The 112,149-nt window shown below is 32.1% G+C and overlaps 1 long non-coding RNA gene across 1 annotated transcript; it reads right to left on the bottom strand.

The window, feature by feature from the left end:
- Nucleotides 1-6,307: 6,307 nt before the first annotated feature.
- Nucleotides 6,308-53,938, bottom strand: LOC150102223 (uncharacterized). The gene is made up of 4 exons (XR_016548932.1): nt 53,875-53,938; nt 50,240-50,290; nt 19,529-19,618; nt 6,308-6,354 (listed from the first exon to the last, which is right to left on the bottom strand). It is a non-coding gene; the product is annotated as an uncharacterized LOC150102223 (long non-coding RNA).
- Nucleotides 53,939-112,149: the final 58,211 nt, after the last annotated feature.

Below are 112,149 nucleotides of genomic sequence, written 5' to 3'. Positions count from 1 at the left end.
AATATCTCACCTTAAGAGCTCTATTCCCTTAATTCTGCATAAATCAGACATAAAAAAAAAAAAAAAAATCTGAACTCCAAGATTAATGATTGTTATAATGATACAGGCGAACATCTCATTGAATTTTGCACAATAGTTTGCATATTTACTTTATCAATGATATAATATAAAGCAAAATATGATTGTTGTTCCGTTTTATTTTTATTTTTTATTTTATTTTTTTTTTTATGGTAACAATAACAATGGTATAAAAATATTTGGCTTATTCTAGCAATGGCTTCCCAAACGGATATTTTGGAAGCTTAGTTTTTAGAAATATAATAGTATAATAATGGCAAATATCTGTTGGATTTCTGCTCAGAACATGGACTGGTTATTACTAACACCATGTTCCAACATAAAAATGTGCACAAATTCACATGGAGAGAAGAGGCAAGGAATAAGAAAAGTCTCATTGACTATGTTATTGTTGATAGTGATGTTTTCTCCCTGGTGCAGGACACCAGAGTGTACAGAGGATTTGAAATTGGAAGTGATCACTATTTAGTGTTGAGCAGGATAAAATTGAATTTCATATTGAAAAGAATAACATGTAAGAAAGTTTTAAAGCAAATAAAAGTTGAGCAGCTCTCAGATGTGAACTGTAGACTAAAATACACAAAGATTATTGAAGAAAAAATGAAAGGGTTTGAGAACAGGAACCAAACCTTGGAGATTCAGTGGCAAACCTTGAAGAAAACCCTAATTGATTGATTCAGCCAGAGTGGCATGTGGTGAGGTTGCCTGCAAAGATAGAAAAATCAGAACTCTAATGGTGGACACAGGAAGTTAAAGAGGCAGTGAAGGAAAAGAAGAAAGCATATCCAAAGTTCCTGTCAAATAAGTCAGCTTGTGCTCTTAGAGAATACAGAGACAAATGCAAGAATGCTAAACACTGTGTAAAACTAGCTAAACAAAAGTCATGGGAGGACTTTGGCAAGAATATAGAAAATAAATACCAAGAAGGTGGCAAAATATTCTGGAGGTTGTTGAAGAAGTTTAGGAATGGAGGAAAGAGTGCTGTAAAAGGAGTTAGAGATGATAAAGGTGACATGAAAATGGGAGAAAAAGATATCCTTGAAGAATGGAGTAATTACTTCGAAAGATTGCTAAATGAAACAAGCAGTGATGATAGCACAGTAGTAAAAAACTCTCAACACGCATACAGTCAGGAATACATATCCATACTTGAAGTAGAAAAAGGCTTGAAGGCAGCTGGAGTAAATGATATTCGACCAGAAATGCTGAAGTATGGTGGTATAAGAGTCTTACAGTGGCTGCACTGCATAGTTCAGAAAACCTGGACAGAGGGATGAATTCCCGATGATTGGAGTGAGCTCTCATAACCGTTTCTCAAGTATACTTGCATAAATTTTGCCAGGAACACTGAGTAGGTAAATACCTCTGCAATTCTCACATTCAGTTTTATTTCCCTTTTTATATATGGGTACTAACCCATATATAAAAAGGGAAATAAAACTGAATGAGAGAATTACAGAGGCATTTCTCTACTGAGTGCTCCTGGTAAGATATATGCAAGTATACTTGAGAAATTGAGAAGAATTGTGTAAGAAAAGCTTGGTGAAGATCAAGCTGGATTCAGGCCAAATAGAGGCTGTCAGGATCAGATCTTCACTTTACGACAAATAGTCGAGAAAGCATGGGAATATAACAAAGATCTGTATTTAAGTTTTGTCGATCTGGAAAAGGCATATAACAAGGTGCCAAGAGAGAAGCTATTCAATACGCTGCAGTTATATGGTGTCAATGGGACATTATATCAAGCAATACTTAGTCTTTATTTGAGTTGTAAGTCAGCAGTTCGAATTGAAGGAAGTACAGGAAGATGGTTTAATGTTAAATCTGGTGTGAGACAAGGATGTACATTATCCTCTCTGTTATTCATTATCTATATGGATCACATTATGAAGGAAAGTGGTATTAAACATGATATCAGAATTCGAGATGTAAATATCGGCTCTTTGCTGTATGCGGATGATGTTATACTTCTAAATAAATCCGCTACAAGTTTGCAAGATTCCCTGACTAAATTGAATAACTGTTGTAATAGATATGGTATGAAGAGGTCAGCATTAAAAAGACAAAGACAATGAAAATAGGCAGAATCGTTGAAAATGTCAACTGTGTTGTGAATGGAGAACCTGTGGAACAAATAAAACATTTCCGCTAATTAGGCACGTTTCTTAGTAAAGATGGTAAATTAAATATAGAAATAGACAACAGAATCAGCAAAGCTGGTATGGTGGGAAGTCAATTGAATAAATTCATATGGAATAAGAGAGAAATTAGCCAAAACACTAAATTAGCTATATACAAGACAGTGTTCAAACCGGTTTTAACTTATGGATCTGAGGGCTAGTTTAAAAGTAAAACACTTGACCAAAGACTATATGAGAGTCCTGAGAAAGATTATAGGCCTGAACAGATGGCATCAATGGCAATATCATATTAAAAATGAGGATATTAGGAAAGAACTTGACATTGTCAGCATCCAGGAATGTGTTAGCAGAGCTAATCTCAGGTGGTATGGTCACTTAAACAGAATGTGTGAGGAAAGATTAGCAAAACAAGTGTTCTCTGCCAGGTTCGCAGGAAAACGACCCAGAGGAAGACCAAGATATAGGTGGATTGATACGGTACGAAGTGCCTTAGACGATAGAAATATAAGATCTGATAATGATAATATTGGAGTCTTGACAAGTAACAGACTGATTTGGAGGAAAATTGTAGATAGGAAGTTAGAAATTATGTAAATTTTTCATTTAGTACTATCGTGTCCTGTTCTCCCCTTGAGAGAGTACATGGCTGGAATTTGATGATGATGATGATGATAATAATTTTTTGAAGATCGGAACTTGGTTTAGAAAGAAATTTAACCAAACAATTCATCCTTGCCTTTCCACATTACGTCTCTTTCATAAATAAATTAATAAAATAGATAAAATAAGATAAAATAATATAAAAACAACACAAAAAATCCGAAACAAATCGGTTTCAGCTAAGGTAAACTCACCCGTGTTCAGATTGGATATTCTTCGAATAAAAGAATATAATAATACTCAAACATGGATTTAAAATCTTGGATTAGCATAGATAACATAGAAAATGGAGTATATTATGGATCCAGCCATATTTTATAGCCAAATATAAAAAAGGAACGTAAAAAGAACTTATATCGTTTAAATTGTACAAACAAGGCAACTCCATTGCCAAAGTTATATTCTCACGAGATTGCTAGTAATTTTTCCAATTATTTTATGTATCTTTTTTATATTTGACTATAAAATATAGTTTTATGTATAATATACTCAATTAGTTCATGAAATAAAATTAAACTATCCTTATTATTCCAAGATTACGGCATTTTTGTTATATTACTCTTTCCTACACCCAAAAAAAAGAAATGCAAATTAAGTATATAAAGTTATTTTCATTTAAATACAAGTGATATGATCAATCCACCGTGAGGTGCGGTGATTGATTCATTCAATTCAATACTCTTGGAGGGTAATGGATGGCAATGCTGTAGCTAATGAAGTTCTAACTGAGGCTCGGCTATTGCTGTTACCCTCCTGCCATGATCAGAGCTTTAATAATAGCTCAATAACACCTTATTCCTACACTGTCATCTACAGATAACGGGGAAGATGAAAAGCATCTTGCTTCGACCCTTTAAGCCAGTCCTTATATAAGGACTATTAATTATAAGTAAATAAATATATGCGTATTTAAGTTATTGATATGCAGTTTAATATAACGAAGTTAAAAATGTAATTCGGAACTTACGTTAAATCTGAATAAACCCTATTGCATGACGGGAAAAATTATCGGAATTTTGAGTGCAATAATTTAACTTTGTCGCTCGTAATCTTCATTTTTTTTTGCAATTTCGATTACAGTGACTTAATTTCCTTTCATAAATGTTTCACTCACACTGTATCTAGTTTTTCTAAAGCAGTTAGTCTATTTAATCACAACACTTTAAGTAATAAACATCTCTTGCGATATTTCGCAGCACTTGTCTTTGCTCTTTCCCTTCTAGCCTGGCACGTGACTCGTTATTCAAACGGAGTTGCGTTAATTCTAGAAAATCGATAACTATCGGTGTTGTTAGATTGTCAATTTAAGGTTACCGATATTCAAATGATCATTTTTTAAAAGCGCAATCTTCTTCAATAGATAAAAACGTTTAGCAACAGTCTGCTCTGAAAGTAAAATTAAATTCAAATATGGATTGACGATACTTAGTCACATCATGACAAATTAGGGAAACATCTCTAGAGATAAAGAGAAATAACGGACATTTCAGTTCATTGCTTCATTTTAATGATCAAATTTCATTTAGAAACGCTTGTATGTTTAGAATTTTATTCAAATTCAACAATCGATAAAAATCAGCAATGTTAATGCGACGAACGAAATCAACAATGGCAATATTATGAATTGAAATCCGCAATGATAACATTTCTGATTGAAATCAACAATGATAATATTTTGAATTGAAATCAACAATGACAATATTTTGAAGTAAAATCAACAACGCGAATATTTTAAAGAAAAATCAACAACGACAATATTTCGAACTAAAATTAACAGTTCAAATTGTGTTCCCATTATAAATTTCCATTTCTATTCATCGTATGAATAGAAATAAATCTACAATGATAATGTTTTGAATAGAAATAAGTTGCTCGAAACTTAAAACAATGGCACCCGTTTATCAGAACGAGTTGATTTTCCTTGTATCTTTGTGAGAAGTCTGTAATACTCGTGCTAATATGATAAATACACTACGAAAAAAATAAATAAAACACAAATCCGTGGAAAAAATGAATCATTTTCCTTATTCTCTATGAAGAATGATCTTTGGAATAGAAAGCTTTGAATAGAAATAATATAACGCTAGTTTCTATTCGTATTATCATAATTACTTCTATTATTTCTAGTTATTTATTAGGGATTAATGATATATGTTATTAACGATAGCCAAGTAAAGGCCTAACTCATCCTTTCCACTTCAGCCGGTAATAGGATGATATAGATCCTCTAAATAGACACTGTATATAGAAATTGTTCATAATAATTATATGTATAGAAATAATTGTGTAGTAAAGGAACTGAAAAAGAAAAAATGAATAGTTTTTTTTTTGTATGTTATAAGTAATTTTATAAACTTCGCTATTTTAACTCCTAATCCCAAGTATGCAAACAATTAAGTTTGCGTCTGAAACAAAGTTCAAGTCTAAAGATAATGCAACACCAGGGCAACTCATTGTAAAGGTGGGTAAAGCTCTGATCATTATTCTTAGTATTTTCCCATAATGTAAAAAGCACATCTCACTAGAAGATGTATACTGCAATGCATTATGGGTGGGGTCACTACCCAGACCGGTTTCAACCTTTTTTGAGGTCTCCTCAGTGAGTAGCTAGACCCTAAATACCAAGGTTTTAGTAATACGGAGCCTTATCACCTTTACCTATGGAAGTTGCAACAAGGTGTTTTTATTTTTAATAAAAATCTCTGGAGGAGATATAGATGTAATAAAATTTTTAACTTGGGGATATAGGTAAAGGTGATAAGGCTCCGTATTACTAAAACCTTGGTATTTAGGGTCTAGTTACTCACTGAGGAGACCTCAAAAAAAGGTTGAAACCGGTCTGGGTAGTGACCCCACCCATAATGCATTGCAGTATACATCTTCTAGTGAGATGTGCTTTACATTATGGGAAAATACTAAGAATAGTGATCAGATCTTTACCCACCTTTACAATGATTTGCCCTGGTATTGCACCATCTTTAGACTTGAACTTTGTTTCAGTGGCGCAAACTTAATTGTTTGCATACTTGGGATTAGGAGTTAAAATAACCAAGTTTATAAAATAACTTGGTTATCCTAATATACAATATCCCCAAGTTAAAAAATCTATTACATATATATATATATATATATATATATATATAAATACATGGACTGATATAAAGCCACATTGATAAAATAACATTAAAACAAACAGTATAAAATGAGATGAGATATACACATTTTAATAACTAACTACAGGATTGAAGACAACTTTTTCCTGTTTGAGTAGAGTAATCTCTTTCATTTGAATTTGTTTAGGAAGTCTTTATAGTGCGTTCTTCTTTTCTAAATTCTTTATTTTATTTCTATTTTTTTACTTGACAATATTTACATTAGGTTAGATTTCATGGCATCCGAAGTAGTCTTGAAATTATTCGTAAAAGATGAAAGAAGCCCCTAAAAACTATTCTCTTCAATAGAGCCAGGATTATAGCTGAAAATAAGACCAAAAATAATCAGTATACAGAAAAATGAAAGCAAATAGTCTTAAATAAATTAACATATTGTATAATAAGGTTTTTAGGAAGCTTTCGAGATATAAAGCTTCCTAAAACAAAACATGCAATCAAAAATGATGGCATGCTTTGTTTTTAATAAGAAAGATGGATGATAGCTGTTAAGATACTGTAAATCTATTAGAGTGGAAGAAAACGATGTTTTATATTGAAATTTTCCAAATTTTCTCAAATAATGTAACCATCTCTGATTATTTAACTAAGTTCATATCAAGAATTTATTTTTATTTCATGTGTCAACTAAGATCATCACAATCTTCATCTTCATAGGATGGAAGCCTTTACAATAGTTTGGAATAGAAATTTTTACTTTGGAATAGAAATAGAAATTTTTACTTTGGAATAGAAATAGAAATTTTGTTTGGAATAGAAATAGAATTTTTTTTGGAATATAAATAGAAATTTTTTTTGGAATAGAAATAGAATTTTTTTGGAATAGAAATAGAAATTTTGTTTGGAATAGAAATAGAATTTTTTTTGGAATATAAATAGAAATTTTTTTTGGAATAGAAATAGAATTTTTTTGGAATAGAAATAGAATTTTTTTTGGAATAGAAATAGAAATGTTTTTGGAATAGAAATAGAAATTTTTACTTTGGAATAGAAATCAGAAATGATTATGAAATGAATAGAATTAGACATTTCAAATAGAAATCGAATAGAAATCAAATAGGAATATCAATCGGAAATGATAATATTTGAATAGAAAGTTGAAACAAATTTTTTTATGTTGTATTTCATTATGAATAGAATTAAAATATGATACAATTCAACAATTTATGATTTTCAAATGATGCCCGGGGGGGGTGTCTGGAAAGTTCTGATAAATACCTAGACAAAAATGATATTAAAGCAATTGATATAACCACAAGAAAAAACATACTTATGTTCTTATAATCTCGTAATAATGCCATTTTGGTTGCAAATATGACTTAGAGTTTTGTAATGGATGACTTTAATTATTTTTAAATTTATACTTCAGAGATCATTTAAGATCGTGTCAGCATTATGATTATTTCAGTTCTATTCACCTCAACGACATTTCAACAAATAAAAATAAATAAATAAGACGAAGAAGAAACAAAATAAGAGGCTCTATTTCTCTGGTGATTTTTCTGTATTGAAACTGCGATCACCTAAAAACAGTTTCTTAATTTTGCCAATGAAAAGAAGATGGATTCATGTGCTAATGTTTTTATTCGTCTATAAGATTTGGAACCGTATTAATTTTTTTTCTCTTCCTACTCAATTATCTATGAATATTTTGAATCACCTTTTTATGCTTTCACGTTAATTTATAATTCTTTGACTTCCATTACAACAGTTAACGTATCATATGATATACGTTTAAACTGTCTGTGAGTTTGATTTTGGATGACTCACCAATATGCTCAAACAAGTTGAGTTGTGAAAGAATTTTTTTTTTCATGCAAAAACAAGCTAACCTTTGCCCTTTTCTAAAGGCATCTTTGATCTATCATCGTTGGAGAAATTCATTGATTTTATATACAAATCAAAGCGTTCTTTTATGTCTGTGTTCCTGTTCGCTGAGTTTCATGCTATATCCCCAACCTTATGAATATCTAAATAAGTTGAATTGGAAGTGAAATTCTACGTGTATCAAAAACGAAAAAGTAAAGAAGAACAGAAAAAAAAAAACTGTAAATTTTTCATGAGAATTTGCTTTCTGTAGTCGATTTATGTTACTATGAAAGCAACGTAGAAAAACCAGTTGTTTATCGCGAATCAAAGAGTGTATTTTTCTTTTTTTTTTGCCATATACCAAGAGATGGCAAATAAATTAGCATAGCTGACGTAGGAATAAGACAGAATTGGAATTCATTAGAGATGTTGAAAGCAAAAGAGGGAAGAGACCTTATGGAAGAGTAGAGCGTGCATGTGAACAGCCCAATAGCAAGTGTGAAAAATAAATGCTTAAGAGGATTTGGATATTTGAGTAAAAATACGAAATTCAGATGTTGTCTTGGACTTCTTTGGATGAACTATCGACAAGCAACACATTTGCTATTCCCAAATCCCTATTGATGGGTTTAATAATAATTTTTTTGTGTCTTGAAAAAACGAAGTACCCGAAAATACTTTTATCAAAATGGAAGTTGAAAAAAGTCAGGAATGTAGAAGAGAGAGAGAAAAACAGAATACAGAACAAGTAAAAAGTATCGAAAATGGTAGGTAAAAGAAGGATAGAGAGAAATGAGAGAGATTTTTAAGACAAGATTTGTTTTTTCTACAGAAAGAGAAATTAATAAAAAAAATAAAAATAATAAAAACTGGCATCAGATACAACCATCTTAGGCTGGATTGTGTGTATGTTTTTGTGTGTGTATTGTGTGTGAGAGAGAGTTGATATGTTAGTCTCAGACTGTAGCTGTGAAGTTGGTTTTCCTCCGGGTACTCTGGATTTCCTCTCACAAACATTCATTACACGAGCACCCATAGGAAACTACCTTCACAACGGGTGCTCGGGTTTGCCCTGAAAAATCTAAAACGTGCTTGGATACATTTGGAAGTAGTTCCACTATGAACAGAATTTGAATAATTCAAGCTTATGCCACACTAAATGAACGTATGTGTCCTGATGGAAGACAAAGAATAAAATAATACGATGATAAATCTAGCGATAGTATAATAAAAAAAAAACAATAATGAGAATATAATGTTTGCGTGGTTAGCCTAGGAGTGTCCTGGGTTCGATTCCAGTTGCTAATGAAGAGCTTAGGATTTTTCTCAGACATTAGCCGGTCTTGTTGGGCGTGTTCAGCAGGGTTTTTTCTCCCTCGTTTATGTGGGGGTTTTTCCACCCGCAAGCAGGCAAACCAGCCCCGTGAACAAACACACCTAGCTACAACCATGGAACATACCAGGAGGTATAGGGCTAGCCACCTTATCCTGGGAACGAGTGCGACTTAGAAGGGCTTAAGATAGATCTGTAACAGAGCCAGTAATCCTAATATACGTAGAAGGGAGAAGATAATAGAATAAAAATATTAATGATAATAATAATATTTGTTTCAATATTCAGATGAAGTATTCACTTTTTAAATTCGCAATTTAATAAAGAAAATATAGATGAAATAAAATGTAAGAAAGGTAATAATTGTTTTTATTATTTTTTAATTTTTGAACGCAAAAAAAATGATATTGAAATAAACAAGAGTTAAAAATTCAAAATAAGTTAAATATTATTGTGATTGATGAATAGTATATTTAGCTGTAGTCAGTATTATTAGTTTGGTAAACTCAAATCTCGAATCACAATCTTCTTCGTTTGCTTTTTAACTCAATAACTTTCCAAGTCGCGTGGTTATACCCTTGTTGCAAGTCTCAAACAATAGCGCGCGCATTATTGGTGGTAGGCATTGTGTTTGACAAAAACAAACCACAAAGAAGATTTAAAATATTTAAGTATTATATGAAAAAAGAATAAAACTAGAACACAAATCAGAATCATTTGGAGAAATGGAGCTGGAGGTAAAGAATGAAAAATTAATATATTACGTATACATTAGCAATGGCAGAGAAAGATAAATATATTCCAAAACGTGTGAAATGTGTGTAGGAAAGAAAGAGAAAAAGAGGAACATGTAGAAGAGGAGTAGATTCGTTATTAATTTTTTAGTGCGTAGTTTGACAATTTCGAAACAAAAAGTGATCGGATGGCTGGTGCAAGAAAGGCACGTTATCGAGACAGTTTTCACTGGCCCATGTGTGTGTGTGTGACTTGTGCGTCTTTCGCTGTGAGAAATCGACCCTTTACCCCCCCTTAATCTCATGGCCAGCCGTCGCGCTTTCATATAAAGGAGATAAGACAAGGAGAAATATCACGGACGCGATAAAACGCAGAGATAAGATAAGAAACAGATGAGTAGGAAGAGATTGGAATTGTTCGGTTTGGGTTGGAATAAAGATGGCTGCAAAAACAGAATAAAAAAGAAGCGAACAAAAGACATCAATTTACGAACTCTTAATAACGTTTAATACAGATTCAAATCTGGAGTTAATTGGCATTAGCAGAAGACGTCGAGGACTTGCTCAATGACACGTGCACTGGTGTAACAAATGCATTTGCTACTCCACTAATTATGACGTCAACGAAAACGATCGTGTCTTAAGGAAATTCTGGGATTTTTATGAAGGGAGTCATCCGAAGATTCGTCTGCACATACGTTCATTAGCTACGCATCTACCTATCAATCGTTAAGGTCTAAGATGGAACATGGCTTTCATCGCAGATTTGGGATTCCTTTTATATTCCAGTACACATTCCTGTTGGTCATTTGCTTAACTATTGATTCTGTTCCCATTCCATTGACACATTCATACATATCACAAATTTATTCATATTCTCTTTTATATTCCTCTTCGCATTCCTGTTAGTAATTTGCTTATATGAACGGACTTCAATTTCCATTCTGTTAAACAAATTCATATTTACCGCATATCCTATTCATATTCTTTTTACATTCCTCTTCACATTCCTGTTAGTATTTTGCTTATATAAATTGAGTCCTATTCTCCGATTGAACATATTCATATCTATCGCAAATTCTATTCATATTCTTTTTTACATTCTCTTCACATTCTTGTTAGTATTTTGTTTATATAAAGTGAGTTCTATTCCGATTGAATACATTCATTTTTAACCAAAATTTTATTCATAATCTTTTTTTACATTCCTCTTCACATTCCTGTTAGTGTTTTGCTTATATAAATCGAGTCCTATTCTCCGATTGAACATATTCATATCTATCGCAAATTCTATTCATATTCTTTTTTTACATTCTCTTCACATCTTGCTAGTATTTTACTTATATAAACCGAGTTCTATTCCCATTCTATTGAACACATTTATATTTAATAAGAAATTCTATTCATATTCTTTTTTACATTTCCATACACATTCCTTTTAGTATTTTGTTTATGTATACTAAATTATATTCCCGTTCTGTTGAACACATTCATAATTATCACAAATTCTATAAAAAATTAGATTTTTTCAAGCGAAAAAAATTCATTGGCCTCCATATGAATCCGGTTCACTCATATTCTTATGAAAGAACATATCATCAATTATTTATACCGATCAAGAATTCTTGTTGGCTTTGCATCTATAGATGAGGAAAGTTTTTCTCTCTCAACTAGCAAAAAACTTTCTTCCAAGGTACATTCTTGTGATGAGTTTCTCCAACTTGATCTTTGAGCGACTGCGGTTTGAACTACTGACGATGAATGATAATAAGTATTCGTTTGCTTGTAAACGAGGCTCTTATATTCCTCTGTGCAATACTCAAGAAAGGAAATGATCCATTTTAGAGTTAGATAAGATATTCCAGAAGAAGGATCATCAGTCTTTTTTCCTACTTGTCGATTTTTTGATTTGTTTCTGAGAATTTGGCGAACAAAGAGTGCTGACTGTAGGTAGTGAGTTTCTCTACGCTTGACACATTGGTAATATATTCTAATATGCAATCGGATTTCAGCCGATTATATTTTAATGAATAGAAGGCAGTATAATAACAAATATGAAGCTTTAATGGATGTAAACGTTACCTTGTTGATGGGAAGGCTAGCGTAGTATACTGTTTTATAAGTGCAAAGACTTCTCCCTTTTAAAAGCATACATTCTCATTCTATGAACACATTCATATTTATCACACATTCCATTGATATTTTTTATTATATTATATACACATTTCTGTTAGTACTTTGTTTATATAAACTGAGTTCTATTCCTATATTGAACACATTCATATTTATCACACATTCCATTCATATACTTTTTTACATTTCTGTTGGTATTTTGTTTATATAAACTGAGTTCTATTCCTATATTGAACACATTCATATTTATCACACATTCCATTCATATACTTTTTTACATTTCAGTTAGTACTTTGTTTGTATAAACTGAGTTCTATTCCTATATTGAACACATTCCATTCATATACTTTTTTACATTTCTGTTAGTATTTTGTTTATATAAACTGAGTTCTATTCCTATATTGAACACATTCATATTTATCACACATTCCATTCATATATTTTTTACATTTCAGTTAGTACTTTGTTTGTATAAACTGAGTTCTATTCCTATATTGAACACATTCCATTCATATACTTTTTTACATTTCTGTTAGTATTTTGTTTATATAAACTGAGTTCTATTCCTATATTGAACACATTCATATTTATCACACATTCCATTCATATACTTTTTTACATTTCAGTTAGTACTTTGTTTGTATAAACTGAGTTCTATTCCTATATTGAACACATTCCATTCATATACTTTTTTACATTTCTGTTAGTACTTTGTATAAACTGAGTTCTATTCCCGTTCTAATGAACATATTCATATTTATCATATTCTATTCATATTTTTCCACATTCCTACACACATTCCTTTTAGTACTTAGTTTTATTCTCATTCTATTGACACATTCATATTTATCGCACATTCTATTCATATTCTTTTTTTACATTCCTATGCACATTCCTTTTAGTACTTTGTTCATATAAACTGAGTTCTATTCTCACATTCATATTTAATAAGTGATTCACAGGAAATAAAATTATATATTATATTATTATTACTATTATTTATTTTCCACAAGGTATAGTTAAAAAGTAATGCGATAGAGAAGCATTTTTGGACAAAAGTTCTTGTTATCATTCTGTGCCAAAACTGCGTTTTTTGTAATCGTAAATATTTACAGCTGCACACAAACGAACACTTTATACCATAATATTCATAGTTCCTTTATTTAAACTAATATTGGAATAACGAAATGCATTTATATTTCTTTATTTCTGTTTTTATGAACAAAATATTTCAATTTAACGCTTTTTTTTACCAAATCCATGGCAACACATGCCAAGGAGTTCAAATTCTAGTTATGTGAAGTTATCCAAGTACGATGAGAAAAAATCAATGATTGTGTGGAGGGTTTATACTTCCCGAAATTTGGGTTTTTTCATTTTTATGACCTCGCCATAACCTCAACGTAACCTATCCAAACTTAACCCGAGATCCTCAATACCTTTTGAAATAATCCAAATGACTTTTCGTTATTGGTTGATTCTCTTATCTTGAATGGACAGTAATTTGAATAACGGCATTATTCACCACTATAAAAAACAAGCTTACAATTGAAAAAAAATAATATATATTAAGGGACATCTTTCCCTGAACACAGATGCCCTCATGGCGATCAGTAAAGTGACATTTTCCTTTTAGTCGAATGATCCGGATTCATATCAGATATGTAAGGCAGCAATGGCTTTCTAAGTGAAACTGAGTTAATCAGCCTTAGCCAACGATGATGGGTTATTCCCTCCAGAAATTTGGTGTTTTCCGTGGTGTGCTGAAGCAGGCTTGCACCAGCTCTCAAGAACTAATTGCTAAGTCTTCAAGAATTTTGCGAGCTGGTTATTAAACCGACAATGGCTATAAACTATACGAGTTTTTCCCGTAGAGGGATCAATCCAGAATGGCTAGCGGCGCTGATCTGGCAAAGAGGTTAGCCAAAATTAACTTTTTGCAATCCTTGCTTTAATGGTAGATATCATCATCATCAATTTCCTTATATATATATATATATCCTGTAGGGGTGTTCAGGCTACTATGACAGCCACTATACGATTCAGTTTACATTACTATTAATCTCTTATCCACAACTTTCCCCCAAATCAATCTATTACTTGTGGACACTCCTGTACTATCATATCTAACACTTCGTGCTTCTAAGGCATTTCTGAGCTAATTAATCTACCTACACCTTGGTTTTCCTTTGAGCCCCTTTGCTGCCATCTTGGCATCAAACACCTGTTTTGCTAACATTTCCTCACTCATTCTGTTTAAGTGACCGTACCACATGAGATTAGCTCTGCTAATGCATTCCTGGATGCTGACAATGTCAAGTTCTTTCCTAATATCCTTGTTCTTAATATGATATTGCCATTGATGCCATCTGTTCACGCTTCTAATCTTTCTCAGGACTCTCATATCTGCGGTCTCTAGTCTTTGGTCAAGTGTTTTACTTCTGACCCAGCTCTCAGATCCATAAGTTAAAACTGGTTTGAACACTGTCTTGTATACAGCTAATTTAGTGTTCCGACTAATTTCTCTCTTATTCCATATGAATTTATTCAATTGACTTCCCACCATACCAGCTTTGCTGATTCTGTTGTCTATTTCTATATTTAATTTACCATCTTCAGTAAAAATTGTGCCTAAGTAGCTGAAATGTTTTACTTGTTCCACAGGTTCTCCATTCACAACACAGTTGACATTTTCAACGATTCTGCCTATTTTCATTGTCTTTGTCTTTTTATTGCTGACCTTCATACCATATCTATTACAACAGCTATTCAATTTAGTCCGAGAATCTTGCAGACTTGTAGCGGATGTGTTTAGGAGTTCAACCTCATCTACATAAAGTAAAGAGCTAAGTTTGACATCTCCAATTCTTATATCAGGCCGAATGCCATTTTCTTTCAAAAGTGATCTATGTGGATGATGTGCTTGTCTTACCCCTGATTTTACATCAAACCACCTTCCTGTATTTCCTTCAATTCTAACTGCTGACTGATAGCTTCATTATAGACTGTGGATTGCTCTGAATAATGTTCCATTTACCATAATAGTGTTTGGAAAAGCTTTTCTCTGTACACCTTGTTGTACAGAGAAAAGCTTTTCCAGATCTATATAACTTAAGTTATATAGATCTGGAATCCTTGTCATATTCCCACAATTTCTCAACTATTTGTCTTAAAATGAAAATCTAATCTTGATCATCTCTGTTTGGTCTGAATCCAGCAGGTTATTCTTCAACTTCCCTTTCACAATGTTTCTCATCCTCTTTTCAAGCATGCTTGCTTAAATCGTACCTGAAACACTTATTACAGAAATTCCTCTAATTCTTACATTCAGCTTTATTCTCTTTTTTTTTTATAGATGGAAATTAGGAGAGTTCCACTTCAATCAGCTGAAATTTGACAATCTGACCAGATCTTCTGAATTATACAGTACAGCCAGGACTCGATTTCGGCCAGAAATGGAGGATTTCTGACGGAATTTTATCTACTCCAGGTGTCTTTCCACATTTCAAATGTGCTAAGAATATTCCCGAATTTATTAAAGAAAGTTCTTCAAGAATATTTCAAACTGTCGATATTCTTGAAGAATTTTCTTTGCTTTCAACTGTGCGTCAGGATCAACTGACATTTCAAAAAAGTGCAAATGTGAATCGCACGCAAAATAAGAGCTTTGGAAATTTTAAAGATTGGAATTGGAAAACATGAATCACAAGTGGAAGATTTGATTAGAACAGATAAGTTGAAAAATATTCCATTTAATAAAAGTAATAAATTCAATGAGCTTCGTAGGAATATGTCAATAGAAAATAAAATTCAATGCACAAACTTGTCTTTCATCAATTGATGAAAACATTTTAAATCATTTCACCTTTGTTAGAACCATCTACTTGGCCTTATGAAAATTTAACTTCACGATAGTTTAATGGCGTTGTTACATTTGTCAAATGAGAGTGACGTCACTACTTTTTTCTTCAAAGGACCTTAGAAATGAAATTTTCAAATTTTAAAATTGCAAAAAAGAGAACAGTGGACACAAAAATTTTGTCAATTGCTACGATGAATGAATTATAAATTCACGCAGATTTTTAATTTGAAAAAAAAATTCAAAATTCAAAATTTCAATTTGTTTGAAATTTTGAATTTTGAATTGTAATTCAAAACCAATTTGATAGTATTGTTTGTTACTGAAAGATGAATGCAATAAGAATATATCCACAGAATTTATATTCACAACACTGTGCATATTTCATAAGCCTTGTGTTCATATTTTTAAGAATATTCTGTTAGGATATCTATTCATATTCTGATAAAACTTTATATTAAAATCTATTCACATCATTTTAAAATTATAAAAAATTTTGTAAGAATTTTACAAATATTTACTCTGAGTTTGTTAAATATTCTATAAAAATATCTAGTCTAATATTGTTCAAATTTCTATTGGAATGTCTACTCACAGCCTGTTAAAATTTCTCTTCCTATATTTTTGTGAATTTCACATGAAATTCACAAAGATATAGGAAAAGAAAATTTTAATAGACTGTTAATAGACGCTATAGGTTGATATTTTTGTTTTGAGCTATGCGTTATGTCACTGATATTATTAGTGCAGGTGCTAATCATTCAACCTTGGTGAGATAGTTTATGGCAAAGAGCACAAGGACAGCTATTGATCATCCATCACGTTCGTGCTTTTATTTCCCCAACTACAACATTATCTTAAATTTCCGACATCACTCATCTTTAACTTCGGTACTCTTATTTTATTTAAAAATATTTAAAATATCATAGTGACATATCAGTAGTAGAATAAAGATAAAAAAGAATATAGTTAAAATTCTTATTTCAGAAAATCTAATATTTTATTAATTAAAATAAAAATTTTTTAAATTAATGCCAAAATTATAATACACCATTTTATTTTTTAAATAAAGTAAATATTAAATACTCATCTTTGATTAGCGTCTTTTCTTGTAGCTGTGCATGTTTATTTCATCTTGTCGTTGAAGCTATCTTTTATTGATTGTGATGACCTTTTATTAACCTCAGCGGGTCGACAGAAATATCATTTGTATAGGTCAGAGTCTATCTATTTTCGTGTGATTTTAGAACAAGCAACGTATGGTCTGATAGTATATGAAAAACAACTGTTGGATTAGTGTAATTATCTTCGATTTTTATATAGATTCCAAGGTCGCAGTTGAAACGTGGGAGTAGAATGATAATATAAACATATTTACTATTTTCTCTGCTTTATGTAAAATGAAAGAAAAGGGAAAAGAATGGGCCTTAAGAACAAAAATATTTTGTTACTTTTTTGTCTTGTTCTTATGTACTATGACTATTGATTTAAATCAGATGTATTTTAAAACCGATTTACTTGCTAATCTGTGATTGGAATTAAATGGTTAGGTGGCGCTACTATCGTCTCATTTGAGACAGAAGCATTTCGATCAGATATGCGAATTGTAATATTTTAAATATATTTTTAATTTTTTAAATTTTAATTTGTTAATTCTATATCAATTTAATATATATTTATATATAAAACAGTTATATTTTAAACTGTTAATTGTCTGGATAGTTTGCATAACTATAGCAATATTACGAGATCCATATATGACTATTTGGGACTCTACCATTTGTAGATATACAACAAATGTATATCAGAGTTCACTGATGCTGCATTTCCTTTTTTTTTTTTTTTTTCCCGGTCGGAAGGAATTGAGCATGCCAAGAAGAAGTAGAATAATGGATTAAAAACACACTGTTACAACAAGACAATACTAGAGTTTTTATTAAGGTTGGTAATTCTTACTTATTTGGTTTTTGTAATAACCTCTTCAGTATCATTTGCATTTGGAAATATTAAAGTTTCTACCAGAGTTCATTGGCGTAACAGGAGATCTGAGCATTTTTGTTTGTGATTAATTAATTTTTTTTTTTTTTTGATTCGTATCAAGTGCAAATAAGAAAAATAAATCTATCAAAACAATTGCAGATACAGAGAAAGAAGATAGGCAAAAAAATAGGAAATAAGTGGCCTAGAAAAAAAGAGAAAGAATGAAATCGACGTCTAAGAGGAAATATAATGAACGAAAGAATAAGAGAGAGAGTGAAAAAATAATTAAAAAAATAAATACAGAGGGGAAAGAATCGAGCGTAGTAACAGACAAAACTAAGAAGTGACGGAACAAAAGAAAGTAACAGAATGAGAGAGAGAGAGGAAGATAGATAGATAGAAAAAATGAGAAATAAGTGAATGAGAAAAAAAATAGCACATACAGAGAGAGACAGAACGTAAAGTCCACACGACGATGTAAAGACAGAGATAGACAGATAGATAGAGAGAGAGAGAGAGAGAGAGAGAAAGGAAGATAGATAGATAGAAAAATGGGAAATAAGTGAATGAGAAAAAAAAACACATACAGAGAGAGACAGAACGTGAAGTCCACACGACGATGTAAAGACATAGATAGACAGATAGAGAGAGAGAGAGAGAGAGAAAGGAAGATTGATAGATAGAAAAAATGGGAAATAAGTGAATGAGAAAAAAAATAACACATACAGAGAGAGACAGAACGTGAAGTCCACACGACGATGTAAAGACAGAGATAGACAGATAGATAGAGAGAGAGAGAGAGAGAGAGAGATCAAAAGCAAGAAGATGCTTTACTTTTCAACACCATTAAAACATTTAATAAAACACGCATGCGTGGGAGAAATGAATGTATTGTGTGTGTCGTATTTTCGCTTTCCGTATCTCCTGGAATCACGGGAACACCTCAACAGTCGCCAGCCTCGTGAAAACGACAAGAATGCAGGCAACAACCGGTTGGAACGTGGTATGGCAATGTTCCGAACCCTGGTCGTTCCCTAATTTAAGGTTTTTTTCCCGTCAGAGAGCCATAAAATTGGCATGATTCAGAATCGGCAATTATACTGGTACTCGGTGTGTGCGTGTGTGTGTGTGTGTGTGCGTGCAAGACGTAGAATGAGTCGACCTTGGAAACGGCAATGACGGACAACAACTCTCAATGCAACGGTGACACGGCGGTTTGGGAATTCGCCCGGCACGAGTCGTCGTTCGTGGGGCGTTAACCCTTACAATAGATGGTCGAGTCGCTCCACTGTTTGAAATAATGGGCTCCCACAAGAAGCTGGATTTTTAGGCCTACTTATATGGGTTAATTATTCGATGAGTAAATGGGGGGGAAAGAAAATAATAAAAAAAAAAATGGAAGTCGTGCTTCTACGATTGTTGTTGTATTTCTGCCACGTTGGACATTATTTGGGAATAGTTTTTGTTACAGCAAAATTGAAAATAGTAGTAGGGAGAAAAATGCGAAACGATAGAATAAAAAAAAGCACGTAGATTTGTAAGGGGAAAAAAATTTACCTTCGACAGATTGGTTGGGTGATCATGCGTATCCTTTGCATTCGGTTCAAGTTAATAGGAATTGTGGCACTAACCTTGAAATCACCGGACACAGCAGGAGTGACGAGTCTATCAAAAATCACTGTTGACAGATTCTTCCTGATTCATAATTAGATTAAACATAGCTTTAAAAAAAAACAAGTTCAGTTTTTAAGACTTGGTTTTAAAACAATTCACGTTCATGAAAATAAAAATCCTCAAATAGATTTTCGTATTTTATTTTTCAAATATTTGGAAAAATAAAATTCGAGAAAAGTCTTGAAAAAATTTTGTCCAGCATTTGAGAAATGTTTTTAAAAATTGTGAAAAATTAACGACTTACATAAACATAGTTTATTCGAAAAAATATTGGTTCATAAAAAATACATTTTTGAAAAAAAAACATACAAATGCAATTTCATACTTCAATTTTTTTCAAATAATTTAAGATTTGAAATTTAATTTAAAATTTTTGATAAAGGTGACATTTTAGAAATATTTAAATATTTTATTATTTAAAAATAAAGTAAATAAAGGAAAAATAAATACATTTAAACATATTTTATTCTACAATGAAAAAAAATCATAGTGCAATAAAAAATACATGTTTTCGGGGAAATACCAAATTATATTTTTCGTAACTTCTTTTAAAGACGTTTTTCAAATTATTTGAAAATAAATAATTTAAGATTGTTTATTTCAAGAATTTTTTATTTCAAAATTTTATTTCAAAATTTAAGCATTTTCAAATATTTTGAGAAATATTTCAAATAATTTGAAAATAAAATTATTTATATATTTAAAAAAAAATCGAGATGCCTTTAGGTTATATAAAATTCAAATATGAATATCTCACTGTCAAGTATTATTGTTTATTGGGATAAAAAATATTATGGATTTCAAAATTTTTTTGAAGGGAAAGGCAATTTTTAAAATGGAAAAGTTATAGCAAAAATTAAAAAGAATAATCATTTTTCGGTATAGGAAAATTTTTATGCAAACTAGAAAAAATCTATGATTCTAGGCTTTGCTTAGTTTAGTTTTTTGATAAGTAAAATTATGATTAGCTGAGTTATATATTTTGATCATATTTGGGAACTTAAGCTAAGGCAGATCGATTTCGAAATATCACTAATTTTTCAAAAAATTACTGTGAACAAGAGAAAACAAATAGTCAATGTGAAAATACGAGGTTATAAATGTCTGCAACTGTTTTAGTAGTTCATTAACTAAGTCTTTACAAGGAGTTCATTAGTTATGGTTGCTATAAAAATTAAGTTATGCATGTCTAAGTCTGTGGGATATCTCCTCTCTCTCTCCCATTCGGTCATCGCTGTCAAAGAATGCTTCCTATAATGCCAAGTGCTGACTGCTGGGTTTAATATCACCTGAGGGTTTACACAGTAGGGAGTCCATTCGCTAAAAAATGCCAGGAATGTATCTTTGGTTCGAAAGCAAGTGAACACTTGTATGTCACGCCATCATTGATAACTAACTATTAGCATGGAGAAGTTCTTAGTGCATGTAGTTACATCGAAGCTACAAAGTCAGAATTAAGTTAGAAGGTCAGAAATTACACATTTAATGACTGGTTATGTTGCTATGTTAAAAGAAGAAATAAATAAGAAAGAAAACGATTTCTAAATTGATAAAGCGTTTTTTTAATAGTTCAATGTTCATTTAGTATTTAGTGTCGGTGAGTACTTATTTATGAATACCATGTAAAAAAAAACGAACATTTTTTGTTTTAATTCACTTTTTTAACTAATGTAAGTTCATGTTTATGAGAAATGTTTAATGTTTACATTTATGATTGCTTATCAGCTAAAATTAATTTATGAACAAATGTTTATCGCTTTGATATCATACTTATAGCTAACGTTTATCGCTTTCAAATATGCTTAGAGTTAATATTTATTATTTAGCACTTCGAAGTAGTGTTCATGGGTCGTTTTATGAATAACTGAATTCAAGTTTATTAACACAGAAAATGATGGAGACAATGGTTAGCAAAAAGGCTTAGAAGAATATAAGAGAGTAATCGAACATAGGTTTATGAATAATGTTTACAAATAACACGATTCATGTTTATGAGTAATGTTTACAAATAACACGATTCATGTTTATGAGTAATGTTTACAAACAACTGAACAACTTTATGCTCAAAGTTTACAAATGGATTCTAGTTTATGCTTAGTGTTTACCAATAACCGCACTCTACTATATGCAGAATGTTTACAAATAACTGGATTCTACTTTATGCAGAATGTTTACAAATAACTGGATTCCACTTCAGTAGAATGCTTACAAACAAGTAGATTTATGATTATGTTTGCAAACTGGAACTCTAGCTCATACAGAATGTTTACAAATAACTGGATTCCACTTTATGCAGAATGTTTACAAATAACTGAATTCCACTTCAGTAGAATGCTTACAAACAAGTAGATTTGCGGTTATGTTTGCACATAATCTATCCAGTTTGCCAACAAGATAGATTATGTTGGCAAACTGGACTCCATGCAGAATGTTTACAAATAACTGGATTATATTTTATGCAGAATGTTTACAAATAATTGCACTCTACTTTAGGCAGATGTTTACAAATAACTGGATTCCACTTCAGCAGAATGTTTACAAACCAGTATATGCAGAATGTTTGCAAACCGGACTGTAGTTTATGCGGAATGTTTACAAAGAAGATTTAAGGTTATGTTTACAAACTGGACTCTATGCGGAATGTTTGCAAATAACTGGATTCAATTTTATGCAGAATGTTTACAAACAGTAGAATTCAGTTATTGACGGTTATGTTTACAAAGTGGACTAGTTTATGCATAATGTTTACAAATTGCTGAACTAAAGTTTATTTGTGAGTAATGTAGTGTTTAGGAATGCGAGTTTTGATTTGTATTTTTGAAAAATGGTTATGAATAAGAAATTGGCTAGTTTTATAGTGGAACGGCACAAGAAAACAAGAAAACGCCCCCCCCCCACATACACACACACACAGATTAGAGGATCGTCTGAGTTGTTTCTACCGCAAATCAAAAATGAAAACATTCAAAATCAAACAATAAGGTTTTGAATTGAACATCATCCTTAAATAATTGAATCCATGCCTTTTAATTAATCAAATAATGTTTATAAATAATTAATTCAAGAATTTTATGTATAACTGAAATTGTGCTTTTCAATAATATTTCTCTCATCTCATTATTCGCTTTATTGCCAGCTTTATAAAAGTGTCATTTATTTACAACTCCACTCTTGAAATAATACTGATAAACAAAATATTACACATTCACTCGAATAATGCTTAGAAATAGTTGAAATCCACGTTTTCAATCTCGTTTTCAAAACAAAAGGAATGCGTCATCAGAATACGTTTTCTTTTTTATCAGCCTTCTACCTATCAATGCCAATAACGTCCTGTAAGTGGACCAATCTTTTATGTATGGGATTAGAATAAAAATACATTAAAGAAGCTTACCTTGAAGAAGTTAATGATAAAACAGATAACAGAACTCTTCTTCATAATAATATTCTTAAAAAAAAAAAATGCGGGCATCATTCAACATTAATTTTCATGGAATCCTGGGATTTCATTGTAATTCATATTTTTAGTGCAATAATACGCTAATCCGAGTAGTGATAAACCAGCATAGTTTTCTAAAAGTGATTGGAATTGGAAAGGTCCTTATAAAACTAATGACATATTCGACTATGTTGTTGTCTTTTGTTAAATCTTAGAAATAACAGAGAAATTGTATTTCTCCGTCATTTCTAAGACTTAACATATTCCCGCTGGGATTTTTTATTCCCAGCGGGAATATTTAACTCATTCCATTTTTTTTAAAAAAAATTTTGTTACGATTTATAACATTGTAGAAACCAAAACAAATAAGTCTTAAAATAAAAATAATGAAAAAAAAAAAATACCTCGTGCATTTGCAGTAGCCAATGTTTTCTATAAACAACCAAATATTTCATCAGAAAAGTCTTGTCATTCTAAATAACCGAATCCATTATGAATAATTAAATGAGTTCTGCTAATAATAAGCGAGTTCATATTATCACGAAAAAACTTGCAATTGAGAATTGCAAATTTCAATTATTTGAAATTTGCAATTGAGAATTGCAAATTTCAATTTTTTGAAATTTACTTAACATCGACCAGAGGTTTCAGGGGAAGCCAAAAATCGCTAGTTGATCAATTGCCAATTTATTTATTTATTTCTTCTTTACAAATCATTTTACAAACTATAACAATGTTCAAAATAACCTAAGGACTTCAAAATGTTGAATGGATAGACTTGATACTGCATTACCAAAACTCGAAAACTGTAAAACGCTTTCAGAAAAATTTTAAAAAAATATATATAATAAATACGCTGCTTTTGTTTACACTTCCTATCTCCATCACTAAATGAAAACAAATCCTATTTTCTTCAACTTCCGTGTCGGCTGAGTGACAAACTCACTTTAATGTCTGCTCACCAAACAATAGACCCATATCATGGTTCCACGAGTCGACACAGTTTTGCGTCACATGGCTTTCATACCAGTGTTTTTCCATAATAAAATAACTATTTTAAAATCTGACTAATAAATAAACATGTTAATATTCATCTACCCACTTCCTATTGTTTCTTAAAGACCCCACAAAACAACAGAAAAAAAAAGGCTACGTCAAAGGACAAATTTGCCGCTAAAATCCAATGTACTCACAATTTTTATGCAATTAATTTATTTATTCATCCTATCTTTTGTACAGCAACTTGTAGAGGGAGTGAAAGAAAGGGGGAGAAAGACGCTTAGAGGAAGGACATCGCTAGCGCGAGAGATATAAGGGTTAAAAGAAAGAAAGAGGTAAGCTGGCGATGTGTCTTCCGCATGTATGCCTTAAGCACATTTTGTATGGGAAATGATACGGCCTGATGCATCAGTGCCCTTGTTTGTCCCGTCACTTCTTGTTAGTAGGAGAGAGCTTTTGGATTATTTGGTTAATTTGGGTCTAGACAAATGAATGTGTGGTTGTATTTTGTTGTAACTGCAGACGGGATGATGGTGGCAGACTTCTTTTGTGTCTTAAAGCTAATTTCAAAGTAAACGCAAAAGAAGAAAGGAGTATTTATTTGTAATTCGTTTAATCACATTATTTTTATTGTTAATAATCTGGTATAATTACTGTTTTAACCTTCGTTTAATTGAAGGCTTTAATCAGTTAGCGAACATTAAACCGCATTTAGCGTGTTGGTTTTAAGTATGTGGAAGGTATTTAAATTCAAGCGAAATGAAATAAGCTTGCTAAAGTGATAAAGAATAAAAATAAAAAAAAAACGAAAATTTTTCTCGCTTTGATGCAACAATTAAAAATTTACGTTATGTCGTCTGCTGTTAAGAGAGTTCAAATTTCTATTTTCATTGTTGTTGATTTCAGCACGTTTTTGAAAAACAACGGAAATGAACAATGAAAAGTACCCATTTTTATTAATGTTAATTTGCCAAATAAAAGCCAATTTATTAAAGTATGGATATAATGAAGATTTTAACAATTTTTATTTTTAATTATTATGTTTCTTCGTTGGACCGAAGTGTGATTAGTTTCTTTAAGAATAATTGAAACGCGTTGATGCAATGTGCAATCTCAATAATTATTTTTTCATTACAATTAATTATTTTTAAAGTATGCATATAAGTTTAAAGACTTGTGGTAAAGAAGGAGAAATTTGCTATTAAAAGAAATTATTTTTTTAGTCATTTTATCTGATTCACTTCTATACAATCCATTACATTTAGATTTTATTTTTCCAAAAAAAGTCACCTTGCCTAACGACGTTTTCTTGTATAGGAAAATAGCTGTAAAACCTATCAAACGTGTTATTTTTAGATTTATCTAGATGTATATTAGCCTTAGGTGACAACCAGGATGCTCTCAAGTGTAGTAGAAGAAGAATTCTCCGATGAATAGGGTTGGCAAACATTTTTTAAATTCCTTAATTAACCACAAAGGAAAAAAAACGGAACAAGACAAATCTAGAGATATATCGGAGAGAGAGAGAGAGAGAGAGAGAGGGAGAGAGAGATAGAAAGAGTAAGAGAGAGAGAGAGCGAGGTGCATTCAAAATTCTCGGTCATTTGTCAAGTACAACTTTAACACTCCGTGTGAGACATTAGCCGCATCCTCTGTACGGTTATCGGGTCCGTCAGACGCGCCCCCCGTGGCAAGAGAAGTGTCAGTCTAATGCTGATAATCGTTTGGTAATCGTCCATAGTTTCAAACATTAATGACGTTAGTTGCCCCTCCTCAGGGATATTTGCCGTTGTAGACAGACACAAGTACAGTGAGTTTGTTATCTGTGTCAGCTTCTTTGTTTAGAAACACGCTGTACAGCTAACGGGCTTAGATAGTATCGGAAAATGGCTGATTAATCTCGTCCTCAACGAGTTAATGGCTTTGTGGAGAAAAGGTAAGGAGACACATTTTATTTATTTGGGTCATACACACGCACGCACGGACACACACAAAAAAAAAAATACACACACACACACCCACACAGAACGAAGGCTCAATCGATGATTTTTATGTGGAGTAGGTCGGGGGAATTTAGATGGGGGTTTCCAGTAAAAAGATTTGTAAAAATAAATGTCGCAAAGGTGGTAATTAGCACACCGCGATAGGAAGCGATGAGGTAACACCACGAAGTAGACTCTGTGGACTATAAGTCTGGCGCTGAAGTAAGCCGATGACTGCTAATCCAGTTCTGACCATTGAATTATTAAAAGCCTTGATATACTAACATCTAAGTATTGTCTGTTTTTCTATACGTGTTTAGGGTGCTGGTAGCTGCTCTTCTATCTGACTTTTTTTTTATTCTCAGGGTTAGAAGGTCTATGTTCTGTCACTTTTGATGTTTTTTCATTCTGTTACTCTTTCTCTCTTTCTGGATCTCTGTCTATTTTATTATTATTTTCCTTACTTGCGCCTGTGTTTTATTTTCACTTTCGCTCTATCTCTTTATTTTTCTTTCTCCCCCTTCACTTTATCTCCGTTCTCTCTTCATCTCTCTCTCTCTATATCTATCTATCTTTCTCTTATCTCTCTTCATCTTTCTATCTCTTCTCTGTCTATCATTCTACTTTTCTGTGTATTTTTCTCCTTCTCTGTCTCTTTCTTTTGCTCTCTTCTCCCTCTATCTATCTTTCTTCTTCTCCTTGTCTTTTTTTCTTTCGTTCTTTCCTCTCTTTTATTCTCTCTCTCAGACAGAGAGAGAGAATTATTTAGCCTTATTAATTAGTTAAAATTAATTAGCCTTATAGCACTATTTTTTTTTTATTATTGTTTCTCTGTTTATCTCTTGGAAGTTTCTTCTCTCTCTCTCTCTCTCTCTCTCTATATATATATATATATATATACACACACACACACATATATATATACAACAGATGCGCGCACACACACACACACACACACACACACACACACACACACACACACACACACACACACACACACACACACACACACACACACACACACACACACACACACACACACACGGCTGTCTTTGCAAGCAATAGTCTTACTATCCACTATTTACATAACTCTTATCTACTGTTTACTCATTTGTAGTTTGATTACAGAGATCCTATTCATGAAATACAAAATAAGTGTCAGACTCAACGAGATATTTCATAGATAAATTCATAGATCCGAATTATGTTAATTCGAATTGTATACGGGTTTAACTGTATACATGCCTATGCAAAGCAGTGTTATCATACTGAGGTCGCAGAGATGCATAAACAAATGTATGTTTTACCATATTAATATAAAATATTTGGAGGAAAAAAAAACGAAAGAAAGATATTTACAGAATCTAAAGAGGGCTGTAAAGATATAAAAAAATGTAATATATGTTTTATAGGAAAAATTGAATTTTTATTTGAGTAAACAACAGAAAAGTGTATGGAAGTATAATGTAAATATCGTAAAGTGATATATATTTATTTCTAATCTTTATCTTATATATTTATATGGTTTGTGTATGTGTGTGTGTGTGTGTGTGTGTGTGTGTGTGTGTGTGTGTGTGTGTGTGTGTGTGTGCTGTCTTTTAATGGTTTAAAACACATCGTTTTAAGGCCATTATATTGTTAATAGTGTGAAATGCATAGTCTGATTCCGCTGAAGAACAGATAATTCAAATATTTATATTTAATTTATTTTTTCTGTCTATTCGGATTCATATTTGAATCCATTTTTCTGTTGTTTACTTGAATGAAACATATTTTGCCTATAAAATATATATTACATTTTCATGGCTATTGATCTGAATATGACATTGTTAGTACAGCTAGTCGATGTACACGAACAGATTAGTATGCACTTAGAGTTCAGTAAAAATCTGTGATATCTAAGTAAATAAACAAGTTATTTTATCAACATAACCAGTATTATGTTTGATGAGTGTTAAAAAAAGGGTTAAGTTTCTGTTTAGGGTAAAGTTATATATATTTTATTATAACAAAAACATATATGTAACGTATATGGTTATATAACTAATCTATTTATAACAAATGATGCGATACCGTTTGCTTGTATTTTGTTTGTATTATTGTTGAACAGACAGCAAAATATTATAAGTTTCCCTCATAAGGACTGTTTAAAAAGTCGTATCTGCTGACTACACTATTTTACTTTTCTTTTCATGAATCCTTGAGACAGTCTTGCTTCCAAAGGTAGATTAACAAATCACTTATGTTTTAAGATACCTTTGTAGATTAAGATTTATGGATAGAGGATTAAGGTTTAAGATTAACGTTTATGAATAATAATATGACCCGTAAACCTCGATTATTAACCAGAATTAACTTCTTCCAGCCTGTCAGAGATTCATCTTCCATTCGGAGCTTAATCACCCCAATCATCCTAGACTTAGAGCTGATACTATCTTTATTTCTTCGTTTATTCTGAGTTAATGATTATCACAATAGAGATTATAGGTTTTTGTTTAGTAACTCAAATTGTAAAATAGAATCGAAGTTAATATTTGTTGTTGCCCAGAGACACCTAAAAGAATTGTTATTATTATAGAGATGTTCTGAACTATCAGTTATTATTGGGTATACAGAATAAGGTGTGTATTGCAGGGGTGCATTACTCAAGGTTGCATATATGTGGTGCCATCTTTCGATTTACTGTGAAATTAAAGTTCATTAAGAGAAAAAGAACCTACGAGTCTTTCGGATAAGTACAATATGGGAACTGATCCTCTAGTTTTAACAAAACTAAATGTATCTTCCAGTTTAAAGTAGGAGTACGTAACAGATATTCTGGTTTGAAGTTTAACAATTTCTAAAATTTGTAACAGAAAATTTAATTATTTTTATGTGGTTCCATCCACGAAATTTATTAGTAAGCCTACAGTACGTTTGTACCTTGGGTAAGCTAAGGACTTTTAATTTTTATCAATTTTATGTTTTTGTGTAAGTTTTTGTTTATTTTTACATAGCGTGGAGGTTGTCTCACACTGGGCGATAAAATTCATCTTCCACCTAAAGACAATCCCAAGCATCCATGCCCACAGTGAGATCAAAACCTGCAGCCTGCTTGTTGTAGAGCGAACACGTTGGCCGAATAGCCAACCATTCCCACCAGGTGTCGTTCACTGAACGTCCCTAATCCTATTTCTGATCCAGATGGATCATCTGCGATCCAACTCACTATAACTGATCTTTATGGATAATCCATTAATCCCATCTTGATGGATTTTTACGGATTCTCCCTAACCCCACCTCGATTGATTTTGATGGATTATCCCTAATCCTATCTTGATTAATATCGATGAATAATCCTTGATAGAATTCAAATTGCGGTCTCCAAGCTCAACATCCCAAAATCTAGAGATTGGTAAACATATATGTCATTGACTCTAGCATATACGCACTATGGAGACAGATAAATAGATAACATACTACATTCCTACATGATACTCATATTTCCAGATTTAGGCAAAGTATGCAACAAACGCAGATATCAAAAAGAGCATATCCTACTATTTTATCATCATCATCATCATCATCGAATTCCTGATATGCACCCTTAAGGAGTGTACAGGATATTATGATAGTAAACGAATAGCTTACACTAGTGGTTTACAAACTTTTTACCGCTCAGCCCCACCTGACAAAAGAGAAAATACTGTCAGCCCCCCCCCCGCCGGTTTTATTTATCAAAATAGAAGTCATGCTAAGTTTGACGTTTTATTCAGTTTATTTTGTGTTTTCTACATACTATTAAACAGTTCTTGACACAAAATAATTCAAAGTTAGTTTTAACACTTGCAATTAACCAAAGAATGTACTGAAATGAAACAATATTTAACTAAGTATTTAATTTTTCTCTATACAAATAATCAAACATTTAAATGTCAAAGACTTATGTGATGGATAGGCCTGCTTTTGAGAACAAAGTTTATCAAAACGTGGTGTAATATCAGAAATGGCTACTTTAAGTTCTTTATCAATATTTAGTCTTGAACGATACTTTGACTTCATAGCTGACAAAGCAGAAAACTCTTTCTCGTATAAATAAGTAATATGTATCCAGAACTCTGACAAAGACAATTCCTTAAATTTACTTTTCAGTGAAGTATCACTAATGAGATCAATGAGTTGTTCTTGCTCATTTACGTCCACTGATGATGGCTCGGGTGCATTTTCAGTTTTAATTTTTTAATTTTTAATTTTAATTTTTATCTGTAGGAAAGTATGTTGCGCCCCCCCCCCCCTTTCAAGCTATTCGCGCACCCCCAGGGATGGCGCCCCACAGTTTGAGAACCACTAACTGACACCATTACTAACTTCCTATCTGTAATTTTTCCTCCAAATCAATCTGTTATCTGTTAAGACGCCAACATTATCAGATCTTATATTTCTATCTTCTAAGGCACTTTGTACCGTATCAATCCACCTATACTGTGGTCTTCCTCTTGGTCTTTTTCCTGCCATAGAACATTTAATTTGCTAATATTTCCTCTGCCCTCCTTGACATTGTCAGCATCCAGGAATGCATTAGCTCTGTTAACGCATTCCTGGATGCTGACAATGTCGAGTTCTTTCCTAATATCCTCGTTCTTAATATGATACTGCCATTGATGCCATCTGTTCATGCCTATAATCTTTCTCAGGACTCTCATATCTGTGGTCTCTAGTCTTTGGTCAAGTGTTTTACTTCTGACCCAGCTCTCAGATCCATAAGTTAAAACTGGTTTGAACACTGTCTTGTACATAGCTAATTTAGTGTTCCGACTAATTTCTCTCTTATTCCATATGAATTTATTCAATTGACTTCCCACCATACCAGCTTTGCTGATTCTGTTGTCTATTTCCATATTTAATTTACCATCTTCACTAAAAATTGTGCTTAAGTAGCTGAAATGTTTTACTTGTTGTATAGAATTCAGAATCAGCTGACGTTTTATATGTTTCTGCCTATTTTCATTGTCTTCGTTCTATTTATGGATAAAATCCATGATCACGAATTATCGATCCTTATTTGATTACGTTTACCTCCTATATATTAATAGTGATGACATCACTATAATCATACATTTACCATGATTACATATTGAAAACAGTAATCAGCAAAAAAGAAGGGAATGATTATACTCTTTTGTAGGTGATCATGTATCATATTATAAGTGTGAAATCTATTGATTTTAACTGCAATAAATAAAAGCGATTACACGCTGAAACCAATCACCTATTAGCAATGATTATATGATCTAGTTATATCATCGTATGTGACACTCAGGAGCATGCAGTACTTCAAAATGATTGGAAGAGCAAGTTACTATGCTCTGTTGAACCGCATGCATTGAAATCTTTCTAGATACACTTAAGGAACGTTTTAGAGCTCATTGAAGAATGTTTGAAGTGGTTTCTAGGATGTATATTGTTTCATTTAGGCTAAGGAAGAATGGTTTAAAAAAAGGTCCCAGGGGGAATTTTAATTGTTGCTTGATATCTTGTTTAGAAGATATCAAGGTTCCTTTTACAGTTAGCTCTTGCTCGGTTCATCTCTGAGATGCTCAGTAATTTATTCTGTTTCTTATTTCTAGATTAGTTCACTTTATGTTTTTTTATGACGTCTGATCGTTTTATGATTAGGTGAAAGTAGATCATGCAGTACCTTTCTGGGAATAGATATCAGCATGATTTAATTTAGAGCTAGCTATAAACTTATATTCAAAAACATACTTAATAAAAAGAGTGTATAATAATCACTACTGTGTGTTGTGATATATTTCAAGCGCATGCATTTTATTGTTGATTTCCAATTTATTTCAAGCGCATGCATTTCATTGTTGATTTCCAATTTCTTTCAAGAGCATGCATTTTATTGTTGATTTCCACTTTATTTCAAGAGCATGTATTTTATTGTTGATTTCCAATTTATTTCAAGCGCATGCATTTTATTGTTGATTTCCAATTTCTTTCAAGAGCATGTATTTTATTGCTAATTCCAATTTATTTCAAGAGCATGCATTTTATTGTTTATTTCTAACTTCTTTCAAGATCAGGTATTATTTGCTATTCATTGTTGATTGCAATTTCTCTCAGGAGCATGTATTTCATTGTAAATTTGTGATTTCTTTCACGAGCATGTATATCATTAATGATTTGATTTGCATCAGGGAGCATACAATAGCAGTGTATTGATCACTGCAATTAAAAGCCTTTCTGAAGATTACATAATGTATATATTAGTTTATCGTTAAAGTAGTATACGTTTGACAAACTAGTTTATTTATACTAATTTGCAAAACACTGAGTATTTTACTATCTTTAATTTTATAAATCTCAATACACCAATGGAATTCTTCTGTAAGATAAGATATATAGAATTCAGCTTGAGATTCTGATCTGGGTATCAGTATGTTGATAATGGTCCTTATAATGTTCTTTTTTTTGATTGTGACTAAATCAACGATGGCTGTTTGAGACTGGTATATTGTGTTTGCTAACTGTTAGCTCTTTGCCGGATTTGTCTGTTTCGCGGATAAACAATACGAGTTTCCGAATGGAGAAACTTATATAGCCATTAAATGTTCTATATCCACAGGAGTCTCACTAATTCTTCATAATTTGCATACCTCATAAAGGTTCTACTCAAACTAAAATTCCAATCCACGCCAGTTTGTAATAACCACCTATTGAACACGTTAGCCAGGTTTTACATTAGAACTTCTAATCCTTTGCGTGTGTTTACTGGAACAAGCGTAGACAGAGAGATAGACAGATAAATAAATTGATTTTTTTTTCAGTGTTGTTTTAACTATAATTCGGAGGGACCTTTCGAAATGCTAATGTATACGGCAATTGGGAAGTCGGTGTTTGGTGGTGTGGAACTAGCTCAGATAAACAAGACCCGCACAAGTTAATAATAGATATTTACTTTATGTGCTCCATACACATATGATTAAGTACAGTATATTATCATGAATACATATACCTTCGGTAATATTGTTATGCAAAGATGAGCGGAGAATACTGTGTTGTAAAGCAAATCTCTTTGTTTTGACCAGAATGGGATCTGTGAGGTGGAAAACTCAATCTCAATAGGAAAAGAGCTCTCACGTGGTTAATGCGGTTTGTTGTTCTGTTATGTGTTCCACAACTACCAGTATGGAGAAAATTTCCGCACAAAGAATCTTGGTAAACGGAAGAGAACTCAAAAAATTATATAAACATCGATTATTCAGCGTATAAATCCAAATAAAGCGTTCACGTGGTGGAATCATCAAAAATAATTTATTCACAATTATTTGGTGAACTTATTGAAAGACAAAACTTTGTAAACTCTTCGGAGATTGTGACTATATAGGAATTAAGATTTTAAAAATTTGTCGAAAATTGTAAAGAATTAGGGGAATTCTAAAAATATATAAAATCCTGAAAAATTTTAATGCATAAAAAATTCGTCAAATTATGATTTAATGAAACTAATGAACCATATGAAAATTAACGATACTTATGAAAATTAATGAGGCTAATGAAAAATTATGAAAATTTATGAAACTTATAACACTTATAAAATAACTAAATTGTTTTAAACTGCAATTGTTTTAAATACAGTAGAATGAAATTTTACTTAAATTTTACAATATTAAAAATTCTTGAAATTTTGTAATAATTAAAAACGAGAATATATAAAAATTCTAAAAAATGAAGAGAAGATATAATATTACACTTATAATTTATTGTCATCATCTATATGAAAAGTAGAAACTATAAATGAAAATTTGTAAATTAAGAAATTCTGAAAACTCATCAAATCATCATCAAACTCCTGACATTTACCCTGATGGGGTGTGCAGGATATGATAGTACTACATGAAAAATTTACATCATTACTAACTTTCTATCTACAATTTTCCTCCAAATCAGTCTGTTACTTGTTAGATAGAAAATAAGATCTGTTAAATACAGATCTTATATTTCTATGTTCTAAGGCAATTTTTACTGTGTCAATCCACCTATATCTTGGACTTCCTCCTGGTCTTTTTCCTGCCAACCTGGCAGAGAACACTTGTTTTGCTAATCTTTCCTCGCCCATTCTGTTTAAGCGACCATACCACCTGAGATTAGCTCTGCTAATGCATTCCTGGATGCTGACAATATCAAGTTCTTTCCTAATATCCTCTTTTTTAATATGATATTGCCATTGATGCCCTCTGTTCACGCCTATAATCTTTCTCAGGACTCTCATATCTGCAGTCTCTAGTCTTTGGTGAAGTGTTTTACTTCTGACCCAGCTCTCAGATCCATAAGTTAAAACTGGTTTGAACACTATCTTGTATACAGCTAATTTAGTGTTTCGATTAATTTCTCTCTTATTCCACATAAATGTATTCAGTTCACTTCCTACCATACCAGCTTTGTTGATTCTGTTGTCTATTTCCATATTTAATTTACCATCTTTACTAAGAAACGTACCTAATTAGCAGAAATGTTTTACTTGTTCCACAGGTTCTCCATTCACAATACAGTTGACATTTTCAATGATTCTGCCTATTTTCATTGTCTTTGTCTTTTTATTGCTGACCTTCATACCATATCTATTACAACAGCTATTCAATTTAGTCAGGGAATCTTGCAGACTTGTGGCAGATTTATTTAGAAATATAACATCATCTGCATAAAGCAAAATGCTCAGATTAGCATTTCCAATTCTGATATCATGTTTAATACCACTTTCCTTCATAATGTGATCCATATAGATAATGAATAACAGAGGGGATAATGTACATCCTTGTCTCACACCAGATTTAACATTAAACCATCTTCCTGTACATCCTTCAATTCTAACTGCCGACTTACAACTCAAATACAGACTAAGTATTGCTTGATATAATGCCCCATTGACACCATATAACTGCAGCGTATTGAATAGCTTCTCTCTTGGCACTTTATCATATGCCTTTTCCAAATCGACAAAACTTAAATTCGGATCTCTGTTATATTCCCATGCTTTCTCGACTATTTGTCGTAAAGTGACGATCTGATCCTGAAAGCCTCTATTTGGCCTGAATCCAGCTTGTTCTTCACCAAGCTTTTCTTCCACAATTCTTCTCAACCGTTTTCCAAGTATGCTTGCATAGATCTTGCCAGGAACACTCAGTAGGGAAATACCTCTGTAATTCTCAGATTCAGTTTAATTTCCCTTTTTATATATGGGTACTATAGAGCTCTACTTCAATCATCGGGAATTCTTCCCTCTGTCCAGGCTTTTTGAACTATGCAGTGATTTCTACTTCATGTAGAAAATGCCATCTGTATTCATGATTGAATGCCTGGAATGTTTATTACCACTGTGCTGTCACTGAAAGTATAAATAAAGTCTCATGAAATTATAAATACATCAATTTCTGAAAAAATATGACATTGAAAAGAGATGAAAATTTTATTGTCATGAATTATCTTCCTTATGTATATGAAAGTCTTCTTCTTTGGTGCATCAATCCGAAAATTGGGAAATATAGCAGCACATCACAACATCCTGTCTTGTGACTTCCTTTTTATCTCTTCATAACTCTCAGCGCCAGTTAGCATCATTATGTTATTTATATATCAAATTCTTGGTCTGCCTCATGGGCTCTTTCCTTCTACAGTCCCCCTCCATTATTTCTGTAATCAGTCCCCCCATGCCTCAAATGGTGTCCAAATAGGCTTTTTCTTCTCTTATTGATGTTTCATTAATGACCGCTCTTCGTGAACTATATTCAGAACTTCTTCGCTACTTTTATTTTCTGTCCAACTAATTTTCATCATCTTTCTCCAGCACAAAATTTCAAATGCCTCCAACGTTTTCATGTCTTGTTTTGTTAGAGTCCAGGCCTCACAACCATATAATGCAATGCTCCATATGTATGTTTTCGCTAGCCTTTTTTTTGAGCTGGATGCTAAGTCCTTTACTGGTAAAAATATTTCTTCTGTTATAGAACGCTTTTCTGGCTAGGATTATTCGTGTTTTAATATCTGATTGGTTTCTTCCATCTTCTGTGATAAGACTTCCAAGATATTTAAAAGAGGATACCTGTTGTAGTAGGTTATTATTTATTTCCAGGTTTATTTTCATTGGATTTGCTTTACTTGTAATTAATAATTTTGTTCACTGTGTGAAGATTTCTTCCATCTTTGTTAGGGTGGCTTTCAGTTTGTTTTCGTTATCAGCTAAAACCGCTATATCATCCGCAAACCGTAGCCAGTTAATATCAATTCCATTTATCTTAGTTCCGGTTTCTATTAGTTCTTTCGGTTTATTTATTGCATCTTCAATGTACAGATTAAACAATATGGGTGAAAGAGAGCACCCCTGTCTTATACCACTACGTATTTTTGCTATTGCAGTTTTTGTTGTATTGCTGGCTGCTTCTATTAGGGTTTCTTGATGCTTGTAAAGATTAAATATGAGCCATCTATCTCTCCAATCTACCTTTATTGTTTTTAGGAGGTGAAACATTTGATTCCTGTCAATACTATCGAATGCTTTCTCCAAGTCAAGAAAGACTATCAGAGTATTTTGATTCTTCTCCAGTCTTCTTTCAATAACTGTTCTTAGAGCTAGGATTGCTTCTCTTGTCCCCTGCTGTTTCCTGAATCCAAACTGATCATTGCCAACATATTCTTCGACCTTCTTTGTTAGTCTTTTTTGTATGATTTTGAGTAGTATTTTCGAAGCATATGATATTAAGCTTATTGTTCGATGATTTTCACACTTGTTTGCATTATTTACTTTAGGAATGGGTATGATAGAGCATTGTGTAAAATCTTTGGGGATGATCCCTGTTTCCTAAATATCCTTTATGATCTTGAAAAGGTATGACTTAGTTATGTTTCCTGAGTATTTTATTAATTCTGAGGGGATGTTATCAGTGCCTGGTGCCTTGTTGGCTGACAATTCATTCAGTGCCCATTCAAATTCATCTATTAATATAGATGGACCAATTTCTTCCGTATCAAGTCTTCTTTCATCTTCTATGGCCTTGACATCTAGATCTTTTCCACTATATAGATCTTCTAAGTACTCCTTCCATCTTTCAGAAATTTCTTCCATATCTATAAGTATATTCCCCTGTTTATTTTTGATAATTGTACTTCTTGTCTTGTTTCACTGGCTTATTCCTTTTATAATGTTATAAGCTTTATCGATTCTTCCAGTGTCTGTTAGATCTTCTATTTCTTTACATTTCTTCATTGTTCTTTGGCTTCTTTACACTTTCTCTTTATCATATTTTTTATATGTTTATATTTGTCTTTGCTTTCTTCCTTTAGGGAGGTTTTGTATTTTCTTCTTTCATTCTATTAGATCTAGAATGTCCTGGGTGATCCATGGTTTTTTATGTGCTTCTTCCTTAATCCTATGCAGTCATTGGCGGCCTTGATGATTGTATCCTTCAAATGAGTCCATTTTTCTTCAATGTTTTTCTGTTCCCTCTCTCCAGTTTTAATGCTTTCATCAGATCAGTTTGCTGTTTATAGTTTCTATACTTTTCCTCTGTTTTCATGAGTTCCGAAGTAGAAATTTATAAATACAAATTCGTAACTTCGGAACTCATGAAATTCTAAATTTGTCCAAAAATTCACAAACTTCTAAATTATTTGAAAGTTCATGAAATATTAATTTGTTTGAAAATTAATGAAATTCTACATTATATGAAAACTTATGAAATATAAAATATATAAACTTTTTGGAAAAATTTGAAATTGAGAAGATATAAAATTGCATTATCTTTTAATATCTTCATCGTGTATACGAAAAGTAGAACAAATCTATACATACAAATTCATGAAATTCTGAAGTCCAAAAAGCCATGAAAAATTTAAATTTCTAAATTGTTTAAAATCTAAATCAAATTATAAAAGTCTAAAACATTCTTAAAAATATGAAAATGAGAATATAAAATCTACTTTGTTATTTTATTCATCAACGATGCACACAAAACAGTCAAAATCGATAAATGGAAATTCGTGAAATTCTGTCCTTGGGTGAAATTCGTGAAATTATGAAAATTCATGAAAATCTAACGTCATGAAAAAAAGCATGAAATCCTAAGTTGAGAAAAACTTATGAAATTCTCAAGTTATGAAAACTCAAAAAAATTGTCAAGTTATGAAAACTCATGAAATTGCAAATATTTTAAAAAAAGTTATGAAAGAAGTTAAGAAATCGGAATGTTATGAAAGAGACGAAAGTTTAAAATTTTTGAGAAGTAATCAAATTATAAAATATTAAAGAAATTCTGAAAAAAAAAATTGAGAAGTATACAAATGCATCATAATTAATTTCCTTCATCAGGTATGCAGAAAATACATGCAATGTATAAATGCAAATTCGTAAGCAAATATTTTCACTTAAACGCTTCGCGGTATATACATGTCCATGCAACATACTAACATCCCCTACATATAGAGAGAAAGAGTGTAAGAAAGAGAGAGAATTATATAAATTGCACCGAGTCGAGTGCAAACTCAGTGTGATATTTTTCCGTTGGGGTCTTCTACTTAGGGATTTCCTATAGCATGCAAACTAATCCCAGCACTTCTCCTTTCTCTCTCTCCACGTCTTTTGTAGTGTATCCAATTGTTCCACCACCAGAACAAGTACATCTACATTGTCGCCACCTTCCGGACGTCTGCAGTGATCCTCTCTTTCGTCACTTTAAAGATGAATGTATTATTTCTCTATAGTGACGATTATGTGGCTATTTGTTTACTCTCGAAACAGGAAAAGGGTACATCTTAAAGATTGGGAGTATCTGACCCACTTAACGGAAACAAGATTTGATGAGCTGGCAGAAAGAAAAAAAGAACGATGGAAAAAGGGGAAAGTTGGGATCACGAAAGGGATTTTGATAGTGAATATAAGAAGTCTGTGTGTGTGTATGTGTGTGTCAGTATTTTTCGCAGTCTTTTACGGTAGCTTCGTTGACAGAGAGAGAGAGAGAGAGAAAAAGAACCCATTGGCCCCAGGCTGCATATGGCAATACCGAAAAGCTATACTATATCGGCTTGTGGATGGGATTACGTTTGCATGCATCAATGGTTCTCACTGGGGTGGTGATAGTACGTGTGTGTATGTAAGTGCATGCATCGAAGAAAAATTTCCCCTTTCTTGCCCTCTTTAAAAAAAAAACGAAGAAACAAGAAAGCCGATAGAGTCATGAAAAGTAAACATAGTAAGAAAGATGGGTTCTGTTAATGGTAGCGCTGTTAGCCGAACTCACGTGGTTTGCTCTGACGATGTTTAATTTTTAAATAGTTCAAGTATTGTTGGCTGTAACCAGCTTATGTATTGGATCCAAGACACAGCGAATTCTCTCCTGTTCCGATAGCAATTCATTATAATTTTATGAAGATGCTATGGAGATGGGCATCAATTACTTATCTCCGTGCATTATTGATGATTTGCATGTAAGCAACACTTCTAATCTACTGCTTCTGGTAGTAAGCTTTCCGGTTTATTATTTAGAGGGGAAAAAAATAGATCTTTCTGTAAATAGGCAAGTTTTAGAGAGGAGTGTGTGTATATAAAGGATTGCTTTTGATGAAGATGAGAGAAAGAAAGAGAGAGACTAATTTCAGAGAAAGATACGAGCTAAGTGAAGCTCGTATTACCTTCTCTACAGATTTTTGTTGTTATGTGCAACACACACGCGCATTAGCGAATCAAAAAAGAAAAAAAAAACGAGATGTTAATGTACATTAAGATTTGTTTTTGTTTAAAAGCAAAAGGAAACAAGAAACATTTTATATTCTGTATCAGATTTCTGTTGGCTTCTACTTATAATCCAAATGAGTCTCTATTTTTATTGAGGTAATTAATTGCGTCGGCACTGCTGTATTTATTCAGTTATATTTCAAATTTTCTTATTTTCTGTTTTATTCACATCTTTATGCTTATCGATTAAAGGTGATTAGCAAGTTTCATACGGAAGGGAGGTAGAGGGGTTTTTTTTCAATCGGAAACTCGGGTTTTTTCCTCCTTCAGAAAAGGCAAACCGGCCTGTGAACACACACACACACACACACACACACACCGGATCTACAGTCAAAATGCATACTTAAAAATCCCTCATCGGAGGAATCAACCGTTCCCAAGAAAATCTTTCTTCTTTCTCATATTCTGTAATTCTCTCTCTCTCTATCTCTCTCCAATAGCCTTCTGCAACATTCTATATGTTATAGTCAACATATCATATTTTTCTTGTTCTACAAAGCCAAACATGTGATGTACCAGATGAGTGTCCTTTGATACGCAGGTCTTCTAAAAAGAGTCATATAATCATCAACGTATTCAGCAGTGATACGCTCAACTGACTTTATAAATATTGGCGTATGGGATATTTATTCAAGCGAAGTTTGAAAGTATAACAATCTTTTATATCAGTTCCATCTAGATGGATTGAAAAACCCTCCTAATCTTACGGATCAGGATTCAAGTCTCTAGTGAGCAAATGGTTAGCGTAGCATGGGAGATAAAGTCCTTTACATTTATTTTATTTATTTATTTTGGCAAGCCGAATTCTCAAAAAGACTTGATCCAGCATGGTTTTCCTTGAATACCCGAATTGAAAAATTTGAAAAAAGTTTGAAAAACAGTAAACGTAGTGGAAAAACGTTCACCTGGTTGATTTTATCAGTATCTTCTACAAAATATGTTACTTCTAAAGATTCGAAGTATTGCATGTCAGCATGCTACCAATAAATTGTAAAAGGTTCGCCTATTTCATTCTTGGCATGACTGTGTGTGCGCTACTGATAGTGAAAGTATGCACGGACAATTCTGTCGGTATCACCAAGTACATCAAAGTGTAAACAGTTGTTGCCACGGGTATCTGGAAGCAGTATATCAAATCAGTTATAGTCAATTATTAAAACAATCAAACAAATGCCACTATTTTATGAAAACCAAAATCAACCTCAATTGCAGTGTACCACATGTTGTTCAGAATGTTGAGAAAATAAGGATGACAAAGATGATGTTCGTATGATGATGATGATAAGGAGAAGGTGACAACAATGGAAAAGAATGGCGATGATGTGAAAATAACAAAGATGATGTTAATGACGGCAAGAGTGAGGATAACAAGATGAAGATGAAGAAGATGATGATGATATGAGGAGGAGGAAGGATTCAAGCTTCCTTTTCTACATAGACTAATGCTTAAAAGATGCAGTTTAAAAATTCAAGAAATGATGTTGTTGAGGATGAAGATGATAACAGTGATAACGATAAGGTGGATATGATGATAAGGATGAATGGTGGATGATAAGTAGGAAGTGACAAAGATGGCCAAGAATGATGGTGATGTCAAGATAAGATAGATGACGATAATAATGATGATGATGATGATAGGAGGAGGAGGAGGAGGAAGAAGAATAATGTTGTTGAGGATGAAGATGATAACAGTGATAAAGATAAGATTGATATGATATAAGGATGAATGGTGGATGATAAGGAGTAGGTCAAAAAGATGGCCAATAATGATGGTGATGTCAAGATAAGAATGATGATGATGGTGATAGGAGGAGGAGGAGGAAGAGGAATAATTCAAGCTTCCTTTTCTAAATAGACTAATGCAAAAAATAATTCAAGAAATGATGTTGTTGAGGATGAAGATGATAACAGTGATAAAGATAAGATTGATATGACATAAGGATGAATTGTGGATGATAAGGAGGAGGTCAAAAAGATGGCCAAGAATGATGGTGATGTCAAGATAAGATAGATTATGATAATGATGTCAGGAGGAAAAGAAACAATCCAACTTTCCTCTGCTAAGTAGACAAGCCGACAAATAAACAGAGATGATGAATTTAACAATTCTATTCTATGCTCCATTCCTTTCTTATATTCCTTAAGATTTTCTCTCAGAATCATTCCGTCCATCTTCCTTTACGTTTCATATATTTCTCTCTCTCTCTCTCTCTCTCTCTCTCTCTCTCTCTCTTTCTCTCTGTTTTCATCAGACACTTTACCAACTTGTAACTCATTGCCACAAATGATCTCACGATCACCTCAGCTGCTAATTTTATTAGGTCCCAAATTTGGGCACTTATCCCAATACTATTTCTCCCTCCTCTCTCTCTCTTTTTTACCCTCCTAAACCCTTCTCCTACTTACCCCACACAAAGGACAATTACCCGTCCGTATGTGCCCGTCTATCTGTGCCGTAGCACACTCTTCGCCTGAAGATGACTTTGCAATCCATAGTCTTTAACAAAAGAAATTTATCTGGATGCTCGCTAGACGCAGAGGTAATAAAGCCGATAACACACAAATTTACATGATCGATGAATAGCAAAGAGGAAAGATAAAAGTGACACACAAAGAAAGAACGAAAGAGAGAGAGAGAGAGAGAGAGAAGGGGAAAGAAAAGAAAAATCACCCCATTTGTAGCAGAAAAAAATTACATAAACGAAATAAACTGGAACACAAGGGATAGAAAAGATGAAGTACATTGCAGCCTGCTACAATTGATTATTCCACTTGTGTGGGAGTCTGAAGTCGGCCTCCTGACAACACATCTCTACACCAGATGAGATCACCAAATTTTTCATGATGGTCGTTGAGGCAGAATGATACGCATTCGCCAGATAATCCTCTACAAGGACTTATAATCAGAGATGGTTTTTGTATCCCTGAAGATTTGGAGTTGTGTCGAGAAGCATTTTTTGCCTTGAAACTGTGCCGAAAGAGTGAACAAAGACACGGATAGACAGATAGGTTGAGAAAAGGACATAACTATAACGAGAGACAGAACCGAGTAAATAACTGTAATAAACAATACTTAATCTATCTATCGTTTCATACAAGTAATAAGCGATAGATAGATTAAGTACAGAGAAAGAAAAAAATATAACATAAACATAGACTAAATAAAACTAAAAAATAAAAATGCAAAAGAGAGAAGAGGTAATTTTAAGAACGTAAGTGAGGATAAATGGAATATAACACAAGAAATGAACGTGGAGATCAAACTATATTAATGAAAATAAAATATTCAACGAAAGGTTAAAATTCCTAAGATAACCCACACGTACATTTTTATCATATTTTTCATAGAATTATTTCATTTCTAATTCTGCATCTGTAAATGTTATAGGCCAGTATAGGTTTTATTGACGCATTAGGCTTAGGTGGCCTATCATGGCAAGTAATTTGGTTTTCATATTAACTTCATGAACGCAGAAAGAGTACATTTACTTCCCATCTAAATAAACTGCTATTTCTGCCAATGTACGTTTGTATTCTCTGGCCATTTGTCTATTTTTGGAATAGAAATTAAGCGTTGTAGGAAAGAACTTATCGCGTAAGCCCAAGACTGGATACCTCACCTTCTGTCAAAAGTCCTTATACATGTTCTTTCCTTTTATAACGGGGGTTCGAATCCATCCATTTTTTTTTCACTAAAAGGCATCTTCCTTAGCGACTGAGCTTAGAAGACTTTTTTTAGTTAAAATTAATTATTTTTCCCAAAAAATCAGTTTGCATTTATATACAAATCCTGTTTTTGATTTTTTTTTATAAAATTTGAAATAAAGTTTCATAAATAATTTTCTAAAACCAAATTTTTCTAAACAATTTTCTAAAACCAAATTTTTCTAAATAATTTTCTAAAATCAAATTTTCTAAAATCAAATTTTCTAAACAACAAAATTTGGTTTTTTCGTTACAACTAAAAATCGAAAAACAGAAAAGTGTTCCGGAATAAAACAAGAACATTAACGCCACCTATGAATCACAACGTGAATCATTGAATATAGATAAGCAAAAGTTACTTAATAGATCCAGTACGAGAAAAAATATTATTAAAATATTAAAAGTAATAAAAAAACTCAAATATTCATATTTCTATTCAACATGATCTACATCATTCATAGAATATCGCTCCTGTACTTAACCCTTAAAGATATTGTTTGTTCTTACGACAATGAGTTTCAACCCTAGTTACATGTACTTCATTCTTTTTTGTGTATTATAATATTTTGTCTCAGTTCACATCTATCAGTATTCTCTAACTAAATCGATCATTGACAAAATTTTATTATCACTCAATTTTGTCATTTTGTTACTGATAATTTGCATATTTATCAAAAACTGTAAGATAAGTTTCTATTAACACAAAACACAATATATATATCAAGGAAAAAAAAATTGTTGTTGTGTGATAATTAATTTATCTTACATTAATTAAGTAAAATAAATAAATAAATAAATAAATTTATTTATTTTAATTTTCCTTACAAGGTGTTATTTTTTATTAATTAATTTTACTTACAATATGTTACTATTAGTCGTATAATTCCAAATACAAATACTAACGTGCAACTACACTATCAATGCAGAGGCTATTGCACATCACCATCATCAATCATCATCATCATCATCATCATCATCATCATCATCATATGCTGATGATGATGTGCGAATAAATCATCCATTTATAAATTATTTTATTTTTACATTGTTATTATTATTAGGTATAATAACAGTAATGAGAGTAGGATGAGTAATTGTTATTATTAGTATTATTCTCTCATTTTACAAGGCCTTGATAAGTTCAGATACGATCACTTGCTTTAGATAACAGCAAAAATATTCAGTACTGGCTAACCATAATTATATTTGGCTTGTGGAACTTTGCATATGAAGAATATATGACTTTCAAAGTTTGAGAAATAGGGCAGTGAATAAGGAATTCTTGGAGAATAGAATGGATACAGGGAAAACGTTGGAGCTCATTGCAGGTAGGGGAGAAGTCGGGTCATCCCTAGAAGCTGAGTAAGGGTGTGGTTACGAAGAATCGGGTCAAGGTTCTTTTTATGGCGTGTAGTGAGCGAATAGAATGAAGTCGCTGGTGAATATTTGTGAGTGTAACATCGGTGAATGTTTGTAAGGGGAGAGAGAGAGAGAGAGAGAGAGAGAGAGAGAGAGATGATAGGTTTCAAGAAATTAATATTGTAGAGTCCTTAAAGGTTTTAGTTCAAAAGAAAATAGGCGAATAAGCATTGATGAAAGATGATAGTGGAGCGAAGGGGTCAAATTCATTTTATCCAACGGAACATTTGCAATTGTGTACCTAAGCTTTGTGCACACATTTATTTATTAATCCTATGAGGGAAATATTATTGAGCAGAACTGTCAGTCTGTATGTAGTGTATATTAAATGGATTGAATGGTACAATAGAAAGTACTTATCCACCTGGTTGGCCAAATGACGTCTCCACTCCTCCAATCGGGACCACTGTAGGTTCGGATGTTTGGGAGTGTCTTGGTGGTAGATGAATGTCTAAGTCTGATGTGAGTCCACCATTCTGTTTTTATTGGAAGCCTGAAGCGAGCTGCTTGAAAAACTTCCATGATATTCCACAACACGATCCACGGACTATGTAACCCTTATCCCACCCATGATTGGGATACTATCATGAGTGGGATAAGGGTTACGTATCCCACTATTACCTATCCTCTGCGCCCTCTATGGAAGAAGAGGCGAATTATCACATTTCCCTTTTTTGTTCTTTTATTTATGAGTATTTTATTTACTTGTACATTGCAATATAAATTAAATGTCAAACTCGACGAAAACTTATCTGTGAAAAGGATCGAAAACTATCCTATATTTCTCTACTTTGATAATTGACATAAAACTGAAAAATAATACTAGAAATTGACAAGATGTTTTTTGTTGATTTCAAAATCTGATGGTATTTATATCATTATTCGAAATAACAAAATGGTCTATAACTGACTGTCTGCTTGGTGCTTCACTAGTGGTTAGTGTATTCGCTTTTCAAGCAACAAATCGTGGTTTCGAATTCCGCTTTGAGCATGGTTGTTTCTGGTTGCTGGAGAGATGAATTTCATCTTCCGATGTGAAACCACCTTCCCGAAGGCCTGAAGTGGCATGAAAAAAAAAAGTTTTTCATGCTTGTACTAAGATATTCGGATCACGCCAAGAATAGAAAAGTATTATAAAAATTAATAAAACTTTAGCCCATCGATGGTACTGACGTTCTATTAGTTTTTAAAACCTACATAAAAAATTAATGAAATAACAAAATGAGGGGGGGGGAATTATCTGAAAGCCAAAACATGTAATGATATGTCTTTTTTCTTCCTTTTTTTTAAAAATTGAAATTACAAGCCGGTGAAAAGCTTTGATATATTGTGGTTAAGAAGGTTAAAATTTTCGATAAAAATCTGACCAAATTTTACAGAAAATTTTTGTTGCTAAAGAGGTTAATTTTTTCGGTGTAAAAAGTAAAATTTGACCACATTAATGATGATTTCGAAGGATGAAACGAACAAAGTTTTTAAAAAAGTCAGTTTCTTCTATTCGTTACATTTTTAAAAAAAGACAGTTATTTCTATTCATTACTTTAAAAAAAATACGTTGTTCTATTCATTACATTTTTAAAAAAATTGTTCTATTCATTAATATTTTTAACAAACAATTTTTTTTTCTATTCATTACAGTTTAAAAAAAAACACAATTTGTTCTATTCATTACATTTTTAAAAAAGTTTTTTCTTTTATTGCATTTTAAAAAAGCAAATTGTTCTATTCGTTTATATTTTTAACAAAATTATTTTATATTCATTACATTAAAAAAATGGTTCTCTTCATTACATAACTACTATTGTTCTATTCATTACATTTTTAAAAATGTTCTATTCATTACTATTTTTTTAAAGTTGTTATATTCATTACATTTTTTTTTTAAAAATATTCTATTCATTACATTTTTTTAAAAATTGTAATGAATAGAATAAAAAAAAACTCATATTTTTTTTTTTTTTATCAAAGACAACACCATTCATCATATTTTTACGAAGAAGGTAATTTGTTCTATGACCATAGCAAATTTCAATAGATCGGTCCAAACACGTGGAGATATTTGCCGGAAGACTTGATCCTCTTTCACAAACATGTCATAATGTGAACTTCATTTTCATTTGACTAAAGGGGTAGGGAAAGTTATGTAGTTTTGTATGCTCACTTCCTGTTATAACGTGGGAGTCTAGAACTAGTGGAGAAGGTTACACACCTAGCATTTACAGGTTCTTCATCGTGTCCTATGAGTCATCGGACAACGGAAACCAACCCATCCCCCCCCCCCCCCTTCTTGACGCGGAAATAAAGTCAAGCAATTTCGTTCAGGCATGTAAAGAAAGTTGATCCTTGCGTGAGACTTTAAGAAAGAGCCATGTGGAGATGGTGAAGTTAAAAGGAACACGGGAAAGTCGAAAGGGGGTTGTTTAAGGGCACGCAAGCGTGTCTAGTGGAAGTGTCAATAAATTAAGGCATCTGTTTATCCGGGCGGTCAGTAGGCTTAGTTATAAGCAGCCCTTCCCGTAGTGTGTATACGACAAGGAAGTTTGTTTTGGTTGTAGTTTATGGGAAATGACTTCGAGGTAGTAAACACAACAACTAGCGCCATCTGTCTATATCTGGTTACGATTAAAGAGACATTTGTTGATAACTTTTACTGAATAAAGAAACAACTATGAGCATTGTATTATACACTGTAGAATAGGGCTTCTGAAACTGTTCCAGGAGTTCTCCAGAGCATACAGACATCCATAACTTGTATTAGATGATGAAAAAGCCCTTCATTGAATGGAGAAAATGCTAATTTTTATTAAATTGACTTATAAATTGATCTATGTTAATTTGTTATTTGCAATGTCATAGTAACGGTTAACAGAACTTTTTATGAAAATTTTTACAGAGAATCAGCATATCGATGTACTTCTGAAGAGGTATCAGAAGATGCAGATCTCGGATATACAGCATTTGTCATTGTTGCATGTTTCATGTTTATTTCTATTCAACAATTGGTGATAAGTGACGCAATAATGCAGATCTCGGATATAACAGCATTTGTCTTTGTTGCATGTTTCATGTTTATTTCTATTCAACAATTGGTGATAAGTGACGTAATAATGCAGATCTCGGATATAACAGCATTTGTCATTGTTACATGTTTCATGTTTATTTCTATTCAACAATTGGTGATAATAAGTGACGTAATAATGGAATTCCGTTATGTTGATATTCTCGAATATTTTTCAGAATTTTTTTTTTATATACTTGCGTGCCATAAACTCTTGTTAGTTTCATAACGTGGACCTAACAACTAGTTAAAAAAAAAAGAAAAGAAAAAAAAAGAGAGAAAAATATTAGGGATATTTATAAATTAATTTTATTACTACATATTTATTAAATGATCAATCTACTTCATCGGCAACAACACAGATGTTCTGATGTTAAATTAGTCTTTTTTATTTTTTTAAGATTTCATTATATAGTTAATAGTAACAATCAGTTTTCCCAAGATTAAAGCCTGCGATCCTTGCTATGAATTCGATTTAATAGCCTATATTGATGATGTCAATGTCAGCGCTTTGCTTTATGCGGATGATGTTATACTTCTAAATTAATCCGCTACAAGTCTGCAAGATTCTCTGACTAAATTGAATAACTGTTGTAATAGATATGGTATGAAGGTCAACAATAAAAAGACAAAGACAATGAAAATAGGCAGAATCATTGAACATGTCAACTGTGTTGTGAACGTGGAACCTGTGGAACAAGTAAAACATTTCAGCTACTTGGGCACGATTTTTTGTGAAGATGGTAAATTAAGTATGGAAATAGACAACAGAATCAACAAAGCTGGTATGGTGGGAAGTCGATTGAATAAATTCATATGGAATAAGAGAGAAATTAGTCGGAACACTAAATTAGCTGTATACAAGACAGTGTTCAAACCAGTTTTAACTTATGGATCTGAGAGCTGGGTCAGAAGTAAAACACTTGACCAAACACAATAACAACTTTAATAGAGATGTCAGATATGAGAGTCCTGAGAAAGATTATAGGTGTAAACAGATGGCATCAATGGCAATAGCATATTAAAAACGAGGATATTATGAAAGAACTTGATGTTGTCAGCATCCAGGAATGCGTTAACAGAGCTAATCTCAGGTGGTATGGTCACCTAAACAGAATGGGCGAAGAAAGATTAGTAAAACAAGTGTTCTCTGCCAGGTTGGCAGCAAAACGACCCAGTGGAAGACCAAGATATAGGTGGATTGATACAGTAAAATCTTAATCTTAGAAGACAATTTTAATCTTAGAAGACAAAAATATAAGAAGACCTGCTAATATTGGAGTCTTGACAGTTGACAGATTAATTTGGAGGAAAATTGTTGATCGGAAGATAGTAATGAATGTATCTTTTTTCATCTGGTACTATCATAAGATCCTCTACTCCCATTGAGGACATATGTCAGGTATTTGATGATGACATTTATAGTGTTAACATTGTGATGTCGTTTCTAGTCTAGTGCACCCAGTAACTGCTATCCATTTGGTGGATTAGAATGCCCTGCTGCTTACCGGGGTTGTTATGAATTCGATTTATTCGAAATTTGAATTCGAATTCGAAATTTGGATTCTTTAAGCTTAAAAATCGGATGTGAATGCTTTTAATCAATTTTAATTCTATACTCAGAGACATCAAGTAAGTATTCATCCTGAGGATGGTACTTTTTTTGGCAGGTAGACGAAAATCGAAAAGGTTCATTTTTTTTTTTTCATGTGAATGTACCTGTTAAATTACTAATAACATTGCTTCATAAATTTGTAATTCGCTTTATAAGATTTAGTGTAAATTATTTCAAACAACACGTTTATGTGACGTCACCGCCGGTCGGATTTAAGGTTGTTATGGCCCTAAGCTATAACTGTTAAGACTCCTTTCATTTACTGGGTAAATCTTAGGTTGTCTATACTGAGACGGGGGGCCCCCTTGTAAGGTGAGTCCCTAAGCTATAGATTGTGAGTAAATCCAGCCCTACTGCCACCCATAAACGTTTCCAAACCCAAGATTTTTACATAACCCGGAAACTCTAGGCTTACAGACTAAACATAGAATCTTTCAAGTCACTTCTGGCCTGCAATAAACAGGGAGTAGAATCACATTGGGTAATGAAAATCATCTCCCGCTTAACGATGTTCATCAATGTCCACAGCGGGGTATTTGAATCCACAGCTTATTGTTCGTAGAACGGTTTTTTTTTTATTGCAATCTTCTGTTTGCTTATGACAAAAAACTAAAGTTGAAATAACTTTATTTATTTATTATTTATTTATTTATTTATTTATTTATTTACAAAAATCGGCTTACCTCTTATTATCACAAATGCCAATCTATCCCATCGTAGGCATGGTTGATACTCTTCAAATGAAAAAAATATTAATTTATTACAATCAATTTATCAAACTAAAATAAATGTATTAAAAGTAAAGTGTATTTAACTCATTCAGATGCTAAAACCTTTATTTATTCTGGCCAAAATAAATAAAAGAAACAAACAGGACTACTTCTGTAATAGAGTACGGTTTATACCCACTTAAAAATACATTAAAATTTTCTAAAATATTTTTGTATGTGCTTGAAAAAAAGTGAAAACAAAATAAATATACATTTTCTAAAAGAAAATCTAAGAACAAAATTTTGATTAAAATAACAAATCAGATAATGGTATTATTCTTATTCTAGCAAAATGCGTTGACAAACTCCAGCTATGAATGCCAAAATAACTCATGCTTTGCATGTAGTTTGACTACACATTTAGTCTTTGTTTCTATGCAATTACATCTAAAACAGTAACAACTTTAATATCAAAGGCATGCCTTTTCTAAAGAGTTATTGGTAATGCCAATATTTACTTCCGAGTGAAAAATTGTAAGAAATTAACACGTTTGGGCTCACAACATTTTTATACTATCATCCTATCATCGATCCACAATCTTTCAATGCATGATTAATGTATAAATTTTAGTAACATATGATTCTTTTATGCAATTCAAAATCTATTTAAGCAAATAAATTTGTATTGATAACATCGTTTAGCAAACATGTTCAAAATTCTGTTTATTTACTTAAAACAGTCGGAACTATTGAGTCTAAATGTATTCAATTTCGTGATATGTTATTGATGTTAGAAACACGTGATCAGAATAATTTAAATAATCTAGGCCAGTACTGGGAATGATTTGCATGGGGATGTTTCGAATTAATGATAGCCAAGGTTGTGATTTTAAAAATAATCAATTCTATCAAGAAAAATTATATAAATATGCAAAGTAAATATTTATTTTAAAAATAACCATTTAATTTTAATTATAAATTATACGTAATATTGCAATTAATAGAGACCATAATTAATTCATTAGTTTTATCTTTTAAGACGACCTGATTCATTACTTATATATTTATTCAATCTATGTATAATAACAGACAGAAAATGCGAAGCAAAAGATTTTTAAGATGGTAAATTGACATGGTGGATACCTCGCCATGAACAACTGGATCTATAGAGAGAGTATCAAGTATTTGAAACACGTGATCAGAATAATTAAAAAAAAAAAAAATCTAGGCATGTATCGTATTTTGATTAATAATAAAATGTAAAATAAATACTTTATTGTAAATACACACCCACTGGTAACTGAAATCGTATATAGGTGTAGCATCTACAGTACTGCCGCCTGGTGGAAAGAAAGGGAAACATATTAACTAGTACATACGATATAATTAGCGTGTTTACTCTTATATTGTAGCATGATACGCTTCGTAATAATAGTTAAAATTATACATTTTGTTCAAGGCGTATCGTATGTTCTTTGAGTCTGTAAAAATAGTGTTTTTATTTTCACTACACACCCTTTTGTAAACCATAATGAAGAAAGTATACACTGTATTTAGCGATGCAGTATTTACCTCCTTCTTCCCTCGTTTTTCCCCCCAACTAACACTGTCACCTAGCTCTATTTACAGACTCCAAAACGATACTAGTCATACGCTACTATTGGTCCTCACATAAACGCTAGGTTTTAGGCATGGCGGCTTTGTTTGGTGCAGGTGCATTGAAGGCTACCTGAAGCAGTGAGCAAATAGACGGCACGTGTCGGTGCTCCTAGGCGACAATAGCATTTTTATGTTTCTACGGTGCTGCATGCAAAATATTAGTAAGAATGGCAGCTGGATCGTAATAGAGATATTAGTGTCTGCAGTTAAGCAGCTGTGCGTGCGTGCGTGTGTGTGTGTGTGTGTGTGTGTGTTTCGTGGGAGAGAAAATATTACCGATAGAATGTTATAATAACTAAATAGATTTCTTTTTTATGTTAAATAAAAAAGGATGGAATTTATTATAAATGTATAGCATCATTTATTATTTGTCATAAGTATACAATTATCATGCCGTTTTCAATATTTTTTTTTCTTTATATTATTATATTCTTAATATTTGTCTTTATAGTCAGCAATATCGTGGTGTTAATGGTAGTCAAGGTTTTCTAAAAAATCAGAAGAGGGCGCCACATACGTATTCATTGATGATAATTAATTTATTATATAAAATTACGGTAGCACAAGAAAAACTTAAAAAAAAAAAAAGATTATCTGGCTCTACTAATCTTTTACATTACTAATCCAGGTGGCGCTGCATTCGTGACATGAAAAATTTCAAGATAACTTTTGCAGAAAACGCTATTGTAAATTTTAGTATAGGCTGTTATACGATGTTAAGGATTGGAAGATGTAAAATAAATGAGTGTTTTCAATCTTTTTTACAGTCAATTTAGATTTTTCGTTTGGATCTATGGTACCGCTCGTTTCTCCAATATTTTTATGTATTGATCACTTTTCATCATACCGCAAACAGGCACAAGTGATCCAGGACTGTCATGTGTAAAACAACCCAAGAGCATCTTCTTAGCTTGGTATTTAGGAACTCGCTGAAGGTGGGTGGTAGAAGTCTTCTCAGCCACTGATTTGCGAACATAGGATACTCGCTCTCCTTGGTTAAAGAAACGGCTCTCATCTGAGAATATGACCTTCTTCCCCTTCTTAACAGTCCAATCTTTGTACACTTTTGCCCACTGGAGCCTCTTTTTTCTGCTTAGCCTTTGTCGACAGTTTCTTCTTAAGTGTGTGGGAAGTCCTCCCTGCTTCCAGCAATCTTCGACGGACTATCATGTCAGAAACATTAATCCCACTAGCTGCCAAGTCTCTATTTAAGTCTACAGCAGACAATCTTGGATTCATTTTGCTTTTACTAACTAGTAAACGTCTTGAGTAAGTGTAGTTTTCCTTTATCGTCCACATTTTTCTTTTCTATCAAGAGAAAGGCATCTGTCTCCGTAAATCTTTTTTAAATCTGCATTAACAGTACTCAGGCCAACACTACGCTGATTGGTAATTTGTCTTTGGGTGTGATGAATGTAATGGATGTGTGCTGAGAAAGCGTACATGTTTGTGAACGTTTTCTTGGAGGTGTTTCCATTTTATAGCTACACAAAATGAATAAAACACTACGAATGTCCACTTGTTTACACTATTAATAAACATCGTAGAGACAGTTAAAACACGCAGCATCCAACCAAAATAGTGAACTAAAACCAAAACTGAAAATAGTCAGCCGAAACCAAAACTTAAGGAAAATTTGGCTTGTTTTGGATTAATTTGTTCGCTAATGAATACGTCCTGGTCTTTTTTGATTTTATTATTTGTTCTCGGATTAGTTCGTGAGATGAAAATCCTGAGTGTTGTCACTGTGGGAGAAAAAACTTCGTCACCTCCGCACGAGACCGGCTAACTCACATTAAGCAGTGTTTGGCTTCTGATTTGGTTTCACTTTCAACTTCGGTTTAATCAACGAAGACATTCACTAAAAAAAAAAGTTGATAGTGGACAATGACGATAGAAATGAATCAGAAAATGTAATGATCACATTATAACGTAAAGTAAACACTTACTTGACGATCCAAAAGCATTTTGGAAAATTGATTTTCTCGCTCTTTCCTTTGAATATACATACCAAACTAGAATAAGACAAACATATCGATATCAGTATATAATTAATCGTTATACTGTTTTTTTGCAATTAAAAATTAACAATTTAATTAAAATTGACGTTATAAGACAATAATTAATTGCATTATTGATGTTAATTTTAATTAATAAAATCAGGGGCGGCTCGTGCATAGGAACTGCGGAACTGCAGCGCCCCCAATGTTTCTGGATACATAAATATATTTATTAATTTATTTATATCTGCTTGTAATATTTAATTTTATCATCAACAGTCCTATACAATTCTCTTATTTTGTATAAAAAATAATAAAAATCCATCTTGTAGCACTTAGGAGGGCGAAGGACGCTAGCAGCACTGTGTTTACCACAGTGTCACATTGCTACGCGCGCAAGCATATGCACGTCATAGTGAGATGCGAGCTATTAGCGTAATGCGGCACTGTCCGTCGCGCAGTTCCACTGTTGTTTATATGCAGTTTGCGCCAGTAGTAGAGTGTTCGTAGTGCTTATCGTGTTTACTCCATCTCTTTAAATATTTGGACATTACAATTAAAGGATTTAATTATAATGTCCAAAAATTGTAAATCCATTCCTTTAATTACAATTAAAGGAATGGATTTTATTTTTAAGTAATTTTACTTATATATAAACTGTATAATGTTATCGATAATAAACAATATTTTTTCATGAAACAAAACAAGAAGAATATATTTTATTTTTAAGTAATTTTGTTTGATCTTACAATTTACAGTTTTATCCAAACTGCATAATTTTATCGATAATAAACAATGTTTTTTCATGTTTAATTTTTTTTTTTTTCATTTTTACCATTATTTTGATATTTTATCCAAACACGTATACACTGTACTTGCAGTGTGTATATTCCCAAAGTTGCAGCACCCCCACGATTTCAAGACACGAGCCGCCACTGAAAAAAATATAAAATTTGACAAAATCAATTAGCTATTGCAATAAAATAGACAAGTAATACCATTTTTGCAACCGTCTATTTTTTTTTTTTTTGACGATTTAAGTAGCTGTCAGTGTGCTACTTATATTATAACAACTACAATGCAGATTACTAAAACAATTTTATATTGTCTTTCTTCAAAGCATGTCTTTATCTCTCTTTCCATGTTTTTTTTAATCAAACAAAGAACGTGCATCATACGTTCCCAACAGTAATTCGCACAAGAATTGGGAATATTTCAAAAATTTATTTTTGAAAATATTTGAATTTTATAAATATTTTTAAAAATTTTTAAAGGTTTTAAAAATATTTTAAAATTTTAAAAAATTTTAAGAAAATTTTTTCTTAAACTTTTTCTAGTATAAATATAACTATATAACAGATTCATAGTGAATTGATAACAATTTATTTTTTTAAACATTTATTTTAAAATGTTTTTCTAAAGATGCCTTAATTTATTCATTTCCAATGTTCAAAAAATCAAAAATAAAATATTTAAATGTTCTGTGAATATTTGAAAAAGCAATAGCCAGTCATTGTTATTTTTATTAAAGAAACGCGGTTAATTAAGTAACCGTCTAATGCAATTTATTTTGATATCAAATACTGGTAGATATTTCCAATACGCAACATAATATCATCATTGGGTATTGTTGCAATAAGAGCTGTATATGCATTACAGATCAAGTCAAAATCTTTGAGAGAGAAATTAGGGTGTAATGAATTGGTTTGATCAAATCTACTTGTGGCAACTAACTGCTAATGGAACGGACTCTTAGACCACTTTTGTTATGCAATTTTGCTTAGGTAAAACTATCGATGGTTAACATGCTTAGGAAATGTTTGTTCTACATTTTCTGAGCATTTTTTAAAATATCACTCTCATCCACGAGAGATTGCAAAATCTATATCATATTTATATATATAGGTTGATGGCTGGGTTGGTTGAGCGGTTAGCCCATCTGCTGTACATCCTGCAGACTGCAGATTCGAATCCTGCTATGGACATTTATGTATGTGACGGTCTTTAGGTAGGAGATGAATTTCATTACTCGGTGTGAGACCAAATTTCGCTTACTGGAGGATTGATGTGGCTTGAAAAAAGTCCCACGTTTGGTCTGTAGAGGGCTTCCAGATTGTAAAAAAAATAAATTAAAAATATATTATAATGATTTATTCAAAAAGAATTTTGAATAGTTCAAATTCTTTTCCGAAGAGGCCGAAACATGTCAGTAATATAAACAAAAATTATCGGATGAAAGTAAGTTGGTATTAGACGAAAAGATTCAATGTTCTAAGTCATCCTCTAAGATTCCTCTTTCTCCAAAAAAAAACAAGGATGCAAAAGGAACGGTTGCTTATATCTTCAGGACGTGTTTATCTATTGATTGTACCATTATAGATTCCATTGTAAGCGTCCCTGTGTTTACGTCTGGACCCTTGGAGAAGAGAACTTTCATCTTTGTATAAGACCCGCTAAACTCACCTTCATTTGAAAAGTCTTCACCCCGGGATTTGAACCCCAAAAGTCGTCATCATTACCGACCGAGCTATGAAAGCTCCCGCAAAACACACACCCTTGTAGTTTTAATTGAATTCCTTCTAAGGTTTTAAATATATACTGTCACTTTGTTTTTAGGTTTTCGGTTACAACAAGAACAACAGACAGCTTATTTTCGCGTCTTAAAGTATTATCAAATTAATAGAACCATAACGTTATCCTATTAGTAACAAATAAAAGATAAAATACTCAAAGGAAATTCTACACTAGTTCTATACCGAAGAGGTTAACAGAAAAAAAACAAAAAACAATCACTTTTGATTTGGTAAGATATTGTAAACAAACACAACCTATCCTTGGTGGGGTAATAGGCTTAAGACACAGCACCTACTCGAAAGATCAAATATGACAGAGGCTTTGTTAGAAAGAGATTGGCGAAAGAAAATATAAAAACAAACTCTCATATAAGCAAAGGAAAGAAAATTAAGGACCAAGAGAGAGAATAGGAGAGATGGGTAGAAATATTTTCAATACCCAGAATCCCAGTAGCAGTCACTCTCCCTTTCAAGCGAAAGACAGACAGACAGAGAGAGAGAGAGAGAGAGAGAGAGAGAGAGAGAGAGAGAGAGAGAGAGAGAGAGAGAGAATAACACAACAGCAAAAAAATGTACTTGGATCTGTAAACAATAAAAATAAACCTGGTAGGAATTAATCCACTTAGGGATAGTAAGGTCTCTGTAGGGCCCCCTTCCTACTTAACATATCCGATTATCCTCTATTCGCAAAGGTAAAAGAGAAAGATCGCTACTTCTTCAGAGATCACCGTCTCTCCATGCAAGGCATCTTTATTTTTCATCCGTAGCTGCAAAAGGAAAAAAGATACGTGAATTTTCTCTGTTGCCTAGGTTACAGCCCTTTCCGTACGAACCTCCTCCTCAGATGGTAGAGGAAATTCAATTATAAAGACATTTGCGTTTCTAGAAAAGTGTGATAGTTGCACAGATTCTCTGCACACAGACCGGAAATTGCTGCATATAGGGGGCCCCGCGCACACACAAACACATAGTAAGAGCATGACGGGGAAAACAGAGAACATGAATATTGGAGAGATATAGAACAGGAAATGTGCCATTTCACATGGTTCGAGTGGCCCGACGAAGGGCACACAAAAATAAAATAAAATAAAAAAATCTTTACGACTTCCTTAATTCTTAATATGTTTTACGCCTAGGTAGAATAAGACTTGCCTTTGAATATGATGAAGAGTGGCTTAGCTGAATAAACAGATCGTAAAATGGCAAAAGACGACTGCGTTATAAATTAGTTTTCTTGCTGAGGTAAAGGATAAATCAATTGGTTGCTTACCAAGCGAGGATTTCTTTTTTTTTTTTCTTTCAGTTTATGGTTCAAAGGTCAAAAAACAACTGTCGATTTGGAAACTAAAGTAAATAATACTTTACGCATTGTTAATTAGGTGTCTCGTTTTTTATAAAGCAATTTGGAGGCAAAAAATAAACCGTCCAAGAATTTTTAAACGTAATTTAAAGACATTCTAAAGCTTATACTAAAAGCAAATATAAATTAACGCTAGCTCTGAACAGCTAAATCCTTGTAATGAAATTATGAAACACAATTTTATCTTCAGTGAATCTCAATGGAGTTAATTGGTTATCAACATCGTGCGTATCTTTTGCAGTACAAGAGGTGACGGGCTGCCTACACTGAATCAAATGAATTAAACAGATATTTCCGAAAATAATTCCATAAAGAAATAGTGGATTGTTGACAATATTAATCGTACAATGAAAATAAAAATAATGTAGATAAAATAATGTAGATAAAATAATGTAGCTGGCATCGTATTTCTGTTTATTGATTTGTACATGACACCTTTCTACGATACCCATAGTCTTTTTATTTAGTTTATTTATTGTTTACTTTCATAGAGATCAAATACTGGAGCTATTGGATGGTCATTCGTGTATTACACATCCAGGGCTTCCGTAACCCAGTTTGGGTATAAGATATGCTTGTTTGAATTGAAAAAAAAAAAAAAATGCATATTCAAATGATGCGATAAATATTTATAAGTTTTTCAGTCGAATATGAGTTGTCTGGTCTTGTGCCGAGACGTTAGAATTTTGTTTCTTCCTGGAAACTCTGGGTTTTCGCTCCCACACTTTCTTAGAGCAATTAACAGACCAGCGTGTCTATAGGACAGTTACTAAAACGATGCCCCATTTCCCCTTAGGAACATCTTAGTTTGCATGTTTCATTTGTTCGTGTCTCTATAATACCATCTTATGCTCTCAAAACTGAAACATGTAAAGTGGAATTTACTACATAAACAAATAAATTAAATCGCATTTTTGAAGAAAGTAAACATTCCTTGAAGAACTGCTTCTTTTTCTTATTGTGTGAATTACAATAGTCTGTCTCGAAGGTAATTTGTTACCGTTGAATTTCAGTGATTCTGTGGAAAACTTTCTCTGCACAAAACCCACGGGAAGACATTGTCTATTCATCATTTATATTAAACAGATAAGCTTCTATTTGTTACTATGCATAATAATCAAAACTCTACAAAAATGTGCTTTTTTTTCGGATGTCTTTTATTTCATTTTAATTATTTAGAACCGCCACAAATATTCATTAGAAAAATACGATGAAAATTATCATAATATCACGCAGTTATCCAACAGAAACAGTAAACATATCACAGTGAAACGTATCATTTTTATGAAAAAACGATGATTAATGTAAATATCAGTAGCAGGCATTAGCGCTTGAAGCGCCCCCACATTGTTAAGCGGCAAATTGTCAAAGTCTCGTTAATATTCTCATTTTAATTACAATTAAAATGATTTTAATATACAGTACAGTAAAAAAAAAATAGCATGGTGTATTTTCCCTTATAAATTAAGAGAAATTAAAACACATTTAATTTATTTAAACATGTTAGCATGTTTTTAATACCAAAATTTAACATTTCTTCCAAAATATTATTAAGAATGACTTTGTTTAAAAGTTTCAACGTCAATTCACAATTGATTAAATAAAATTATAATTCAACTTATAATTTTAAGATTTATTATACTTCACATATAACTCAGAAGATTGGAAGAAGCCAAAATATCTGAACATTTTTCGAGATAACCCAGCAAGCAATATTTGAATCTTATGTGGGCCAGTTTGCGGCCCGCATACCAATATTGGACAAGTTTACCTTACAGTGTAATCGAAAGCCGAAATGGTGTTTACTTAGCTGTTTTACTGAACTTTTTTTCTTGTGTATCGTGGGAATCGGATGAGTAGCTTCTAAAGAAAATATACAAGAACCATTTAGGGAGGTTCCACTTGATTTAATATGGTTTAAACACACACTACGCTAGATTGATGAACTGCAACTTCAATACAAGAAACGTAATATAAAGTGTTTCCTATGCATTTTTTATAAGATACGAAAATGTGCTGAAAAGTTGCGATAATCACCATGAGGGAATTGAGGGTAGAACCATCTAACTAAAACATTATTCTACATATTCCCCCACGAAGTATTATACACTTGTTGCAATTCTGCTGCATCCTTCGCAATCCTCTGAGAAAACGTTTTTCCCTTGTTGCGCAAACTCCTTCATTTTTGTTCTAAGTGTTTAACAAAACATTCCAGTCCCCTCTCCCTCTCGTAAGCCAACGAAGAATAACCAAGATTTTGAAATGAAGGGGAAAATAAAATAGAAAATAAATTGTAATTTCTTCTTATATAGAAACTAGATTTTTTTAAGGATTATGTTAATTTCTAAATAACAATTTGGACTTTTTCTTCTTTAATAAAAGAAGAAAAAGTCCAAATTATATTTAGAAATTAAACTCGCAATCTTATTGTTCAAATATCCAATTTTTCTTTAGAATAAAATTTTAATTATTCGAATATAATGTACAATAAGAATTCTAATTTAAAATCACTTTAAAAATGGCATAATAAATACAATTTTTTCCACTTTAAGCCAATAATACCTTTAACTATCCTTCAGCGCTCTCATCTCCCTTAAAACTCACAGAAGTAACAAGGTTTCTTACTAGATACTTGGATTTTTCAATCTCTCGATCAACTTCTCAATAAGACAAACAAGCTGAAGAAAACACACACACACATACACACACACGCACACAAACACATACACACATTTAATAGATATAATACACCAGGCTCATAGACCTAGTTACAACCAAGTCAAATTCCATAATAACCGAAAATCTCTGGACATATCTTCTGAATTGTAAAAATTCCAAAATAAATAATTTAATTGCGCGTTTCAGAGTTATTTTTGATGTTTTTTTAAAGAATTAGATGTTTATTTTTGATGAATTATCATTGATGAAACAGATGTCTGTTAACTTTTAATGAAGCCTTTGTAATTCATAATTATCAATGTAACTCAATATGCCAGTGTAATTTCGATAAAAATTATCATTGAAGAATTAGATGTCAATTTCTTCTTGATGAAAAATTGTCGATTTCTTTTTGATGACAAATTAAATGAAGAACATGAAGAGTTAGATGTCAATTTCCTTTTGATGAAGAATTTTCAATGAAGATTAGATGTTTATTTTTGATGAAAAATTTTCAATGAAAAATGAGATGTCAATTTCTTTTTATGAAATTTTTCAATGAAGAATTAGATGTCAATTTCTTTTTATGAAATTTTTCAATGAAGAATTAGATGTCAATTTCCTTTTGATGAAAAATTTTCAATGAAGAATTAGATGTTTATTTCTGATGAAAAATTTTCAATGAAGAATTAGATGTCAATTTCTTTTTATGAAAATTTTCAATGAAGAATTAGATGTCAACTCTTCGTTTAAAGTTTAATGGAAACATTTTCAATGAAGAATTAGATGCCAATTTCTTTTTTGATAAAGAATTATCAATGAAAGAAGCAAATGCCAGTTTTGATGAATATATTGAAGCCAGTTTTGATCAGAGACTTTTTAATGGTTTAATGAATAATAAATATCATTTTCGACACACACATCAATGTCAGTTTTGAGAAACACTTGTAAAGGTTTGTTTTATATAGAGTTATTATGGATTAGAGTTATCATCATGCTCCAGTATCTTCTCAACTTGTTAGGGAAAAAAGGAATTAACGAGCCACCCTTGCATTTTCAGTAATCTTGCTGTTTTTCTTCATAATTTCTCAGCTATTATCAATTTTCAACTTCTTTTCTCATGTATCGCACAAAAATTACATTTTAGTATAAAGTTAATAAATGTTTTTTTTTCTTCCTAACTTCAAAACTGATCCAATGAGTTACACCACTGCTACAAGTACAATACTTCCTCCTTATAATTACCATTAAAAGAAGAATAAATAGTATTGAGTCCTTGATTTTTTATCGTTAAAGATGGTTAAAAAGCATTAATATGTTGATCTTACGCACTTATTTTTTTTTATTAAAATAATAAAGCCGCGAATGAAAAAAGTTAATAGATGAACACACACGGTGATTTTAGAATTCTTAAGGAATTGACTGCTTAGTAAAGAAACTGTTTAGTTGCAAATGAACGCGTTTGCGAGGCCCTTAAGGCATTGGAGCAAGTGGCGGACGCTCACCCAAGTGTTTTCCGTCAAGTTCGCTTATCGTAGCCAGTCGTGCAGTTTTACGTGGCTTGAGTTATACGAAGTTGGTTTAAAATTCCAAAAGTTTGTCCTTACAGAGAAGTTTCGAAAATTTCCAGAATGTTTGGGTGGGGGGGGGGGGTATGCAAGATATGCAACTAAGAAAGTGTTCATTATGAGTATCAGCGTCGATAAAGAAAGATTGATAAATACAAGCTAAAGGAAGATATTTATGCTTTTAAAAAAAGCTATTTTGAAGTACGCGGATGTAATAATAAAAAATGAATATACTCTATGGAATTAGGAAAGCGCGACATAAAATTAAAAGCCAGATGATAATTGAGAATGTTTGTTGAGGGGGGGGGGAATAACTGAAACCAACAGAAAAAATCTCAGATACTCGAAGTAAAAAAACTGAAAATGAACTCAAATGTTTGAAGTAACTAGCAAACAAATAAAACAGAAAAAATCAAATGCCTTGAATTAAAAAGACGAAATAACATCAGAAAAAAATAACTTAAATGCTTGAAATAAATAGAAACAACAAAGAAAAATTACATTAATTGTTTTAAGTTAAAAGAAACATCCAACAGAATAAACACAGATACTTGAAGTAAAACAAAAAATATGGGAAGAAATAAAAAAAGGTTTATTTATTTTCTAAGAAATAAATCAAATGCTTCACATAAAGAAAACAACATAAAAATAACACAAATGATTGAAATAAAAAAACCCTGAAATGATTGAAATTAAAAGGAAAAAAGCAAAACAGAAAAATTAACACAAATTCTTGAATTAAAAAAAAAAACAGAAAAATAATTCAAATGATTGAAGTGAAAAGGAAACACAAAATAGAAAAAAATCTTTATTACAACTTACATAACTCTTACAATTTTTTTCTTTTATTCCCTTTCATTTTGTATTCCTTTCAATTTTTTCTTCTTTCTATTTTACATCCTTACACTGTACAACTCTTTCTATTCCAGCGGCATCACAACAAATTTGAACAAAATTATTGTATTCATTATATTTCTTTTTAAAGTATTAATTTACATAAAATTTAAATTGCAAATTTAGAGGTGCTAAAACTACAATATTAATAATAACAGCAACAATGACGAGAACAGCAAAAAATTTCAAAAATATAATAAGGTTCTCTATCATTTGCGTACACGAATATGTATTTAGGCAACAAACTAACCACTTTATTCTAAAATTACAATTTCGGAATCCAACCTGAGTAGGTCGTGGGCCTTGAGAGCTTGTAAATAGCGCAGATTATGGCTTTGTCATATACATACAGACGGACAGGAAAAGATCCTAATAGATGATTTGAAATCAGATATGTGAATTATATAAATACATGCGTGATATATTTTAATTCTCTTTCATTTGTAAATGTAATTTAAATATTAAAATATTTTTATATTTATTTATATACTAATATTTACTAATTTACTAATATTTATTTATATTTTTGGTTATGTGACATTTCTATTTTTTTTTCTATTTGTTGAGTTTATTTCTGAGAGTGATTCGAAATCAATCATTCTTCAAGTTAAAGCTAAAATTTTCTTTCTAATTTTTAATTACACTTCACATTTTCTAATTTAATTTAGAATTCAATTTGACCCTTCAAAAAATTAAAATATTTCCCCTGGATAGTATGTGAATAGTATTTTGTTACTATCAGTGATAATGCTAAAATCTCTCAGAGCAAAACAAAAAAAATTTGTTTTTTATTCAGTTCTCTGGAACTACATAAAAACACTCTACTATGCAATTAACAATTATGGCATCGAACTGTTGTTTTTTTATCCAATTTTCGACACAAAAAGAACACGTACAAAAAATAAAGCATGTCTAATTTCGTCTGTTATGTAAAAGATGACAATGACATTATCAAACATGATTATTTTTTTGTTTGTTTGGATTTTTTTTCTCGAAAAAAGAACATGACTAATCTGAATCATTACTAGTTCGAGATACAAATGATGCTGAGATAAAAAAAAAAAAAAGTGGAAATATGAATACAGGGAGACGATATCCCTGGTTTTTGCCACCCAGTCTATACTTTATACGTACCTGCTCGTGCGATATTTTCATACAAAAAAAAAAAAAAATGCAGAGACAAAACTTCAGAATCTAAGTAGAATAATTACAATATTGGTGAATAGCTCTCTTACTCAAATCAATATATTTTTTTAATGCAAATCTAGTCAATATGAAAATAGTTATAACCCTTTCGAGTCTACACGGACAATCAATCACTCGGAGGTGTTGGTATTTGTTTACATTTAGATGACATATTTTTACTAACTTCTATTCACTAGCATTGCTTATTTAAAATTTCAGTTATTCGGTGTGAGTCAACTAAATAACTTTTGGAGGAGGGGAAAAAAAAACTTTTTATGCAGCAAAAAAATCTGCTGAAAGCTAAAAAAATGAAATATTTGCTGAATGGCAGAAAACTGAAACCTGCTGAATGCCAAAAAAAAAAAAAAAAGACAAACATGCTGAAAGTTACAAATACAAACTTGCTGAGACCACACCCAATTGATAAACATGTCCCTAAACCATTATTGGAGGGTTGATACGCTGCGCTGTGCTATAAAGTATTTTCTAACAAGACACACACAAAGTAAGCCTATACTCCTTTGTTGAATAAGCACAATCATAGCGATACTGAATAATTATAGGAGATCAAATACTTGGTTTACTAAGATTAATTGTCTTGATTAAGGACAAGATATGTGACCCAACAATATCACGTGAGCTCGAACTGTTTGAAAGTGTTGAGTGTAACACTATATGAAAAAACGGCTGATATTTTTTCTTCCACTGTTAGTACTAATATAGAATGCACTGCCCAAAGATGTGCGATTATTCATGTAGTGAAACCTTATCATTTTTTAAAAATAATAAACTAAATTCGCTACTCTTGAAACATCAAATGCAAGACGAATAGAAGTATGTCGACCTGATTGGTCTAGAGAATGGCGCTTTCCCCCTTCAACCTACAGATTTTAGGTTCAAATCTCGTTCTGGTATGAATGTTTGTGATTATACAGTATTCGGTGTGAGCCCACTATCCTGATCAGGATAGTGAGCAGGGTGGTCTTACTATCCTGCTCACTATCCTGAAGTTACAAACCATTTCAGGAAAACCTGAAGTGGTTTGTAACTACCAATGTTTGGTAACTAGAGCAACATACACTTAGCGTCTACGTTACTGACATACTAGATGGGCTAACAACTTTTCTTGGGTGAAATTATTATAAAAAAATTATTACTCTTGTTAAAAATAGATCCTTTTTGAACATTATGACGTAAAATTGCTGGAAAATACGTAAACAAAATAGATCTTCTTTTATAAACTATCCGACACCATTCAAAACAAATCCATTTAATTATATATTAAAAATTCCCAAAATAACTCTGTCTTCAGACAAGCAAAGATACAAATGAAACTGTATTTGCGTATATACAATATATTACAGTATTGAGTAAAAAATTTAAAATAATTACTCCCAAGTATAAATCTATCAAAGGTTTTTATACTTGAGCTGAATTTTCTTAGTTTTATCAATGACGTTACATGACTATCATATTTTTACAGATTGTACTTTTCATATTTGCGTTATGTTTGTTATATATCTTACATAATTTATATATAGCCAATGAAAATATTAAGCTCTAGTTATAAGCAATAAATATTCGTTTAAAATAGCAATTGCGATGTTGTATGCACTCTAGATCATTTTTTTCGGTTTCTGTATGCTCTTTCTCAATTTTGTTTTTAATTTAATACCATCTAAACTTGCGTTTCGTAAACTTTTTCAGTTTGCGAAACTCTACATACAGGGGGGATGGAAAGTTCTGATAAACACCTAGAACAAAAGAATATTAAAGCAACTGGAATATTTTTTTTTTAAATAATCACAAAGGAATTGCGACAATTGACTTATTTTAAAATATTTTATTGAGAAAACATACGATACATAAATGCTGCAAATAATAAAGAGAAAACTGTTCTAGAAATAAGTCAGTTAATTTAGTGCTTTGTCTGTGAATGGGTTCAAGGAGAGGAATGATAGTTGGGTAAATAGTTGAGATCTTCGAGTTGAGTCTTTGGACTCCATGGAGATGCCCGTACAACAAAAACCACAAAATGATTAGTTTCCACAATCGCTAAATTTTTTTATTTTCAGAGACTACGTCTAATACAAGTTTATAAATGTTTGTATTCTCTGGGAAACCCCTACAAGTTTTCCCAAGGGGTTCTGTGAAACAAAGTTTACTAAATCCTGATGTAAACCAGTAGGTTACACAATTTTTTTTTTAAATCCTTTCTGAAATTATACAACATATTCTATATGATTTTCACCCAACAATTTTTCTTTTTCCTATGATTATTATTACTATTCTCAGAGGACATGTAATTTGTTAAAGTGTTTTAATATCTGGGATATTTATCTAATTTTAATGCATATTTGTACGTTGAAGTGTTTTTCATGTATATGTACGTTGGAAATGTTATTTTTCTCATACCATAAATATGTTTTGAAAATAATAAAATGAAAAAAAAAAAGTGCTGACGTATTATAACCTCTTAGGCTAATTTACGGACTTTAACTCTATTAGCTGAGGAGTGTCAATGATGGCGAAATGACATAAATTTTTTTATCATTCATTGTTAATTCCCACTGCCTTTAAGTTCTTTTTTTTTCTTTTTTAACTCCTGAATCGCATTCAATGGGGTTTTGTTGTAAGGTTTAGCCTTTTCGTACGTACATTTTGAACTTAAAGGGTTGGAGGCACTGCAAATACTCAGCGGTTCACAAATGCCAATGGTAGTATTCTTCACTATAGCTTACAGTTTTGAAGTTTTGTTTCATTAGTGAAATGGGTTCAGGAATTTACGTGAGAAAACGCGTGTTGAGCGTTCCCCTTTTATTCTTCGCGTGGCTATTTCATAGATCAACGCTTGTCGAGCGTCTTCCATCATTCCTTGCTCTCTTGCCACAATCGTCTCCCTTTCTGTCCCTCCACCATCTCTTTCTTTCTCTGTTTCGTGTGTGTGTGTATCTCCCCCCCCCCCTCTCCGTCAACCTCTCTCTCTCCCCCACTTTTCTATCCTCCCTGTCAAATCTGTGGCCTATGATGGTGCTCCGTACGTCTGGGAAAGCGGCCACACTGCCAGGTCGCAGGAGTCAATGCAATTGCCGATGCAATACGCTAGCTGTGAAGTTTTCCTAAAAACGAATCACGTTCCACGGCCACGGGTGTGTGGGCGGTGCTCTATATTGTGACGCCTCTTAGGGAACAGATCGCATAGAAAGCCGGAAGACATATTGAGAGAGAGAGAGAGAGAGAGAGAGAGAGAGAGAGAGAGAGAGGGAAAAAAAAAAAGGCAAAAGACCTTAATGAAAGAATGGACGAAGGACAGAAAAGAGAGAAGACACACGCACGTAAAAAAAAAAAAAAAAAGAAAAAAAAAAAAGAAAGAAAAAAAAATGCACAACGCCAAGATTGCTTCTAAATGGGCGATAAAACAATAAAGACAGACCATGGCATCTTAGTGCAAATAAGATGATTAGAATATTCTATCTATTATTACGCCGACAGAAAAACGGAAGACTGTAAAGAATCAATTAGCGAACTGTACCACCATATCTTATTAGGAAGGGTTGATTATGCGTCCGTGAAGGGTGGGGAAGGAGAGAGAGAAGGGGCAAAAAATTATTCGCTCACTCATTTAGTGTCTTAGAAAGAAAGGTTACGGATATGCACAACCTGTAATGATTTATATCAGTCTATAGATCTTTAAATATTACTCCCGATAGAGGGGTTTTAAAGGGGATTTGTTTACCTTTAATCCGTTTCATAATTTGCTAAGAAGAAAGTGTCGACAAGAAGGTAAGAATGTATAATGGTTAGCTGACTTTATGTAATTAAAATGATTAATTTTTAGCTTAATATTATTATAAGGAAAGTTTACATATAAATTGTGTTTCTATTTTTAAAAAAAGAAAAATAAAGCTAACGGATAAATAAATAATAACATAGAATATCAATGCGTAGCATGTCAGTTTATATATTATTTAATAAACTGAAAAAATAATTCATTCTATTGCTTATCTAATCCACTTTTTTTGATTGATTGTTATAATTTTTAGCTATGCTACTATCCCTTTACATAGACATTTCCCAATTATGTATGTAAGTTGCCATAGCAACTTAGTAAGTAAAAATATTTGTCTATTTCATCTACATGGTTGCTAAGTAACGAAATGAGCAGACGAATTTGTCCATTTTGTTTTGATAAGTATGATAAGAAGAATTGCAAATAGACAAGCATAAATATTCGTTAAAAATAATCAAAATAAATGCTATTTTTTGTTTACAATTTACAAAATTCAGTCATTTGATAGTGTACATTATCATGTGGCTGATAATGTAAGAAAATTACAGATAATTTGTTACATTTGATACATGAGAATTATTTAGCAAATGCAATAGTTTTGTTAAAGTAAATTATGATAACAATCTAGCAACAACAAAACCTAATCAACAGGGACTAGTGATACGAAACTATTTTAAAATTAATGAACGATTTTACAACTACATCTTCTTAGCAAAACATGTTTAGAGGTTTATGCATTTATTGTATTTCTTATTGCAAATTTATATAGAAAATTGTCGGGTATTAAGGACTAGTATCGTTCAAAATCACTTTAACAAACAGTAAGAGTAAAGAGTCAAGAAATGCCAAAAAAAAAAAAAAAAAACCCTGGAACTACAAGAATTAGGTAAGCTTCAAGTATGAATGATTAAGAATAACCTAAGGGGACATGTCCTCTTTTTTTTTTCTATTTTTTTCATAGTCATATCAGTACAAGGAAATATTCCCAGTAAAAGCATTTTGTCACCTTGTAAAAAAAAAAGAAGAAAAAAAGGGGAAAAAAATTAATGACATTCTGATTGCTCACATGGGAGAGGAGATTTAGTTAGAGATGAAAAAAAAAAAAAAAAAAAAAAAAAAAATCCAAAAATGAAATAATCACCGGATTCAATGAGAGAGATGATACAATTGCTCAAAAAAAAAAAAAGTAAAAAAAAAAAGTAAAAAATTGCAGATAATCGTTTCATAAAAATTGTGACAGCGAATATTTTTGTTAGAATTTCATATAATAAGGATATTAAGGGAGTTTTAAATTCCTTTGTCGTTCGAATGGGAAATCTCCTAATACTGTATTATATATTACCTTATTGGATCAAGTTGTAGGTGATTCTACGTCTATGCGTTCCATTCTGTTGTTGTCATGGAAGCCATTAAATAAAATATGATAATGTAAATATAGATGGCATCACACTCTGACATGAATAGCATTACTATGGCAACGATATTCATTATAGTACTGTTCATGAGAATCATAACTAGATCAACAAAGAATTTTGGCGGGTTTTTTTATTTTATTTATTTATTTTCTCTTTATGAAACCTGTTTTCGTAAAGTATGCAATTTATCAGAAGGAAGCGTCCATGGTCAACGAAAAAAGCAGGTTAATTAGGTAAACTTCAGGTTGGAATGATTAGAATGAAATGCGGGTTGAATGTACTTAGTGATGGAAATTACCATGGAACGATATGAGAAAAGAGAAGACCCATCACAGAGGAAGACATGCAGATTGATAATTTTATAGTGGAACATTTAGAGCTAATCTTTTAAGGCATTGTTGGTTTTTTGTCCTTTTTTAATAAACTATATTTGAAATAATGAGTTCGTTCCTGGTTATGATTTCTTACGGAGGCCATTCTCTGTATATTTTGGTAGGTTATGATGAGTTCCAGGTCGCAAGCAGCTGAAAGTATGAGATCACTTCGTATTTGTGGCGAGGTGTAATACTAACGGTAAGGAAGTTTTGCTGTTGTTATTGAAAAAAAAAATATTGAAGTTTTTTCACATATCCTTACTGTTTGTATGATCAGTTATGTAACTGTTTGTTACATCTCTCTCTCTCTCTCTCTCTCTCTCTCTCTCCTTTCTCTCTGTCTCTTTCTCTCTTTTCTCTGTCTTGCTTTGTCAGTCTCTTTCTCTCTCTCTCTCTCTGTCGATCTTGCTCTCTTTCTTTCTCTGTCTATGTTTCTCTCTCTCTCTCTCTCTATCTCTCTTTCCCAGAGCGTGTGTCTCTGTGTCTGTCTCTCTCTCTGTCTGACTGTGTGCATCTCTCTCTCTCTTTGTCTCTGTGTGTCTCTCTGTCTATCTGTGTGTGTCTCTCTTTGTCTGTGTGTCTGTTTCTCTCTCTACTTCTCTCTCTTTCTGTCTCTGTGTATGTGTGTCTTTGTCTGTGTGTCTGTTTCTCTCTGTCTGTCTCATTCTTTGCCTCTCTCTCTCTGTCGATCTTTCTCTCTTTCTTTCTCTGTCTATGTTTCTCTCTCTCTCTATCTCTCTTTCCCAGAGAGTGTGTCTCTGTGTCTGTCTCTCTCTCTCTCTCTCTGTCTGTTTGTGTGCATATATCTCTCTCTTTGTCTCTGTGTGTCTCTCTTTTTCTGTGTGTCTGTTTCTCTCTCTCTCTCTTTCTGTCTCATTCTTTGCCTCTTCTGTCTCATTCTTTGCCTTTGTCTGTCTGTCTTTCTCTCTCTCTGTCAGTCACTCTCTCTCTCTCTCTCCTTATGTCTCTCTGTTCGCCTGTCTCTGTCTCTTTCTCTCTTTTCTCTGTCTTGCTCTGTCAGTCTCTCTCTCTCTGTCGATCTTTCTCTCTTTCTTTCTCTGTCTATGTTTCTCTCTCTATCTCTCTTTCCCAGAGTGTGTGTCTCTGTGTCTGTCTCTCTCTCTCTCTGTCTGACTGTGTGTATATATCTCTCTCTCTCTTTGTCTCTGTGTGTCTCTCTTTGTCTGTGTGTCTGTTTCTCTCTCTCTCTACCTCTCTCTTTCTGTCTCTGTGTATGTCTCTCTTTGTCTGTGTGTCTGTTTCTCTCTGTCTGTCTCATTCTTTGCCTTTGTCTGTCTGTCTTTCTCTCTCTCTCTCTCTCTCTGTCAGTCACTCTCTCTCTCTCTCTCTCTCTCTCTCTGTTTTTCTTCCTTTTCACACTTTTCTATTAAAACACAATCATTTCTTTAACATAAGAAAATTGAACGTATTTCTTGTTAGAGGTAGCCTAAATGTCTCTAGGAAACAAAAGATTAATAAAGATAATTTCTAATCACCAAGCTCAATTTTACAATGAGCTTTTTTTTTGTCTCTAATAGCACTTTATAATCCACTCTTTTTTTTTTTTTTTTTCCTTCGATAAAATGAAAGATTTTTGAAACAATGCTTTGGAAAATATCAACCACGGGTATTTCAGCATTGTGTTTTTTTGTTTTCTTGCAAATATTATCATAGAACAATATTATAAATCCTACTTGAAGATAAAAACCGTCTCATTCATTATAATTAATATTCTTTCAGGAGAGAAAGAAAGATAGAAAAGCACACACACACACACACACACACATACACACACACACACACACACACAGAGACTTATAAAGGTTAATATACTGGATTTCGTCTGTAATCGATTTTTTTTATGTATGTATTTGTAATTTTGTGAGTTTTATCCCTTATAACCATCAACGGATCAGCGAAGAAAAAGAAAGATGTTTAGGAATTTGTGTTGTGTCTAAATCTAACAGAAATCCACATAATCTTCATTTATTGTTATTTTTTTTTTTTTTCATAACTGAGCTTACCTAAAATCACTATTATATGCATACTATTTCTAGTTATAGGCTTTAGTTTAATAAAATCTTATAAAATCCTTATAATTCATGCATGTTTTCATGTGTTTTTTTTTCTTCTTTTCATGAATCTTTTAATCATAATAGACGTTCTACAGGTAATAACATCTTTTTGCTGGAAATCAAATATTAACAACATTAGCAGGAATAAATAGTCTGTATATGAGCAAATCTTTACGATGTAAATGTTAGTACTTGGTTCAATTAAGCTTCAGTTTTATCAGCTGCATATTTCTTGCATTTGTAGTGTTTTTAATAACAGTTATCTGTGTTATTTTACACATGTAATGATATCACAGAAGATACAAGATAACCCTAACTCTTCAAGATACACCTCCACGTGTTTACATTCTTGGTACATTGTTCCTGCTGATGTTGTTGATATCAACAACTTGAAGATATTCTTAAGTTGTTGCCGATAGCTTAAAAAACATCAAAATTATCTACGCCAATCGTAATATTCACTGTGCTTTTTATGACATTAATATTTCAATGTATGCAAATTACAGTCTATTGGCTAATTATTGATACTAAACCAAACGCGGTCGATAAAAAATAAACATGAGTTTCAGATATAATCATAATTTATTTATAAAAGCCATAATATAGATATAACTATAAAAACATCAGGATATGTCTGAAATATATCCTCAAACTACAAATTTACTTATAAAATGTCGATTTTAGCAACTATATAGGCTATTTATTTAGCACACAAATACCTTTAGGTCAATATCCTAATATTTAAAATCTACAAGTTTTTTTATGTTGTTTATCTTGTTTCTACTATGTGAAAACTACAAATTGGAAGACAAATTTTGTTGTAAAATGAATCACGTGCTTTGATGTTCATAATTGCGTTTTTTGCTTACTATATTAATAAACAAAAGAGATCTACACTTTTATTTGTTGTTCCTTTTTCCCCCCCGCTGCTAGTCATAAATGATAAGCACGTGATATGCTTTTTTTTTTTTTTTTTATTCTAGCACGCGAAAGATCCGAACTCAATTATCAAAATGGCCGTAGTCTTATTCGCGTTTTATATGCATTGATGAGTTGAGCGCGTCCGATGGTTGGTTAAGTTAATAGCGCACAAAACTGTTAACTTTGATTGACATTGTTTACATACGGACTATGATCACATGTCTTGCCTCATCGAACCCCCTCTCTTTTAAACAGCCACCACATTTTCTTTTCAGCGTCTTAATTGTTGATTTTCTCTCTTGGAAAAACACGCAAGGCTGTTAATCAATTTTTACGACACACCAGTAGAGTAAAAGCGTCCCTAAACTAATGCGATGAAATGACACCGATAATGGTGTTAGACACGCCAGGATTAAAAGGATAGCAGAAATTAGAAACATATTTATTCATAAAATAATAGCTCCTTTGAGGTAATAAGGCCCTTTTTTTTTTCCCCTTTTCTTTTATAAGTGTTAAAATAAATGGGCCATTTAAACAGATTACAAATTGTATTTAGTTAGTATAATATGATTTTATGAAGGGTAATTTGTATCACTGGGGAGATGCACACGGAAACTTAAATGTAAGACTTTAACGACAACACGACTGAGGTTTAATATAGTAAGGATATTTAGCAAATATCCTTATATCACAAATAAAAATCCTTATATCCAAATATCACAAATCTGATTGAACTAGTCGGAAATTATAGAAATATTGGTATTTATTGAACCTTATGTTCCAGATTATACTGTCACTGATACATTATTCTTGACATAGTTACCTCTCGCAGTTTTCCCTGCTGCATTGCTAATAGAAGCAATGTTTATGTGCACTATTCACATTGTTTATGTAATATTCATGTTTATGATGTTTATGTTATTTATGTAACGTATATAGTTATGTTTATGTTATTTATGTAATATATATATTTATGTTTCTTAAGTGATACATATATATGTTTAAGTTGTTTGTTATTTATGTCATACATATGTTTACATTGTTTCTGTGATGCTTATTTTTATGTTATTTATGCGATATATATGTTTATGTTACTTATGTGATGTTTATGTTTATGTTATTTGTGTGATGCATGTTTATATTGTTTATTTGATGTTTATATTGCTTTACGATGTTTATGTTATTTGTGTGATGCATGTTTATATTGTTTATTTGATGTTTATATTGCTTTACGATGTTTATGTTATTTATATGATATATATATATGTTTATATTGTTTCTGTGATGCTTATTTTTATGTTATTTATGCGATATATATGTTTATGTTACTTATGTGATGTTTATGTTTATGTTATTTGTGGGATGCATATGTTTATATTGTTTATTTGATGTTTATATTGCTTTACGATGTTCGTGTTATTTATGTGATATATATGTTTATGTTTTTATATGATCTTGATTATGTCATAGTTTGTGATTATTTCATTACTGTTCTTGTCTCTGCATATGCAATGCTTGTTTATGTGATTTTACAGTTATTTATGTTGATATTTATATGCTGCTGCGTCAAGTTTCCTACTGTAGTCAATGCATGTTCGTTGTTTCCTCCTGTTGGTGCACCCTCGCTGCATGGTTCTCGTTGATATTTTTCTGAATACATCATTTCGCTGTTATATTACCAGTTGCTGCTCTATTGCTGTGTTGTTCTTTAAAGCGCTAATCTTTCTTAGCGAAGTGGGAGTTTATCAGCACTACCATGATTACTGAGTACGACATTTGTAATCCTTTCTCTGACTGCTGAACAACACATTTTCTGTTTCAGCAGTCAGACCTAAATTTAGCAGTGTGTGTACCTTAAAGATGTGTGTGTTGCCGTTATTATTCTTTGCATTTCAGGATGTCCGAGAATCAGGAACAAAGTGTGGGCATTCAGCTTGGTATATATATAAAAAAATAAAGACAGCAACAAAAACAGAGATTTATGTAAATTGCATCCATTACTAACACAATTCTACAATTGGTTCTACATAATTCTACAAGTCTTCAAGTGGTTAAGCTTTTAAAAATAAGGACAGACAATCAAAACTAGTGTTTTTACATTATGAGTTCGTGCCAAGACTAAACCAGCAACTAAAGAAATTTTCTTTTTTTTTTTTTGTATTTGGAAGTTTTGAAGCATGCTAAAATCGTTGACAAAACTCCATCATTACGAGAAGCATACAAGAAAAAGGTGACAAAACTTATTGCCAAAAAAGCATGCAAGAGGAGATAACAAAACTTCATTATTACTAGAAGCGTGAAAGAAAATTCTTCATTGCAAGAAGCATGCTATAAAAGATGACAAAATTTCATTATTACAATCAGCGTTAGAAATCAAAACAGTGACATGTTTTATGTCACTTTTCCATCTTCCATCACTGCTAATAACACTTCCTAGATATTTAAATATCTAAGTAAACTGTTATCCTGATGTAATTGGCTGTGTGGACTGGGTCCATATGCTTTCTAAAATATAGGCGGTGGGTTCGAATTCCTCCGTAGCAATGGTGTTTGTTGATATTGTAGGGGTAGTAGATGATAATGAATACAATATTACCTACAATATTAAAACTACAGATTCTAATCGGCTATGAGTGGGAAGATTTGAATACGAAACTAAATAAATAATAGAATAATAACCAAAAAAACAACAACAACTTAATAGTGTCACGCGCTGCGTACTCATAGGACGTCAACCATAAACGCTAAAACACAAGCCCATATGAAAATTGTATAAGTGAATTAACCACCCGAGTCTGGAAGACATCTATTCTGCAAAACACACAGTCAATTTTGCATACATATTGAGCTATCGAAGAATCACAACTGCATAAGTTTGACTTATTATTTTTTTTTTAAATATTCAGCTCTTTTGTGAATATTTCTTCTTTTTGTGCTCATTAAGTAAATGCGCAATAAAAGGAAATGTTTAGACAGAAAAAAAAAATGCTCCAATCTCTACAAATTGCAATTAGTAAGTTGATGCTGCTCAAAACAGATATCATAGTTTCAATCAAGAAAGCTTTTACCATATTAAAAACATTTTTAAATTGTAATCAAAACTTTTCATTAGTAGGATCGATCTAATCGTTGAATTCTTCGAATAGGGATTCATATTCACCGAGAAAAACTGAAGTTTTAAAAATAAAACAAGTTACTGTTTTCCAGTAGTAGAAAAAATATTCCATGATGAGGCGTAAACAAGAAATAATTGTTAAAGAATATTTTTTCTTACTGATATCATATTTTTAGTTATTACCGAAAGTATAGAATGCATTTAAAAAACGGCAACAGAAAAAGTAAAGAACAGACCAATTTATGTAAGTACACATGGTGAAATTTTAGACGTATGTTTGTTTTCTTAGATCCCATTTCCCTCAGAAAGAGGTACGCAGATCTACATGGCTTTTCTATAAATAGCTTTCTTTTTTGTAACCGGGAATTTTTATTAATTCTGTAGAAGTCAATGCATTCTTGTAAACAAAATTTTCAACTGAAAGGTTAATAATAAGAATTTTAATGGCTAGATTTTGATTTCATTGAAATCAAATTTTCATTGATTCCGGTGTTTCACAAAAATGCATCTATAATTGTTTATAGGAGTGTTTAACTGGTTAGTTAATTATTTAACAGAAATCTATCGAATTCCCTTTCATGATTAATAGTTTGGCAGAAATGGGCATTCTTAGTGACTGTATATTGCTTTATAGAAAAATTGTTAGATAAATACTAGGGTTTTTTTTTTAACTTTGCTGAAATGCGCAAGTAATACATCTCCAAACAAATTAATATAAATAATTCATTGCATCTATAAGACATGTAATGCAATTGCTAGATAAAGGATTAGGTTTTCAGTGCTAGGATACGTGATCAATGGCTAGATTAATGGGTGGAATTTTTCATCGTCGAGTGATAGCAATATACTCACATTGCTTAAAATAAATGGATATATATAGCTATTTATACGAAATTCAACCAAAGATGAGTTAGCTGGCCGCATAAAACAGTAAGTTTCACCATGCAAAAAATTTTGTTTTTAATACGGGAAATTAAAAAAATATTTAAAATATATAATTAAAAAAATAAAAAAAAATAAAAGATAAGATGGATATTAACACATCATGGCATTAGATGCCATTGCGTTTACTCTAGATGGGCTTATCCAAAAGAATTAATTGGCAGACAAACACATTTCAAAATGATTATATAGTATCATGCAATAACCAGCTAATCGAGTATTTAATATCTGATGATGTGGTTTTAAAATTTTCAGCTTGTAAATAAAATTTTGGTTTGTAAATACATTTTTAGGTTATGTAAAACAAAAGGATATGTATCATAGATGATTGTGACTGCGCTGGATAGAAAATGTGCCAGATATTTAGAAAAATACTTGGTAGTAGTAAAGATATTCGTTTAGAAGAGATTTCATACATAGATTACAAGCCAAATAAACAATCAGTTGTTTGCTGTTGTTGATGTTGTTAAGTCTACCTTGTCTAATATCTTTGTTGTTGTTGCTTGTTGTTAAGACTACCTTCTCTGATATCTTTGCTGTTGTTTGTTGTTAAGGCTATTTTGTCTAATATATTTGTTGGTATTTGTTGTTAAGGCTATTTTGTCTGATATATTTGTTGTTAAGGCTACCTTGTCTGATATATTTGCTGTTGTTCTCAAGGCTATATCGTCTAATATCTTTGCTGTTGTTTGTTGTTAAGGCAATATTGTCTAATATATTTGTTGGTATTTGTTGTTAACTATTTTGTCTGATATATTTGTTGTTGTTAAGGCTATCTTGTCTGATATCTTTGTAGTTGTTTATTGTTAAGGCTATCTTGTCTGATATCTTTGTTGTTATTGTCAAGGCTATCATGTCTGATATCTTTGCTGTTGTTTGTTGTTAAGGCTAAATTATCTAATATTTTTGTTGTTTTTAAGGCTATCTTGTCTGATATCTTTCTTGTTTTTTAAGGCTGCATTGTCTGATGTCTTTGTTGTTTGTTGTTAAGGCTATATTGTCTGATATCTTTGTAGTTGTTTATTGCTAAGGCTATCTTGTATGATATCTTTGTAGTTGTTTATTGTTAAGGCTATCTTGTCTGATATCTTTATTGTGTTTGTTGTTAAGACTATCTTGTCTGATATCTTTATTGTGTTTGTTGTTAAGACTATCTTGTCTGATATCTTTGTTGTTATTGTCAAGGCTATCATGTCTGATATCTTTGCTGTTGTTTGTTGTTAAGGCTATATTATCTAATATCTTTGTTGTTTTTAAGGCTATATTGTCTGATATCTTTCTTGTTTTTTAAGGCTGCATTGTCTGATATCTTTGTTGTTTGTTGTTAAGGCTATCTTGTCTGATATATTTGTAGTTGTTTATTGTTAAGGCTATCTTGTCTGATATCTTTATTGTGTTTGTTGTTAAGGCTATCTTGTCTGATATCTTTGTTGTTATTGTCAAGGATATTGTCTGATATCTTTGCTGTTGTTTGTTGTTAAGGCTATATTATCTAATATCTTTGTTGTTTTTAAGGCTATCTTGTGTGATATCTTTCTTGTTTTTTAAGGCTGCATTGTCTGATATCTTTGTTGTTTGTTGTTAAGGCTACCTTGTCTGATAGCTTTGTTATTGTTGTTGTTTGTTGTTAAGGCTACCTTGTCTGATAGCTTTGTTATTGTTGTTGTTTGTTGTTAAGGCTATCTTGTTTGATATGCATTGTTTGATATATCTTCCGGTTCGTCTCCCAGTTTTTGGGAATGAAACAACCGAGTTACCGAGTGCAAACACTAACTAAATCGCCTTTATTTGAAAGGCCATCGTTATAGGTTACTTGAATACGAAAGGATTCAAATCCAGGTCATTTCGACCACAGGTCATCATTGTTCGAGCTTTCTACGGAGAATTATTTTTCCCAGATGAATATGACATTGTCTAAAACTATGTAATGAATATTAGCTTTCATTGCGTGAAAAATGTAATGAAAAAATTTCTAGCAAACGCTATTCTCAAAAGGGCAAAAATTTGTCAAAATCAAAATGAATTTAATGTGATTTAGAATCAGAATTCATCTGTTTAAATTCATTTATTTTCTTTTTTCGTTTGTTATTCATCTTCTAAACCTAGTATTTCACTTTTGCATAACTTATATCGATCATCAAGATAATTGATGATCGCATGATAATTAAAATAATTATATCTATCGTTTTTTTCTTTGTTCGAAATGAATTCAAATAGCAATTGTAATCCTAATAATGGTTTGTAATCCTTAAACCAGACGTTTCACGAATATTACGCATTGTAGAATAATCTGAATGGGTCAAAGATGCGCTTAATGATTTCCTGAATTGTTTTATTAAAAATTCAGTTTTTTGGTCTCTAGAAGAAGGTTTTGGAATTATCATACCCTTAGTCAACCCACGATATAATCTACTATAGATTTATAACTTTTCGTGGAAAAGAATATGATTAAAAAATTCACGGTCAACCAGAATTATTGGCAAAACAGGTTCATAACGAGCCTTGTTAAACCACTCAATGTCGTTTAACCTTTAATTTTTCAATTTTCAAAAATTCGAAAATATTGTACACGATTGTAAGAATCCCAACTGGAAAACGTTCCTTCAGTAACTCGGCCAAAACACCGCAAAAATAAATAAGAGAAAGAAAATTCTATCTGTATGAGTTCTTTTTAATTCCAATAGAAATTAAAAATTTGCGATTATTGCAGTTGTGAAAAAAAAATTAAATGAAACATAACCCTCTCTCAAATACCAACTTTTTCAGTCGCCCCTTCCTAAAGTTGTTATCCAAGTGCCTAGACAGGTCCTTTAAAACGAGCATATAATTATGCGTAATAAAATTTCTACCAAACAGTCGATGATAAAGACTATCTAAAATCAATCGAAACGTTAGTTTGGATATGGCGTTTGATTCCTCAAAATTAGAAGAAAAATCCTGTGTTTATCGTTAAAGTAAATTAAAGAAAGACCTTCCAACCTACATTAAACTATACAAGGGGCTAACGTTTAGTTTTCTACGAGGCCAAGTAATTGTTTATTCTATCACTCGCTCTACTAACTCCAGAAAGACCGCGCCTCTTTCAGTAAAACCATCAGCCTCTCCGGTACGTCCTTGAAACCCCTTTTAAGTAGCCTAGATGTAACTACACGAGCCAACAAAAGCCTAGGCGACACTACCACCTCCCATCCCCGGAAACCCCCCTTTTCTGTTCCCCTTCCCCCATACTCTCCTTCCTCTCCATAGCAGGTGTGTCAAACACCTCTGAGTTTGCCTTCGTAGGCACTTACTCCATCACTGTGACCACGTGCAAGTCAAGCACACCAAGAAAGGAGTGAGGCACGCTACTGCTGTGTTATTGTAATAACCACCTTACAGAGGTTTTTTCCCTCCCTTTTTTTTAAGGAAGAGGGGTTGGTCGTCTTCATGATGAAAGTAAAAGTAATCTTTAAAATACAGATGTTGATCATTGTCTGTTCTTCCTCCGAAAGAAGAAAGTAAAACGTGTCAAGATCTTAGAACAAATATAAGGATACCAAAAACATTTTAATTATTTTGAAAATTTCCTTATACAAACAAAAAATTTTCGATAAAAACTAACTGTGGTAAAAACCGAAAATTTATATATTTTGCATATCCTTATTTACTAAAGGAATAAATACATTTCAAAGAACTTATTCTAAGAACTTATTCTAAATGTACAGTTCTGTTCGTTAATATGAAATTAAAATTTCTATTATGTACATGAAATGCACAATTCTACTCGATCAGTAAATTAAAAATATACTGTATTAATACAATTTCTACATAATTTGCTAAATTCAATACAATGTTTATGAAAAGTACAAACTGAAAAATTTATATTGATTCTGAGAATTCCTCTAGTTATGTTAATTTCAGTGATGTACCATTCAGATTTGTGTAGATTTCATATAGTATGAAATCTGCACAAATTCTACACGTGATGAAAATGATACAACAAATTTACATATTATCATTCCAACAATAAATTCTCTTGCTTATACGTTGTATTGCGTAGTGATATCCCTTGAACGATATGATAGTGATACGACAAAAACAAAACTATTATATACCAGAAAAGCAGAGCACAAAATATGCGTAGAATAATTATTTTGAGTTTATACTTATTAATTGTTTTTTTTTATGCGGCTGCAGCAACTACAGTTATGAGGTCAGTGCAATGGCTGTTAATTACGTGTATTTTGCTGGTTAATTTTCCTGTTTGACAGGATAAATAAAAAAATAAAAACACACACACTCCATTTCCGATAGTTAAACTCTTCCTCCTCCGTCTGAGACTGGTTAATTTTAGTTCAATAACGATGAGATAAAACGCAATGCCAAAGATAAAACACAAAATTTAAAGCAATTTAGAAAGTGTAGCTTTCTTTTTAGTATTAAAAATTAAAGTAAAATTACAATAAAAAGTTCAGCCAACAATCTTGTTGTGCCAAACACAAGAATTACTTAATAGGACAATTCCCTATTATGGCAACAAACTTTCCCAACAGTATGATCATAATTATAGGAAACAGATTGTCTTTAGTTTTTCATGTTTGTATTGCATTCAACAGATACTATTTATAACCAACTTTTTTCATTTTTCGAATTATCTATTGATATCTTAAAATATCCAAGCCGAAATTTTGCATAATTAAAAGCTGAGTCAGGGGAATCAGTGTAGCAATAGAAAATTCAAAAGAAGTACTTTTAATGCTTTTTATTAATGCTGAATATTTCTTCTTGTTAATATAAACAAGAGGAAATAATCACTGAGTTATCAAAGTATCGATGAGTGGTATGAAGAGATAAAATTCACTCAGTAAAATTCACACCAAGGGAGAATATACACAAAGTTGAAACAGTCATTAGATTGGTTTTAAACTTAAGGATGAAAAAGTCGAGAAAGATTGTAAAGGTGTAAATCATGAGGACAGTAAACTCAGTCTAAATATTCATTAGAAATATTTTAAACTCAAAAGTGATTGTAAAGTCAAAGCTAAAACTTTTGTCAGAAACTCAAAGGTGAAGCAATGAAGACAAAGATTGTAAAGTCAAAGGTGGAGCAATGAAGACAAAGATTGTAAAGTCAAAGGTGAAGTAATGAAGACAAAGATTGTAAAGTCAAAGATGAAGTAATGAAGACAAAGATTGTAAAGTCAAAGGTGGAGCAATGAAGACAAGGATTGTAAAGTCGAAGGTGCAGAAATGATGAGAAAGATTGTAAACTGAAAGTTGAAATAATTATTAGAAAGATTGGAAATTAAAAGATGAGAAATCACGAGAAAGATGGTAAACTCAAATGTTAAACAATCATTAGATAGATTGTAAACTCTCTCTTGTAGAGAGATCACGCTAACATTTATTTACATTCAACTTTTTTTATAGTTTCGTTCATCTTTTAGTTCTTAAAAAAATACCGTGAATAGAACATGCTTATAAAAAGTCATCCGGGCAGAAAAAGATCAGAAAAATGCGAAAAATGGATAATTATTGTACAACAATAATGTCCGTAGACTTTCAATGTGACTTCTCTCTTGAGCAAAATTGAAGTGGCCCTTAGTAGTTCGACAATTTTCGTCTCGAAAAGGATCTAATTTTATTGAAATAACGCTATAGTGTTTCTGCTGTCCAACCAACAATGCCGTAGGTTTCAATCATAGTTTAGCACAGATGCTCGTGAACTTCTTTAGGTAGTGGTGATGATTTTTATTCCAAACATCAGCTTTCTTTTTGGAGTGACAGTAACTTCAACAATCCAGAAATTATGGGTTATTTTAAATGGATTAAAATAACTCATAGTTTCTGGATTGACGAAGCTATTCACTCCATTTGTTATGCATTTGATTTAGTTAGGAATTCAGTTGCTAATCCAAGTCAAACTTTGTTTTATTTTGTTAAACAAGATGTGTTACGTAAACTGTTTTCCTGTGCTGAAACATGTAATGCTACATTTTTGTTTATTATTTTTTTTCAACTTTGTTTGGTTTGTTTACTATCGTAAGCATATTTAGAACGTTGAATTCATTATGTCAACTACCAGGATGGATTTTAAGTTGCTTGAAGGCAAGCTAACGATATGATCATCAGAAAGTGCATAACTTAACCTGAAAACGCCAGCTAGTGTACCTTATGCTCAATGTGAATAAATATAAATTTGTTTTTTAATAGTTTTTGAAATATTTACCATTCTTTTCTTCAATGAAGATTTTTAAAATACTTTTATCGTTTTGGGTTTCAATGTCTCGTAAATTTTCTTCCCTAAGAGTCAACAAATATAATTTTTTATATTTTTTTAAGTTTTTCTTCAGAATTTTTTGCTTAGATTTTCAGATATTTAAATTTGTATTCACTTCGTAGAACCATATCCTAACGACTACTATGAATCCAGTATTGTCACATGCGCCGTAATTAAATCAGTCTTATTGCTTTATTATCACACCTCATAAACTATCCTAAGAATTTGAATTGAGAATATAATTAAATCTAATTAGCAGCAAAAGAACTCAGCAGTTGTGAAAAAGACTGTTGGTGGTCTAACGGATAGCACCAGAAATTCTACAAGGATATGTTTTGGCACTATTCTGTCTAAATTTGATGAATTATTATATATTTAACTTTCTTTCTGAGGTACAAATTTACTGAACTCAAAAATGTTTACACTTAAAGAATTAATTGTAGATAAATAATACTCTTAAAATTCAGATTTTGCCCACGAATTCTTTGAGATTTTGACCTTAGAAATAGAATAGGACTGGAATAAAAAATGAATCTTACCAAATTCAAGACTATTTTTTCAATACGATCAAATTAGAAAAACAAGCTCTCGATGTTCATCAAAATACGATTACAATTTTCTAATTTATACAAATTAGAAAATTGTTGAACTAATACAAATTGTTGTTATTGTTGTTATAATCATATAAAATCTTTACCTAAAGTAATAAACAGCTTCAGGACAATTCCCTATGAAAGCTTGCAGGATGTACCTGGAAAGACAAGAATAATAACAGGAAGATCCTACCAAAGTTGTTCAAGGCTTTGGGTAAATAAAAAACAATAAATGAATACGCAATTTAATTAATTATTCAATCACTGTTTTAAGGTAAAAGGATGCACTAACTAAGGTATAGCTATGGACAAAATATGGGAAGAATTGATAGTCTTCCTAGACAACGTTTTTACTGAGTGCTTGCATAGTCTATTCAAAACGAAACGGCCTTTGGTTGGAAAAACCCAAAGCAATGAATTCTATGGAACATTTATAAGAACCCTTCAGCTGAAAGGCGATTAGCAATCTCATAAGTAATTGTGTTTCTTTTTTTATTATTTTACTGTCGCCAATATAGATCGTTGGACAACATGCGTCATTGATAGATATATGTTAACTCAGTTTTGACCATTCTGATTCATTAAAAATGTGTGTAGACGTCCAAGAAAACAGAAAATATAAGAATAACAAACGAATTTATGATGATAGTATAGAACAAGCTCAGCGCTGTAACCATTGATCGCCTTATCAGAATCGGAGATTATTATCCTCATCGCTACAGATGCAACTTACGAACATCATCAGCAAACGTCGACATTAGCAGCATCAGAAACTACTCAAGATCATTACCACAGATGCAATCTCCTCATTATCGTCATCAAACGCAATCATCACCACCATCATCATGATCGCCAAAGGCAGTAATATCATCATCATCATCATCACAGGTAGTATCGCATCCGAGTTACTATCATCGTTATCATCATATCACTACACGGACAATACAGTATTATCTTCACTAGCGACATTCATCATTGTCTAACGTCTTCTTAGAGCAGTAAGGAATGCGAATATATCGTAAAAGTTCCCCCATTAGTTAGAAAAAAATGGTTCCAATCCATACTAGGACAAGTGAAATGCTCATAACAGATTTTCAGAGGAAGGTGAGCTTGCCGTTCGCAAATAGAGATAGTAGTGGTTTCCCTTTGATAAATATTTTGTTTTTCCACTACTAAAAGAGTCAAATCGACTGGAGAACAAACGCAATGGTAATATACTAGCATTATAACTTTAATTACTTCAGCTGTGTTCCAAACTACCCAACCCAAACCATAAGCAGAAACATATTTATTTCTATCATCATCATCATCATCCTAGCACACAACAGCAATTCCCAAATCATTTATCCTTTTGCCATTATTCTAATTAGGAAAAGATTCACCCGGCATACGAGCATAATATAATGAACTGAAAGTAAAAATATAATCTGCTAAGTCTTCTGGGTCCATCCTTAATCTTTCGCTTTGGTAAACTTCATCTAATTCGAGAATCACTTTATCAAAACAGATATAGAAAAGGAGTCCAAAACAGTATAACTTCATGCTTAGTTTCCAATCAACAATTTTTTTTTTCTGAATTGTTTTGTCTCATATATGAGAAGAAAAATCAATGTTTCAAGAAGATAACAATCCCGACAATATACTATAAAACAATAAAAGACAAAAGGAAAGAAATGCTTACAAAATTCAATCAAGGATAGATCATTGGCATCACTGGAAGATTTTAGTCCCGACAAATCACACTTTACTTCCAGAATAAGAGACAGATCGGTAACACAAACAATCCACAAACCGTCTCAACAATCTACAATCTGCACACCATATCTCAACTATCTGCAATCTACAAGCCATCTCCATTAACCACAATCTACAATTCACAAACTATCTACAATCTACAAACAATCTACAATCTCTTTAGTAATCTACAGTCTACAATCTACAAACTAAAAAACTATCTCAACTATCCACAATATTCAAAGAATTTATAATTACAGTTTACAAACAATTTACAATCTCTTAGTAATCTAAAGTCTACAATCTACAATCTCTTAGTAATCTACAGTCTACAATCTACAATCTCTTAGTAATCTACAGTCTACAATCTACAATCTCTTAGTAATCTACAGTCTACAATCTACAACCTAAAAAACTATCTCAACTATCCACAATATTCAAAGAATTAACAATTGCAATCTACAAACAGACTCAATAATCTACACAATACAAACATCTACATCTATAAACTACAAACTGTCTCAACAATCTCCAAATAACACCCACTGTCTACAAACAATCTACATTCTGTCTCAGTAATCTACAGTCCACAATCTACAACCTACAAACCCTGAATTTGAATTAAAAATCACCCAATCCAATCCAATCCAGTCGATTTCTACCTAGTCCTCTGATAAGTAAGACACGTTTTTCCAAAAGCCCGTGAGGTAAACAGAATCGAACACTATAACAGAGGATAAACGCACTTACACTAGATCAGCATAATACAATACCGAAGTAAGTCATCAAAAGAGTTAAATCTAGGTAGCACATTTCTTTCCAATAAAGGGCTTCGTGATTTTTTAACTCGAAGTCATTGAGTGCTGTCTTTTCAATTCTTCGGTTTCTAGGCTTGGTTGCCGTTATCTTTCTGAATTTTTCTCAATGTGTCGATCCATCTCTGATCGTCGTCACTGGGCTTTTTTATTACCATCATAATAATGATCTACAGTTCGCTTCGTGGGAGGAAAAATATAGAAAACGTGAATAAGAAATAAACTATTGGATTTATTGCTTCACCTATGAAGATTGAATATCTTTCAGAGAGAGAGAGGATACATTTTATATTCCTCCCAGAAGGAAGACGAGGAAGAGGAGGAAGGATTCTTTACAGGTGGAGGGGGGGGGTTAAAGAATTTTTATAACTTATTCTAGAAAGATGACCTTATACATATGCATAGAATTAGAATCTTTTCGCCGACACTAGAAACCTCTACAAACCAACATGCGCTTCGCAATGGATTGTCAGTTAAACGATCCGCTTTTGTGAGTCGTTATTTTCAAGGGATTGTCAATTAACTCGCATAAGGGCCTCTTCTGCCGACTCGTCTGCAAGTCTTAGACGGACCCTTCTCATTTCATTTGATTCCTATTACGTCTGACTTTTAGCCTTTAATGAATCACTTAATACTTAAAATAAGAATTCCGACTGTCAGACGAGGGGGGAGGGAAGTAAAAAAAAAAAAAAACCTTTGATCACGAGAGTTCATCAGATCTCTCTCTCTTTTGTCTCCTTCTTCACTAAACACTCCACTCAGTACACACACACACACACACACACGCGCACAAGCACGCACACACAGCCGGAAGAAGAGAAAGAAGAAAAGAAAAAAAAAAGGGGCTAGGAGATAGCCAACGATGATTCAACCCAATAATGAGAGACAGAAGGTTTAACTCGATATCAGACCTGTTTCGCAAGCCCATTAAAAGTTCTCCTAAAACCGAAGTGCGTCTTAGTTTTCGATTACATTAGGCTTAAGTTCTATAATAGATCAGTATAGACATGTCCATCCACTAGCCGGTAAGTGAAACAAAAGAGAAAAACATCGATAGTAAGAAAGAATGAATAGGAAAAAAAAAAAAAAGGAGCATGACTACAAAAAAAAAAATAAATAAAATCGAGGGTGTGTTGGATGGAAAGAGAGAGAGAGAGAGAGAGAGAGAGGGTAGCCAGATGGTTCTCCGTTCTACATGAAAGCGATATTCAGTAAATCTCCAAAGGCTGAGATGCCGCCGTTGCTATAGTAACCCCTTCCTAACCGGCCGGCGATGCCAACCCATCATTGATTGGAGGGGTCCAGCGGTGCAACATTCATGATGGAGGTAAAAAAGGGGGAAGATAAAGGAGGGAGGGGGTTGGAAAGACGTTATCGATTTTTGCAGCTCTGTCTGAAGACTACCCCCAGGCAAATGGCAATCCAGCGTCTACCAGGCAGCCGCTTCTGACATCCGGGGACCAAAGGCTGTGGGCAGTGAACTATAAGGGCATGGACGAGAAACGCGACCATCATTAAATCTTTGATTTCAATCGATTTTCTTACTTTTTTTTTTCTTCTTTCTGTCGCTCTCTTTTGCCTTCTGGTAAAGGACTAACAAAATCGAAGAAATTTTCTGTTCTTAGATCTGGGTTTTTGTTTTCCCGATGCTCTCTCTCTTTCTCACCAAAAAAAAGAAGAAAAAAAAACAAGAAAAAATCACTTTGCTTAAGGATACATGTTTACCACGAAAACTATTTTTTATTTCAATTTGATAATTGTAATGACAATTGAAAAAAAAACCCGTGTATGTATGTTAAATCATAGCCACTTATGCTTGTTTCTGTTTATCGAGCGAAACGAACATATTCATCTAATTGTTAATTTCAGTAAAAATAAACGAGCAGACGACTTTTTTTTAAAAAGCCATTATGAAGCACGTGACTGTTTGATATAAACAGTAATGAAACAGACAATTCTAGTGATACAAACAATCATTCTGACGCACACGATCCTTTTGATATAAACAATCAACACGAAGCAGACGATTCTTTTGATACAAACAATTATTATGCAGCAGATTTTCTTTTTTGATACCAACAATTATTGCGCAGAAGACGATGTTTTGTCAAAAAAAAATTGTTTTTACCATCTATAAACAATTCTACCGAGAAGTCTTAACCTAGAATGCAAAAACTGTTCTTTCTAAACGGAATCATGTGTGAAAATACTCATGGTAGAAAAAACTTAAACATTTCGTTCAAATATTCTAATCTAATCAGTAATAAATATTTCAAATGAACATAATTATGTTTGTGATAGTCTTTCAACAAACAGCTTATCACATTTTCATGACATTATTAAATAAATTGAACAAAAATTTACATTGAGTAAATATAATTTCTATACATTTTCTACTCGTATGATAATTCAAAACCTCCCTGTTCTTTATTAATTCACGAAAGTTTGTTGTTCAAAACGGCTGAATGCATAAAAAGACAATGTACTTCTATACAAAAACATAATGGCGCTAATTAGGTATACCTAAAAAGACGTAATAAAAACTTAAGTATCTGTCAGCTGCAAATGTTTTGAGACAAATCATGGGCATCTTGTTATGGCAGCGTAAGTCAACAAGTCACGCACGACCATCTAGTATGATAGACGCTAACAGAGAACCGTTCTAAGGTAACTGTAAACAAAGATGGCATTTATTGAGCTAGTTCTGGAGAAATTATTCAAATAAATTTAGTTCATTTCACTAGTAAATTTTATTTTTCTCTGTTTATAATTGGTAATTATATTTGAAATATTTAAGAGATGAAAAAAAGAGAAAAATAAAGTGGATCTAAATTTGTTTTAGTGATTAAAAAGGATAGTAATTTTTCATTACATGATTACATATTTGTTATTCATGAAAATACGTTGTTTGTAATGAGATATTTCTTATTAATGACCGATACATAATTTTCAAAAGAATTACAAAGAATTATAAAAACAACTGTAGCAATCAACAATGGCTACCTCAATATACATGGCAGACGATTACAGATAGTTCGTTATGCATAAATAATTTGCAGAAAGAACTATAGCAAACGACTATGTGTAATCGTCTGTCATTGCACATTGCAGACGATACAAATAATTCATAATACAAAGCAAATAACTGTGGATTGTACATCGTACGATTGGTGGATTATAGATCGTTTATTACAAATTAGAGGAGTATAGATTGATTATTTTAGATTAAAGGCGTATCGACTGGAGGATTATAGATTGATTAAGTGTGAATCACTTTGAATAATTGTATGTGATCATATTTTATGTATAACGAATGCTTTGTGGTGATTTCCGGTAGTCGGCTCTAGAAATTCGTTGAAGTTAATGAACTATTCTATTAGTAAATTATTATTAATAAACTATGCGTAGTAGATGAACTATTCTATTAGTAAACTATTCATAGTAAATGAACTATTATATTAGTATATTATTAATAAACTATTCGTAGTAGATGAACTATTCTATTAGTAAACTATTCACAGTAAATGAACTATTCTATTCCTTCAAATAGAATAGTTCATTTATAGTCGATTGCTTATACTATTGTTCGGTTCAGCTCAAATATATATAGATATATAGAAAACTATTCAAATTACATATAGATACTGCGCAGTGATGACTAAAATCGTTCATCTATTATAGCAAACATAGCAATAGTTCTTCATACAGATGACAATGTGAACAAGACATTAAAATAAACAAAAAAAAACAGTGAGCAAAGAGTTCATCCCCCCCCCCCCAGCACTTGCTAGACTTTACGTTATTCAACTATCAAACTGTGGGTTCGAATCCCGCTGCAGGCATGAATGTTTGTGTAAGTCTTCAGTTGGTCGATGAGCTTCATCTCCCAGCCTGAGAACAACCATCCTGCTTATTGCAGGCCTGATGAGACTAAAAAATTGCATCTTTGAATCCCTTAATTTTGGTGCCAATTTACTATAGGTTTTCAACTTTTTGTGGATTGGATTCACCTACAAAAGTTCGCGGTTAGCTTACAATTGGTAAACCTAACAACAATAGTTCATTCTCTACAATATAGAGTTTATGCTGCCTAACAAATGACTGTTGCCTTTCACTAGAAACAAGAATAATCAGTTGAATTCGAAATAGCCGAAGCTAGCTTGTTCACATATAAGCAGACGACAAAATGAAGTAGTTCATTTGTAGTCGTCCTCATTCAAATAAAATAGTTCATTTCGGTCTGTTTATTTATACAAATAGAATAGTTCATTTGTGGTCGTCTGCTAATTTATTCAAATAGATTAGTTCATTTATAATCGTCTGCTCATTTATTCACATAGAATAGTTCATTATAATCGTCTGCTTATTCATTCCAACAGATTAGTTCATTTAGGATCGTAATTATTCAAATTCCAAGAATGAAATATCAGATTTCGAATAAAACAAAAACAGAAAAAACGAAGAAATTGTTCAAATAACAATAACAGTGTAGTTTACATAGTAACTGTTCACGTAGTTTAAATTTTTGAAAATTTAAATACTCATAATAATCATGTAAATAAACAATTAGGAAGTACTGATAAAAGGCAAATAATCGCTAAGTGATACTGCTTCGTTTGCTCATAATTGAAATGCCATTTTGGCTCAATAAAAATGCACACAAAGGCGTAAAAAAGATATTTAAAAAAACCGGAGAAGTTACATCAGTGAAATTAATGATCATCCAAGTACATCCACCCTCGCTTGTAAGCAATTATAGCAAATGGTTGCCACACACAATTGAAAATGTCAACTTAGATGGTTACCACAAAGCTGGCGTCTAAATAAATAAGGAACTTAGCTTTGTGTTTGTTCCGTACATCTCTTGGAAAAACTCACTCAATTATTGTATTCTTAAGCTGATTAAGATTGAACAATGTTTCAGGGTTGGCCTACTCTCTTCATAACGTAGTCTGGCATCAAAGTGTCTGTAAATGAATTTCGTATAATTTAGGAGAGACGTTGCCCCCCCCCCCACCACAACCTTATAAAGCAAACATCCCTGTCGCTATCCCAATTCTTTATCTTTTACAAGAAAATCTCATTAGCTTCACTCACATTATGTTAAAGCGCATTCACACTAACTATTTGCATACACGCTTGGAGCGGGTCGCACTAAAAGGCTAAAAATTATACTAAAGGTACATTAGCAAATGGAGAATACGAATTAACATATTCTTGGGTTTGGAATATTAGCCAGATAGGAAATATAATCTTTCTCTCTCTCTCTCTCTCTCTCTCTCTCTCTCTCTCTCTCTCTCTCTGTCTATCTATCTCTCCACCATTCGTTTCCCCAAAATTACTTCTCTCTCTCTCTCTCTCCGTCTATCTATCCATCTATCCTTTTTTCTCTGTCTGTCGATATTCGCGCTTCTTTCTTGATTCTCTCTCTCTCTCTCTCTCTGTCTATCTACCCATCTATCCTTTTAGGAAATATAATCTTTCTCTCTCTCTCTCTCTCTCTCTCTCTCTCTCTCTCTCTCTCTCTCTCTCTCTCTCTCTCTCTCTCTGTCTATCTATCTCTCCACCATTCGTTTCCCCAAAATTACTTCTCTCTCTCTCTCTCCGTCTATCTATCCATCTATCCTTTTTTCTCTGTCTGTCGATATTCGCGCTTCTTTCTTGATTCTCTCTCTCTCTCTCTCTCTGTCTATCTACCCATCTATCCTTTTAGGAAATATAATCTTTCTCTCTCTCTCTCTCTCTCTCTCTCTCTCTCTCTCTCTCTCTCTCTCTGTCTATCTATCTCTCCACCATTCGTTTCCCCAAAATTACTTCTCTCTCTCTCTCTCCGTCTATCTATCCATCTATCCTTTTTTCTCTGTCTGTCGATATTCGCGCTTCTTTCTTGATTCTCTCTCTCTCTCTCTCTCTCTGTCTATCTACCCATCTATCCTTTTTCTCTGTTTGTCGATATTCGCGCTTCTTTCTTGATTCTCTCTCTCTCTCTCTCTCTCTCTCTATATATATATATATATATATATATATTTTAAGGATACCAAGTAATTTTATAAACTTGTTTTTTTTTTTTTACTCCTCCCAAGTAAGCAAACAGTTAAGTTTGCGCCTGAACGTAGTTCAAGTCTAAAGGTAGTGCAACACCAGGGCAACTCGTTGTAAAGGTGGGTAAAGCTCTGATCACTATTCTTAGTATTTCTCATAATGTAAAACACATCTCACTAGGAATTGTATACTGTTATACATTATGGTTTTTGGGGGGGGAGTCACTACCCAGACCGGTTTCAACTTTTTTTTGAGGTCTTCTCCTTTTATAATACCGAGTTTATAAAATTACTTGATATCCTAAATATATATTATCCCCAAGGTAAAAAACTTTTCACATCTTTATCTCATCCAGAGTTTCTTATTAAAAGTAAAAGCACCTTGTAGCAACTTGTATAGGTAAAGTTGATAAGGCTCTGTGTTACTAAAAACCTTGGTATTTCAGGGTTTAACTACTCACTGAGGAGACCTCAAAAAAGGTTGAAACCGGTCTGGGTAGTGACCCCCCCCCCCATCCATAATGTATAACAGTATACATCTCTTAGTGAGATGTGTTTTACATTATGGGAAATACTAAGAATAGTGATCAGAACTTTACCCACCCTTACAACGAGTTGCCCTGGTGTTGCACTACCTTAAGACTTGAACTACGTTCAGGCACAAACTTAACTGTTTTGCCTACTTGGGAGGAGTAAAAAAAACAAGTTTATAAAATTACTTGGTATCCTTAATATATATTAATATATCCCCAAGGTAAAAAACTTTTCACATAAACTATATATATATATATATATATATATATATATCTTTCTATCATTCTTGCTTCTGACTATTTCTTATATAGAGCCTCAGTAGCTCAGTCGGTATAGACCAGTGTTTCTGAACGTTTTTTGGATCATGCCCCCCCTCAACGTCTCAAAGATTTTGATGCCCCCCCCTCTAACATAATAGTCAGCCAAGTTCTGAAAAAGTATAGTATAAATATGTGCATGTACATTTTCTAATTTCCCCCGAAAATATTCAAATTCCCCCCCTGTGGGGCGTACGCCCCACGTTGAGAAACACTGGTATAGACGAAGCCCTTTGGTCAGAAAGACCTCGGTTCGATTTCCGACACATGATGTGAAGAACCCTTATCTGGTCTCTTTCGACTAAAGGTGAGTTAGCCGGTCTCATATGGATATAGAGGGTTTTTTCAGTCTGGTTTTTCATCCCTCAGAACAGACAAACTGGCCCGTGAACACACGCGCATCTACAGCCAAAAATACATACTTAAATTCCCTCATTGGGAGGGCTCCGCAGGTCCTAAGGGACAGAGGAGAAAAAGTGGGGGGGAATCTCACACGACAATAACAATAACTGTTTTTCCTTCTCTCCTTTCTGTGTCTCTCTATCTCTCCTTCCTTCGATTTTTATTCTTTCTTTTTCTGTTTATCTTTCTCGATTTTTAATTTCTATATACTTTTTCTAAATTTTGTTTCCTTTTCTCTCTGTGTTTTTTCTTTCTTCCTTCTTTCCTATATTACTATTTTTTTCTTCTTTTGTCCTTTCCCTATCTCTATCAGCATTCGTCCATGGTCAAGGACGCAACGAAACCTTTATTAGGAATTTTCAAATGAAAGTGTTAATTGGAAACTTCAATTTCTGGAAGGAAAACCACCTTCATATTCATGTTGCACAGAATTGGTTGGCCAAGTGGCTAGTGGATAGCGTTTCCATCGAACAGATTGTGGATTCAAATTCCAAAATGGTTTGTATAAGTTTGTAGATGACTAATGATTTGTATTGACGAGCAACGAAACCATCTCTTTGCTTTTGAGAGGCCCGAAGTGTCTTCAACAGAAACCATGTTTGTCTCTATAATAAGTTTTCTGCATTAACCTTAGCTCACATCCCGAAAAGTTTAATTTATCATACAAAATGGGAACGAGAGATTTAACCCTTCTCGAAATGAGTTTATCTAAACCAAACATGAATTCAATGTGCAATATACACAAATATGTTTATTTTATATCATAAAATAAACATAAAAAGGGAGCCTGTATAACTCAGTGGATGTGGCGTTTGCATACCACAGCGCTTGACCGCACGAAGGATGACTTTGTTTCGAATCTAGTTCGCCGACTAGAAGAAATTTTTCTAAGCCTTTTTTCGAGCGGTTCCCGAGTTAGTCGATCTCTGGCACGGGTTAGCAGGTTTTTCGTCCCTCAAACTCAAGAAAATCGATCGATCGTAGAACCCGCATTGTGTTAGGGTTAAGGATCATGAGATGGCAGCACTTATTGAGCCATCTCTCTTCACTGCATACCGCTTAATTAGTGATAGCCTTGGGCCAGCTATCTCTGATTGGTTGCCAGTGGAGATTGAACTGCCCATTCAGTCTCCAAAAGTTAGATAGGGCTAAAACGGCCTCGCCTACTCCCTATAAGGGAATAAAAAAATGCGTCAGCTGATTTTTTTAATATATATATATATATATATATATATATATATATCATAAAACACATTTTACTGTTTCTTCTTCTTCCCCTTGTGCCTTATTCCATCTCTTTTGGGGTCGGCCTTTTTACCTAATTAAACTTTTACGCGCGCAATTCCTACCGACTTGTCTCCGAGCATGACGTTGGGGGGGGGGGGGGAAGGCATTTCACGTCTCTAAAAGTGTGTGTTCGGCGTTTGCGTGTTCTAAGGAACGAAAAACCCGGGAGAAAAAACTTCCGTTTCCTGAAACCGGCTAACTCACCTTTAGTCAAAAGAGACCAGATGAAAAGTTCCTCCCGTCACTGACGGTATTCGAATCATCCAAGTCTTCGCGACTGAGCTACGGAGACTTTATACAATATATCAGTGTTTATTATAAGCAAATAAAAATTTAGTTCTGGGTTCAAATCGGAAATGAATTTCATTCCCACAAAAGTTCTATGTTTGGTGTCAAGAGCAAGGATTTCGGACTTGTAAAAAAAATGAAAATACAAAATGCCCTTATTCTAATGATGGTATTGATGTACTATAGGTTAACAAACATTCGTCGGCGGAGAGGTTGCATTTAAAATAATAATAATAATAATAATAAGTATGGAAGTATTGTCAAAGACTTTGACTGTTCTTTATTTTGACGATTTGAAGAATATATTCAAAACTATGCACGCGCGTGTGTGTGTGTGTGTGTGTGTGTTTTCTTCTGGTTGGTGAGACACGAATGCTACTTTATTCAGAAATTATGGATAGGTGGTTTTCCGTTGCCATCCATGTCCAATAGTATTTTACGTCTGTAGCTCTTTGTGTTCAGGGGATGGTTTGCTTGTTTTGAGGGACAAAAAAGCCGAATCTCGGCAGAAAACCCGGCACCTCCATACGAGACTAGATAACTTGCTTTTGATAGAAAATACTCGCTAAAGATTCACATCATTGACGGCATTTTGAACCTGCTTTCTAACTAAAAAGCATCGTCAAAAATAACTGACCTCCAAAGGCTCTGCGGCTCGTAAAAGTACATCTAGTTTAAATTTAAATCCATCCAGTTGATTTCAAAGTACAGTTTTTGTTTTTATTTTAAATAAATATGAAGATGTCGACTTTTTTTTACTATCATCTGCGCGCTTTCTGGTCTGTATTTCATTTTGGTATCTTAATCAAATTTTGTTTTTTTTTTTACTCGATTTTTTTAATGTCACGAAATAAATTCTATTAAAAAAAAGACAACCATTGCCGTTTCTTTCAAGCACTGTCATTACATTAATACTTATAATATTCATCTTTTAAAAAAAAAAGACGAAATTTTACGAGAAAGTTCGTCCTTTTATCGTAGCGTGGTAAAAATGAATGAAATAGAAATTGAAAAGCAACTAATAACTCTCACATACCCACCTGTTAATGATAAAAGCGTAGATGATAAGCAAAAGAGAATAGAAGAATGAAAGAAGAAAAAAAAAATAGAAAAGACGGATGACTTTTATGCCGGTAACAGCGAAATAGATTAAAATTGATTTCTCGTGTGGTGAAATGCTATTTACAACAACCTACACTCAACAATGATGCAGAGAACATTAATCGTAGCTACATGAAAAATTAGTCGCACGAGGAGAAATGAACAAACATTAAACGCTACGGCAAAAACTAGTTGGCGCGTGAGGATAGCCGGTGCTAGCACTAAAGCCCTTTTAAATACGGGCGATGAATAAAATGTACTTCACTTTACTAGGCGTAATACCACGAGATTAAATTAATACAGTACAATTAGATACCAGTAAATCAATGTCTACCATTACGGTGCCTTACGTACGGCAAAGGTTATTTATAAACTTATAACATTAAAGGTTTTTAACTTTCCGCTACAGATCACGTGTGCTCGGATAGGTACAAAGACGAAAATAAAAGAATCTTTTCGAATTACTTGAATTGATTTCTTCTGTTGTTTTAAAAACGTCATTATTTAACTTAGTCCTTAATTTCGCTGTCAAAGGTCACGATCAAAATCACTGTAGCAGAATCTTTAAATTCAGACTGATGGGTTACAACGAAATGTACAACGGTGAGCATGCGCGAAATGAAAGTAATAAACTTTGATTAAATCATGATGGGGTGATAATGACAATCAAGTTGCTTGATGATCCGAGTATTCAAGATGCATTCATGACTTAGACTTTGGGTTATTTATGGTTTTAATAATTAAAGTAAATTTAATAAATTATGAAAAAAATAAATTAACTTCTTTTGTTGTTTCAGAAGTGTCGTTATTTAACTTTAATTATGCTGCTAAAACGCATTATAATAGAATCTTTAAATTCATTGTGATGGCAGATTGCAATGAAATTTACAACTGGGAGCATGCATAAATAACAAATGAAATCTCAAAAAATTTCATTAAATTATCATGTAGTAACAACAATCAAGATTTGAATTTCATCGTTTGGAGTTTATGAGGATTACAATGAAATTTATAACAGTGAGCATGCGCTAAATAACAAACGAAATCCCCACATTTTTTTTATTAAATTATCATGTAGTGACAACAACAATCAAACTTCGAATTTCATCATTTGGAGTGTGTGGTTATTACGAATTGCTTAGAATTATTACCATTTTGAATATTTCGACTACGTAGAAAAATTTTTAATAAAAATCAATTATGGTATTAAGTAAAAGTATTCTATCATGTACTTTATCTTAGTAGTGCACGTTTAGAAAAATTTCTATTGAAAATTTTCATTTGTGCGTTTTCTGAAATATTGATAGTGTATGATAGTATATTTTTTTAGTATATTAAGTAGTGTAGTTTTAGTATATTATATTTTCTATACTATATGATAGTATATTTGGTAGTATATTTTCTATATATATGATGATATATTTGATAGTAGGTTTTCTATACTATATGATAGTATATTTGATAGTATATTTTCTATATATATGATAGTATATTTGATAGTATATTTTCTACAATATATTATGATAGTATATTTGATAGTATATTTTCTATACTATATGATAGTATATTTGGTAGTATATTTTCTATATATATGATAGTATATTTGATAATAGGTTTTCTGTACTATATGATAGTATATTTGATAGTATATTTTCTACACTATATTATGATAGTATATTCGATAGTAGGTTTTCTATATTATATGATAGTATATTCGATAGTATAGTTTCCAAAACATTCCATTAGTGCACTTTTAAAAATATTATTGGTGTTAATGTACTTTTAACACTTTAAAATATTAAAGATGATAGTGTACTATCATCTTTAATATTTTATTGATTGTTTTTAATATAAATGTTTTGACTTGTAAGCAAACATTACCATTTCCAATTATGAAAAAGAAATCATATCAAAAATGTCTATTTCGTCCTAATGCTAGTAAAGTCAAGTTAATTATATGAAATCGGAATAAAAGTTGCTAATACCCTAAATCCGAGAAAGATTCAAAGAAAATTTTCTCGCATAAATTTGGGCTCGTATAAATGTGTGGGTGTGGGTGTATAACAAAATGGCGACCAAAATGCATTTTGAAAATTTATTTATTTATTTTGAAAAAAATAAATAAATAAAAAGAAATATCCGTTTTTGAAATATCATACCAGGGAATTTGCTTTTATCCTTGGATTTGCTTCTTCTACTTTTATATTCAAATACTAGTACTGTAACATCACTTAATGAAAAAAAAAGTAAACCATTCGTATATCAATTTCTTTCCAAAAAATTCAGAAAGGAGACAGAAATATGTATTGGTCATAAAAGACTCTTTTAATTAACATTAAGAAATCTTCGCGAAGATCAAAAGAACTTTGTCCAATCCGATGTTTAAAAGAAGTATTCTGATCCTCTTATTGTTTCTATCATACTAACAAATTTTTGCTTCACATGAGAGTGGATTGATGATTAATCCTGGCGTTTATCCGGTAATTTACAAACTAATCAACCTTAAAAAGGAAGATACCTTTTTTATCACTCAATTACCATTCAGTTGACCGCACGTCGATTCTCCAAAAATCATCGAGGAATCCATAAACTTTCTATGACTTTTAAACTTTTCATTTACGGCCACCTTATTCGATCCCTATTGATAATCATTGGGCCAAGAAAAGCGATCCCAGTTTCTATCATGGCCCTTTGGGGAATTATTATGAAGACGCTCGGAAAAACTGAAGTAGCTCCTTTTTATAATTTCAAAATTGAGATTTTCTTTATATAAATACATTCTAAACAATTTTTTCATCTTAGGTAGGTTTTCTATGTGTGTGAACCTTTCAAGGATTGTTTCTAAATTACGTTCATTCCATTTTCTTCGTTCTTCACATCAACGAACATTTCCAATTCACTCTAAACTCAATCCAACATCTAGTTCAATAATATACCGATGTAACTATCGCTGATTAGACAACCAAGATTCGGTACTCTCTTGAGTTGGTCCTGCAAACTGATGGTAATGGAATAGAGATGTCATAACGCTTGAGAGAGAGAGAGGGAAGGAATAAATCAGCCTTATCTGCAGGAAAAGATTTCATAGAAAAAAGTTCCACTATCTTTGATGAATTCAAATTTTATTTACAATCATTCAAAAGATATTTTTCAGTCGACTATAGGCAGAGAATGTCAATGTCCATAGCATTCTAATCTTTCTCATTGGAAATTATAAAAGAAATAAAACTCCTGGGATGCTTTCCAGTAGAAACTCTTAGAATGTTTTCCACTCCAAATTTCTAGATGCCTTCTACTCCGAACTCTTAGAATGTCTTCCATTTTAAACTCTTAGATTGCCTTTCACCCCAGATTCATAGAATGCCTTCCACTCCAAATTCTTACAATGATTTTCACCAAAATTCTTAGAATGTCTTTCTCCCAAAATTCTTCCAATGCTTCCACTAATCCTCTAAATATAGTCCTCTGGTAATCCTGCCTTTTTTTTTTCTCGTATATTCTTAACTTGGATGATATTGATGAACAAGATGAGATATATATTCTTAACTTGGATGATATTTTCATTGATGAACAAGATGAGATATCGCTACTTAGGATAACCTTGTTCCTTGTTCCAGAATATTTCTGGCTCAGATCTGCTTTCTTTTGAGATTTTCATAAATTTGGTCTTTTTTTTTTTGCATTTATATCAAATCCAAATTTTTTTGATTACCAATCCTATTTACTGTATTTGGATGCATTGCAAAAGAATAAACACTTTATTTGTATATAACAATAAAAAAGAACAAAAAAAATTAGTTTTATGAAAAACAAATCAATTTCGATGAACAGAAAATGAAATGGACTATCAAAGGTGGAAGTTGGATTCGACTGTATAAATAAATGCGAAGCTTTACCATCATAAGCAAATGTTCTTTTCAAGCAATATTAAACTCCGTAGGAATCCTTATAAAAAAAAAATAATAAATAAATAACGAAAGAGTTAGCGCACGTTGAACAGATGTTTCGCACAAGCTGACGCATCATATATCAATACTCTTCCCAAAGCAGAAACTGTAGAATATAATCTCCTTACTGTGTGAGTAATCTAGCAGTTTTGTTCGTTCCAAGCAGTTTTTTTTTCTTTCGGGGGCCCATCTTTAGAAGATCATTGCTAAATTTAGTGCAGCAAATGCACGTGAGAATAAATCTTCAAAAGAAAGAACGTGAATTATATAAAATCAAGAAATCCTATAACGATAAAAGACGTGTTTGAATGTACTATCTAACCCTAAAGTCATTTCGTTGTAATCTTGGAACCAAATGACTAATTTTTTATTTAATAATCTCTTTCCAACAAATATTAATCTGTAAATGCGGTCGTATACATGATTGGTAATCAAAAGAGTCCAAATATTACGATGGTAATCATTCTTTGTACGTTTTTTGTAGTGTTCTGACACGATTCATTAAAATAGATGGTGGTCGTAACATTTTACACGAATATCTAAGAAAAAAAAACAAACGAAAAACAAACATGAGATAAACTGAAATGCAGACGATATAATGTCATCACTAGACAACAAATGCTCTGTTTTTTCACCGCCCCCCCCCCACAACAATTGAATGCTTTGCACTTCTGTTATGAAAAAGCAAACCATGCGCATGAGTATGGTTTCGAGAGAATACGTCATTATACTTATAATGACGTTTTATACTCCGCTAACGGGGGAAAAAAAAAAAAAAGGAAAAATTATCATTTTCTTAAATTACTTTTTTTTTCTTTCTCTTTCTGTCTCTCCTCTTCAGGCTAACAACGTGTACGGGTGAACACCACAGCAGAATAAAATATGAGTGGCAATCACAGTTAGATTTCGTCTATGTTCTGCTTTTAAATTCAACACTGATAATCTAACACGAAGCCATTCTCCGCACACACACACACACACACACACCATGCATTGCAAATATGAACAACACAACACTATGTACACAATATATAATGCATAAAGCTAGCTACCTTATGAAGTCAGAAGCGAAAGCATTTTTTGTCGCCCGTATTTCGGGCGTCTGCCTTGGAAAAAAAAAAAAAATTGTTCAGAAGTAGGAAGTCTAGGGAAAACATCAAAAATTACCGATTAAGAAAGCCGTGTTTGTTTAATAATACTTCGTCGCTCTGAATGTCCAATAATAATTCGACTCCAAGCAAGAAAACATTATCACAGCTGAGATTTCGGTGATGATTTTAATGTTAGCAGAGCGCGGAGGGTGGAAGCATCTTAACGCTTGGACCTCTTGGCTTGCTAATTTTCGTTGATCCAGTTAAGATAGTACCGAGGATAAGCAAAGAAAAACAAATACCTTGTTAAGTTTAAATTCAACAGGGGGGGAGACGAGCGAACGCTTCACACGAACAAGAAATTTAATTTGCGACAGCTTTTACACAACCAATCGGATTTCTTTATTTTTTTTTCTTTCTTTCTTTTATTTTATTTATTTCCCCCCACCCCTCAATGGATGTCTTAGATAAAGGCAAAGTTTGGATTTTGTTAAATGGCTTTCGAGACTTTACGATCTCTTTTCGATGTATTTATAAGATTTTAACGTTAGAAATATAATTTGTGCAATTGATAGTAATACTATCCTTTAATGAAACAAAAAATTAATTTGTGTCTTACTGTAGAGAAAAAAAGATGGTAGATTTCATGAAAAATCGATCTTACTGTAAAGAAAAATTGCAGACTTTCATGTAAAATGATGTTATATGAAAGAAACAAGATTGTAACTTTTCACGAAAAAAAATTGTTACATGAGAGAAAAAAGACAGTAACTTGATTTAAAAAAGATAGTAACTTGATTTAAAAAAGATAGTAACTTGATTTAAAAAAGATAGTAACTTGATTTTAAAAAGATAGTAACTTGATTTTAAAAAGATAGTAACTTGATTTAACTGTAAAGAAAAATTTGGACTTTCATGAAAAAATGGTATTACTATAGAATAAAGCAAATGGTAGATTTTCATGATAAAACTGAACATCAGGTTATAAATTTTCAAGAAAAAATTGGGCTGACTATACCGAAAAAGTAAAATTTCATAGAATTTTTAAAAGATTTCTATGAAATTTAAAATTCTAAAATTTCATAGAAATTCATAAAAATCTGTTGAGTTCATAAAAATCAACAGATTTTTATGAAATCAAATTGGGCATATAAAAAAAAAAAAAAAAATCAGCTAACGCCTTTTTATTCCCGTATATACGGGAGTAGGCGAGGCCATTTAGCCCTATCTAACTTTTGGAGACTGAGTGGGCAGTTCAATCTCCACTGGTACCCAATCAGAGACAGATGGCCCAAGGCTATCACTAATTAAGCGGTACGCAGTGAAGAGAGACGGCTCAAATGTGCCGCCATCTCGTGGTCTCTAACCCTAACACAATACATTTAATGTCTGAAATAATGTGGGTTCTACGGTCGATTTTCTTGAGTTTACAGGACGAAAAACCCGAGTTTCCGGGAGGAAAAACCTGCTTGCCCGTGCCAGAGATCGACTAACTCGGGAACCGGTCGAAAAAAGGCTTAGAAAAATTTCCTCTAGTCGCCGACTAGACTCGAAACCAAGACTTCCTTCGTGCGGCCAAGCGCGGTGGTGTGCAAACGCCACATCCACTGAGCTACAATTGGGCATATTATTCAGAAAAACAGGAGATAGATTTTTCGTGATAAAATTAGTTTTACTATGTAGTAAACAACTATTACATTTTCAGGATAAATTAGTTTTATTATCAAAAAAAAAAAAAAACAGGATCGGTTTCATGGGGAAACATTTCTTGTTGTGTAGAAAAATATATGCTAGATTTTTATGAAAAATTTGATCTTACTTTAGAAAAAAAAAAGATGATGGAATATCGTGAAGCGTTGGGCTAATCGTAGAGAAAAACAAATCCTACCTTTTCATGGAAAAAACTGGTTCATATTGATTGAAAAATGGCTTTCGTAATGAGTTTATTATGCTCCTATATCGTTAGAATTACGAAAGATTCTAACTTGCATGCTTTGAAAAGAATTGCTGCCCTTTGTAAAAGTGAAAAGACACTATACATTCCTACAGTGGACAGTTTTTACTAATGGCTACTAACGGTATATTGATTTCAATTCCAAGCATGGATGATTAGACGGTCTTCCATAGTACATGGCTATTTAGTTTATATCGCCTTAGACTGGATTTAAATCCATATCTCGATTGGAAAAGCAATTAAGTTGGCATGATTTAGACGGCAATTATAGGTAATAGATATGAAGTAGATAGATAGATAGATAGAGCGAGAGAGAGAGAAAATAGATACAAACGATGAATAGAAGTATACAGAAAGAGTATAGAAAGTATAGAAAGAGATCATTATTTTCTAAATACAATCGTCAGTACTCAGTACTTTTCTAAATACAATCTTCAGTACTCAGTATTTTTCTAAATATTGAGTACTCATGAATGTGATGATCAATATGTTCTAAATACGATCATGAGTACTCAATATTTTTCTAAATACGATCATGAGTACTCAATATTTTTTTAAATACGATCATGAGTACTCAATATTTTTCTAAATACGATCATGATGATCAATATTTTCTAAATATGGTACTCAATATTTTTTAGAGAGAAAGATAGAGAGAGAGAGAGAGAGAGCAGATACACAGATGGATCAAGAGAGACAAGAGAGAAAGAGAGAGAGAAATGACAGATACAGAGATGGAGAGAGAGAGAGAGAGAAAGAAAGAAAGAATACAGTTAAGTATAGATGAAGGGGAGAGAGAGAGAGAGAGAGAGAGAGAGAGAGAGAGAGAGAGAGAGAGAGATGAAGATTAGTCAGCAATGCAGCGAAATGTAGGAAAGTAGAATTTAAGACATATTACAGTTGAAAAATTCTCTATTTGGAATTTTTTGTCAATCTCAAAGTTCTTTATTCTAGAACTGACTCCAAATTAACACGGCGTTCGAGAATTTTGAAATAAAAGTTTTTAAAAAAGTATCTATTTAATAATTACAATGTGCATCAGTTGAACACACCATTTTTGTACTTCTTTTCAAAAATCAATTACTACAGTAGTAAACAGAAGTATTTCTTAAAAATGATTTTTAGAAAAATGGTCGACGAGTCGACACACACACACACACACACACACACACACACACACACACACACACACACACACGCAGTGTATGTCGAAGGCATTAGCTTTGAAAATATTGTTTTGCTCATAAGCTCATTAAACTCTGCTCAAGCGAATTAATTAAAAGAAAAAGATATTTCAACTTCAATCTAATTAGAATTTATGGAAGATGAGAAGCGACAAAAACATTAAGAGCCTTGTTCTAGCGGCAATTTAAATAAATTAGGAGAAGTCTTTTTTCAACTGGCGACAATATCAGTGCGTGTGTGTGTGTGTGTGTGTGTGTGTGAATGCGTACTACTGCTTGTCGTAAGAATTATATTAAGGAAAGTGTCTGGATTAAAAGATACGTAGATTTCTTACCAGTCTATCTTTATTGGGTATGGATCGTGTGTGAATATTTTAATCACCTTTGAGAGATAAGAAGTCATTTTGAAGTGGAAAAACAGATGTTGCTTGAAAAATACGACATTTTAAAAGGTAGAAATACAGATGGAAGCGAAACGTGTCCAGATCTCTGATTTTTTTATTTATTTTTGTTTGAAATTAATTAGCGTCGGGTAATTTATGTGGATTTTATTGAAGGAGCAAGTACTGACGTACTTTTGTTGCGATGCATTTTTAATATATTTTAGGTGTTATCGTACGATGTCCGACAGTTAATGGTATTTATAATTAGCAAGAAAGAAATAGAAAAATGCAATGAATAGCTTTCTCTCTCTCTCTCTCTCTCTCTCTCTCTCTCTCTCTCTCTCTCTCTCTCTTTCTCTTTCTCTCATGCGTGCTTATACATATTTATTACAATCAAGTTTATCTTTCTGATCTTATCATAACATTAACTGAATCCCATATTTTCTAAATACGATCATCAGTATTCAATATTTTCTAAATGCAATCATGAGTACTCAATATTTTCTAAATGCGATCGTGAGGACAATATTTTCTAAATACAATCATGTATAGTAATATTTTCTAAATGCGATTATGTGGACAATATTTTCTGAATATAGTCATCATGATTCAATATTTTCCAAATAATGAGTACCCAACATTTTCTAAATACGATCATGAATACTCAGTATTTTCTAAATACAATCATGAGTATTCAATGTTTTCTAATTGCGATCATGAGGACTCAATATTTTCTAAATACAATCTTTATACAATAAATACAATCTTCTAAATACAATCTAAATGCAATCTCAATATTTTTCTAAATACGATCATGATGACTCAATATTATCTAAACACAATCATGAGTGCTTAATACTTTTCTAAATACGATCATCATGACTCCATATTTTCTAAATGCGATCGTGAGGACAATATTCTCTCAATACAATCATGATGACTCAATATTTTCTAAATGCAATCATAAATATTCAACATTTTCTAATTGCGATCATGAGGACTCAATATTTTCTAAATATAATCATGAAATTCTGTATTTTCAGAATATACGATCATGATCACTGCATATTTTCTTGATCATATTTGGCAAGCATGCATAATTTCTCCTTTCTCTTGTCATATATATTTTTTCTGTTTTACCATTCGTATATATGTATGTTATTCACAACTTTTTATATGGTTTCTACCATTTCTCTTTCCCCTCCTGTTTTTCTATCTATTATTTCTTTCTGTTTTTCTCTTTCTATTGCTATATCATCTCGTCATTTCTTCATACTGTTATTTGTCTATACCCGGTATCTCAATACATCGATGGCTGTTACATATTTCTTTCTGTCTCTCTTATTCTATCTTTCTATTTAACCTGATCATCAAATTCCAAGAAAAACTGTTTAGCGACATGCTTGTCCCTTAAAAAAATCCTGCTTAATTTACGTAGCATGAAATAATCGAATAATTATTCAAAATTAAACATTATTTAACATGATCGTGAAAACTAAACAAGATCATGGTGATTTTGAATGAGAAATAATTAGGCATGTATTTTTGAAAAGGTAAATTTGGAAAATTTATCTTTCAAACCGGAATGATCATTTCAGGTTTGAACATACGGGTATCAATGTTGATTTCATAGCAATAAAAATTGTTAATTCCAAACACACTACGATTGTATTGATAATGAATCACTATAATTATAATTATAAATCAAATAAATGATATATATATATATATATATATACTTAATCAGTGTTAAGTTACAAACATATGAAGGCTTGATATAAATCATATAACAATATTTGCATACAGTGGATCACAAATTAACATCTTGCTGTACCTTAACAGGTCTAACGTTATATTTCCTCTCTCTCTCTCTCTCTCTCTCTCTCTCTCTCTCTCTCTGTATGTTTGTTTGTTTAACTAGATGTCTATTTAAATAAGAAAGAAAAAAATATATAACATTCTCTTACATTGCAAATATTATTCTCCTGTTTATCTGATTTTTCTTCCTTGTCCAATGTTACCTTTCACCTGGAAACAAAGCACGCTGTCGAGTTTTTTTGTTCTTTTTTTTTTTATTGGAAATTATCTTGTTTGTGTTCGTTAACATCAACTTTCCATCAAGCGACCGAGCACATGTTAACACAGATAGAAAGAGATTATTACTTAATTAGCTCCCAACAGGAATCACGATAAATTATACCTTTACGATTCCATCCCCCCCCCGTTCCCCTTTAAGTTGGTATTCCCCCCAGAGCAAACATTTGAATACAATTATCTTTCTATTTGTTCAATTATCCATCGTTTTTGTAGCGATTTCTTTCCGAGGCTAAGAATTAAAAATCACTGACTTAATAAGTATTTGCGTGACTTATTAAAAAAATAAAACTGTCGGAGAGAAAGAAGAAATAAAGCATCCGACAACCACCATTGTAGCACTCATTACCTTGAAATAACAATGTCTTCCCTCACCGACACTCTATTGTTACCTTCACAGTCAATTAAGTCTCTGTCTTGTCTCTGGGAGAGCTTTTTTGTCACAGATGGTGTCAGACCTTAAGCGCATTAAGGCACGGCTTCAGGAAAAAAAAAAAAAAAAAAAAAAAAAATGAGCACCACTTCTAGTGTGTGTTAATGGCGTCAGCATTTAATAGTGACACCGAACTGAAGACACCATCGCGGGATGATAAAAATGCTAACACATAATGGAATATTTTATACGCTAAGCTAGCATTAATGCACACCTCAAGCACCCAACCTTATTATTCCTTCATTTTCTTCGCAACCCTAATGAGAATAAAGAGATGTCGCCTGTGTAAACCGACCCCCCCCTTTAGTACGTTGTAACTCTTTTGTTTAAGGACGCCCGTGTTAGCGTGTCGTCCTGATGCTTAGCTACGCGATGGGTCACAGCCGCGACCACTTTTAGAAAGACTTACGTTATTTAATTCGACATGATGCTGAAGGTTTTTGTGTCTGCAGCGTTTCCGTCTTGTCAAGATGACGTCACACAATCATGTGATCACGAGATGAGGTAACACGGCTATTTGTATAATTTGAATGGCGCATGACACTGTTCGTCGCTCTCTCTTTATATCTCTCATTTCTTCTTTCTCTTTCTCTCTCTCTCTGTGTCTTCATTTTCTGTTCAATCTGTCTCTCATTTCTTCATTCGCTTTTTTCTTTCTATTTTAATCATGTCTTCGATCGCTCTATATTTGTCTCATTCGTTCGTTATCGCTTTCTCTGTGGGCTTTATTTCTTCGTTCAATCTCTCTTTCTGTATCTCAGTATTCGTTCAATCTCTCTTTCTGTATCTCAATATTCGTTCAATCTCTCTTTCTGTATCTCAATATTCGTTCAATCTCTCTTTCTGTATCTCAGTATTCGTTCAATGTTCAATGTCTCTTTCTGTATCTCAATATTCGTTCAATCTCTCTTTCTGTATCTCAATATTCGTTCAATCTCTTTCTGTATCTCAGTATTTGTTCAATCTCTGTTTGTTCCGTTTCTTCTTTCACTCTATCTTTCACTCCCATTTCTTCTCTCTGTCCTTCCCTCTTCTATTTCTTCGTTCTCTCTTTGTCTCGCTTCTTTCTTCACTCTTTCTCTTCTCATCCATTTGCTATGGTAGCTCTTTCTTTTTTTTTTTTCTCCTATCTTACAGTCCAGTCTTTCATGTTCTTACTTGCCCACTTGTTATATTCTCTTTTTCTCTCACTCTTTCCCATTCTTTCATCACTTTAATTCATTCTTTCTTTCTCTCTTTTGCTTTGTTGCAAAGTTTACGCTCTTCTTTCATTCATTTCTTTCTTTTTTTGTGTGTCTTACGCTTCACCCAAGACTAGTTCTGTCTCTTGATCCATTTCCTTCATCTCCTCTATTCTCTCTCTCTCCACATTTGTGAAGTTCTCTACACACTGAGTTGTATTTGTTTGGTAATTGATTTGTGTATAACAGGAGGAGAATTTTTTTTACAACAAATAATTATCATAACTATCATCATGAAGTATTGCCCCAAAAACTACAGCCACAAGATACTCAAAACTAATATTGATAAATATTTTTTTATTTAATTTTGCAGATTCTTCGCGTACTCAACTAGTTGATTCCGAAATATCTCGAATGTAAAAGTATTACAAGAAATAGAATTAAAACATCTTCATTTTAAAATTCCAGCTATAATGTTTCTCTTTTTAATTCGAAATCCAGTTCCATCCCCCAGCCATCTTCAATAAAAGAAAAAGAAAAAAGATTACTCTCTAAATTGCTATCTGTAATACATTCAACATTTTTCCTTATATACGCCATAGAAAAATATGTAGCACTAAAATCAATTATTATTGATTGATTTATTGCTATCAATTACAAACTCAAGATGCCTATATAATGTTCCCATCAAATCGTAAGATTGACCTACACATATAGCTCATATTATAATACAACATTATTAGCCTTAAAATTGCCTATTGTCTAACGGACTAATATGCTATACGCTCATTGTAGCCTATAGTCTAGATTAGCCTTTGGGTTAATTTTTTTTTTGCATTTCAGCTATAGGCTAAAATATAGGCATAACTGTCTGAAGATAATGCATGCATTATCCTATAAAATTAACAAGCGTGTAACACAATTCGATAACAAATCGCATTGGCTGTTATATATTTATTGTAGATCATACACTGTTCATTTCAGTTTTTGACTTAAAATTCAAAAATCAATGCTAGTAGCTTAAAATTAAAAATGATTTAGGATTATACTGATATTAATAGAATTTCCAACTGATATTTTTAAAAGGTGCACATAGTTTACTGTCCGACTATCATCAGCAATTGTAAAAACATTACTGATGAGCTTAACTTCACACAGTTGGTGTTTTATAAATGGAGGAATAATTATTGTTTACGTGACTCCAATCCACGAAATGCTGAAATCCTATAATGCATTACACCGTGGATGAGTTAAGGATTCTATGTTTATTAATTTTATATATTTTTTATTCATTTCTTACGTAATCTAGAGCCGGCTCGAAAAGACCAAAACATGAAACGTTGTAGGCCATGGATATTTTCCAAACAACAAAAAATCATAACAGCGCCCTCTTTCCATACACAATGCGTCAAGAAATATTTATATATATACAGAAGTATTGTTTATACGCGATAGGCGAGCTGGAATTTGTAAATATAATTGCTGAGAAGTATTTTGACATTGATGCTTTTATTTCCTACACTTCATTTTAACACGACGCTTCAGCGAAACCGTGTATCGGATGTAAAGGAGAATCACCTCCTCAACACCCAGCCCAGGCGCGAATAACGGGTTTATATTTTATGTAAAAAAACGGCATTCATAATAGAAACCAGTAGTGACAGCTACTCCTTTCTCATTTGTGTGATGAATGAGTAGGTTGGGCCTTAAGACAATAAAAAAGAAATTAAACTTAAGAAGGCTGCTTTTGACTCAAAGAAGTCTCTTTTTAATCCATAATTTACAATCTGTTTTAAGTCAACTGTACTGCGATCGTTTACACTTCAAAAACATACCCGCATAACAAAGAAATAAAAATAAAGTAGTCGTAGGTCGGTGAGGTTTTTATCACGTGACACCAGCAAGGCATGCGTGTTGTTGAACGAGTGTTAGGTCTGTTAATTCCATCACCCCATTATTATTAATTTAGCATTAAACAAATACACTTAAAATTGGCATAGCGATATTTAGACCTATGCAAGCGTTTCTAGCCCTATTTAACTTAATTGTTGCAGTGAGTGAGTTTCTGAAGATATGAATAAAACTGCAAATAGATTTTATTCATTTTGCGACAACCTAAATTGCTGCATAAAAATTTTTCAGTACGAAAAATTATTGTAGATTCTGTTATCCAATTAATAATCAAATCCATTGCTGTCAAGGGTAAACTTAGCATTACGACTAGGGCTATTTGAACGATTAAAGCAAATTTATTTTATGTTTAAAATATTTTATATTGCTTTAATATTTTAAAGGAATAAAAATATTGCTTTAAAATATTTTATTCCAGTAGTATATTAACATATAATATTTCAATAAAATATTACTTAACTAACAAATATTTTTTAAATAAAAAATTAATTAAATAAATTTATTTTAAAAAATTTGATTTTTTAAAATAAAATCAAATAAAATCGTGAATAGCTTAAATTTTTAAAAAAGTAAATAAGTAATAAAGTAAAAAAAACTCAATAAATAAAAATTTAAAAACTAGTAAGTAATTTTTAAAAAAATTCAGTAAGTTAAAATTTTAAAAATTTAGAATAGTTCGAATAACTTACAATTAAATGAATGAATTAAAATAAAAATTGAGTTAAAATTAAAATTATTTGAATAATTTTTAAAAAGAAATAATTTTAAAAATATAAATAATTTCTAAAGCGAATTCTAAATTTCTAAAGAAATTTCTAAAGTAATATTTGTGTGATTTTAAAATTAAAAATAATTTAAATAATATTAAAATAAAAATAATTCAAACGCTTTTTAAAATATTTTTATTTTTATTTTTTAAACGACTTTATAAAATTTAACTTTTTAATTTAAATTTTAATAATAATATTTTGTAATTTATTATTTATTACTAAATAATAATAATTTTAAGAAATCAAAGTGTTTTAAAAATAAAAAATAATTTACTTGATTATAAAATAAATGGATCTAAGTAACATAAAAATAAAACAAATTAACGTAAATAATTTGAAAAAAAAAAAAATTAATTCTCAATTTCTATTAATGCAAGACATTTCTAATTTCTTTTCATTCATTTTCTAACAACCCTTAGGGACTTCAAGTTATTCAACTGGGTAAACGTTCTCCTTCATACTTCTTAACTCACCTCAGAACTATTCAAATTACAAATTGGCAGTCATCGTTCATGTTAAATTACCCCAAATCCACGGATAACCCCGCTAATTCAGTTCAAGGCATTGATAATGGTTTTAATACCTCCCATCAATGAAAACATATTCTAAGAATTACAGGACAAATAAATAGAATGGCTGTAAAAAAAAAAGCAATTTTATAAATTTATACGATCTATTCATACAAGGAAAGAATAAAAAAAACTAAAAAGACAACCATCGTTTCGATTCTCCAAAGTTTAATACAAGTTTTCGAAAGGACGTTATTTTATCTTAGGCTTTCTGCCACGAATGCGTCAAAAATTGTGATTTTTTTTTTTTAAAGTTATTTCTTTGGTGTTAAGATTTCCCTCCCTGCTTTCTAAGCTACATCTCTTTCATGTATTATTTCATGACACTCGCAACAATACTTCACTAGTTCTTTTGATGTCTTGTGGTCGACTGCGCTCATAGCAGAATAGCGAACGCTTTATGATAACCAAAAGACATATTGTCAAGTTATAATGCATAAAGTATTAGGAATAAAAAAGTTCGAAA

The sequence above is a fragment of the Typopeltis vanoorti genome, chromosome 10 (genome assembly GCF_054136105.1).
Source record: "Typopeltis vanoorti isolate ZY-2024b chromosome 10, IOZ_Tvanoo_1.0, whole genome shotgun sequence".
Taxonomy (NCBI): Eukaryota; Metazoa; Arthropoda; class Arachnida; order Uropygi; family Thelyphonidae; genus Typopeltis; species Typopeltis vanoorti.
Note: the sequence above shows the minus strand (reverse complement) of the source record. Positions and strands in the feature narration are given on the sequence as shown.